Here is a 141,157-nt window from a genome sequence, read left to right on the forward strand (position 1 = left end):
GCTCAGGCGATTAAAGTGGTAAGACATTGCTATGAAGACGTAGAATCGACAGTTAAACGCAAAAAAGAGTATGCAGAATCACACAGACACCGACAACATGACATTCCAATCGTTTGTGGACGCAGGACGCGGTGCTTCTTTCCCGCACTCCATTTCGCATGCGTTCAAACTGTCGTCTGCTCTTTCAAACTTGTCTACTTTTTGCCGTCAGCTCGTTCAAACGACAGCGGCCCGTAAACCAAACGTTGACTCGGTAATTGCGATAAGAACTAAGTGCAGGCCTCAAGACAGTTTTGAAGGTTGGTTCGGGTAAGTAGGCTAAGTGTAAACAGTATAGACACAAGAAGGTGTTGATCATTGCTACCAGTGGCCATCACCGATTTGTAATGCCCGATTCTACTTGCGGGTTTCAGTATCGACGTCCACCGTATCAGCTACGGTCAACGCTTTTGCAGCCCGAGCGACGTCGCGACTGAAAATAGCGAGCAAAATCTCATCGTGGTAGTCAGGCTTTAGAGCCCATTCTGCGGCGTCCACGTGAAATGAATCGCCGCAAGTCACATCATTCACGCAAAGTTTTGCCTCGTTAATTTTGCTGAAGCCGCTCAAGTAGTCAGACGTTGTTAGGAGGACGTAAAATCAACAATTCCAACGCGAAAAAGAGCACGGGGACTCCCACCGACGCCGACAACAACGCAATTCGATGGTTTGTTTATTGGCGACGGCGGGCTTCTTGCCCACCGTCCACCGCGCATGCGCGGCGCCGGTGGCGTCCGCTAGGGGCGCTCCGGTTTGTTTGTAAACATGAGTTCGTGTATACGGAGAAAGCCTGGCACATCGGCGGCAGAGCCATACGGAGCGCGGCCGCAGAAAAAAGGAGAGGAGGAGCGCGCGAAGCGGCGACCAATATGGTAGCGCAGAGCAGAAAGGGCAGAGATAGTCCGCGAGCGCTTGGGTCGTGAGCGGCCGCTCCCCGAACCACGTTTGTTTTCGTGTTTTCGTCACCGTCGTTTTCGTGCTCCGGGAGAAACGGCTGCGGCGCAGGGACGGCGAAGGGAAAGGGTTGACGTCGAAATTCTCCTCTCCGCGATTCCGAAAAAAAAAAAAACTGTTTCTGCGCTTGTCCGCTCGCTCTTGTGTGGCGCTAGCAATGAAGGTTCCCCCCGCTCCCGATTCCCCGCCCCTCCTCTCCTACTTTCGGCGGCCACTTTGTTTAGCAACGTGCCAGGCTTTCTCCGTATAGAGGAGGCTATGAAAAAAGTTATGAATGTAAAGAAGAGGCCTCAGTACTTGATAAAACGAACTCCGTAACAGACCTATAGACGCTTTCAGGCAGCTCTGCAAGGGCGCCGCCATAACCGACCTTCAGTTTTTGTTCCCCCTGATTAGTTCGTTCCACTTCATCATTACCACGGCAGGACAGGTTATTGCAATTTTAAATGTTGCTGTCTCCTTCTCCCCACCATAGGCCCCTGTGGAGACTCGTCAACACCCGCTTCAGTGGCTCGGCATCTCAGTAAGACAAAGGAAGGTCGGCTATGGCGGCTCAATCTGGCGCGCGCTGAAAGCGTCTATACCTGATGTTTCCATCCAGTTCTTTCGCTATTTGGGGTCTTGCTGAAAATGAAAGAATCACCAGGAGTTTTTATCACTTTCGTAGTTGAAAGCAGGTATGAAACCCAGTCTCATATTGGAACCCCGCGCCGTAAATATTTCTGAGCTTAATTTTGTTTATGGACGATTGAAGAGGGGGAAAAAGGCAGGTTTGTCGTTCAGTTGCCCACAAAGACCAGCAAAAGTGGCCTGCTGGAAGCAGCGTCACCTTGCATTGCAAGGCTAGAATAGAAGAAAATGCTATTGAGTGTCGGCAGATTGAGCGTTCCTCTCTGTAGAGGTATTGCTTAGCCGTAAAGGAAAACATGTCCGGTTTCAATGTTTGAATATTTTTGCCCGCTTTATTTTATTTAGAACTGAATTTCCGATTAATTACCTGGCATTTGCCGCTAGGGTGCTTCTGCCATCTTATCGATTGCACCGTATGGTATAATAGCGACACATGAGGCATGAAGCGCGTGACCGCCCTCAGCCACTAGGAAAGCAAGAGACCTCCTCACCTCCCCTTCTTTCCCATCATAATAAACCTAAGTTACGAAAGCACATTCGGTTAGTTGTCTGAGGACTTGGTATTTAGGCAAATTTAAGATGCACTGCTAATCCAAACAAATGAAGCTGATGAAGCTACATGACTCCTCGAAACTTGTAGCTTGTAACCGTTATCGTGATCAAAGTAGGGTTAGGGAACTAAAACATGATATGTTGTGTCCATTTTACAGGGACTATAATTACTAATACCAATAAATAGTCATACACATATATCAAATTTATCGATCAGATTTAGTACATGAAGCAATCAGTTATCAGTAAACCGTGCGCGCATTTTGTGCTTGCCGAGCTAAAAAAGGCAACAAATCACAATGATGAGGATAGAGGCTTCAGCGCCGCTCCCGATGATTTGTTGAACGTAAGGAATCGGCAGTTTGTCGGTCTCCCACCAGGTGGCGCAACAAAGCATTACAATTTTTTTAAAATAATCTAGGCCCTAAGTAATTGAATAAATCGGTTGCCAAACACAAAGGTAGTCTAATATATAGCAAAGGCTCGTTCACGCGGTTGCGTCGACTGCGTTGCGCTGCGTTGCGTCGTCCGGCACAAAGCCTTCCCATTGGCTCGTCGTAAGGGTCGCCATAGCAACAGCTCGATGCAAGCATTCTTGACGTAATCAAACACAACTGTGTGAGCGAGTCTTAATGCAAGCCTGTTTATTACAAACCGATTTATTAGGTGCCAATAATTCTATACTTTCATAGAGCAGATGCGTCTAAAACAATAAGGTCTGATAGGCTGCTAAAGTATCAATCTAAAGCGGCAAGTCCACTTTAGATGAATACGTTGCCAAAAGTATTTATGTATATTTTTGCGTGTCTTCGTGATTTAACACCTTACCAAATATTCCATTGTAGTTTAATTACCTGTTAAGCAATCTTAGAACTCCCATCTTTTGTCTAGAACATAAAATATTGCTATGTTTGCAGCAGAGTATTTAACCAACATCACGCCTGCTTTTGAACATTTTCATGAATATAAACAATTCCAATAACTGCAGGCTCAATTCATTTATAGAATCTGATAGTATAATCAGGAAAATATTCGGGCTAAACATTTGTGACATAAGGTTACCATTTAAGGAGCTGTACAAGAAGAACATTCAAAAAGAAGAAAAAGAAAAGAAAGATCATACATAAAAAAAGTGAAAGCCGTTTACAACTCCCTGTAACGCCGAATTAGAGCGCAGCTCTTGAGGAGGAGGAGGGAAGGGTACTGGGGGGGGGGGGTCAAGTGACCTTGGGTGGGGGTCACGTGACCTAGGGGGGTCACGTGACGATGACGATGCCGATGACGTCATCAGTAACGATGACGATGCGGATGCCGATGACGTCATCAGTGACGTCACTGATGACGTCATCAGTTATTATGACAATGACGATGCGGATGCCGGTGACGTCATCAGTGATGATGACGATGTCGATGCGGATGCCGGTGACATCATCAGTGATGATGACGATGACAATGCGGATGCCGGTGACGTCATCAGTGAAGTCACTGATGACGTCATCAGTGATGATGACAATGACGATGCGGATGCCGGTGAGGTCATCAGTGATGATGACGATGACGATGCGGATGCCGGTGATGTCATCAGTGATGATGACGATGACGATGCGGATGCCGGTGACGTCACTGATGACGTCATTAGTGATGATGACGATGACGATGCGGATGTCGGTAACGTCATCAGTGATGATGACGATGACGATGCGGATGCCGGTGACGTCATCAGTGATGATGACGATGACGATGCGGATGCCGGTGACGTCAACAGTGACGATGACGATGACGATGTGGATGCCGGTGACGACATCAGTGACGTCACTGATGACGTCATCAGTGATGATGACGATGACAATGCGGATGCCGGTGACGTCATCAGTGATGATGACGATGTGGATGCCGGTGACGTTATCAGTGATGATGACGATGACGATGTGGATGCCGGGGACGTCATCAGTGATGATGACGATGACGATGTGGATGCCGGTGACGTCATCAGTGACGATGACGTCATTGGGGGTCACGCGACATCGGCGGGGGTCACGTGACCTCAGGGGAGTCACGTGACTTCGGGGGGGTCACGTGCCCCCCAGGAGGTCACGTGACACCGGTGGGGGGCTCGCGCGGTGCATTATGGGACATTTCCCATGATGCACCGCGGTCACGTGACCTCGGGGGGGTCACGTGCCCCCCACGAGGTCACGTGACCCCGGTGGGGGGCTCGCTCGGTGCATTATGGGACATTTCCCATGATGCACCTCGCGGTTACGCCGACGCCGACGCCGACGCCGACGGCGACGGCGACGCCGACGGCAACGCCGACGCTGCTCAAGCCGGAAACGGGCCCCTAAGAGCTGCGCTCTAAAAGCCCTCGAGCACTTTTGCTAATGTATATCTTTTTAACAAGACACCATAATCAAAATACTTTTAGCTTTATAAGCATTTTCAGAAATTGGAAAGTAGCCGAGTAAACGAGAGTTTGAGCCTCCCTATAGAAAGTATTCACTGGCGGCCATAGCTGTGTGCGCGACTGCTGAGCGAGTGCTCATGGCTAGCTTCCAGGGTTCTTTTGCAACGTGCATTCCATACAGTCAAAATGGCCGGTCTTAGCAGCCTATAAATGGGGGCTCGTTCTGAGCATGCACTCTAAACAGCACCCACAAATGTGGCACCCAGTGAACACTCCTAAATGGTTACGCTATAGACGCTTTGCAGCAGCTGTGCATGGGTGCCGGCATAACCGACCATCAGTTTTTTTTCTTTCCTCTTATTACATTTACTTCACCTCATCATTAGCACAGCAGGGCTGGTTATTGCCATTTCAGGTTCTACTGTGTCGTTCTCCGCAGCACTGACCTTTGCGGAGGCTGGTCAACGCCCGCTTTAGTGGCTCGGCATCTGGGAAAGATAATTGAAGGTCAGCAAATGGCCGCTGGAATTTGGCGCGTGTGGAAAACGGCCATAGTTCTTCACAAACAACATAAACATGACCTAAGTTTGTGGAATTTTCGCTCACCGCTTGTCAGGAGAAAGGGGCCGAGTTATGGTTGAGACTTGATATTTCGAGCCTGTACTTCGACGGAGTGCACTGCCATGGCTGAACTGTCGTGTTTTTTCACGCGTCTCGTGCCCCGTGCCTTGCACCGCGATCGCATCCTGCACGCCCGCCGCATCTTTGACTAAGTTATCCATACATGTCCGAATCCCCACATCTTCCCGCCTCTCGCCCCCCCCCCCCCTTTTCTAGAATTCTCATGTTTAATCAAATCATCAGCTAGTCTTCATTACTGAAGCTGTTATCAAACTCTGCATTGGAAAATCACGGTCTTCTAAACACGATTTCCGCGTCACTGCGAAGACCTACCACACTCAATAGGAAAATAAACTAGCATTTTAAAATCCATCGTAATAATTATCTCAGAACCACCACCAACCATTTGTAGAGGATATAAAACCCGATAAGCAACACTAACCTAGCCAAAGTGATAATCGGGTCTTGAAATATCCTAGAATTACAAAAAAAAGAGAAAATAACAAAACATTTTCATGCTTTTTCACCGGACTCTCTCTGTGACTCACCATCGTTAATAGCGCTATTTACTCTTAAAAGTATTCCACCTTGCGCCAAGACTAGCTCGCGTGAAAAGAGAAAACGTTCGGAAGAGCAGTCATACTTTTGGGTTAAAATAAACACTAATTATAAAGCTTGCGTTCTAATCTGTTCACCCGGGCGAAGTGTCCCGCCGATGCGCCCCACACGGGGCTATAGGAGACAGACGAAAGCACGGGACACTTGAATGATAAAATGAACAGGTTTTCGCTGTACGTGACCATCTCCATCGTCATGTCCTCCAGCTGCTCTTGGCACTATCGAGACTCTTCGGTGTTCGCGACCACCTCGACATTTTCCTTGACTGTGCTGCCCATGGCGTCCTGCTGTGGCATCGTTCTTCATAACAAGAGGACTTCATGCAGGACTGTAGCACAGGCTGCTGGTGACACCTATGCGACTTGATTTGTTGCTAGGGTGATCGTTTTAGCTTGAAGCATTGCAAATATCATGAATTTCTTCATCCGGTTAGCCCCAGTCTTCAAGGCCCGCATTCTCCACAGCTAATCTAACTTTTAAAAGTCTCACAGTGGACCACATTAAAGGACCAGGAAAAGACTGAGAATTACCAGATGATGGCGCACCTCGATGGTTCTGTCTTTAATCTGGGCAAAGCGTCACGGTGATATCTTTTTTATGAATGCAAGACACATGAAACATCTATCCGTTTTCACAGTCCACAAGCTTGATATTATCTTGTCACGCAACGTGAGGGGGTGGACTCTCTTTAGAATTCAGGAGACCCTTTTCAAGAACCAGCCTATCTCCCTGTCTAAAGTCGAACCGATTCTACCTAAAAAAATTCTACCGCAAGACGGGTACGCCTGCCGCATTGCGGCAAATTATCGTCAAACTTTAGCGTGTTTGCCGCATGGCGCGGGTCGGGGATCCACTCACGATGACGTCATAGGCAGGCCTTGTCTTTTGGGTTGTAGAAGTCAAACCAGACGCTCTAATGGCGGCATCTACACAGCTTCTCCACACGAACGTTTTCTAAAAGCAAAGAGCTGAAAGCGAGAAATTAATTGACCAATTTCACCAGGCAGTTTGACTTCACTACCGCTACCGCAATGCATCGAGGGAGCTTTAGGCTTTCTGCACGTGCGAAAGACCCGCTGGAGCTCTGCGCGTGTGGAGCACGAGACTACAGTGTACTAGAATACTTGGGTCGTGTTGGGACCGGAGGGGTTCGCCTGAAGCGCGTGGTATTGATCGCGACAGGTGTCGACACCGGCGCGTTATCCAGAAGGTGTGCGCATGCGCGGCTGCGCGCGCGAAAATATGAATCTTTTTTGCCCCTTTGGTGGAGTGCACATAGGATTTCTGATAGAGCTACGACCTGCCAGCGGTCATACCGCGGCATCAATTACGCTGCGGCACGATCGTTAGCAACATGATGCTTCAATGTATTGGAGGGTACAAGCTACATTACCCTTTCTTCACATAAAAACAATTGCGACTTTAAAGAAGCGGATTGCAAGTTGTTTCAGCGTAGAATTAGCTGCGACTTTCGGTTTGTCGGATGGTGAGCATTTTAAAAGAAATGCCCATTTCCTTGGTCGCAAAGCCCGAACATTAGATATTTGAAAGGGATATCTAAAACTCGGAAGCAGTTTTTTGTTTCCTATCTTACTTTATAATGGAACGAAACGGAACGTACTAAAGTCCTAGATTGTTTTAGTATGTTTTTAATATCCCAGGTTAACTTCTCTGTCTTCTTTTCTGCCCATCTTCTTTTTCTTGACCTTAATCAGCTCGCCCCACTTCTCACTTATTCTTGTGTTTATTTATACGTCCAACCACCCAAGCGACGGTCGCAAAGGGGTGAGAATTTTTTATTTCTTCTTGGCTGCCACGACCATCCGAGGACCACACGACGTTAAGTTGTATGAAATGGCTTATAAGCCATGACAATTTTCATCACATGTTTTAACATTGAACGTAAGTCCAAAAACTGAGACAACGTGGGCTGAACAAGTAATGCTTCATAAGATTCAAAGAAAACAGGCAACTATTTCACATCATTTTGAGCAGAATACATGAGCACACGTAGATCAGGCAAGAAAAGAGTTGTAATAGTTCACAGCACGGCATTGAAATAATGGTTACAATGTGCAGCCCATCCAAGGTTACAATATGCAGCGCATTATCTTTTTGAGTGTAAACCATCTGAAACCTACACGCTCACAACAATATATTTAACCGACAGCTGCTTTCTAACAACCAGGTAAGTCTCGCCTGAGCTGGGTATTCGAAGGGAAAGACCCATGGTTTCACAGGTGGCGTATCTGGTTCACGCAGACATACAGGGTGTTTTTGTTTTATTCTTTACATAACTTTACTTATTTTACAAAAAAAAAAAAAAAAAAGATTTTTTTTCAGATATGTGGATCCCGTCTTTCGTTATATCTGTAGGGCTCGGTGGACAATAAATGTGTGAATAACCGTTGCAATCTTTAATAATTAACCAAAATCGGTGAGTTAACTTGTTTATTGTCGGCTTAATTGGCCATGGTGCAATTGCAGTTTTAAAAGGAGTTATTATTAAAGGCAAACACAATTTCGGCAATTCGCGAAAAGGCAACGAGGTTCGCGATATTTATCAAAAAAGTTTGCCTTTCTTCGCTTGATTCACAAACCGCGTTATGAAAATAGTACGTAGTATAGCAACATAGTCGTCTTGATCTGTGGCGCCGGCGAGTCCACAGAAGACACGTTTTCGAGTTAGTGACGAGGGGACGGAGACAACTGTGTCATTCTCCTACACATCAATATCAGAACAACATATTCGCGCTTTCAGCGCGCGGTTTTTTAATTAAGCAAAGAAAGGCAAAATTTTAGCGATGAATATCTCAGGACAGGACGATCGGGTTGGTAGAGATAATTAAGCTTGAGGAGGAAAACGGGAAGGGACGGACAAACACAACAAAAACGAGCGCCTTCTTGCTTTCGCTCAAAGCTCGTTGTTTGTTCGAGAACTTTCTAAATTGAGTTGGCCTTTAATAATGGCTCCCTTCAAAGCTGCAATTGCAACATGGCCCATTAAGCCGTTCATTAACCCTTTGCCTACCGCAAAAAAAGAAAAAATTAAAATACCGTTTTTTTTTGTTTTTTTTTTTTTTTTTTTTATTACTCTGTTTTACCTTGTGTTGTACCGCAGGAAAGGCTACAAGCGCGAGCTCCTTGCTCTGGGGCACATCTCGGCGGCACAAGCTCTCGTGCGGTAAGAGTAGCTCCCAACGCTATGAGCTCGCGCTTCTAGCCTTCGCTGCGGTGCTATATTAGGTGAAACGGTGTGTATAAAATGCGGTACCGACACGTGCACCGCTCAAAGTAAAGAAAAAAAAAAAAAAGGTGGGCTGCGCGAGTTTTTCTGGATAACTTGATACAGCGGCGCCACGAACTGTCAATACAAGCACCCTCACGAGCTCCCGTTGCCGAGCCGCTCCGGTCTCAACACTACCCAAGTATTCTAGTACACTGTAACGAGACGGTACGAGCCCTCGCATGCACGGCCGTCATGCCTCCTGTCAAATAATGTTGTGGCGGCGTCATGCATGCACCGAACGCTTAGTAAGATGGGTCTATATTAGCAAGTTTGTCGTTGACGCCGCCTTCGAATTCATGAAATCGAGGGTGCACGATATACTAGAGGTTGCTTTCTTTTCGCGACCATTACGCCGTATTCACACTGGCGGTTGAACCGCGTTCGCAAAGCGGCTGCGAACGCGCTTGCTCAACGATGCAATACAAGAGAGTTTTAGTAGACCGTTTTCGGTTTCCCGCTCCGCTCTATGGAAAGCGGAGTCGCCATCGCGCATGCGCGACCCGCTCTGGGATTTGAGCGTGTAGCGTCAGCTCCGCTATCGTCGCCATTTCAAGAAGTAGTACGTTCCACTCTCAGTAAAGGTTCAGTAGATGGCACTTTTCTGGAAAGGTGGGTGCTCGCTATTTGAAATCATGCTTGGGAGCGCGCTTGGCCGTTATGAACCTCGCTGCACTAAGAAGCTGCGCAGACTTTGTTTGAAAAGGCGTCCCCCAGAAAACGTTTCACGGTGGTCAAGAACCGCTGGCTGCTTCGAGAAATCGCTGGCCGCAATCCTTTCACAGCCCCTGAACGGTGGGAACAGGTGCTGCCTTGTCTAAGCCAGCGGGCTCGATTTTTCTATGCGAGATGACGACGACGACGTTCAGAGGATGACACACCGGGCGACGGCGGTGTCTCAATCTGAGCCCTGGGCCTCGGTTCCTCGGAGGCGGCAGCTTCTACTTCGGCTGGACTACCTCCTTGGAGCATGATTCTTTGACCCCAGTGGACCCCAGTGAGCAATAGCGCCATTATGTTCCTGGTGCTCCTTCATGCACTGATCGAACGGCGTGCAAGATCCTTATAGCTCGCTCTTCACCCGCCCAACCCGCCTCCACGAAGTCTGGACTTCTGCGAATCGGACTGCCACCCTCCCCAACACCAACAAGCCATGTCGTCGTCATCTTGCACGTATATACTCATCACATTACCATGTTCCCTGGACGCGGCACCGCGGGCCTCGGTGGTACGGGCTGCTGCTTTCCGCGGTACCGCGGCTCTCCAGAGCCAAAAATTAAAGGTTAAAGACCAAAGACTAAAGCAGTCGGCAAACGGACAGATATTTTGTTTGGTTACTTCAGGCAGCAAGACAGTGACAATTAGCGAAAGCGGGTGCTCCATTTATATCTCTACTTTTTTCCCCCAATGAAATGAGTCTTTTCTTATTCGTATGCTTCGGTTTGTGATATGGTGCCTTGGAGTTTATATACACTGCGCGACACTGTTAGCGGGAGCATTCAATATCCTGTTTTCGTTTTTCACCTTAAATTCGAGGGGCTGACATTTGCCTATTGGTGTGGAATAAAGCACTCGTTTGGGGCACTAATCTGAGCGACAAATTTTCAGCTTTTTCAATAGCTGTCAAAGCAATAAACTGCAAGTAAAAGCGATTATTTGTTTGTGTTCGTATTAACAGGGGAGCGCAGTGTATGTATCTGCCTTGGGGGGTGACATGAAACCATTTTGCTTGACTATACACTTCTTTTTAATTCTTTTTGTGTGTTTATGAAGGTGCGTTTTCCAGCTTAAGCTCCTGCCTAGTTTCTGCCTCACTTGTACTATGGTCTTTTCTTGCAATAGAAGGCCACGCAACATAGGCTACTCTTACAATGCTGAATTCAACTGTAACACTGTAATTTGGTTAGATGCAATATTCACACGCACATCTGAGAAGTAAAATGGGAGTCGTTAGTAAACGTTTTTTATTAAAATATTTCTAGATGCCTTTCAGCCCAGTTGGACAGGTATTTCGCTCAGTAGAAAAGCTTGAACATGATTTACTGTGATAATTCTATGGATTCTAATATTAAACAAACAAAAAAATGTCCATGGTCTTTGTAGGTTTCGTCCAGCCGTCAAATTATGCCGTCTGGGCACATCACTGCCTGGTGCTTCACGACGAGCCCCCTCTTGTGGTCTTCTTCTAATTTTTTGATGCATGACATATGGGCATGTTGTGCATTTAACAAAACCCAAACAGTTGTTCAGGGGTGTTCCCTTGTCCTTGACGGCCTAATAAAAAAGACAAAGAAAAACACTCTTACAACACGGCAGTATTTAAACACTACCAAACATGTGATATGGGACTTGTTACTCCTCTAAAATAAAGCGTATTTCCATTGTAGGCTTGTAAAAACTGGGTATCGTAAATTAATATATATATATATATATATATAGTTGTTCCTTAATTCTGCTAAGGTTTGAGGCCGTCAAACTGTGCATGCGAGGCCCGCTACGCCGGAATTTAAAACGAAACTTCTGAAATTTCTAATCTACCACTATTGCTTAGACGTTCAGGGTTGTGTTTGCTAAATTTTGCATTGTTTATGCCTGTCTGGTTTTCACCAGACAAAAAATTTACGTGGAATATTCTTTCGACCGTTATTGGTAACTCTTTTCAAAACACCACCGGGTAACATATTCGGCCACCATATTTTGGGCATCGCTTTTAGTGCGAGACTTGTGACTAGAACCCATTTCATATTCAGTATTGACGCAGCATTCGTGTCTAATACATTTAGACTCGCATCCGCGACAAACAATGACGTAGCACTCTTGCTCCCTAGACACTTGGCCAAAATAAGGCGGCCTCGAAGACTAGCGGCACCATGGGTTGCACTTTTAAAAAGGCTGCATTCAAGTTTCTATTATTTTCTAAATCTACCAAGGAAATCCAATGCAAACATTTCTTTAAAAAAGTTAAACAATTCAAAAGTTGCGAGCCAGTGTGAATAAATAAAGCTGAGAGGGGAATGGTTTCTTTGGTGCAGCTTGCGAGCGCTATGCTCGTGGTCAGCTTTCAGTGGCATTTTCGTCAGGAGGGCGCATGCACAGATATAATCGGCGTTCAAGCACGCGCACCCATACGTCTGACTGCATAGCCATAGGACGTCCACAAAACGCGACGACTTTACCGACGCCGTGCTGGTTGCAAAATGATACTCGTTCACTTCGTTTGATTATGCTGTTTTGTGTTACATAGAACTCAAATCGAATGGTTTACTTTTTACGCGCGGGGCGTACGCTTTCCTTCTTGATTCGACCTCTTTCAAGCTGAGGTCACGGTCAAAAACATCGACGCGTATTGAGTAAGTGCAGCCATCTTGAGATCTAAGCGATCACGCTAAGGACGCTGAGGGCAGTCCGCTCTACAACTTGCGAAGCGGAGCGCACGCTCACTCCGCTAACTATACGCTCCAACTCAGAGCGGGCCACGCATGCGCGGTGGCGACGATGCTTCTCGCACAGCGTAAAGTAGAGCAAAGAGGGCTCATAAAAGTGGCCTACTAATACTCACAGATTACGAACGCGCTCGTCGAGACTTGTCCTGACACTGCCCATGTACACATTTGGCGTATAGAAAAAAGTAACTTTTCACCAGACAGAGCAGCTGTGCTAGAAACAATGGAAACGCGAAATTTACACAAACCATACAGGGTCTCACCTGTGAGCACAGCTCTAGTTTTGCCAGGGTCAACCACCTATGTTTGTTCATGTCAGCGAGCAGGTGGCCGAACCTCTCGTTGATGTGACCCACGATGAAATTCACAGAACTGAAGAACACCGACAAGTTCCGTCCAAACGCTCATCCAAGTACGAACAGACGGTTGGGATAGGCCAGTCGAGGAAAAACCATGCAAATCGTCTCGCCAGATTGGCAACACCCTGCGCCGATCTGTCGGGTGCTGGTATTTGGAGGCCCGCATGCAGAACAGCCAGGGGGGCTATGTTGCGCTTTTTGCACTCTCAGGAGACTAGGGAGAGGGAAGTGACGTCAGCGACACAGCAAACACAGATTGGGTGTTGATTTTGTTTTCTTCTGTCAACATCCAATCTGCATTTGCTGTGTCGTTGACGTCACTTCCCTCTTCCAAGTCTCCTGGGAGTGCAAAAAGCGCAACATAGCACCCCTGGTCCTTCTTTAAGCAGGATAGCTTCCTAAAGGGTTTCTTTTCTACGTTGGAAATATCCAGCTGACCGCGTTCGGAAAGGAAGCTTTGGCGCTTGATGGCACGAGGGATACGAATCATACCGGGTGAAACAAGGAGACGGTAGGCTCTTTAAATCGACCGGAAAATTCGGTTTCTTAACCTATCGCGCTACGACTTTGTGCAGCGTTGCCCACACATGGTGCATTTTTTTCGTAAAATTTGCAAAGAGCGGATTTACCTGAGGAAAAAGTAAAGAAAGAAAAAGGCTTAGCTCCTATGGAAACGCAGCGACGCCACCGGTCTGCAATCAACACGGCGCCGTTTCGCACGGTAGACAAGAGATGGCGCAAGCGGTCGCGACGCCAACTGCCGCCAACGAACGAGCAGACGAAGCCGAGAGCCGGCGTAATTAGCAGCAAGCAACAACAAGGAACTGCAGTTCCTTGTTGTTACCGCGCCTGTCTTTTTTGTTTCTGCGACTGTCGCCGCCTGCGGAACGCGCGCCGCTTTTGAGTCGAAAAGATTGTCTCTAAAGACGCTGGCTCTCGGCGCCGTATGCTCGTTCGTTGGCGGCGTTCGTTGCGCCATCTCTTGTCTCCCGTGCAAAACGGCGCCGTGTTGATTGCAGACCGGTGGCGTCGCTGCGTTTCCATAGGAGCTAAGCCTTTTTCTTTCTTTACTTTTTCCTCAGGTAAGTTCGCTCTTCGCAAATTTTACAAAAAAAAAAATGCACCATCTGTGGGCAACGCTGCACAAAGTCGTAGCGTGATAAGTTAAGAAACCGAATTTTCCGGTCGATTTAAAGAGCCTACCGTCTCCTTGTTTCACCCGGTAGATTCGATGTCTCGCCAGCTTAATCTCGTTAGTAGAAGTCTCCTTCCTTGAGAACAGCGGGGATTCATCGTGCAGATGCCTTGCTAGCCTTGAGCAACACTGTACTCGTACTACGCAAAAGGATGTACTCGCAATGCGCAAACTTCGTCCTTTTCTCTTATTTTTCTACTTCGAATAAGTAAATCTGTTTCAGTTTTATTTCGAGTGGAGCAGAAGCTACAAGAGCGAGTGCCGGCCTTTCAGCGCCCTTGATAAGCACGCGCGCTCGTGCAGTGCAAGTACCGTTTAGAGCAACATGCTCATGCTTATACCTTCGGCTTCACTCGCACACAAGGTGGAACGATTATATTTATATTTTATAGCTTAATATATTTTCGGGTGTGTGCCTACTCTTTTGTGTTTATTATTGTCGCCTTCGTTTTTACTACCTCTACAATCACGCTCCCTTTTACTCTCTTGGTGTTAACGCTTAGGTTTTTTTGTCTTACTAGTACTATAAACGTCCGCTTGTGGGGCTACGCAAGCAAATTTTTCGAACCCGCTCAAAACGCTCTTACGCTGAAGAAAAACGCTCTACTAAAACGCGTTTTTGGACCTCCGCTTTCCATTCCGGCGAAGCGGGCCGCGCATGCGCAGTTTGGCACCCTCAGAGCGGAGCGGAAGATGAAAACGGTCTACTAAAACTCTCTACAATTGCACGTTTGTTCCATGATGAAAGTGAGCGGATCCAATTCGCGGTTGCGATTCGAGCGCCAGAGTGAATGCACTGTTAGAGCTGTAGTATTGGAGCTGATTAGATTGCCTTTCAATTCCTAATATATATAAACGATATTGTTAACGGGCCGCTTGTATCATGAGCCTACGATATTGTATGCTCATGATACTAACGTGTTCTTTTCATGTGATCATCTACAAGAGCTTCAAGTAACTGCAAAGAGCTTGTTTGTAGAACTATATGTATGGTTAGAGTCTACTCACCTAGTGTTAAGCACAACGAAAAAAATATGTTATATTCAGATCAAAGAACAAACCGCTGGAGTAAAAACCCCATATTCAATTACTAAATTAGACAATAGAGTTTACTACGGCACACAGATTCTTGGAGTATGGTTTGAGGAATTTTTAAGTTAGACAAAGCATGTAAATAACCTAAGATGTAACATCTCACGTTCAATTGAAATGCTGCGCAAACTAAGGGGATTACTACCAAACTGGCTCAAGCTACAGTTGTACTACGCTCTTGTCAATCCTCGCTTACAATATTCTCTATCAGTGTGGGGCAGAACCACAAAAACACGCACTGGAAAAAATATTCCTTTTACAAAAGAAGGCTGCAAGAATTATTAAAAATTTAGGGTACATCGAAAAAAGCACCCTCATTCAAAAATGAAGGTTATTACAAATAAAATATGTCCTCTCACACAAATTGCCGATCCTCGTTTTTGATCAGATAAAGCACGATGTGACATAGTTCTCTGATACTTATCTTAATAAACCTGCGGAATATAATTTCAGGCGCACCGCTTTTAGAAAACCAAACGTTAGAACTAACTGTGGAACTCAAAAACCAGATTACCGATTTCCTAACCTACTAAATAAACACCCAAACATTGTACGAAAAGCACAGCAGTGTAGAAAAAAGCCACAAGTTCAGGAAAAAAGTAAAACATGTTTTCCTTGAAGCTAATCGCTTACCTTAGATTATTGTTATAAAAAGTAAATTTTACGTTTGCATATGGCAAATAAAATGACTTCAGTATGTCTTTTTTTTTTCCCATGGTGTTAGGAAGTGTTATGATATGTTGATGCCAGACGGGTGTTGGATGATATTGTGTATAACGACAATGTCAATGTAAATAAATGCAGTTTCCTCTTGTCTTTGTTTTATAATTTGCTTGTTTTGTTTGTTTCAATTTTTTGGTTTTTATTGTGGCGCATTGCTTATGTTCATTTGTTTATATGAATAATACTGATCTTAATAGTTCACAGATGTCTAGGTTTATTTTAATTTTGTTCCTTAATTATTGGGGCGGGGGAGGGGGGGGAGACACATCAGAAAGCTTTTTGCCTTCTGTTGCTGCAGCCACCCAGACACATGTGTAACACATGTGTGCCTGAACTAAACTATTCTATTCTATAATGTCTTTGACTTTTGAATAGGGTCAATTACTTGTGCAGAGAAAAATAACAAAAAGTAAGAAAATTTCCAGAGAAGATGCTTTTAAAAGGTAATTCAACTGAAATACAATTGTTTTCCTAAAAACGAAAGCTCCCCGGTCAATCTCTTCCCCTCAGCCTACATCAACAAAAAAAAATCATAGCGCAACTTTCGTTTTTGTTGCAGGTGCTCATTCGAATCATCCACGTGATGTCCTCATGCTATAAATGGGAGGAGAGATAAAGAGAGAGGAGCATTTGTTACGACTTATGAGAATATTGTTACCATCGACAAAGATCTCAAGATGTTCGTAGTATCCCTCTTCATACCTCTTGTGGCTGGGAACGTCTTTATGGAAAGCAGTATTCGGCGTGTTCCGGAAATAACCGAAAGACAGCACACGCCGACGAAAATCTACATGATATTTGACCCCTGCAACACGAACAAACGTGAGACCACTTTTTCCATTCATCCACGTAGACCGAACAATGTTTCGGGGATATCATTATGTTCGTTAATAGCGACATATCGGGTGCAATGTACAGTGGGCCAATTTTTTTAATAATATGACGCGAGCGTCGACCGCCGGGACGGCCAGCGCTGTGCCGCGGTGGGATGCGGCGACACGCGAGAGATTATGCGCGTGCGCACAAAGCTCTTTCCTGTACGAGCGTCGTCTGCTAGGCTGTTCCTTTGACCACACACAGACCCTGTTGATTATCTGCTGGCATAGTTAAAGGGGCGATGCAACAATTTTTTTACTTTGCGCAAATACCGCTTAAAACGGATCCCTGATAATAATGACCGTTTATCACCCCACACAATGCAAGTTGCAGAAAAAGAAATTAAGGAAAAACGAGCACCGGTTCACCCCTTCAACTCGCAGGCAGAACGAGCAGGAAGGAGACTGGCCGGAGTCAGGACTTTCGCAGACGCTGTCAGGAAGACCCGGACGTGCTCTAAGCGGACGCGGCCTCGTACTCTACTCCCATCTCGGGCAGGTGCATCGCGGTGTGCCGCCCGAACGGTGAGAGGCGAACAGCTGCCTCTTTGCTCGGATCACCGTCCGTCGCAGAAGCGGAGGAAGCGGCAATGGCCTTAGCTATAACTAGCACCCAACACACAAGGAGATGCGATCCAAACTAAATGGTTACCATACTCACCGACTCTCAGGCTGATTGCAGGGCCTGGGCAGGAGGACTCGTTTCTGAATGGAGTAGAAGAATCCTAGCCCACCTAACCCACGAAGAACTCCCTTTGATTCACATACTGTGGACACCCGGCCACACTCTTCTTCAGGGTAATGAGAGTGCAAACTCTCTCGCTCAAGGACTGTCCTTCCGAGCAGCCCGGCATGGGGAAGAGGAGTTGGTCGAGAGCAACTCGACTAGACCCGTCTGCAACCGTCAACAGTCAGACGACGAAACCGAAGAACGCCCCACACAAAGTCCGCAACTCGAAACCTCTAATCAGGTTACAGAATATTACCGATCTGGGCGAAGGACATATCCACCTCCACACAAAGACTTAAGCAGACGCGAAGCTACCGAATGGAGGCGCATACAAACACAGACTTTTCCAAATCTACACCATATCCATCTCTTCTTTCCTGGCAGCTATCGAGGCACATGCCCGGGCTGCAATTCCCCGACCCCCACACTCTATCACTCTACCTGGCCTTGTCCGACTCCACTCGGAGAAGAGATTCAACCCCTACCAAATCCTTCCACATCCTCCTGGGAGACTGCCCTACTCGGCTCGGGCCCTGAGCAACAGCGAGAGCTGATTGCTCGGGCCAGAAAAATAGTAGTAGCCTGCGGGGCCCTGAACGTGGGGACCATCAAACTATATACCGCAGCCAATGCTACAAGCCATCAAAACCAATCCAGTGATTTCACCCTGCCGTGTGACATTCTGCTTCCACGCGCAGTTGTACCCAACGGGAAGGCCACGAGTTAACGATGGACTGGCCAAGATAACTCGTAGCGACGGCTGCTGTACAACGCAACGTAAAACGGAGTATAGACAGGGTTTTCGCTTTATGTTCGGTATTATCAACTGCGTTGTTGCTCTCGTCATCTAGCCTATGTAGCCGGGTAGTCACACTTTTTTTTGACCAGCGGGCGTGCGCACTTTTTTATGGCACCTCGAGTGCCTATAGAAACACGGGAACGTGTTGTGAGAGTGTCGATGGGCAGCATGACGCAAATGGGTATCGCAATAACCGTCCGGGTTACACAGGGTAACGTCAATAGGATTTTGAACGCATTTCAAGAGGAAGGCGTTCATCGGCGATGCACTTCGACATTGCGAGCGCCCTGCTCTCCCTTGCTACGGAGCGGGGGCTGAGTGCGATCAACGGAATAGCCTAGCAGACCACGCTCGCACTCGAAAGGGCTTCGTGCGAACGCGCTTCATTTCTCCCGCATAGCCGCAAGCCTCCGCGACACGGCACTGGTCGGCTGGCGGTTGACGCTCGCTTGATATTAGAGAGTTTTAGTCGACCGTTTTCGCTTTCTCGCTCCGCTCTATGGAAAGCGGGGTCGCCATCGCGCACGCGTGACCTGGTCTGGGATTTGAGCGTGAAGCGTCAGCTCCGCTTTCCTCGCCATTTTAGTAAGCGCGTTCCACTCTCAGTAAAGCTCGCCACTTGAAAGCATGCTTGGGAGCGCGCACGACCGTTATGAACCTCGCTGCACTAAGATGGCTGCGCAGACTTTGTTTGAAACGGCGTCCTCAAGAAAAAAAATTGCGGTGGCTTAGTTCGGCTATGCCAGGATATACGTAGCGTGAGCTTATGCGCACAAAATGAGAGGTGCTACCAAGCGGCTCCGGTGCAGCGTCAGACTTGGCTACTGCGCAACGGAGGCTCACAGCTGGGCACGCGGCGCCGCCAGTGCGTCTGCCGCGGCTACGAAGCCACTCCTCTGGAATGTGCAGACCGGCCAGGCACGCGGTGGCAGCGGAGCGCGCAGCGGCGGCGGCTCCGGCGCGCCAGCTGTGCGTCGTGTGACGTCACTGCTGCTCGCGCATGCGCAGCACGGTGCACGGCTCATTATGCGAGCCACGCGAAAGTGCTCAACGTCGGAGAGTGTAGCTCACGCTACAAAACGTTTCACGGTGTTCGAGAAAAGGTGACATACTGAGCCTCCGGCTCAGCAACACTTCCTTTGATTTGATTGCTCTCAAAACTCTGACTGACTGACTGGTGTTCGAGAGCCTCTGGCTGCTTCGGGAAACCGCTGGTCACAATCTTTTTACGGACCCTGACCGGTGGAAACAGATGCTGCCTTGTCTAAGTTAGCGGGCTCGACTTGTTTAATCCGAGCAGTCGGTAAACGAGCAGATATTTTGTTAGGTTATTTTAGGCAGCAAGACAGTGCAAATTAGCTAAAGTGATTGCTCCATTTATATCCCTACTCTTCTGTTGTCCCAATGAAATTAGTTTTTTCTTCTTCGTTTTCTTCGGTTTGCGATAGGGGTACCTTGGTGTTTATGTGGACTGCGGAACACCGTTAGCGGAAACAACCAAAATATCCTGTTCTTATTTTTCACCTTAAATTCGAGGGGTTGGCATCACCTATGGGTGTCGAATAAAGCGCTCGTTAGGGGCACTAATCTGAGCAAAAAACTTTTAGCTCCCTCAATAACTGTCAAAGAAATAAACTGCAAATAAAAGCGATTTTGTCGTGTTCGTAATAACAGTGGAGCGCAGTGTACGTATGTACCTTGGGAAATGACATAAAACCACTTTGCTTCTTTTTCGTCTTTTTTTTTTCAATTGTTTTTTGAAAGTACATTTTTCGCTCGAGCTCCTGCCTAGTTTCAGCCTCACTTGTGCTACTTTGTTTTCTAGAGGTGCAATAGAAGGCTACGCCCCCCAATGCAAGTCTACATTTACACTACTGAAGCCAACAGTAGCATTGTAATTTGATTACATTCAATATTCACATTCACACCTGAGAAGTAAAATGGCAGATATTAGTAAATGTTCTTTTATGCAAATATTTCTAGATGCCTTTCAGCCTATAGTTGGACAAGTATTTCGCTAAGCACAAAATATTTGATGTCATTCACTGGGATCATTTTATGCATTCCGATATTGACCCCCCCCCCCCCCCCAAGAAAAAAAAAAGAAATATGTTAGACCATCTGCATCACGCCCATGGTCTTCGTAGGGTTTGTCCAGCTGACAAATCATGCCGACTCACTGTCTGGTACTTCACGACGAGCACCCTAATGTGACCAGAAAAGTATGGCTTCTGATTCTTTGATGGATGGCATATGGGCGTGCTGTGCGGTCAACGAAACCTCAACAGCTGTCCAGGGGTTCTCCCTTGTCTTTGACGGCCTAATAAAAAGAACAAAAAGGCACTCTTACAACACGGCAGCATTTAAACACTACCAAAACATCTGATATGAGACTTTACTCATATAAGATAAAGCTATTTCCATGGTAGGGTTGTAAAAAAATGTGTATCGTAAATTAAAAAAAAAAAATTTAGTTGTTCCTTAATTCCGCTAAGCTGTCAAACTGTGCATGCGAGGTCCGCTACGCCGGACTTCGAAAAAATACTTCTGAAAAGCCTTTTAATCTACTGTTATTGCTGTGAAGTCCAGCGTCGTGTTTGCTAATGCTTGCATTGTTTATGCCTGTCTGGTTTTCATCAGACAAAATCTTGACGTGGAATATTCTTTCAACCGTTCTTGGTAACTTTTTTCAAAACACCGCCGGGTAACATATTCGGCCGCCATTATTTGGGCATCGCTTTTAGTGCGAGACGCATGACTAGAACCAAGTTCACATCCAGCATCGACGCAGCATTTCCGTCTAATACATTTAGACTCGCATCCGTGACAAACAATGACGCAGCTCTCTTGCTCCCTTGACGCTTGGCCAAAAGAAGGCGTCCTCGAAGAATAGTGGCAGCACTTTTAGAAAGGCTGTATTCAAGTCCATTATTTTCTAAACTTACCAAGGAAATCCAAGGCGAACATTTTCAGACGCAAGTTAAACAATTTCAACATTTGGTGCAAATGTGAATAAATAAACTTGAGAGGAACGGTTTGTTTGGTGCGGCTTGCGAGCGCTATGCTTGTGGGTAACTTTCAGTGGCATTTTCGACAGGAGGGCGCGTGCACAGGTGTAATTGGCGTTCAAGCACGCGTTCCCGTACATCTGACTGCATAGCCATAGAAGGATCACAAAAACGCGACGACTTTACCCAAAGCCCCTTCATGTTTCAAAAGTAGTGCAATGTCCGTCCATGCTCGAGGGACGTGCAACGTGCAGCCCTTGGGGAGATCATGGCGGTACAGCGCAAGACTGAGCTAGATTTCAGACTCCATTAACTTCCTGGAAGTGGCGCGCGGCACGTTCCTCTAGCATTTCTACAACAAAAAGTTATAGCCCCTCTATCCTGGGAAAAGTGGCGCCATTCATTGTTGTAGAAATACTCGAGGCACGTGCCGCGCGCCACTAAAGCCTACGCTTTACTTGTTGATTCGGCCTCGTTCAGGCTAAGGTCATGGTGAAAAACATCGACGCGTTTTGAGTAACAGCCATCTTGAGATCTAAGCGATCACGCTAAGGACGCTGAGGGCAGTCCGCTCTGCAACTTCTGAAGCGGAGCGCACGCTCACTCCGCTAACTAATCGCTCCAACTCAGAGCGGGCCACGCATGGGCGGTGCGGACGATGCTTCTTGCAGAGCGGAAAGTAGAGCATAGAGGGCTCATAAAAGTGGCCTACTAAAACTCACCAATTACAAACGCGCTCTGTCGAGACTTGTCCTGACACTGCCCATGAATACATTGTTGTTTCCTCGTGCCGAAACAAAAGTAAAGACGTAAATTAATGGCGTATCAAAAAGAGTGACTTTTTACCAGACAGTTCAGCTGTGCTATAAACAATGGAAACGCGAAATTTACTCAAATTATGCAGGGTCTCTCCTGTGAGAAGAGCTCCAGTTTTGCGAGGGCCAACCACTTATGTTTGTTCATGTCAGCGAGCAGGTGGCCGAAGCTCTCGTTGATGTGACCCACGGTGAGGTTCACAATACTGGAGAACACCGACGAGTTCCGTCCAAACGCTCATTCAAGTTAGAACAGACGGTTGAAATAGGCCACTCGACAAAGAACCATGCAAAGCTCTTGCGAGATCGGCAACACCCTACGCTGATCTGTCGGGTGCTGGGATTTGGAGGCCCACTTGCAGAGTAGCCAGGTCCTTCTGGAAGCGGGATTGCTTCCTAAATGATTTGCCTTCTACGTTGGCAATGTCCAGCAGACCGCGTTCGGAAGGGAAGCTTCGGCACTTCTTGGTATGAGTATTACAAATCACAGACTCGATGTCTCGCCAGCTTAATTTCGTTAGTAGAAGTCTCCCTTCATGAGGACAGCAGGGGATTCATCGTGCAGGTGCCTTGCTAGCCTTGTGGAACACTGTATAACTCGTACTCGCAATGCGCAAACTTCGTCCTGTTTCTTACTTTTTCTATTTCGAATACGTAAGTCCGTTTCATTTTTAATTAGAGTGTAGCAGAAGCTACGAGAGCGAGTGCCGGCCTTTCAGCGTCCTTGACCAGCACGCGCGCTCGTGCAGTGCAAGTACCGTGTAGAGCAGCATGCTTAGGGTGCCTTCATATGCGCGCTTTGTTTAGGGTGGAGACATCTGGCCATTGTCCCACACTTTTATTTTTATTTTTTGTTCAGAAGCGCGTGAAAGAGCGTGTCCCTGAACGCGTTTTTGGCGCTGACTGTGCTGTGGCAACATTTTGTTTTCGTCGATTTCTTTGTATGTTACCCGTGAGCGCGTGCTGTCGGCATCAAGTACTACAAAGGGTAGCATCACCCTTAATAGAAGGACATTGAGGCACCCTAAACATGCTCATGCTTATAGACGCTTTGCAGCAGCTGTGCATGGACGCCGCCATAACTAACCTTCAGTTTTTGTTTCCTCTTATTCCGTTTATTTCACTTCATCATTACCATAGCAGGTCAGGTTATTGCCATATTAGATTTAACTGTGTCCTTTTCTAAAGCATCGGCTTTTGTAGAGGATTGTCAACTACAGTTTCAGTTGCTCGGCATCTCGGTAAGACAAGAGAAGGTCAGCAATGGCGACTGTAATTTGGCGCGTGTGTAAAGCGTCTATACCTTCGGGTTCACTCGCACACAAGGTGGAACTATTATATTTATATTTTATAGCTCATTATTCTTCGGGTGTGTGCCTACTCTTTTGTGTTTATTATTAGCAACTTTTAGCGATGGTGGTACCGCGGTGTGAGAATCGCGCTCCCTAGCTCCTGGATGATTGGCCTCATATAAAATAGACATGCGTACACCTTCCTGGCGTAAAACAATAACGTAAGGCTATAATTCTGCTCGTCTATAGCAAAACAAGAATTACATACGCGTCGCAGACCCAGCCTTGTCCCGCTGTTCTATGACAATCATCCAGATGACAGCCATTTTGACAGACACCAGTGCGCCCCCTATAGGTCGTGAAAGATGCGAATTTTCGCCTTCGTTTTTACTACCTCTACAAGTACGCTCCCTCTCACTCTCTTGGTGTTAATATTTTGTTGTTTCTGTGTTACAAGAACGTCAACTTGTGGGGCTACGCAAGCGAATTTTTTTAACGCTCTCGAAACGTTTTTACGCTGAAAAAAAACGGTCCACTAAAACGCGTTTTAAGACCTCCCCTTTCAATTTCGCCGAAGCAGGCCGCGCATGCGCAGTTTGACACCCTCTGAGCGGAGCGGAAACTAGAAACGATCTACTAAAACCCTCTATTATTAAAACATTGGGCCACTGTACACGGGGCAACACCATGGAGTTTTCGTTGACCGTTTCAGTACCTCCGCTGCGCTCTCCCGAACGGAGACGCCACTACAGCGCATGCGCGGAGCCATCCTCTCCTTTCAGAGTCCCGGACTTCGTAGCGGGTGTCGGGGAACTTTGCGGGCCAGCGGAAACGATCCACGAAAACTCCCTAGTGTTAGCGCGAACGCGAAATCTACAATTAATTTTCTTTAGTTGTATTTCTAAAGGTTACTGTCGAGCTCGAAATTTAACGGGCTAGGTTACATTCCAAGGTGAGCACTTTCCGCCATCCCAGCAGTTTTTTATTACAGCCTCTAGATTTTAAGAGAAGTGGGAGAAAAAAAAACGGGGATTGCTTTTAGTGCTACGCGCATTGTGCCTTGATATAACGGGTGTTTGCGAGAGATCCGAACCCAACTTTTCGCACTGCAAAAATAAACTAGACATCTCGGGGAGCTCAAACTCATTCAGAATGTAGCCCCAGCCGTTGGAGCAACATGCCAAAGTTTCAGCACCAACCGTTATCTCATTTAAAAGTTACAAGTGATGTTTCCAAATTTCGATGAAAAGATGGGCCCATTTTCGCCCACTTTCGGTTTCTGGCGCCAAAGAGCTCCATGTATTCGAGAGCTCCGTGGGTCGCCATTTTTCTAGTGAAATTTTCATAAAATCGCTTATAATTTATGAATAATATAAGAGTTGATGCTGAAACTTTGGCATCTTGCTCGAACGGCTACGGCTACGTTCTGAAGGAGGTTGAGCTCTCCGCAAAGTCTAGTTTATTTTTGCGGTGCGGAAATTCGTTGTGATTGCCTGAAGCTGAGCAGGTTGGTTATTCATGCTTATGAGATATGCCAGCTGAACGAAGGAAGAAATATACAAGACAGGAGAGAGACGCAAGGAACATACACATGCACTCCGCTGGACTAACAACCATTTACTGAATAACGTCCCCTTCGTCGACTTTCATTTAACGGATAACTTTTTTTTCGTCGACTTTAATTATTGCCTGGATGAAATAATCTCCATCGTATTCATCGCTTCAGTTTAAAAAACCTTGCTTCCCCAGAGGTAACGCCTTCTGTGGGCTCATTCAGGCTATTTTACACACGGGACTTGATTGATTGATTGGGGGTTGATGGCGCATCAGCAACTAAGGCTATATTGCGCCAAGCTTAGACTATTGTAATTCGGGTTTAAGAAGGGGAAAGAACTATAGTAGCGAAATATATGATAAAACCATGAACATGAGTGTGTATAAATGTAAACAATATGACAATGAATTTAGGATAGAAAGTAAAATCACAGTCGGTGTAGGAGGCCGATATCAGTGAGGAAATTAAAAACACAACTGTATGGAATTACACACGGGACGTTTCCTGCAAATACTTCTTTTCTTTTGTGGAGGCAGTGCTTGCACACTCGCCCTTCTTCTCCTCGATAGCTAGGGACACTTGAATTTCCCTTGCGATTTTTTTTTGTATCTAGCCATGATGGTGATGTTTCAGAAAAAGGGAGCACATTGGCATTGACGACAATGCGCTGGAAGATGGCCCGCTGCTGCAAATGTGCGCACGGAGGCGGCGTGTTCTCTGGTGGGGTCACTGACACAGCGCCCAGTTTGTCCGATGTAACATTTCCCACATGACAGCGGAATGTTGTAAACAACAGCGCTTTCACATGGGGCGTGTTGAGTCTTGTGAGCGGTGCCGCACGTGGTCTTTTTGTTGTTGTAGGCCTCACTGATAACCTTCCGGCACATGGCATATGACTTGTTGGGAGCTGAGAAAATGACTTGTATTCCATGCTGGCCAGCGATCTTTTTCAGGCGATTTGCAACCCCGTGGAGTAGGGCAACACCACTAGAGGTGTTGCCCATGTGAAAGCGCTGTTGTTCCGCCCCCAACATTCCGCTGTCATGTGGGGAATGTTAAACCGGACAAACTGGGCGCTGTGTCAATGACCGCACCAGAGAACACGCCGCCTCCGTACGCACAATACAGCAGCAGCGGGCCATTTTCTGGCGCATTGTCGCCAATGCCAAGGTGCTCCCGTTTTCTCAAACATCACCATCATGGCTAGACACAAAAACCAGATCGCAAGGGAAATTCTATACTCTGTTTCACCTTATCTTGTACCACAGCGAAGGCTGAAAGCGCGAGCTCATAGCGTCGACAGCTGCCCCTACTGCACGAGAGCTTGTGCCGCCGAGATCCGCCCCAGAGCAAGGAGCTCGCGCTTACAGCCTTTCCTGGGGTACAAAACAAACAAACACATTAGTTGTTAGTTGTTTATACAGCAGGATCGCGAGGTTGGACATTTGAGAAAAGGTACATGGAAGTGACGTAATGCAAAGGAGGAGCGTATCCTAGCAACACTTACGTGGCGGCTCTGCCCACTTTGACGCCGCTACGTCATCGCAAACTTGACACCCGTCACCCGTTTCAGCGACGTCCGGAGCCAACCACCGACGAGCGGAAGTAGCTACGCATTTCCTGAGGCGTCCCTACGCGCGGGATACGGGGCAGGATTTACTACCACGCGGGGAGCAGTTCCTGCGTTTAGCGAAGGAACGGCAACCAATCCTGTGCGTCGCTGGCCGTCGCATCTGTTCTAGTACAGGTAAAAGTATTGAAAAACAATCAAAACCTTTTGGGCGTTGTTAAAACAAACCGCTTTTTTGTACCCTTTTGCAATACATTTAAGAATTAATTGGAGAGAAAGTTGTTCCAATATTATGCGGGATGTGCGCTACGCGCCTTCTTCAAACCAAAATGTCGAACCATGAGGAGCCGGGTGTGCCGGGGGCAGCGGAGGGGTCGGCGGAACCAACGGGGAGCGCGCGAGTGACGGCTGCTTTAGTCAGAAACAATTTTTTTTATCTTTCGAGAACTTGCTATTGCTGTGCTCAAATAAGAATGTTTGGCGCAACATCTGTGATAATTCTTTCAAAGTGGTCCAGTGTTTATATGCTGGTATGCTAGTCAGAGAATATATATATATATATATTTTTTTTTCCTTTTGAAATTTAACTATTGTGCTCAACTAAGACCAGAGTGTTCAACAAGATATCTGTGATATATACTTAAGATTGCCCAATTGCTTACATGGTTCCAGTCGATGCTCAGTTTTACTTCCAAGAGTGAAATATTACATTCCATGTTATCACACTTTTATTCATGAAGTCACAGGTTTTTCTTTAAGAAATAAAGCAATTTTCAAAACAAACTACATGTGCACTGTTAAGATAACACAATCACCTAACTTTGATGAAGTGCCATAAAAGAGATAATGAAATGGAGCAGAAGGCAGGACGCTTTGAAGCATTTGTACTATGAAACAATGTCCACGACAACAATATCCCTGGTTCAATCAGCAACTAAGAAAGCAACCTCTGCTAAAGCAAGCATTTCTTTCTAGAGGTAATCTAAATTAATTCTCAGTTTTTTGCAGGGGCAATCCAGATGACCTGATGGTCTGGCAACTAAACCTCCGAACCTTTTCTGTCACTGTCGACTGCGTCTCGTGCCTTCTGCTAATAAAAATTAAAAAAAAGGCTGTATCGATTTCACCACGATGCACTCGACACGTATCCGGAGGCAGCACGCTGGCTGTGCGACGAACTTCACAAGGTGTAGGAGCTGAAGAGAGTATGTAGCTTGTGGACGGCCATGACTGTGGAGCAGGAAGCGAAGTGTGCACTTTACGGCTTCCACGGGGAGGGCTTCACTGAGGGCAAGAATGTGACGGGGTCCTTGGTGGTCAGGACCTCAGTCGTGGTGGCGAGAGGTTCCCTGTCGCTGGCGGCGTCCGTGCTGGGCACCACCGCAGCGAGGGCGCTGAGGGGCTTCCCGACGGAGTCCCTGGTGGTCGGGACTACCGTCGTGGCGGCGGACCCCTTGCGTGTGGCGCTCCGCACGGGGACGTCTGCGGCGGGTTCCGAACCGGGCGACAAGGCGCTGCCTCAGAGCCTTCCCCCTGTCCGAGAGGCCGACCGGAAGGCCGACCGGAGGGCCGGCAGGAGCCAGCCTCTCGGGAGCCGACGCTGACCTCTCCGAGCTCGGCTCAGAACCGTCCGAGCTCGGCTCAGACTCCAACTCGGACTCTTCAGCGTCGGAGTCTGACTCCGGTTCTGGCTCGCTCGATGCAAGGCAGATGTAGTGGAGCACTGCACATGCCGAAATAATGGCGGTGGCTGTTGAAGGGTGGTAATACAGAGCCCGGTGCCTTTGCAGACACCGGAATCTGTTTTTCAACAGCCCGATACAGCGCTCCACAACAGACCTTATCGAGGAATGCGCCTTATTAAACCGGCCGCAAGCGGTGGAGGTCGCGTGGTTCCCGGGGACAGGGGTGATGAGCCAAGGCTCCAAGGGGTAGCCGCTGTCACCTGCACATGTAGAGGATGGAACATATTACATTCTTTACTTTTTAAAATAAAAGGCAAGAAAACAGCTGTGTGCAACTATGTCAATTATAATGTAACTTAAGTGTGACTTAAAAGTGTGTTAATATTTATGCACTACAGTATCAGTTTACATTATGATTAATTAGCACCAGCTTGCCTGCAAACCCCCTGTTATTTCATGTAACTATGTGTTTTCCTGGTGGGTTGTATGGGATGTGTGCACGATTCCTTAAGGGTGCTGTGCTGTATGCAAGTGCATTATTAGGCCCTTGCATCCGACAGATAAAAGCTCTGTTGCTTTTGGGAGTGTGGCCGTGACCTTAGGCACGGGCAGAGCAGAACACGCTGGCCTTGTCTTTGGCAAGCAAGGGGATAAGGCGCCAGTTCGACGAACCTCTTTCCTAATCCTCGGTGGAGTTGGAGATGGGGAAAAGAGAGGGGGTGGTTAGATTGGAAAGGAGTCAGGTCCTGTTGGGACACGGAGGGTCTAATAGGAGGAGCTATATAGGCAGACCGAAGAAGAAGGGTCAGGGTAAAGAATCCAGTGTGTGGGACAGAGACGACCCGAGGACAGATTTGGCGAGCCCCAAGTGGCCAAGGAGGAATTGATCCCATTCCGTACAAACTGACGACCGTCAAAGCAACCAGGCGAGCCCTCAGGGATCGGCGAAAGAGCTCCAACTTCATGCAAAAACCAACCAGCAAGAGGGTACAGGCGGACAGTAACAGTGAGTGGGCCGAACCGGACAACGACTCGCACTGCGGTTGCATGCCTTGCATAGTCTATCACTGTCGTGAGATTGGTCTAGTGTGGTTTTCGTAGCCTGCAGAGTGTGAGAGTTATGTGGACATAAACAGAGATTAATGGCCAAACTTTGGGTGTTGTCTCACTTCAAGGAGTTCCAGCAACTGTGTCTGTGTGCCTCACAACAAGCACAGTACGTGTGGTACTGTGGCTTTCAAGCAGTGGGAGCCACCGTATGCGTAAGGAATGAATTTAGTATGCTCACCAAGCAGGAACCGGCCGTCGCGTGGCACCTGCCCTTGCTCGAGTTGGCTTCGGAGCCAGGAAAATTGCCACACGAAGGAGTCGTGCACCGACCCGGGATACCGTGGGTCGATGCACATTATTCGGCAGTCGGCGTCACACACCTGAAAGTGAGAGAGATATTGACATGTAATTACCTGAATCCACAAGTAGTAGATTGTACTTATGGTTCACAAAGCAGTCGGAATTTCAGAACCTTTTAAGTTATTTTGTCTGACACATGCATGTCAACACACCTTCCTGGATGCAAGGTACAACTAACTACCTTAAAACAAAAATAATGTTTTTTTTTTGTTTTTTGTTTTTTTTTACGGAAGCTTGCACGTTTTAACAGACAAGTATTATTTTTGGGAGAAGCGTCGCACGGCTCACATGCTACGTAGAGCACACGCTCGTGCAGTCGTGAGACCCCACAGCCGGCAGTCATAAAACGGCATACTTAAACCGTATCGGCAATACGTTTTTTTTTCTAGAGATTTGGGGCGCGTTTTGACAACGTAACATGAGTGTACTTACCACCATCACGTTGAGGGCGTAGAAGTACTTGCGGCACCAGTACGCCGCCTTCGTGACGGTGGGGTCGTTCTTGGACGGGCCGACGATGGAAACCATGGTCCCGTCCACGCAACTGATGACGCCGGGTATCCTGCCGAACAGCCTGAAGCCCTTCTCCGCGACGAACCTCTCGCTCGGCGTCTCGGGGAAGTGGATCCAGCCACGCTGGACCCCAAGACGACGCACGATAGCGACGGACACGGCGCGGACCGCAACGCTGACTGTCTTTTGGTCCCGCGCTACGTGTTCGTCGCTCGCCACCATGCCTTGGAAGCTCCCCGTGCCGTAGAAGCGCAGTGCACACAACACTTGAAGCTCCACAGTCATGACCGTCCACGAGGTACGCACTCTCCCCACCTCCGGTTCCTCGCGAAGTTCGTCGCACAACCATCGCACCACGATCTTGGGCAGGCGGTATGTATTGCTTCCAAAAGATCTCCTCCGCGAGCTCGAATGCATCGCGGTGTTCCCGATACAGCCTTTCTGGCGAAAAAAAAAGCTCTATTAAAGAAAAAGACGAAATGACGAGACGGCGACGCCTCGCCGCCGAACACATGCTGCCAATGACACCTAGTTCCGAGCAAGTACCTTTTGAAACGTACTCGGTACAAAACGAAACGTCATTTTGTTGTCACGTCCGGTAGCCGACTCCGCCCAGTTTTGCCGACTCCGCCCACATTTTTCTAGGGAAATTAGGTCACTTTTGTTTCCAACCAATCAGACGTGATGACGTCACTTCCGTGTACTAAAAAAAGGTACATGTACAATGTCGAACCTAGCTATCCAGGAGTTTAGTCTGCCAGAACATGGCGACGTTGTTACCCACTGTAGATAAGCACTTTAACCAGTGCAGTACGACTGCTTGCCAGGGGTCTTTAACGTGCGCCACGCAGTAGTGATACACGACCGCACCCCGGTACGATGCTTATCCGGATCGAAACGGGCAGAGGTGGGGATTGAGCCCAGGACCTCTGGGTTCTGCAGCGCGAGCTTTCGCTCCACGTGCTCCGAGCTGGTGTGTGCTAGACCACTCGGCCACCGATCCCCCACCCCTCGGGTACAACATAAGGTGAAACATAGTATAGCCATCGAGGAGGACGAATGCGTAAGCACTGCCTTCATTGTACTACATACAAAAGAAAAGAAGTATTTGCAGGAAGCGCCCCCCGTGTAAAATAGCCTGAATGAGCCCACAGAAGACGTTACGTCTGGGGAAGCAAGGTTTTTCTAAACTGAAGTGATGAATATAATGAATATTTCATTTAGGCAATAATCAAAGTCGACAAAGGAAAAGAAGTTATCCATTAAATGAAAGTCAGCGAAAGAAAAGTCGTTATTCAGTAAATGGTTGTGTCCAGAGGAGTGCATGTGTATGCACCTTGTGTCTCTCTCTCTGTCTTGTATATTCCTTCCTTCATTCAGCTGGCATGTCTCACAAGCGGAAATCTGGGTGCGTGTTTTTCACAAATACCCGGTACATACTATATAATGTTTGATATACTTTTTAGATATATTTGATGCTCGCTATCTTCCTTGTACATCCATGTAATTGTGCTTTCTTCTAAAACAAACGAGAGCATAGCGCGGGGTCGCTAGAATCAGCGACAACATTCCGCTGTCAGGGGGCGTCGCGGCGCTGGGCCACCGTGACACCCCCCCCCCCCCCCCCCCCCCATTTACTGCCCAGCTGCACCCCCTGACCGCTGCACAAGGGGCTGCTCGTCTCCCCCCCCCCCCCCTTCAGTGACGCCACTGAGCGCACTAGATTAGCCCTCCCAGCTAAAAACATTTTTTTTAAGAAACACAAGAATACAAAGAAAAAGACGGACTGATTGATGCATCTTCGGGTTCCCTCTGCACAATGAATTTGTTAGAGAGTGACTAGACACGCCTCGAACATTTCAATCCTCCGATCTTTGGGATTCTGAAGTCAGAGCTCGTCGAGGTCGGTAATGCTGATCCGCTGCTCCACGGGAATGATTCCACACCTGCCAACGAACACTCCAGTGCGACCAAGAATGTTTTCCCAAGATGCCCTCAGAGGCGTCGGAACAATTCGAAAGATAACGGGGGGGGGGGGGGGGGGGGAGGGGGGGGCGTAGCCAGAGGGGAGGTTTATTGCGTTTGAGACCCTTTCCCCCTCAACCCGGAAACCAGCCGACTTTATAATTACACATGCATCTTGACTCCCTTTCTCCCCCTCCGCACACCAAGTCAAGACATCACAGTCCCCTCCGCACCCCTGTCCCCCCCCCCCCCCCTGCACCCCCAACCCCACCCCTCCACTGGGAAAGGGGGTGTCATCTCAGACCAAGGGAAGAGCTTGAAATTTCATGGCGGACGTCTCTCGCGGAGATCGGTCCCAAGTGCGCATGCGGGGCATTGACCAAAAAACGACCCAAAAACCACGTGACCCCCGTCGCGCAGTGAAACCCTCTCTGTACTACAGGCTCTGTGTTATCTCGTTACATGGGAACTCAACGCGGTCCAACACACTCAAAGGCGACTGTGTGAAAGAGCTTTTACCCATTCAACAATAACATGTCGTGACCGAGCTCGAGACCTCAACAACCTACTCAGCCTGCGTTAAACACGCACACACACAAACACCATAGGCTTAACAAAATCATAACACCAAATGTACTCTTAAATTTTGTAGAGCGCAGCTCTTAGGCGCCCGTTTCCGGCTTGAGCGGCGTCGCCGTCGGCGTAACCGCGCGGTGCATTATGCGTAAATTTCCCCGCTAAATCTAACGGAAAGATTTTCCCGCTAAAGCTAGCGGAAAAATTTCCCCGCTAAATCTAGCGGAAAAATTTCCCCGCAAAATCTAGCGGAAAAATTTCCCTGCTAAATCTAGCGGAAAAATTTACCCGCTAAATCTAGCGGGAAAATTTCTCTGGGGGTCACGTGACCCCCAGGTAACGTGACCCCCCCCCCCCCGAGGTCGCGTGACCCCCCTCCCCGAGGTCACGGGGGGGGGGGGGGGTCACGGGCCCTCGGGGGGGGGGTCACGTGACCCCCACGTGGACCCCCCTACCCCGAGGTCACGTGACCCCACACGTGACCCCCCCCCGAGAACAGGGGACCTTCAGTACCCTTTCCTCCTCCCCCTCAAGAGCTGCACTCTAATTCGGCGTTACAGGGAGTTAAGTTGTAAACGGCTTTCATTTTTAGAGTGCAGCTCTTAGGCGCCCGTGTCCGGCTTGAGCGGTGTCGCCGTCGCCGTCGGCGTAACTAAGGTCACCCCAAGGCCACGTGACCCCCCAAGGTCACCCCAAGGTCACGCGACCCCTACCAAGGTCATCCACGGTCACGTGACCCCAGGTCACCCCAAGGTCACGCGACCCCGAGGTCACCTCAAGGTCACGTGACCCCAAGATGACCCCACGTGACCCCTCAAGGTCACCCCCACGTCACGTGACCCCTCCCAGTCACGTGACCCCCCGAGGTCACATGACCCCTTTCAAGGTCACCTCAAGGTCACGTTACCCCCCAGGTCACGTGGCCCCTCCCCGAGGTCACGTGACCCCCCTCCCTTCCCCCCCGAAGTCACGCGACACCCCCCCGAGGTCACGTGACCCCCTCCCTCCTAGGTCAGGTGACCCCCCGGAGAATATTAAAGAATGAGGGGAGGAGTACCCTTCCTTCATCCTCCTCAAGAGCTGAGCTCCAATTCGGGGTTACAGGGAGTTGTAAACGGCTTTCACTTTTTTAATACTACCGTAAACAGGAGTTTATAGACAAGCAGCCCCTGAGGTCTTTATAGTTTATAGACAACTCATCTATGACCGTTTTTTATTGACAGTATAACTTACTTGCATTTAAATTTTCTGTCGTCATATTACTAGTATCTGAAACGAGTTTCATACAGGGGGTTTAGATTTAACTCCAAGAAACAAAACAAAGATCAGTGAAGTTTAAACGAGTGTCGTCTTCACTATTTATCAGGCACGGCCAGCACCTCCTAATAAGAAAGCTTAAGTGCTTTCTTGCGTCAGTAAAGGAGGCCACTTTAGGCCAGAGGTTGGACACGAGTACGGCGTCAGCAGTCATCTGGAACTCGTGTCCAATCAATGAGAACCCGACTGTAAGCCGAACGGTGACGCCGTAGTCGTGTCCAATTTCTGACCTCTGGTGGCCTTCTTTGCTGACCCAGGAAAGCACTTAGGCTTTCTTATCTAGGAGGTGTTGTCACGGCGCACATTAGATGAGAGGACAATCGTCATGGTAAGTTGAGTGAATAGCTCAAATATGTTAGTTATATATTTGTGTTATTGGTTTGGTCATGTTGCGATTGCTGTATGGACGAGAATACAATTAGAGGTGAAACCAATTTAAAAAAAATGCCAAAACGTTAATGCAGTTTCAATATTATTTAATTCAAATTTACGTTTTTACGCTGATTTAAAAATTGTGTGCAAATTTCGCACAATAAAAAAAATCCCGCAGTCATTTTAGACACATCGTCGCTTTTGTCGTCTGCGCACCCACTAAGGACATGCCGCCGATATCATGGCGACATCATTGAAACGACTGCGTCACTCTTTCAAGCGCCGTTGTGGGCAGGGCTTGCCGAGCGCTTTTGGCGCGCGTTTTAAATCGTATTAGAGCACGTGAAACTTTATTGATTATCATAGTGGAAAGGATTACTTTTTTTCAGCTTTTTGTTGGATTGCCCTCTAATATTAATTGATGTCAATAATGCAGTTGCAACCTGACCCGTAATAGCAAAAAATAAAAGGTTAATTAACATAGTTTAGTTCATTAGCTAACTTCCACCATGAGTATATGTTCACCTAGGCTAATAGGTCAATGGTGACGACAGCACTCGTTTAACTGTCACCCACTGTCACCTCCTGACTGTTCCAAGTCTCACCCAAATGGATCCGAATTACTACGGCGGGTCATGTCACGTGACAACACAGACTAAAAAAAAGCTGGGCGGGAGTTGGTTTTCGCGTAAAAAAAGTGGTCCCTTGGTTTATGCCTGATGACGTCATTTAAGTGTCATGCTGTCGCCGGTCGTGATCCTGACGGCGTCTCAGCAGCGGGGGTGTATGTGGCAGACGCCTGTTCTGCTGCTGGTGACAGACCACGGAAGCTCCGGCAGCCACGAGTTGGGACGCCGCGAAGACAGTGACACTCGCGTATGCTTGTACTTTTCGCCAGCATTTAGAAGGCCAACCGCAAGGATCGCGACCTCCGACAGCATAGCACTCCCGCTTCTCTGGCGCCATGTATTGCCATTTCAGGTCCATTTTCGATGTATGGGCAGGATAGGACGCGAAACACATCAGGCACCGTAGTAATATAGCGGAGTGCCCAGTCCAACCTGGGTCTGTGAGCTCTAATCTTGTTTTAGCGTCCAAGCAGTCACCGTAATGTACTGGTCCCATGCAGACCAGTTTACTATATTGACTGCTTGGATGCAGGGTGTGACGGAAGAGTCCCGAACATCTGTTATCGCCCAAGAGTCAATGTAAGAGAACATTCCGGAGATATATAATTCCCCCGCAATTGCTGTACGCGTTGTGACCCTCGGATGTACGGCACGTAAAATTATCCAAGAAGCGAAGACAAAGTTTACGTTGGTTGAACAGTTCGTGATTGCAGAACGCAGAGAAGGCAGACGGAAAGCAAGACATGGTTTGGTTTGGAAAGCGTTTAATACCAAATAGAGGGTTGGGGTAAGAAAGAGTGCGCCGGTGACTCCGAGGGCTGGGCGCTGGCATGAGGATTAAGGAGTTAGGCAAGTATATGTGGATGTCCTGCTTGGCCTCGAAAACAATGTCTGGGAGGCTTCGTAACACCCGTCTTTTGTCTTGTTCCTGTCCGGGAGGGTGACCCAACCTTTAAGTGTAGCGATGTCTTGGTATCGATGTTTATTCCTTGCTTCCTCGAGTGCAGGGCGGTCCCACAGTATGTGGGCCATGTCGTGCTTCAGGCCCGTGTCGCACCTCTTGCAATGGTCGGATTTCTACCTTTTTCCCCAGGTCGCAATTCTGGCCGGGTCTATTGTCGCTTTAGCCCTTATTCTTAGTAGAAGTACTCTCGCCCTTCGACCGAAATCCTTCCTGGGAAGGGGATCAGGGTCTGCAGGGATTTTAGTTTTGTTCTGTATTTTTCCCTTATTCGGATCCTGGCTTCTCTGGGATCGTACTCGCCGCGTAGTCGAATGGGGTCGGTACTGGGTCGCAAGCCGTGAATTACCCGTGGTCGTGTGGTACTGGAAGCAGCTCTACTTGCCCGGATTTAAAAAACACGGGACGGGGAATTCGATCTGCTCCTTCATTTCCTGGGATTCCGGCATGGGCCCATCCAGTTCTTGCTTGTACACCTCTATTTGCAAGTTGCGAGACAATATGCTTGATATGGCGGATAAGTCTGCAAGGACTGTTTCGGGTTCTGCACTCCTTGACGGCATCCTGTGAATCCGAGAATATCCAAAGATTCCCTGGTATGCTTTCAGAGTTAATGATGCATTTACAGGCGCCAAGTGAACAGCACGAAGTAGCATGTAGTTCTTCTTGCTTTGTAGAGGACTTGGCTGGGATATTTTGGTGATGATTTCTGTTTAAAGCAGGGAAATCGACTGCGACCGACTTTCAGGGTATCGGTCTCTCGACGCTTGCCATGTCCGTTTAGGCAGCAACAGTGTGGTTCCGGTCCTAGCTTTCAACTAGCTTGATGTGCGCCTTGGCTCGTCTTGCAACTTGCTCGGCGTCTCCCTCGCGGGGTAAGGGCTTGCTGTAGGTGACCTCCGTCAGGTCTTTCCGAGAAGGAAGACTAGCGGAGAGTTTGGAAGGTAATTAGTAGTCTTTCTTAGAAGTTCAACGATGGCCCTGCCTTGGGTTGTGAACTCAAGCCTTTCGTCCTGGTCATCCATGCGAGCCTTTACAACGTCGTACAGATCATTGATGCCGGCTAAAGTCCAGAGCTCACCCCGGGGGGTAAACTTCGGCAGACCCGTGATCTCCCGTCTTGGCTGGTTGTTAAGGGTTTCCAGTCTTTGCCACTGTCCCTTCCTGAGCCAGAAGTGCCTGGCACCATAGCACACTCGCGATACTACAAGGGCCGTGTACATCCCTTCGGCAATGGCTACTGTTGCACCTCCTCGGGCACTGCATATTCGCCTAATGACATAAAGTGCCGAGCTGCAGTGTTCGATGGTGTATTCTAGTTAAGCGTAGGCAGATGCGTTCTCCTCGATCGTGATTCGCAATATATTGATCGAGGGAGATGGCTGGATTTTTTTCCGCGCAAGTATGAGGTTCATCTGCTCAGCGATCTTATTGTCTTGAAGTGCTTTCGATGCTATGACGATGTAGTTGGTCTTTTCTGGTGAAGCATTTACCCCCCGACCCGGGCCAGATGAGCTTCAATCACGTCCAGTACGTTTTGTAAAGATTCTTGCTGCGCAGCTATGCTCATGTGATTCTTCGACAGGATGGTAACGTCGTCGGCATACACCGTGAATCCTAAATCTTTTATCTTGACGAGTTCGTGCCGCAGGGTGGCCATGACTATGTTGAATAAGGTCGGCGAGAGTGCAGAACCTTGGGGACTCCGATCCGGTTCACTCGCGTGTTAACCCTCTCGAAAAGACCACAAACCATTGTGTATGTTCTCCCTTCTAAGAAACTTTTGATGAAATTCAAGGTTATGCTTGTTAGTCCCGGTGTCCTTGCTTCTCAATTGATCGATTCATGGGGTAAAGAGTCGAATGCTTTTGATGTCGAGCAACGATTGCGTCTGAGTGTTCGAGCTTGCTTTCTTTGCTTCGGATGATGCCGGCCGAAATGAGAATCAGGCTTTTCTGTGTGCCTAGGCTGGGGCGAAAGCCCTTCTGTGCAGGGTGGAAGGCGCTGGTAGACTCCAGAAACCATTTCATGCAAGTGAGTACCATCCTTTCCATGGTTTGGAAAACGCAGGAAGTCATCGACATGGGTCTGTAATTGCCGATATTTCCCTTGGCATTTCCTGGTTTGGGAATGGGAATTACGGAGGAATTTCCTTTAGCCTCCACCATAGCCCTCGTGATATCATGGCGAGCTGCAGGGATCTTCCGACCGTTGCGGTACTTTTGTACCGACTGAAGCCGCTTAGCCCAGATCTTGCGAAGATTAAGGTCGGGTCTAGGGGCGTCTTCTTCCACGCTGCATTCTATAATGGCTCCCTGGAGCACGCTGTGCAGGAGATCTTCAAAGCCGGAGTCTACGAAGTCATCTCCTGTAGGAATTTTTCTGAATTTATCCCAGTGCACGATATTTATCATCTTTATCGTGCCGTCCTTCAATTAACGACTTGGCGGGAGCTTGATTGCTATCGTGAAGTGGCCATTACACAAGTTGTCCGGGAGGCATTTCCATTTGCGATGATGCGTGAACGTGTTCGAAGTTAAAGTCATGTCGGGCGAGGTGTCCTTTTGCCCGGCTCTAGCTGCCATCCTGGTCTTCGCGCCTTGCTTATTAACGAGATGAAGTCGAAATGTCTGCATTCCGCCCAGCAGATCGTCCCTCTTTGCGTCTGGTAATTGTAGCCCCAAGCAGTGTGTTGAAGATTAAAATCTCCGCCGTACAGCTTCTGGTCTCTCGGGTACAAATGGTGTAGGTGAGCGATCCACCCGTGGTCGACCTTCTTGATGCCCGGCCTGTAGTAGACCGATACGAATATGATGTTGTGGTGCTTATGGACCGAGGTTCGCACCGCGATGACTTCTTGATTTTCAGTGCAAAACTGCCTGGGTTCAATTTGGTGCTGAGGCCAAACGCTGCGCATGTAGGCCACTGCATAACTTGGTTTGGAGGGGGATGACAGGTCTGTCTGTCTTGTCACTGGGGTGATCGTAGGGCGTGGGTAGCATAAATACTGCCAAAATTTGAATTGTATGGAGTGAGCTTCTTGAAGTAAAAGAACGTCAGGGTGCTCGTCGGGTACGTCCAGTAGTTTTAGTCGTAGCTCAGCTGCTCGCTGGCCGAGACTCCGGCAGTTCCACTTGAGAACCCTTATCATGCTATTGTGGGGACAGGCTGCAGAGTGATCTGGCCTGAGTCCAGATCGACTAGTGTTTCTTGTCTTCCTCTTGCTGTGCCTTGAGCGCCGCGTGAACGTTGTCCAGCTCAGCCTTCGGGAAGTTGAACTTGCTGCGTAGTTCTTGAATTTTGGCCGTCAAGTTGGATGGCGGTGAGGGCATTGTGCCTTGCATCGCTTTGTTGATCCACAAGGAGCCGCTTGGGGAGATCGGGACTCTGTTTGCCCTGACTTCGGCTTCGGCTTGTTGTTGCTGGGGCTGCCTCTGGTGCTGCCGCTGTTGAAGCAGTTGCTGTTGTTCCTGGAGCATGCGCTGCTCTCGGTAGCTATAAACTTCCTCTCTCATCTTCTTGTTGATTCCTTGCCCCGTCGGACATTGGCGGTTCGTCCAAAGATGGCCCTTCTTCTTGCACCTTTGGCAGAAAGGGGTAATGTCGGCACGCAGGTTCCTGCGTAGGGCTGGTCGGGGCTGGGTTTTGAGTTCCGCAGCGCGGGCACACAGAATCGTTGGGACAGATCTCGGCCTTGTGGCCGGTGCGGTGGCAGTTGCTGGATGTAACCGCTTTTGGCTTGAAGGGGGACAGTCGCATGAACCTCTTCCCGTAGACCACGCATCATAATAGTTTCCCACCGTCAAATGTTAGGATTGCAGTATATGATTTTCCGAGCCGGCGAGCCGCAACTACGTGAATCTTCTCGAATTCAATCTCGATATTCAGCGTGTCATCTTGATGGTCCTCTTGGAGGGGGTAGACATCATAGATAACACCCTTGCTGTAGGTAGGGCCATAGGTTCTAAACACCTGGACGGGATTTTCTGTTCCTTGATGGTGACCACCCTAAACTTTTCAAGTCATTCGGTCGATTCTTTCGAGTCCACGCGGACCGAGATCGTGTTGGCCTTTTCGATGAGGTGCATAGAGAATGCAGTGGCTATTTCTGTGCCTTGCAGATGTATCTCCAGTTTTGGTAGGAGCGTCTTGACTGAGACTCTAGATCGCGCCAGGCGGATCTTGTACTCGTACTGCCACTTCTTCGGAGTTTTGGGTCGCGGAGGTGCTTGAAGCTGAGCTGAACCTCGGTGGAGACACTTCCTTTTCCTCTTGCTCATGATTGTCTTCCACTCGTCTTCTTTTTCTTCGGTAGGGTTCGCCAGAGCGCCACTCCCCGACTCTGCGTTCTTGAAGAGTGACGTTCTGCTTTCCGCAGCCACCACGGCGGCGCTAGAATCGCACTTCGTTTCTCTGTGCTTTTCCGGGAGATCTGTCACCATCTTGGCTTCGATTTCTTTTTGAAGTGCCTTTTACGCGGCTCGGCCCGCTTATTTTTTTTTTTTTTTTTGGGGGGGGGGGGAAGGGGGGGCACGGAATTATGCGAGTCTCCGAGGATATTTTTCAGAATTTCAATGAGATGTTATTTTGATATACTCGAGAGGATCGGCCTTTAAAACTTGCTCATCGGAGCCTGGCTGGTTTAGAGATGGTTGTGTTGACTCACTAAAAACAAAGTATTCTGGTACTTGAAACGTCGGGGGCTTGAGAATGGTGGCCATACCCACCGTTTGACTCGTCGGAATCTCCGCGGCAGTGGCGGTGAGCCCATCTTGACAACCGGCGTTCATGTCCATCTCTTTATATTGCCATGGGTTTGTCTAAAAAACGCTGGAAGTGCCGCTCACCTCATTCGGGTTCTCCGGGGTTGCCTCCCCCCCCCCCCCCCCCCCCCCCCCCCCCGACAATCCACGTTGAGTTTAGAACTGGATTAGGCAGTCATAAACGTTCCTTGGGGCCGAGCATATCGGGAACGCCAAAAATACGTCCGTTCTCGTCCGCTGCTTTTTCTTCTTATCAAAGCAAGACAGAATAAGTGATAACATTCTTTTCCCTTCGCTTTATTTTTTTTTTTGTGTGTGTTGTGAGCTTTTAATGAGAGGAAAGAATGAATAGTGCCGCCACCAGGATATGCAAAGCGTTCGAGTCTGGCACGGGCGTACGTCCGAACAGCCCCAGAATTCTCTTCGTTGCAAGGTCTCCTGGGTTCCCCTGGAAAGCTATATTGCGGCAGTGGCCGATAATAACCGGAAAGAAAGAATCACGACGCGAGTCAACATGAGCTCTTCTCTGCGGTGCTGACTGACTTCGCTGGACGACATATTTGAGTACCATGTTAGGAGGGCATGCTGAGAACGAGCTCACAATAATAGGCTGCTAAGAACGGCAGTCTTGATGATGCAGAATTCAAGTTGCAAAAGAACTGCGGAAGCTCACCGTCAGCACGCGCTCAGCAGTCGCGCATACAACTATGGCCGCCAATGAATACTCCCTACGATCCGTTCACGCTTAATCTTTGAATGCGGCCAATGGTAAAAGCACGAGAGCTCAAGGTCGCTGCTTTGAAGCGCTCTTCTGCAGATAGAGCCCTCGCGCTAGAAGTCCATGTCTAAAAGCATATCCTTCTCTATACTGACAAAGCCTGGCAGATAGCCACGAGAAGCGGCCGCGGAAATTGAAAAGGTAGGGCAGCAGACAGCGGATGAGAGGAAAGCCACGTGACAGGCGCCTCGCTGCGGCGAGACGCCCAAACACACTTCTCCCGAGCGATGGAATGTCCGCTCGTGCTCCTCGCTTTCCTCGAGCTGCCGCTTCTTTTCTTGCCGGGTTTGAAAACCATGTTTCGGGGCCTCGCCGCTGTAAAACGTGTGCGCTGACGTCCAAGTTTCCCGAAAAATCGGGAAAGCGACAGAACAGCACACGACAAAATAGCACGCGACAAAACAGCAAACAAGGTCAAAACAGTGCGGCATCAAAAGTGCGCAGCGACAGAACAGGACGCGTCAAAACAGTACGCGTCTCAACAGCACGGCGTCAGAAGAAAACGGCGTTCAAACAGCACAGTGACAGAAGAGCACTTGCCAAATTAGCACAGCGTCAAAACAGCCTGCTGGTTTTCGGTGTGGTTATATTTTGCTACCTATAATATAATAACTTCCCACCCCATGCCAATGGAGTTCAATCCCTTGCCGTTTTCTTGCTATTGATTCTTAATTACCGTAAAAACCCGCATATAATACGAGGTTTTTTTCAAATTTTGCCATGTAAAATTTTTGGTTCGTATTATACGTGGGTCCCAACAATTTTCAGCTTCTATGAGGCGCGATCTGACGCAGTTTGACGTGGTTTCGGTTTCGTAGCAATATGGCGTTCAAAACAGCTATCATCATCATCATTAAAATCACAATGTCCGAGAAGCCACCATGTATCCACGGTCAGGCTAGGCAATGGCGTCGGCGCGAATCGCCGAAAACGATGCTCAGCCGCCTTCATAAAGAAAAGTAATTTTGGTTGCGGAAGACATCGGCAACAGTGCTGCCGGGCGACAATTCGCCGAAAATGAAGGCGGCATCCGCGGATGGAGACGACGAAAGCAAGCTCTGTTCCCGTGCAACGGAACGAGAAGAAGCTTTGGAGGCCCAAAAAATGGCGTGCTCGCCGACGTCGAGGCAAGTCTCGGCGACTTTGTAAAAGAGGAACGTGAACGGCACGTCGCCGTAGACATCAAGCTGATGCAAGAGAGGGCCAGAAAACTTTGATGAGCCGACATTGGGTACAATGGGTTGTTCGCATTATACGCCACGCCGGGCTTTCACTGCGTCGGTGCACGCCCGTCGCTCGCTCTTTCAAGAAGTACGGAATTTCAAATGTGCTCGACGGCACTAAAGACGACTGCCTGAGGGAGGAGGCATCGGACAAGGAGTCTGATGGAAGTGATGACAGTGATTAAGGTTCAATTACGACGCAAATATACGTTTTTCTTAAGACTTCCTGGGTTGCATTTTAGGCGGAATATTTTCGCGGTCCTTAAATTGTTTCATATTATACGCGGATAAAACTTTTTTTTTTCTTCGCGGTCCTCAAATCATGCCTCGTATTATACGCGGGTTCGTATTATATGCGGGTTTTTACGGTATGTGACGGTGAAAGTGCTAGATTTAATCTTTATTGTTTAAATAACAAAAGGTGTGACATATTTTTCCATGTTTCGCTGATTGCAGATGCTGCCCTCTATTGCCTAATGCAAAAAAAAATAACGTATTGATGTACAGTACTTTTTTACACTGCAACTCTTTTATACTACGGAGACAAAAAGAAGACACTGTTTTTTTTTGTATATTTGACCCCGCTACAGAAAAACGTCAATGTTTTTTATTTGTTATTTATTTTCTTTTTGCCGTCAGTCTAGCACCCATTGCTCTCGCGAACAGTCTGTGAGCGAACATTGATAAGCAGAAAACTGGAGGAAACGAACCGCGAGCAGGATGACCTCTTAAAATGCCAGCAAAGCATACCCTAACGTTGAGTGCCTTTCTGTCTGAACGCAACCGACTTGAAGAAGGTGTGACCAGTGCCATGGCTATTATATGTGGGCTCTCTTTGTTTTCATTCACTCATTTCAGTATCCCGTGTTCGTTTATAGTGAACTCCCCATTTAGGGATTATGAATTGTAGTTAAAGGAACACTGACAGGGTATTTAAGGTGGCGAAGGTTTTTATTTGTTATTTTTACATGACATATAAAACCTCAATTACACAAAACACAATTTGCGGCTCGAAAGTAATTATCTTTCCACCCGAAAACCGCCGATCGAGAAGTGGCCGGTTTGATTCCCGCTCACTCTCTTCTTCGTGGACACGTGCCGTTTTCTATGGTTTAGACACAACCACCAAAGATAATCAAATTTATGGCTCATTCAAGGCACTCACTCATACAAAGAGTTGACAAAAATATGATGCCCATTTTTTTCGTAGCTTCTAAAAGACTGTAAACAAGTTGATTGAAAAAAAAAAAGTTGCACATCCACGTGCCTTTCGGTAACTTTCTCCTCTATATTTCTTCTTCCTCCCAATCCAGTTTCGGTTTTGGTTTTGAGCAGTTGCGTATTTTGACTTCATTCAAAATATATGTGACGCTGTAGAAAAATATTGATTCTGTAGTTTTCTGACACTATATTAATCCCCTGGCAAACTATTAAAAAACGTTGGGGAGTGGTAGTGTCCCCTCAAAAGATGGGTCTAATGGCGCCACAAGGAGTGATATTCAGCAATGTCACTATAGCTAAAGCGACCTTTCTTTTGTCCCATAAATGGTGTGTAACTTGTATCAGTGATTTCATGCTCCTTATAGTTGGACTGCATAGAATAGCCCTACGATTTTTTTTTTTGTCGTTTTATGCTGTCGCGTGCAAATAAATCATTCTGGTAAACAAGATTTTCTCAACTGTATAATTGTGTTTGTCATAGACGTCGATAAAAATTACGCAACGCGGATGTATCTTCAAGTGTTTGTACTCTACTCCATATACTTTACAGTGTACGTAACTTGAGTAGTAGTTTAAATACTTTATGAAGCAGGTATTTGGTAACTTAAATACTGTTATTGAGTATTTTGTACAACTTTGTTTCAAGGGTTTAGTCTGTGTGTACGCGCGCGTTTGTTTCCTATGCGAAATAATATACAAGACCCGCGTTTTTTATGTTTGAAATTTTAGCAAAGTTCTCCTGCGTCGCTCACTTCGCATGTCTGACCTTTTGTGATAAATTAACAACCGATGTACCGCACCGCTGGCCGAACCACCGGCGGATTTTTACGAAGTCCCTCTCCTTGAAACTTTGATAAGTAATGTCTGCTTTACGCACCTTTCTTTTTCAGCTGGAAATCGAACGGTAAGCTGTTCCCAGATAAAAATGAGGGAACGCAGCAGCACGAAAACAAAATATACAATTTATCCTCGCGACAAATCAGTAGACGTGGAATGTGACATGGAGACCGATGGCGGCGGATGGACAGTAAGTATCTCCTCATAGAGGAGAGAATACAAATTGCACTTTTAAAGATATCTTTGCCCTTTTTATTTTGATGAACAGGCAAGATCGTTCAAAAGGGGCAGTGCAACAATTTTAAGGGGTGTCAGTAGTTGATTGTGTTAATGCACCACAACTAAGAGCACGTGAATTGGAGGCTCCAGCTGCAGAACCCCGGGATCCTTGATTCAGTCTCCACGTCAGCCCGTTCAAACTGGATCATTATCATATATCTTTACGAGTTCGTGTATTGCTATGCACTGCGTGGCTCACCCTAAAAACCGCAGGTTAGCATTCGTACTCCACTGGAAACATTTCTCATCTACGGCGTGCAACAATTTCCATACTCTGGCAGACTAACCAAATACTGTTCAAACGTCGTTACGACGAATGAGCACGTTTCGCAATTATCTGCTGAGTTTAAAGCTTGAATTTGAGTAAATGTACCAAAAACCTTTCTTCGCCATCAACATTCACTAAATGGAGCTTAATAATAATAATAATAATAGCTTTATTTCCATCACTCTTGATAGGGGAGCCCTGTTGTGCTATCGTAAACCCGACGTCAACAAAAACATCCCCTTTTTTCTGCTTTCGTAACGAACCCATAAAAGCGCGTGTTTACACCTCTCCTCGTCAGAAGTTGACTCCCGGCCGCCAAAATCTTCGAGGCCGACAGATTGTGATGTTCGAACACTACCAAACCGGAGCTTTGAAAGTGTTTTAATCCGACGCGGAAACCTCCAGACCACCAGAGAACGAAAATTAACTTTGAGCGGGTTGGTAAAGATGATTTGAAAAGCACGAAACAATAAAACATGTGGGCACGAGGACAGACAGTGCAGTTATAGTGACCTATAGTTCACTGTAGTAGAGTTCTTTCAACTAGCAACCGACATTTAATGAGGCCCCCGAAGCCACTTTCAATGCCTCAGCCGTTTTTTCCCTCAACCCAAAATCCCTCGGAAGAAGGAAAAAAAAAAAACCTTCGGAATGAAGAAGAAACCCGGGAAAAAGAAGAGAGAGAAGAAATATAATTCCGAGGACACCTCAGCTTTCTTATGAGTTGGGAATGCGAAAGCATAAATGTTATCTTTCGTTCCCTCAGTTCATATGCAGAGTACTGGCGTGGTCGGCCACGTTTCGCAACTGCCGAGGTTGCGGTCGCTGGCGAAATAGATGCCTCAGGCGCCGTCATGTTCCTCGGTGCCGGGAGGAGCGGAAGGGGCCGCAGCCCCACCCCCCCCTCGGCAACGCCTGACACGACAGCGGCGGCCGAGCGCGCGCTCTCGTGTAGCTGCCGCAGCCCCCCCCCCCCCCCCCCCCCCCCGCCTTCCCTCCGGCAACGCCTACTACGAAAGCTTTTTCCCCACAGGTGCTCGACTAAAGGGCCCTCACCCGCCCCCCCCCCCCCCCCTCCCTTGAAAAAATATATTTTTTGAACAGTCCGGTTGGGACACGCGTATCAGGAAATAAATTTTAAGCGAAAAAAAAAAAAAATGACACCCATAATGACGGCGCGAGACGCGATTTAAGCGCAGACCGCATGGAGCGTTTTTGCTCGCGATTCAGGCGCGTCGGCGTCAAATCGGCGTCAAATCAACGTCATTTCCTGCGCGCGGCCGCGCGTTTTCGCGGGAGCGTTGCTTTCTAGCCGACCCAGAACAAGACGCGCGCTCCGAGGCGTCGAAGCGGCTCTCGCCCAATAAGGGTCGGTCGAACTATCACGTGATCCTGCGCAGTACGCTGTTTCGTATTCAGCACATTTCAAAGTGTTTAAAAGCATTTTTATTTTCCATATAAAAATTGAAAAGACGCTCCTTTTGTCACACAAACCCGTTCGTGTGTCATTTTGTAGTATTTGTGTCAACATTTACATCGCGTGTTGAGAATGCTGTTATCTGGCAACGCTGATAACGCGCGGCCGGCGGTGCTTGGCTTTGTCTGCATGCGGGTGCCCCTGCGTCAGCTTCCGCGCGAGCGTTCATAGCGCGTCGCGTTTTCGCGTGCAGAAAACGCGCCATGCGGTCTGCGCTTTAGTCGGCAGCACCTCCTTTCCACTTTTTTTCTCTTTCGGCGTTCCGGGCGCGGGGAGGAGCGGCGGAGCGGATTCGCCTTCACGACCGAGATGGCCATTCCGGAAGGACCAGTGACGTCATGGACTTGGCACGCAGAATTTCAAATAAACCTCTCGCCGTCAATATTGCTCTAAATTTCTTTATCACGCCAAATGTATCGTTTGACCGGCGTGTCTTAACCAGATTGTTTGGATTTTTGTTTCCTTTCGGGAGCCTTTAGTTAACGGAAAACTTTTTAAACGTCCTATATATGATTTAGACTTCCGTAGATTACTAAGTAAACCAACTGACTGTGCGGAAGAACCCCTTACCGTATTATACTATGAATACTATCGATGCATAAGTTTCGGCGAACTGTGTGTGCACTCGAGAATCAATAAAAACTATGATCATGTTACAAAAATAACTAATACTTAAGTGAACAACGAAATGACGGAGGTAAGCGTCGTAGAATGCAGGTGCAAATATGTCTTTTCAAACGCACTGCTTAATATGACAATATATCTCAAATAAATTTTATTGCATTTATAAAAACCCATAAAAAGCTTCTCATATATGAAAAACCGTATTTTCTTAAAATGACGTTCAATGTTGTAGTTTTAGCTTTTCTTTTCATATTTACAGTGTTGTGTCTTTTAAACTATACTTAAATTAAGAATATTACAGTTTCTAAATAGTCCCTATTAAAAAAAAACAGCGTATAGACGGTATGCAGCAGCTGTTCATGGGTGCCGCCATAACCGACCTTCATTTTGTGTTTCGTCTTATTTTGATCACTTCGCTCCATCATTACCACCGCAGGGCAAGTTATTGCAATTTTAGATTCGACTGTGTCCTTCTCCCCAGCATTGACCTTTGGCGAGGCTCGTCAAAGCCCGTTTTAGTGGCTTGGTATCTCGATTCGGGAAGCCCAGCAATGGCGGTTCTAATCTGTCGCATGTGTAAAGCGTCCCTACATTTTTCGTGCGAATTTTCATATAGCAATATGGGGTACGCGTCATATGGTTGAGACGGGTCGTACGGTTGGTACGGCTGATTTGGTTTGTATGGTCCATATGGTTGTTATGGATGATATTGTTTATATGATTGATATGCGCTATCGGTCAACGCGCTGTTTACAAACAAGCCCTCACGAGGTGTGGGCACAGCGCGTGCGCAGGAACCAGATTCGCCTGACGTGAAACGTCTGCGCCCTAACAGCGCTTTTGGATAGAACCTTCCAATGGATATGTTTTTGTGTCTAAATAATTTTACATCGATAGCTAGCTCGATTAAAACTTGGCCCATTATTGTCAAAGATGCATGATTCAGGAATCCTTATTTTATAAAATGAAATAAAAAGACACACTTCCAGTGTACTTTAACCCTGATATATAAAGTATTAAAGCTGTAAAAAAAATACCAGTGTTGTGAAAAAGATAATCTAAACGTTGCGAGACTCTAAAATATGTCAAAAGTGATAACAGCTGAAATCGTCAGACCTACCTTCTGCCCTTTCATAAACAAAATCTCAAAAACAAAAAACAAATTCTGCAGTTCTAATTTGCAGTGTTGTTCTAGTAACATATTTTAAAAGAACGTATATTTTTTACGGAATCTTTTAGGACCCATCATTTCTCCCTACACGATTGGAGATTAAATCACCCATATACATATATATATACATACGAGAAGAAAAGAAAATCTTTGCTGAAAAGAGCAACAACGAACGGTTTAATCCTCGGCCTTTCGGCCGGAGTCCGGCCTTTATCCGGAAAACTGACGTAGACCGGACGCCGGCCGAAACGTAAAAAAATAAACCGTCCGTTGTTGCTGTTTTCACCAAGGGTTCTCTTTTCTTCTCAGTTATATATATATATATATATATATATATATATATATATATATATATATATATATATATATATATATATATATATATATATGGGTGGTTTCATCTCAAATCGTGCAGGCAAAAAGGGTCGAATTTTTAATTTTGATGAAAAAAATATATGTTATGGCGCCGTTTTTAAAAACGCAGTCGCCGCAGACCGCAAGTTCGTCGGATTTTTTGTTCGCGACTTATGAATTTTTAAAGAGGCCGCGGCGAAAAGCAGTGTTTTTCACACCCGTCGTGGGTCGGATGTTTCGCTTGATCTCCCGCCGTGGATTTTCAGTCCACATTATATTATCTTTTTTAAAGCACTCTGTGGACACATTTAAAAGGCTCCAATACCATAAAATAATTTTAGGCGTTTTGCTTTTTTTCTGTAAAAATGTCAAAAACGCCCCCTTGTTCAATTGTTGACGAACTTTGACAATTAATTACTGGCGATTTACTTGGGTTACATCAATACTTTTTATGTCCACGGAGAGCCCAAAACACGTTCTTTATATGTATTATAAAATAACTTGGCTGTATAAAATATTCTTTGCGGTACGTTTACGTTAATGTTATGTGAAAACCAAAAAGTACCATTTTTGAAATTGATTTTCTCAAAAAACCCATTTTTTATTTTTTTTATTTTTTGTTAAAATGTAGATGTGATAGTTTTCTATGCGAAAATCAAGTCTAGAAAGTGTATATTTTGTTTGTATGTTTTATATTTAAGCATCAATATCGTACAAAAACATGTTTTTACGGCACGAAATGGACTTACGAATTGCGCGTCTTCAAAAGCTTGGAAATAGTTTTTTTTATTTTTTTCAACGTTCCCACATAAAAATGAAATACAGTATTTCCACCCTGTTATATTTATTGATTATTTAAATTTTATTATAGGCGGCAAGCTACATTGGGAGGAGTTCCAAAAAGAGAAAGCAACACTTCTTAACAGACCAGCAGGTGTCGTAAATTTTTAACGTGTATGAGTCGGCAGACGTCGTATTGATTCGGGGCCCTCATTGGCCTGCATGAACGTCCCGCCCTTTCGGAGCCAGCAGATGACCACGACCTTTCGCGCTCGTTGTGTTAGATGGGACGGCCCGTGACAGTAAAGCGAGCAGCGCACCCTGTGTCACAAGGAGTGAAATGGTACGATTGTGTCGTTGACGCGGCGAACAGTGACAGCCACCCAGGAGGAGTCAGTCAGAGTATTGCACAAGGGAAAGCAAAGGAATCGTTGCCTGAAAGGATGAGGACACCATGGCCTTACAATATCGACGGTCAACAACTGTTCTGCCAGCCAAAACAACGCCGCGTGCGCGCTAAAACCGGCGGCGCGGGACAGAAATCCCACAGACGCACCCACGAAGATGGGCCGGTTTCGTTAGCGATGTGGGGAAATTTGAAACCAGCCATCCGTGCATGCGTGAAACGATACCGCCTGTTTGCCCCAGCTTCGAGCGCCCTATCCTTACCTTGAAACGGCCGTGCTGTCTCTCTCTCTCCGGGGAGATCCGATAGCACCAAAGGGTTATCTATTAAACTTGAGGAAGAAAACGAGAAGGGGCTGTTTAAGTTTAATTATCCCCACCAACCCGCTCATTCTGTCTTTATAAAGGGCTATCTCTTTTGGAAACAGCAAAGCCCGGAGACTGACATTAAAACGAGCGTGTTGGTAAATATACTTGTGTTTGTATTTTGCCCGGAGACTAGTTGGGTCGAAGTCAGCCTCCTTGTCAACTATAACCGTTTGTGAAGAGTGGGCTTCTCCCGAGATGAAAAGTCAGCGCCGGCTGATGTGCTCTTTTGAAAAAGGGATGGGGAAAGAGAAAGTTTCAGTAACTGCAGAAACTACCTCGAAACCTCCTCTCCCGATATGAAGCTTCAGGCATAGTCTCGGTTACCTTCTCGCGCATCGCCTGCTCGAATCTATTCTTCACTTTCTTTCGCACAGCCACTGTTCCTCACAGCCGTCGTGGATGTGCGTAACAGAGGGAAAAACAGATTCGAGCATCATCTGGACGCCGTCATCCTGCCAGACTTCAGTGTCGTGGGACCGACTCGTGTGTGTTTCTTCGCCCCGCTGAACTTAGTTTCTCGGGTGCGATTTTGAACGTTTTTTTTTTCAATGTTTTCTTACTAACTGTTTGTTACACTCTTAGAAAAAAGGGTCAGTATAGTCCTCCCTAAAGGGAGGAACGCTCTTGACACATATGTTCCTTCAGAAAGGGAGAAACTTTCGTCCCTTAAGCAGGGGAGGAAAAGTTCCTCCGTCGACTGCATCTCATTATGGCGGCCACGAATCGAGCAAATCGAGCTCGGTAAGGCTTAACGAGAACACTAAGCCTATTGCACGAAGCGAGAGGAGCAGGAAATAAAAACGTAACACGAGCTTTCCGCGAACTGTATTTATTTCCGAAGTTTCTTTACCCCTGCAGGTAAAGAAACTTACGTTTCGAAAGCATGCAGTCACTCAGTCTTCTCATCGTCAGCACTGCGATGTTCAACGGAGACAACCGGCACTCAGTTCGCGCACTTTATGTCCTACCTTTGCTATTCCTCGAGCCACAATTCCTTCGTCAACCGTTGCGTCAACCGCACATCACGGAGGAGTGAAAATCATTCGCCCGCAAAACCAAAAGCCGCTCTCAAAAATAAGCAAATCCGAAGCAACCTCCTTGCTTATCTCAACACGGTAACACGAAATTATGGCGTAGCCGCGTAGCGTAAAAGGATGTTAAATCGCTTGCCACCAGATGGCAGGGTCAAGCAGAGTAATCGCACGTAGCTAGGCTAGGTGGCGCTAGGTACCGCCCAATTAATGTTTTACAAAAAAAATATTTTTATTTTCTTACGCCACAATTACGTTTCCTTTTCTTCGGAATCTCTAACACATGTAGGCACGTTGCGCACACTACAAACATCAGGTCAACATATATTGAACGCATACACAAGCATCGCACATACAAACATGAATACAACAGCACACAACCCCGACCACTACTACCGAGCCCTGCGTTTCCGTCTTTTATAGTGGTCGTTTTGAACGTACGGAATTTTTCGGTGACTCCCTAAGCAAAAAAAAAAATATTCCGAACATGTTCATTTCTTTCCAGCAATGTCATACATCTGAGGCTATTTTTAATGGCTCAGGGGATGAATCTCTTATTAAAAAGAAGACGCTCGATCATGCCATAATTATTTGAAAGCCAATAAATCGAGCCGCTCCAATGTGGTTCCAAGCCATGAGTTTGTTTTCCCGCATGGCCCTTCGTAGCCAGTATTTATATTGTAGTGTTCGTTTTTCTATTTGTGCTGTTCGCGCAAAGCTGCAATTGCCGTCTTGAATTAATCTCTGTAGAGCGGATATCCACTCAGCTGGAAGTGATGCTTCACGGGCACAGAAATCGCTTTTCGATCAACTTGAATGCAGTCAAAGCCGCGACTTGCGACAACTGTTAAGTGTACGGAGCTGCGCCGTTGCGAGCTCGAAAACTTCTAGCGCTCATGCCAGCGCGCCACTTAGAGGGCAGTTTCTACAGGAACCGTAATATATTTAAACAGTAAAAAAAGGATAGCGTTTTTTTTTTTTTTTTCGATTTTGCCTGTCTTTTTTTTTTATGCTAAACTTCCATTATAAATATACGTACTTTCCGTCATACTTTCGTAGTGTTGTCTTTTCCCCAGAGCGCAATCGCTCTCGGGGACCGACAGTCACATTGGCCACTGTAGATAGGAGCTTACCGTTCAGACCAGCGTTCCAACATGACTATCCACATGTCGATCGACTGCACCTAATCCCTCAAGTGGTTTTAAACTCTTTAATGTAAAGCGGAATGTCATCCTGCGACACCCCGGCCCCTCCGATAACGGCGCGACCAGCGGCATCAATGCCCGACAGTTTACGTCATCTCATCTTGTTGTTACACCACTGATACGCGAACACACGGTCACATCGGCGATAATTCCAGTATTCTGTTCACAACCCACAACACTGCCATCACGATGTCGCTGACACGAAGAAATACAGAACCACGTTGACGATGTTGCTGACACGCAGAAGAATCACGTTGAACGCCGGTTGGCACTCGGCACGGGACAACGGAACCGAACTCAGCACGGAAGGCATCCAGGCAACCGGCAGGAAAACCTGCCTTCCTTGGACGCAGTTCCCGCGATTTCCATAGCGTCGAAAACGTCGACACAGTTCCTCGTGGTTTCGCTGCTGTAGTTCCGCGTGTGTCCCGCAAATTGGAGACGGCGGAGACGGCCGTCTTACCCAGTGTATGTAGCGCTGCTGGCACTGCTCCGGAACTTCGCTGTTTCTAGCGGCTTCGTTAGCTCGTTTGATAAAATTAGTGGTAAAAACGTAAATGCAACCGAAATGTTCTGCACGTTTGGACTAGAAGACGGAATTACAGGCGGCCTTCGCTGCCTCTGAAGCTCAATCAACTCAACGTTAATTTATTAAACAACGTGCGCGGTGTGCTCGAAAAACGAAACCGAAAGAAGATGGGTCGGGAGGGCGAAAGCTTTCTCCGGTCTGCCTGGAGGAGGAAAACGTCTCGGTGAATAATAAGGACTTTAATTTTCCTTTCATCGGTCTGGGTTTGTTTATGTGTGTTTTGGTAAACAAAAATAAAAAAAAAAAAAAACATTACAAGAAAAAAAAAAAAAAATCACTTCTCTGGGGATCGAACCGTTGACCACTTGGTCAGTAGCGCGATGTTCTACCCCTGCGCCAACTGAACAAGGAGGATCTCGCCCTCCTCCTTTCATCTGAACTGCCGTTCCTCCCTTCTCTGGGCAACTTGTCCGCAACAAGGAGGAACAGTCGCTTTTGCTACCTTTCTCCTCCCTTTTTTCTTAGAGTGTAGCACTGTTCAGTTGTTGGGTTTATTTTGTCATGGCGTAGCGGCCTAGGCGGTGATGTAGAGAGCGTGTTCGCACGCATTTGGTTGCGTCCCATTTAGGGAATGCCCGGAGGAGTTGGTTTATCTTCTTGCCATGTGCGGCTGAGTTTTCCCGTCTTTATTAAATTATTGATTTTTTGTTTGTTTTACCTTTACGTGCCGTCGACTTCTTTGTCTGACTCTCCACCAGGCGTGGACCTATCGTCTTGCCACCACTCCAACCTAAATACTTTATTTTTTTAACGCAATTTTCGTTAAGATCGCAGTTGGGCAATTTAATTCCTATTTATTAATTTTTATTTCCTACCCCTCTCCATGACACACTCTCTATGTGTTGCGGACCGTTTCTGTTTCACCACTTTTGTGTATTACGGAAGTGAAAGGACATTCCCTGGTGACCTGTGCGATGTGCGGTGAACAAACCCCCAGTGTTTGGTTTCGGAAAGAATTGTATATAACATATCGACGGATGTGGTGACTTTCTTTGTCTCAGTAATATGACAGCTATTAGCTAGTCGTGCTAGTTTACTGTGAAAGGTTTATAAATCGAAACAATACAACGTCTGTGCCTTTTGGTTATTCAAAGTCTACTAGGCCTGCTGATTTGGTTAGATATGTATCTCGTGGTTCCCGCTCTTATCAAAACATACATAAATATTCAATACCACAAAATTCGTTTATAATTGATTACAAAATGCAGAAGAAAATTCAAGAAAACTTTTTCACAATTCATAGAGACGCATGGGTCGGAATGTCTGACTTGGGTCTTTCAAAACAAAGACGTTTTTTTCCGATATTGAGGCCTAAATATAAAACATACAAACAAAATATACACTTTCTAGACTTGATTTTCGCGTAGAAAACTATCACATCTACATTTTAACAAAAAATAAAAAAAATAAAAAATGGGTTTTTTGAGAAAATCAATCTCAAAAATGGTACTTTTTGGTTTTCACATAACATTAACGTAAACGTACCGCAAAGAATATTTTATACAGCCAAGTCATTTTATAATACATATAAAGAACGTGTTTTGGGCTCTCCGTGGACATAAAAAGTATTGATGTAACCCAAGTAGATCGCCAGTAATTAATTGTCAAAGTTCGTCAACAATTGACCGAGGGGGCGTTTTTTACATTTTTACAGAAAAAAAGCAAAACGCCTAAAATTATTTTATGGTATTGGAGCCTTTTAAATGTGTCCACAGAGGGCTTTAAAAAAGATAATATAATGTGGACTGAAAATCCACGGCGGGAGATCAAGCGAAACATCCGACCCACGACGGGTGTGAAAAACACTGCTTTTCGCCGCGGCCTCTTTAAAAATTCATAAGTCGCGAACAAAAACTCCGACGAACTTGCGGTCTGCGGCGACTGCGTTTTTAAAAACGGCGCCATAACATATATTTTTTTCATCGAAATTAGAAATTCGACCCTTTTTGCCTGCACGATTTGAGATGAAACCACCCATATATATATATATATCAGTGTGTCGAACCGAAAAAAATACGGGTTCGGTTACGGTTCAGGTTCAGGTAAATTTATTTTGTTCCGGTTCAGCTCCGGTTCGATTAATTCGATCCGCGAACCGGTTCGGAAATTATAAGTGACAAATTGCAACATCAAAATAAATTACAAATAAAACATCTGAAATCAGCACATACGAAACGGGATACATCGTACAGCCTCAAGAAAAAAGGGTGTCAAAAGATGTATTCTTACACCCTTTGTCCCGTATAATACACACCCAAACTTCAATTCGACGTACAGCGCCCTACAGTCGAACAGATGGCCCGAAATTTTACGAGGGGCTTGATAGCCGTGGGGTACAACTTATTGAAATAGCTAATGTACGTTTTACTGAACACGAAAAAAAAAATTCGGGTTTTCTTGGCCCTACTGTAAAAGCTCGGTGTTTTCTTTATGTGGTCTTTGATACGTACTTTAGCTATTTAAAATGTTGTACCACACGGCTATCAAGCCCCTCGTAAACTTTCGGGCCCAATGTTCGACTGTAGGGCATTGTACGTCGAATTGAAATTCTGGGGTGTATTATATGGGACAAAGGGTGTAGGAATACACCATTTGACACCCTTTTTTTTTTAGAGTGTAGTGTAAAGCTGAGGGATTTCTACCAGGAATGGTTTCTTTATGTGCACTCAAAGGTTACCTCACCGACTTTTACGCATTCGGACTTCATCTAATTGGGTCTGACGCAGTAGCTGTAAAATCCGCGACCTCCTTACAAACCCACTTACAAGTAGAACTCGCTAACTATCCCGCCACCTCGGCGTGTAAGCAATGGAAGGAACAGTGGGGAGAAAATACAGCTTTCTTTATTTGAATTTGCCTTCGGTAACTCAAATTAGACCCTTAAAGAAGTTTTCATTAGGACGTAATAGGATAAATATTAAAATAGAAGAGTTCGCTGTCTCACAAATATGTTAGCTTCTAAGTGCCTATACGAAACCGGATGCATTATTATCAAGCTCCACAGCCTTTTCTCTTCTCATTCCGATGGAAGCAAGCTTCAAGAACTCGCGCGTTCTAGAAACGATTTATGAAATGTGCACACAGCAGCATTTACGATTTACGATATTATAGGAAAATGAAATCCCGTCACGCGATTTTTTTTTTTTTTTTTTTGCACAGTCTTCCAATTCTTTTTCTTCCGTGCAAGCCGCGACCAGCGCAATACTGGTTCCTATGTCAAGATTCATGGATGCAGCGTTTGTCAAGATTCATGAATGCAGCGTTTATATTCCTAAGACTGAGTGGAGAAGAAAAATATGTAAGCGAGCTGTGTGTCAGTTGACGGCACTTAAAAAACAAATGGCATTGATAGCACATTCATTGTCAACAGCGCGTGGCCGAACCGTTTTGACATGAGCCGGTAACCGTTATTTTTTTTCCGGTTCAGTTCCGGTTCGGGTTCATCGCGATAACAATATAACGGTTCGGGTTCGGGTTCAGTTCCGGAAAAAATACCGGTTCGGTTCCGGTTTTCGGTTCGGTTCCGGTTCGACACCCTGATATATTTATATATACATATGTACACATATATATATATATTGTTACGAAGACGACGACGCACATCTTTGGGAAATAGGGGCGCGCGCTGCATGTTTTCGCCACGCGAGCTGAGAGCGATTCGGCTGTTCCGCCATTGATCGCCTCTAGTCTTCCCACATCGCACCATCAAATACGTCTCTCATAAACACCCTCGCAAGTGGTGGAGGTGCAGACGATTCCCAACCTCTCGGTTCCTGTGCTATCGCGATCGACCCTGGAGCTTCGCAGCGGACGTTCAACGCGCAACGCAATGCCGGACGAGGCGGACCACCCGCTCCACTGCTTATCAAGAACCGCCAGCGAGATCCACCAGTTTTCAATGGAGCACCAGAGGCCGATGTCAACGACTGGCTAAGAAGTTACGACCGGGCTAGCCTACATAACAGGTGGGACAATACTCTCAAGCTCGCGAATGTTTTTTCATGAAGGATACCGCACTCCAGTGGTTTGATAATCACGAAGAAAAAATAAATTCCTCGGACAGATTCCAATTCGGCTTCGCGGAAATATTTGGCAAACCCGAACGCCGCAAACAACAAGCGAAAGATAAACTTGCCCGAAGGTATCAAACTACAACCGAGTCCTCCACGTCCTACATTGAGGACGTGGAGGACGTGGAGGACGTCCCTCACCTGTGTCGGTGCGTCGACACTAACACGACCGAAGAAGACAAAATCCGGCATTTGTTCAAAGGGCTACCACACCAGCTATTCTCAATCGTAGCTCCAAAATCCCCTCCAACTGTTCAGCGCCTCATTACAGAGTGCAAGAAGTACGAGGAGTTGCAGAGCGCCCGCATAACAAAGGCACCCTTCGAACGCCTGCCCGAAGTGTCCCCACAGACCACAACGGCGTCCGACCTCCCAAAATTAATTCGGCAAATCATCCGCCAGGAACTTCTGGCGTACTTCGGCACACCACGACCGTCAGATGTCGCCCCAAACCAACGGAGCGACACCGAATTTATGCGGAAGGTAGTACAGGACGAAGTACGAGCTGCTCTCCAACCACTCGCTTCGCCTACCCCTACGTACGTGCCAGCACCACCAGCACTCACACCCTGCTGCCCAATGCTGTGTGACACGCAACCCCGCTACCAGACGTCCTTCCTACACCGCCCCCAACCCCCCCGACGAATTTAAGGACAACAGCGACGCACCGATATTTGGAGAACAGACGACCAGCGCCCGGTGTGCTTCTATTGTCACACAGCTGGTCGCATCGCCCGTTACTGCCGTCGACGAATTGATAATAACGCCTATTATCATGCACCTGGCAATCCGTCTCTCTATTCGAGAGATTTTGACGACAGCCGCTCCTCCGACGCACGCCGCTCTGCAATCGATTCACAAACACCTCAAGACCCCCGCGGCCGATCACCCTCGCCGTACCCCAGGCGCCGCCGATTAGTGTCACCCTTCAACCACCCAGCCGCAGCGTCGACGCCGTCGTCAAACTAAGGAGGGCAGCCTGTGGTGCCACCGGTGGTCAGGCTGCACTGCCAGAAGTTGCCGAAAATCCTCCTTTTATTGGACGGACGGCACTCAACGTTCATATTGCAGGACAAACATGCGCCGCCTTGGTCGACACAGGAGCCGCCAAATCATGCATATCAGACAATGTCTGCCGCCGCTTACGTAAGGTAATTACTCCAGCCAACGGACACCTATTGCGCATGGGTAACGGCGAATTGGTGCAACCTCTCGGATCTGCATCAGTGTCCATTCTCATTGCAGACTTATCCTATATTGTGGTATTCCTCGTCGTTTCCAACTGCGTCGCTGACGTTATTTTAGGCTGGGATTTGTTGACGTCCACAGACGCCTTCATAAACTGCGCTAGAGGCGAACTAGAGCTGAGCTGCATCGACCCCGTCGCTGATCACTCCCATTCGAAAAACATTACCCTTCGCACAAACGACGACCTTCTTTTGCCACCACTATTTGCCGTTGCCGTAGCGCTCACAGCCGACCCGTCGTTTATAGGCACCTCTGGACTAGTGGAACCTGTTGAATCACTATTTGCGAAGGAAAGTATTATCGCCCCATACTCCATCGTGTCCCTAGTAGAAGGCAGCGTTTGTCTTTGTCTCACCAACGCATCTACGGAGTCGCAAATACTTCCCCGGAACACTCGTGTCGCCAATATGACCATGTATCAGGAACACCACATTGCCACTCTTTCGGAACTTTTGTACCCCCCTACTTGTCTACCCGGTTCTGCACGCGAAATGAGTGACAACTTTACAAGGATGGTGGACGCTAGTTTGCCTCCCGAGGACCAACATCATTTAGCCACCCTGCTTAAAGCTTATTCTGATATATTTGACTTCAGCAGCCAAGCCCTTGCTCAAACATCCGTTGTCCATCATCACATTCACACTGGAGAAGCACGCCCACTGAAAAGCAGACCATACCGAATTTCACCCACAGAGCGCAAAGTGATCCAACAGCACGCCACCGAAATGTTGGAGAAGAAAGTCATCCAGCCTTCCTTTAGCCCTTGGTCGTCACCCGTCGTCCTCGTAAAAAAGAAGGATAGGTCCTGGAGCTTCTGCGTAGACTACCGCCGTCTGAATAAAGTAACCAGGAAAGATGTCTACTCGCTGCCCAGGATCCACGACACCCTAGAAGCATTCCAAGGGTCATCCTTCTTTTCATCGATGGATCTCCGGACTGACTACTGGCAAATACCGGTCGCTGATGCTGACAAACCTAAAACAGCGTTCGTCACACCTGACGGCCTCGACCATTTCAACGTAATGCCGTTGGGTCTGTGCAATGTCCCAGCGACCTTCGAAAGGATGATTATAAAAAAAATCGTGAGGGTGCAGGCGAGCTGGTGAATATTAATCATGTTGAATTAACCTGAGAGTGGGGTAGAGAAGAAACATCAAAACGTAGAAGGGACTGAAAACAGACAGGACGACGTCTCAAACTCAGCTCATTTATTTAGTCCACCTCCTTATGTAGTCTCAATCTCAAGGTCATCTCTACCAACACAAAAGGACAAAGTTATACAGATCAAGCGCCACAGCCTTCATCACACAATGCAAGAACGTTGACAACATTTACAGGTCGACGCGATGAGGCAACATCCACCCACCCTCAAACTTGAACAAAAGGATCTCTTCCCCTATTATTCTATACACAGTTCATACTTCTGAATCGTAACATGCCCTCTTTACAAAAAAAGGGGAAAAAAAAAGAAACACTGAAACGATAGTAGGGCCAATACACGTGGAGATCCACAAAAAAAAAGTTTGTACGGTTTTTTGGAAAATCACAAGCACTTAAAACAACCTAAATAACAAAAAAAAATGTTTACACTTTTAGAAAGCTTTTTGAGTTCTTCCAAACTGTAGCGAAGCCTGACTTATGCAGTTGCCTAGAGACTTTGTCCGCACGGTCTCCCTTACTACTCTCTTTACATCGTTCCTCTCTTTGCGTATTATTTCCGTCTCCGACCAGAGCGCCGTGCAGTTGTTACATTCATGAATATGTTTTGCTATTTCCGAGTTTTGTGCATTGTTCTTTACATTTCTTTTATGTTAGTTTAATATGTCATTTATGCAGCGTGACTTCGGTCCTACAAACTTGAATCCACACTCTAATGGTATCTCATACTCAACCCCAGTCTCGAAACATACGGATTTTTCCCGATGAGCCTTTTTGCAGTCGCTCACACCTGATTGAAATGGCGTCAGTTTACTTAATCTGAAATCCGAACTAAAGACAGTGTCTACTCCAAACTGCCTCGCACATGCCTCCAGGTTGTGAGAGATGTCATAAAAATAAGGGATTACAGCAAAGCGGTTCCTTGGTTTCTGTTCAGTATCTCTCCTGCCTTTAATAAACAATTCTAATTGCCGTTGCTTTTCCATTGCCTTTCTAGTGATTCAGTGATATGATAAACACATGACCTTTCTAACGCGTTCCTGACCAATGACTTTACAATCCCCGCCTTTACGGTCTTCGAATGACAACTCATTCTTGGCAAAACTGGTTTCGATTTTTCTTCCGGTTTTTCCTCAGTAAACTTAAATTCTGGAGCCGTTGACCTTATCACACCTTCTATGGTTTCTGTTATACCTTCCTTAAACGTGCATATTAAGATGTCATCTACATATCGTCTTCCTATTGCCGTACTTGGAGACAACTCCTGTAGATTATCGTGCACTGCGCGATCCAAAGTGTTTAATCATGGGAGGCGTTGTTCAGTGTTATCGATGGACACTAAGAACTTGTATTATTCCTTAGAAAATACCCGGTTAATTCAGAGAGTCAAGGAGGCATTGGAGTTGAATCTTGTTAAATTCCAATCGGGCTCAGGTATATCGGTAGAAAGTTCCTTAACAATTTTGGAGTTTTATCTGAAGTCAACGGTAGTGGAGTGCGAAGGAAGAAAGTATATACAAAAAGAAGGTGTTTCTATAGGGTCATCAGTCGCACCGATTTTAGCAGAAGTTCATTTAAACTCTTTTAATCGCGCAGTGCACGATAATCTACAGGAGTTGTCCCCGGGTACGGCAATAGGAAGAAGATATGTAGATGACATCTTAATATGCGTGTTTAGGGAAGGTCTAACAGAAACCATAGAATTTGTGATAAGGTCAACGGCTCCAGAATTTAAGTTTACTTTGGAAAAATCGGAAGATAATGTTCTGCAGTTTTCTCGATTTACGTATTCACGTAAATCGAGGGTTATGTTGGGAATATGGTAAAGAAAAATCGAAACCAGTTTTGGCAAGAATGAGTTGTCATTCGAAGACCGTAAAGGCGGGGATTGTAAAGTCATTGGTCAGGAACGCGTTAGAAAGGTCATGTGTCCATCATGTCACTGAATCAGTAGAAGGGCAATGAAAAAGGTTGATAATTGTAGGTTATGACGACAGTTTTATAAAACGGCAATTAAAATTGTTTATTAAAGGCAGGAGAGACACTGAACAGAAACCAAGGAACCGCTTTGGTGTAATCCCTTATTTTTGTGACATCTCTCACAACCTGAAGGCAAGTGCGAGGCAGTTTGGAGTAGACACTGTCTTTAGTTCGGATTTGAGATTAAGTAAACTGACGCCATTTCAATCAGGTGTGAGCGAGTGCAAAAGGCTCATCGGAAAAATCCGTATGTTGCGAGACTGGGGTTGCGTATGAGACACCATTAGAGTGTGGATTTAAGTATGTAGGACCGACGTCACGCTGCATAAATGACAGATTAAACGAACATGAAAGAAATGTAAAGAACAAAGCACAAAACTCAGAAATAGCAAAACTTATTAATGAATGTAACAACTGCACGGCGCTCTGGTCGGAGACAGAAATAATACGCAAAGAGAGGAACGATGTAAAGAGAGTAGTAAGGGAGACCGTGCGGATAAACTCTCTAGGCAACTGCATAAGTCAGGCTTGGCTACGGTTTGGAAGCAACTCAAAAAGCTTTCTAAAAGTGTAATTTTTTTTTTATTTAGGTTGTTTTAAGTGCTTGTGATTTTCCAAAAAACCGTACAACCTTTTTTTTTTTTGTGGGTCTCCACGTGTATTGGCCCTACTATCGTTTCCCAACAGCACAAGAAGGAGGTCAATGAGCTCTTGGAGAGCCAGCACAACATAGTGGTGTACGTCGATGGAGCAACAAAAGGGAAGGAGTATGCCGCAGGAGCAGTCTTCAACAGAGGCGAGGGGGCAACTCCCTTTGAAATTGCCACTAGCTGCGGACGAGGCACGGAGGTCACACCGGGCACGGTAGAAGAAGCGGCTCTTCTGTTCACGTTGGGAGTATACGGGCACCTCCCCGGTAAGACGAGAAACCTCGTCATCTATACGGACTCCCAGGAGGCGGTACGAAACATGTACAAGATCAAGGCAACCGCAAGCCCGACGGTACACGCCTTTTTCGACACGGCGCTTAGCCTATATCGGGAGCACGGCACAAGAATCAGTGTACGATGGGTCCCGGGACACCAGGAGATCTTAGGAAACGACATGGCTCACGCAGCGGCACAGTGCGGGATGAGAAGAATTTTTTAGTTGCCATCCCAACAGGCGTCCAACTGCGAAGAGTCACTCGAACAGCCAGAAGATTCGGCATGCTACGACCCCGTCGAAGAGCTTCGTAGATGTCGCAAGATGCGAAAGATTCAGCTAGCTGAAAAGTGGCAACCCGAGGACTACCCGCTTCCGGCGAAAACCTTCAAGCGAAAGGAACGGTTCAACTTCGGCGCATCCGTACCGAAGGCGCGGTCACGCCAAGGCTCAAGTACGACATCAACCTCTCGCAATTACAACGGACGCAGCCGTACGCGGTCCCTCCGGACCCGCGATGTCAGAGATGCAAGGATCCAGAAGCCATTCCCAGGCTCGACCATCTCCTATGGGAATGCCAAGCTCTAGCCTTGTGCAGAGTGGAAGCCATCGAGACGCTACCTGAGGAAGAAAGACCCAAGAGACTCGTGGATTGGACGGACCAGCAGGGCGAAGCCCAACGCCGGACGAGGATTCTCCAGTCGCTTCTGGACTTCGTAGCCAAGGCAGATCTGGGGGACTCCATATGAAAACACCCCTCATGACCCATCGCACAGTCATCCCTCATCACCCATAATCACGCAAGAACGAGGCTGCCAGATCCGATGATCACTGCGGCGCGGATAATCTTTTTATTCGTAGTCCTTGGTTTTCAATAAACGTTTTCTACCTACCTACCTACTATCGTTTCAGTGTTTTTGTTTTTTTTTCCTTTTTTTTGTGAAGAGGGCGTGTTATGATTCAGAAGTATGAGCTGTGTATAAAATGATAGGGGAAGAGATTCTTTTGTTCAAGCTTGGGGGTGGGTGGATGTTGCCTTATCGCGTCGATCTGTAAATGTAGTCAACGTTCTTGCATTGTGTGATGAAGGCTGTGGCGCTTGATCTGTTTAACTTTGTCCTTTTGTGTTGGTGGAGATGACCTTGAGATTGAGACTACATAAGGAGGTGGACTAAATAAATGAGTTAGCTGAGTTTGAGACGTCGTCCTGTCTGTTTTCTGTCCCTTCTACGTTTTGATGTTTCTTCTCTACTCCAGTCTCAGGTTAATTCAACATGAAAGGATGATGGATACATTTCTCCGCGGCCTCACCTGGGATATATGTCTATGCTACCTCGACGACGTCGTCGTTTTCTCAACCACACTTGATCAACATTCACACCGGCTGAGGCAAGTTCTTGGTTGTTTTCGCTCCGCACACTTATAATTAAACTCAAAGAAATGCATGTTCGCTGCTCGACAACTGAAAGTACTCGGCCATGTAGCCAGTGCCAGTGGCATCAGCCCGGACCGCGACAAACTCAGAGCCGTTTCTGAATTTCCTGTTCCGCAACTTCAAAAAGACGTCCGTGCTTTTCTTGAACTGTGCACTTACTTCCGAAAGTTCATCCCTGGCTTTGCTCACGTCGCTAAACCTCTCAATCAACTCCTTCGCAATAACGCCGCATTCAAATGGGGCCCACTTCAACGCCAATATTTTGAGTCCCTTAAATCGGCCTTGACGAACAGTCCCATTCTTGGCCGCTTTACTGAAGGAGCCGAAACCGAAATACGTACAGACGCCCGTGGACATGGTATCGGTGCCGTCTTGGCTCAAAAATTTTCAAACAGCCAACATGCTATCGCCTACGCGAGTAGCAATCCTACCCAATGTGAACGGAATTACACTATAACTGAACGCGAATGTTTGGCTGTTGTATGGGCTGTGTCAAAATCTCGCCCCTATATCTACGGCATTCAGTTCCATATAGTAACCGGCCACCACGCACTCTGCTGGCTCGCCAGTCTGAAAGACCCCCCAGGACGCCTTGGGCGATGGTCCCTCAAACTGCAAGTTTATACGCTCACCGTCCTCTATAAATCTGGAAAAAAATACCTCGATGCCGATGGCTTCGAGGTATTGTCTCGATGCCCGCTACCGTTGTCGCTCCCCAGCAAGACACAAGAAACTCGCTCACGACAGCACCTTTGACACCAGTTGACATTTCTGCAGCTCAAGCGTCTGATCCTTACCTAAAACCGATAATTGATTACCGTGTTGGGGTAACCCCACATGCCTCACAGAGCACAGCACGCGCAGCGCGTTTATTTGCCCTTCACAACGGCACCCTATGCAGACGAAATTACGAACCGGAAGGACGTCCTTGGCTTTTTGTCATTCCACGAGAGCTTCAAAAAGATGTTATTTGTGCAAATCATGACGACCCAACGGCCGGACATCTAGGCTTCTCCAAAACGTACTTTCGAGTCTGAACCAACTACTTCTGGACCAGAATGTACCGTGCCATCAACAAATATGTTCGTTCTTGTCACCAATGCCAAACCAAGAAGAGTCCAACGACAAAACCATTTGGTACACTGCACTCCATCTCCCCATCACATCATCCCTTTCAGAAAGTCGGAATTGAATTCTTGGGCCCATTTCCCGTCTCCACTAATAACAAGTTGAACCAGGGTTGCCAGGTGGTTTCTAGCTCAATCCGCCAAATGCCAGACGATGTAGCCTAAAACTAGCCAAATGCAAGAGATATATGTAGCCCAAAAGTAGCCATATTCTGCAGAAGCCAAAATGTCGTGCGCTGGAATGTGCGAGCTCAATTCGAAAGCACTGCGTCTGTACACTGTTAAAAAAAGTGCCGTTATATTACAGAACCGTACTGCGCTAACTCATGATGCCAGGCATTATCTGTAACCCTCCGTAATACCACCAAAGCCGTAGCTGACAGTTTACATTATCATTTCTGTACAGCAGACATACAGCGATAGAAGCGCAGTACCCAAGTATAGGACTAAAGCCGCAAACTTAGCTCGAGGTATCCAAGCCGTCGAGTGTTCAGACGGTATTGAAGGCGTAAGGGAAGGGTACGGTTTCAGTCCCGTATTTTCATACTGCACTTCCATTGCCGTATTGTAACGGTAACAGTTCAGTTACCGTACCCTTCCCTTACGCCTTCAATACCGTCGGAACGCTTGACGGCATGCATACCTCAAGTTTAGTTTGCAGCCTTAATCCCGTACTTGCGTACTGCACTTCTATCGCTGTGTGCTCGCTGTACGGTAACAATAATGTGAACTCTCAGCTACGGCCTTGGTAGTATTACGGAGGGTTACAGATAACGTCTGGCATCATGAGTTAGCGCAGTACAGTTCCGTAATATAACGACACATCCTTAGTAACAAGTGTAGTGTGTCTGAAAAAAGGGACAAGACAAAACGGAGGCAGTTTTGAAATTGAAGAACTATATTGTAAACCGTAAAAGAACATAATTATAAAGAAACCTTCATGGCATCCGATCGATCATCAGATGAGCTGAAAATAAAACAAATTCATATTCAGATGATTGAAAAGGCTACGGGAGGACCACAACCACTTGCACAAATTGCAGAGGTGCACGCACATGAAGTCACAAAAACCTGTACAGTGGGGCTCCCAAGCTCACAGAGCGATGCTCTAAGCCTCTGGTAGCAGCGCGCAAAAACACAAGGGCAAAGGGAGGAAATGCACAAGGCGAGCGCTGAACTTCAACTAAATGTTTAATGAAAAGGAAACACCGAAGTCCTGTGCATTCGTCCCTTTGTCCGTGTGTTTTTGCATGCTGCTACCAGTTGTAATCATGCACCAAGTCGCCTGTGCATTGCCACATTGAGCCGCTCAGCACCATGACAGATCAAGGTTGCTGCCCTCGACCCCTGTGAATGCAGTGTCGTGCCGCTATGTGGTTTTCTTTTTAATACAAAACAAGACTGGAAACCTTTTGATACCACATCGTACACATGCCAAATCAAATATGTACTCACACTGTTCCATTTTTTCTCAAAAGCAGCAAGATCTGTGGCGGCTTTGATTGCTCTTGCCCGAGCTCCTTTCGACCTCCCGGCCTCCTGTCGTGACCCATCATGTTGTTTGATACCAACTTGGTATCTGAAACAAATAGCAGATTGGCCCATAAGTATTTGGTCAGAAACCAGACAAGTGAAAAAAAATTGCAGTGAAGGATTTGGGATCAGTACTTGCTGACATTTTACATGCACAAGTAATGTCGAAAGCCCCAAGCTTTGCCACCAAAGTCACATAGGCGCACAGTTCAAAAGTATAAGTGTGTTGAAGGTTCCTAAAATAACAATTAAGCCATAACAAGCTGAGCAAAACCTACATTTAGGCCAGCAGACTGTGCACTTAAAGAAAATATGTCAAGGTACAAATTCATGCCTAGATTTTGAGGAAAATAAAACAATGAGGGAACAAAAAAAAAATTGTAATAATGTGTCATTTTTCTGCAAGAGGAGAAAATCTGGCACTCAAGGCTTCCCTCACTCAGATGCGATGGGGATACAGAACTCGGAATATTTCAGAAGTTATAAGCCCGATGTGGCACATCTTAACGGGTAGGATTCATATAATGTAACTTTTAGACCTACAAAACACTAAAAACATGTTGATTTAAAAAGATATTGAACAGACCAGCGATGTAATTGATTTGAGTCATTTAGGAGAAGCTTTGGAAGCAAACAAAAGTAAATTTTATAGCAGCGACATAAACAGAAGAACAAGTACTTACTTTGCGCTTATTTCTTTTATTACAATACAGCATTAAAATTTGTCTGTTGTCCTACACAGTCACAAAGCAATTCCTCCTCTGCATTTCTACTCGTAATTAAGCAAGCACTCATTTGCATAATTAGTATTGCAGACAGTTGAATGACCTAAAATACTCAACTAGCTGTTAATGATTGCTTAAAAGCACCAGACATGGCAAAAGGAATGTTGTAAGAGAATCATTCTCTTTTTTTAGGAAGCCACATTTTGGCCAGCCATTGTCGAAAGAACATATGATTGATAAACATGTATAAAGACGAGAAAAAGGTATTCAGGTACAAAATCAAACGTGAACCACATGCTACTAAAACATGCAGAAATAAAGCTTCAAAAAGTTGTGAAAAGGTTGTATATCAGTCAAATTTAGTTATGAATTAGAGATCATCTGCACATATCACTTGTAGACACTCTTAGAGTAATACAGAATAGTGTGGTGCAGTAAAGAAACTCTTAAATAATTAGCTGAGTATATTAAACATATTTTGAGGCTCCAATTTGTTTCCAGCCAAAAATAATTTAATGATGTATACTGCTTATGACACTGCCTTCTAACTGAATGCCAAATAGAATTATAAGTAAATGACACATTCAGTAAAGATAAAACAATAGGAATAGTAGATATATTGACATATTTATTTGTAATTTCTGGGATAGGATCAAACATAGTCACATTGTAACATTAGGTGAAATTTTTAAATCAAATTATTATGCAAGATATAACAACCTTTAAAGTAACTGAAGAGTGTGTTGGTAAAATTCACAGACCACAGAAAGAACAAAACATACCCGGACGAAGGACGACAAACATTTCTTTTAATTAACAACATGAATGAGCTTAAAAGCACTTCCTTCAATTCAGACCGCCAAGGAAATTGAGAGAAAGGGAGGCAGAAAGAGAGAAAGGTAAGTGTCAAAAATTGTAAGGAAGGAAATAAGAAAAAGAGTGAAGTAACAGCATGAGTTACAATTCTAACTTTACACTTTCCTTTTTATCTTCCTGCCTCCCTTTCTCTCCATTTTCTTGGCAGTCTGAATTGCACGGAGTGCTCTTAAGTTCATTCCTGTTGTTCTTAGTTGAAAGAAATGTTTGTCGTCTCCTTCGTCCCAAGCACGTTTTATTCATTCTGTGGTCCGTGAATACAACACCTATTGTGGTTTAATAATGGACTCTGAAATTGAGCTTGGAAATGTGGGTAGCCAGTGATAAATTAAAGGGCAACTCTACTCAATTCAGAAAATTTCAAGATAGTGGATGACCTTACTTTGAAAAGCACTCATGAACAACTCTACATTGTTTCACGAAAAGTAGAATATTGTTTGTGCAACTTTGCTATTTATAACTCAAGTCGCAAATTGAAACCGAAACTTCGGCAAAGGGCGAGCAGCGACGTCAGTTGCATGCACACTCATGTCCATGGCAGATGCATGATTACGTGATTTACCCCACTCACTGGGTCAACTCTAGGTAGTGTAGTCTGAACCGACTGGACATGTGATGGCGTTGAAAGAGAAAAAAGCCGGTGCATACAACAGACATCAACACGACGTCACATCTGAAGGAAGTGCCAAAGTTGGCTAGCCAGCACATCGCTCGCTAAAATTAGCAGGTTAGCGCTTGTCAAACTTTGAGGGTCCAATTTTATATACAGAAAGATTTCAGTTGTAGCCTTCCTAGATGATTATAAAGAGAACTAATCGTTTTCTCAGCCAAAATTCAGCAGAGTTGCTCTTTATTGCCTCTCATGAGGCTCAAAATTATGAAGGAAATAAACCATACCTCTGAATGAACTCAAGTGTGATTCCCGCACTTTTGGCATACTGGATGTTTAAACAATAATAAAGGGCGAAAAGGAGCTCCACAGCTTGCAGAAAGCCCACATCTTCCACCATCACCTCATGGTCCACAAACAGCTGGCAGCTGCATTAGAAAAGTGAGCGGCCTAGAAGGGAAACAAGCGATTAATGTAATTAATGCGGAGAAAATGTGTTAGTATCAGATGTATCGACCTATCTAGTCAAGTGACCAGAAAAGTCATGCGACCGACACCACTACGCCGGCTTTTTCTCTAATAGGGCTTTATAACGCTCACGCATTAAATGAAGAAAAAAATACCATCGTCATATTCACATCTGGAAACTTCTATAGAGGTATTACCAGCAGGAACACTGAATAGGTAGGCACACTGATATCGGATTGTGACGCATATCTGAGATTTGAGACTGAGATGCATCACAATCACAGATAAGGCACACCTTATATGCCAAGCCAAATAAGGGTCGCACTAAATAGTGTTGAGCAACCATACCCAGTAATGACATTAAGTTATGCAAAGTGCTCCTGAAGGCTTGAACAAAACAAAAAATTTGTATATGAGCATGCAGAATCAAACACTTTTTGTTGAGTTTATGAACAGAATCAGTAGCATGGAAGTCTGATACCAACGTGCAATGCCAGTCGTCGGTTTCGTTTAAATTGCTTTAGCTAGAAATTAAATGACTGGAGACCGCATGCGACCACACATTCTACGAGCAGAAAATTTGGCTGTTCGGGTTGGACAAGACACAGAATGCAGGCCCAAACAATCAAATGCCTCACAGGCACCTGCTGTTTGGGCTGTATGCCGTTTTGTGGCACCTGCACTCACAAACCAAAATAAAAACTTCTCTTTTTCTTGCTGGATCAATCAAGCATTGATTGTCGAAGTGTGGTATAATACCAGGACATGTGCTTTACATTGGTGCTTGATAAGGCTGCCAAAACCAAACAATGTGGTCGTCCATCTAGCTCTGGTCAAAATCGGCACATCACCTTTTGGTTACACCACTGCAGTATTCCAGCACTCTGGTTACACCACTACAGTATCCCACTACAATTGAGTCACTAGGAGTCATCTGCACTGACCCCTCTTCTCTCTCTCACTCTCAAAATGGCACTACCCACGATAAAACGGTCTAGGTTGTCGTTCCAGAATTCAACACAAATTAAAAAAGAAAGCACCTTCAAAAATACAAAGCATGCGAGGAAAAGACACATGAAGCTCACCCAGTGCAACAATTACAGGAGAAGCAGGCAGACTGTTACGAAACTCCTCTGTGATTTCTGTTGTCACCTAAGAAAAGTCAGAAAACGTGTGGTTAATTGAGAAATGCACGAAAGCACGAAATGCTAGTGAAGGTACCATACATCTATGGGTCTATTTATTCCCACAGAATGTAGAACTGTGGGACACAAGCAAGACGACGTAAGGCGGATCGCAAAGAATGATGCCTGAAGAACTTATCGCGGCCGGCGACTTTACCGCAGATGCACGAATATGGGGATACAAGCGAGACAATGACAGAGAGTGCAATGTCTTCACAACCACCAAGCAGGCCAATCTATGAATTCTCAAAGAAAAACAGACTGCCATTCGCATTGGCAAACGTCGCACTGAGAACGACACCACAAGACTTGACATGTGCCATACACAACATCCAAGCCCGAGTGCGAACTGCTCCGACGCCTTGGGAAGCAAGCACCTACCCGTCGAAATATAATTAATGACAGAAAGGCACCCCAACACTAAATGACAGATCAGCTTCATTAACCTAGCACCTGAAAAAGTGTCTAGGTGAGCGAATAATGAAAGCCACATCCACTCAGAAGTACCAAGCCAAACAAGACGACCCAGACCCCGACCTTCATCTCCTCAACTTGTGTGCTATCGGACTGCAAGCCCAACAATGTTACAGGAGAAATAAGGACTGAAAACTCCAAGCCAATTTCAATGCAACCACGGTGAAGATAAAAAATACACCCAGAAGCTCCGTAAACAACTGAGGTGCAAGCTCCGAGATAACACACGACGAGTGTGGGGCACATTCAAAGGACTCTGGCAGGAAGGCCGACAACTTTAAATCCACTGCTTCCTGGTACACCAAACCATTCCCAAGTAAATGAAACAGCGTCTGCCGCCGCATGCGAGTTCCTGTCTTCCCTTATCCTTACCATCCTTGGTGACAACAGCGCCGCCTTCATTGAAAAAGACACAAAGGATCCCCTATTCTCCCAGGAAGCCAAACAACAGGCCCACTGAAAACACCTCACGGCTCTACTCAAAGAAGACTTAGACCCACTCCCAGATGGTAATTCTACCAGGTGGGAAGAGGTTCGCCTGAAAAGACAACGGACCCACACCACTATAGTTTCCAAGGAAACAGAAAAATGTAACACCCACAAGAACATGGTGCATAAGCCGCCATACACAGGAAAAAGACAAGAGCCTATGCGCCCACTGCGAGGTCACAGTCTCAGAAGCGCACTCCTGGTACTGCCCACACATGCAAGAACCCCAAACCTTGAAAGAGTCTGTTAATCCCACGGGTATTCGGGAATACCAAAAGGCTATTCTCCATTCACCCCTCACTTATGTGAAAGAGGTTCGTCTCACCCACTTTATTTTCATCTCACCCTTATTTCCTTTAACCCTTCATCCCACCTACAGGAGATAGCGTTTGCTGAGATTAAAGGATGCAGTTCCTGTTATTTTCTCAACTAAGGACATTTTTAACTACAAACATTTGTTGTCCTAACGCTCAATAACAACTAAAAAACAACGTTAAATAAGCAGCAATGTATCTGCTGATATCTGTCACAAAGCCTCATTGTTACACCTGCGGGACAAGGAAGTTGCTAATATTAAAAACAAATGATCCTAACTTAGGAGTTGAAGTGGAAGTACAAACGTTTGTCACTAGTTAATTCTCTAGCATAATTTTTGTGTTAACTCTAACACTCGATCCCAAAAATGCAAAACATCATGTGAACCCATTAGAAGCAAGTGGTACAAGAGTGGGTGCCCACCGCCGCTCCCCCTTTGGTTTAGTGAAATATTTATGTAGAACATACTATAAGATGACCCAGCCTAGAGTTGCATATCTTCCCATTGCACTTTAATGTCAAGTATAATAAGTTGAGCCACCTCAGCCAGGAAAAGATTAAGGAAGGTTTGGCTCCTCGTATAGCAATAGTAATTTCACTTTTTACGTGCTCATTATCAGCATTGTCGTCAGATACCAAGAAAGCGTTCACAAGATTTTGCAGACAATTCTGAAAAAGTGGGGGGATGGTCGCTCAGAAAGTGAAACTGCAGAAAGAGTACAAGGCATTGCTCCAATGGTTAAAAATCACTAGGTAGGCGCCTATTCGGACATAGGTGCATGACCGGTATGTTACGGTATACAGGAAGACTGATATAGCTGAAAATTTCAAAAAATGAAGAACAGTTTAGTATTTCCAGATGCATAGTTTCTCAGTGGAATGCTGACTGCCTGTGTGAGACTTCCAGGAAGTTATTTTCAACAGGGTCATGAGGATTTGTCTTTGGAAACAAATAGCCTGGTTATTATGAATGCTCCTACCTGATGTAACTGGAAGAGCTCTCCGAGGTTTTCTTGAAAGTAGGATGCAAGCAATGGGAGGAGGCAGACAGCTGCTGCGTTTTGATCTTTGAACTCTGCCTCGGCCTTGTTGATTTTGAGGCTCCACTCGAGCGCAGCATCATTTTTGGGGCTTGAACGTAGGAATGTCACAAGGAGGAGGACATCTTTGGGCAGGCTCAATTTTCCGTCCAGACAGACACCTGTAAGCCTTAAAAAATTCATGTTATCACTGACTCTTCATATCCAAAATCTTTGTAATCAAAATACCTTTTTGTGAAAAGCAAAATATTGAAGGAAAGAAATCTGCAAGGACCACTGTATGGTGAAAGTAGCAATCGTATTCGTCGTTCAAAGCACCTTTTTATGAGCATAATAGTGTATGTTTGTTTTAGGAGTGAGTGACTCTTGCAAAGAACTGAACATATTCTGGCTTTTTTAAAAAGTATATTTGTGCAAAAAGATTTTCAAGCACACATCCCAGGAAAAACTTTGAAACTGCTGCAAGTTTCCAATTTGCCTTCTTTTTATATTCACTCAGTCATGTGTGCCACCATGCTGCAGTGCTGAAATGTTTCTTGCCCTCTACCACATGCTATTGTGACTGCTCTATCAGAACATTGAAGCCATAGTTACATTTATAGTTAATGATATTCCCCACATTCTAATTGCTTACTCACGCTGCCCTAGTCCATATGCAACTAAAACAGTGGCCACCAAGCCCGAGCATTATAATGGTTAATAATAAAAGGAACACTTTTTTGTCAAATTTGCAGCTCCCATTGTCGTCAATTCTATAACTATAGCTTTGCATTTTTCGACACCCTGTAAATAACTCTAAACCTGAGTAAACTCATGGACAAATATGTATGAAAATTATACCTATGGAAGTGATCAAGGAGGTGCTCCCTCACAAACAGAAGTGGCCACGCTCGTTTGACATCCAATGCTGAATATGGAGGCTCTGACGAATTTATGAACGTCCTGATGTGGGGGTAGCACTCAGTCATGGTCTTTGTTTGAAGGCAAATGTTTTGTTCACATGTCGACTTCAATGCCTCGTCCAATAGAAACTTTCTTGAGGCTTCCACTTCATGAAGTGAAGAACTCGTAGTAGCTGGCTGCCAGTTCACACAACCGTAAGCTGATCGAGATGTCTGCTTCTTTAGCTTGATGGTTCCACCAGTGAGCGCTTCCGCAAGGCGTTTGCATCCTCTTCTGTTGTTTTCCATCCTGTTCTCTATTTTGTAGGCCAGGCCTACAGAAGAAACTGACGTAGCTGAGCAGGAAGTGGGGTCCCCAAGTGCCCCAGGGTACTTGTCAACAAGGTAACTGGCAGCACTCCTTATTTCACGTGCAGATGGTCTAGCCTTGACTTTTTGACAGGCCGCGGCAGCCATGCGCACAACTTCTTGTCGGTCAGTCGGGTTAAGTTGAGTCCCCTCTTGCAATGCTTTCATGACGTCTTTGCTAAGGCTGCTCCAGGGAAACTGAACTTGTGAACCAAAAGGCACATCGACACCTTCATGTTGTGTTGATGTTACATCCCCCTGCTGACCTGAAAACGAAGTGCAAAACATCATTCCAAAAGAGGCAGACAAAGAAAAGAATAGTGATAATAAAATAACAGTGCAGCACCATATTCAGTTTAAACTTAGGGAACATTTCAAAATACAATGCGACAGTAACTGAAGGAGGTCGATATCCAAACTTCGGGCCACCAAGATGCTCTATCACAGAGCAACGATGCAAAGCAATGGAGCTTGAGGGAGGTACACATAAAAGACATGGTATTTATGTAATCATATCAAAAGTAGGAAATTGGCGTTATCATAACAACCGCCATCCCGCCTCATCCGATTGCAAAGACATACTTTTGTAAAGTATCTCCTCGCAACATCATGTCAGATGGTGTCAGCTAGCTGTACAAGCTGACAAAACGTTCGAGAACAAGTTAAAACAATGACTAGGCCAGCAAGGTTGACAAACACGTTTAGCTCAAGCAAGTAATTTCTTTTTTCCTTTGGTCTTTTTGAAGGCCTAGAGATGATCAATCTTTGCCAGTTATTTGATATAAAAGGCTTCCCTTAAAGAGCCTGCACCACCCGACTGTTTGATGTGCCCTTGAACAAGCTTGATCCACCGTTCGTATGAGCCTACTGGCATGTGGACCTGTTTTTTGTGCTTCACGACAAAAAAATGTGCTTTGCCGCGACAAGCCTTAAAGGGAAGCTAAAGTGGTTCTGTATTTTCGAAAAATTAAACACTTTAATTATCTTCTTTTAGCCCCCAGGATCACAAATATTGGAATTATTTTTCAGTCTGATGCAAGGAGCAGTCGTAACAGTGCTTTGGAAATAGCGCCAAAGCCCTGTCATCTCTGAGCGTGACATCGTACCCAGATTTGTCGGAACTTCTGCTCTTGCGTGCCTACAATGCCCAACAAAGCTATGCACGTGCACTCTTGATATTGTCAGAAAAGCCAGACAAAGACGTCACAACCAGTGTCACATGCAGGGTAATATACCTGGCAAGCTTGCAATTCCATGTGCTGCCCACATGAGCAAAACGCGCTTGGCGGCCGAAAAATCTGGATATGACGCAACGACCGGCCTAAGGTCTCTCGAGTTTTCTCGCATTTAGTTACATCTTCAGGATTCACGGGATAACATTATGCTGGAATCTGGCTCAAACTCAGTTTTCTTAAGAACCTCTTTACTCCCCTTTAAAAACAGACGCACAGGGAGCACTTTCTGCATGGCTGAAATCCCTCCCGTAGTGTCCTTCTCTCCCCTCCCTCTTGCACTCTTCTCTCCTCCTTCCCCGAAAACAGAATGTCCAAAAACTAGCCCCCACAGAGAGGAGGCAGTGTCTCTTCCTCTTTGGGGTGCAAACGAGGAAAGCGAGGGACAGCTTCCTAATCGTTTTGCATTCGTCAGCCTTTAAGAGTGCTGGCTATTCATTCCGGTGAATACAACCACTGGTGCCAGTGCCATTGCTTGTTTTGTTCTCTTCTTGTGCATCTGAGTTCTGTCAGAGAAAAGCAATAAGCTAACTTTTTATGTATTTGATGTGTTCGCTTACAAAACACAATGAGCACAGTACCTATAGGTTTTCCAATTTCTCGAAAGAGAATACCAGCTGACTTTTCTGCACACTAGACATATTCTAGAATATTAATAAATATTGTTATTATATTGTGTAACTAAAATTCCAAGCAAAATAATCCAAGTGCATTTCTTTGTAGTTTGTGGTTACAGTCTTTGAAACTTCTAACTATGCCATCGAAGTGTTACGTTTGAAGCAAAAACTCTATACTGCACGTCTGTTGCTAATTGCCTGCATAATAAAGACTAATTGGCAGAAACTTTGCTAGGGAACCTTTATCAATTAAATAAGTTCTTTTTTTTCCGTTCTATGAAATTGGGCGTTTCGAAGTTATTTTTCATTTCTCATATTACGTTATAATTTGCCTCACATTTGCTTTTAACTGAAAAATTACTACTCCCCCATTCCTAAAGTAAATTCAAGCTTGGACTTGCCTGACACCCAAGAATATGTTGTTGCAATGAAGGTGTAAGTAGCATCCTCAGGTGACTGATTCAAACAATTGAAAGCTTCTTCGTCCACCTCCGTTCCATCCAGCATGTGTACCTGGAAACAGGGTATGTTATTTTGAGAATAAGAATGGCTAAGTACATAATTTCAACTGCTGAAATTATTTTACAAACCTTGATGTCTCCATTGCAGCATATACCGAACTCTATGGCCTTTTTCTTTAAGGCGTCGAAAGTGGCAACCACTGCCAGTTTCTTTATTGTTTTATCAAGGCTCCAGATCTTGACTATCATCTGAAAAACAGTGAACGTACAAATGCAAAGTTTATGTTATGTGCTACAAAACAATTGTAATATAGAAAAAAAAATAAGGGTGCAAGTTAGCTGGTAAAGCATTGCTACAATTTAACAGGGTGTCTACAAAATTAGTGATCTTAAATTCCCCGACTTTTCCCAGTTTTCCCTTGACTATTTTGATAAAATCCCGTGAGCATTTGCGGGTCAAAGGATCATATTTCCGAAACATTATTCGGCATGGCTGTGCTCATGCACAACCATCTAGATTTGTTCCGCATTGCCATTCCACTTTTACTGATCATTTTCCCTGGTGGCCCTACTGAAAAAAACTATATGAACCCATACGGCAAACCATATGGAATAGTATGGATCTATATGGTTCCATATGGCCAACCGTATGGCATGGTATGGATTCATACGGTTCCATATGGCTGAACCATACCGAGCCATACCATACACATATGGTTCCGTATAGTTGGATATGGCTGAACCATACGAAGCCATACCATACACATATGGTTCCTTATAGTTGGATATGGCTGAACCATACGGAGCCATACCATACACATATGGTTCCGTATAGTTGGATATGACTGAACCATACCGAGCCATACCATACACATGTGGTTCCGTATGGTTGTATAGTCTAGCCCATACAAAACTATATTCATTCATATGGTCGCACCAGTACCATATACTCAACCGTTTACGTTCATATGACTGCAAACAATTCCACCTTATTGTCACGCGCGTCGCCGACCAAGCGCTCGTGGCCGAATGTTTATCATCTTTAAATCCTACGCAAGGGGCTCGAGGTTTGATGCCTGGGAGCGGGCGCGCCTTCTTGTTATTTCTGTAAATTTTGAGTTCTGGTAAATTCGAGAACCCTGTTGCTTATTTGTTGTTTAATTGTTCTATGGGCCGAACCTCCTACGCTGATTTTTTCAGGAGCCCACTTGTGTACATAAGGAGCTCCGTGTTGCGAGCCGAGGTCAGTCTCGCCCCAGCATTTGATTGGAAGTGGATATTCTGCTGGTAGCTGGCACACCAGGGAAAAAAAATGCCGGCCGTTGTCCCATATCGGTCTCGTATAAAACAAACTGTGAAAACAGCAATTCTAAGTTGTAAAGTGGCGCAGTGGTAAGGTGTCTGTTTCATAATCAGTAGAACACTGGCGACACTGGTTCAATCCTGTTACAGGTTCGGTGAAAAAAAAAAAAGATATTCTATGCAAACAAATTTTTAATTTTGATAGGACCGCTAACCGGACGATAGGTCTACGCCCTGGTGACGGACTCACAGTGAGGGAAGAAGGAACAACACAGACTCCTTTCTTTCCAACCACAGGATGGTTTACTGAAAATCCGATAGACATAAAACAAAACAAACAAAACTCCCGACAGCGAGGCACAACGGACCGCCCCACAGAGAAAGCGCTCAGGCGCGACTTTTCATGGAAACACGGCGCTCGTTCAAAGAACATTTTCTGCAAACTCAAAGGAAGAAAAAAAAAATTAAAAGGGGGATAAACTATACAAAGTAATATGGGGGTGAGTGGCGCGAACCTGAGTCCGGTGAGTGATATGGGGGTGACGCGGCCTCTTGCGATGTCGACCGAACTCGGGAGGTCGATGTGCGCTTGGGTGCTGTCGGCGTGGCTCCTCGGCGCAGGCACTCACCCACGAACGCACACACACTTGGGCGCCCAAAGCAGCGCTTGGACCAGGGAGCCCAAACACCTCCCGCGCTCAGCCTTCCGTCGCTACCGCAGTCCCGCCCAAACTTCGCGTTGCGTTCACCCCCCGGCCAAGTCTTCGCGCACACTCCCTTGGCTCGGCTCGGAATCAAGCCGAGGTCCTCACTTTCCCAAATTCTAGCGGCAGACACCACTCTCCCTCGCCCCCCCCCCCCCCCCCAAAAAAAAAAAATAATTGTTTTTTCTGCAGTTGTAACAACAAAATACATTAAAAAAAAAAAAACAAAAAAAAAACGTCCCAGGCAAGTTTCGCAGTGAGCCTACCCCAGCTAACCATAAAGCGCACCCCCACTCCGACATCTGGAAGCTATTCCCAACATTCCGGGAAGCGAGTCGCCCATCGCTACCAACTCTCCGTTTCACCTTCAGACCGAGCGCAGTGGACGCCACGAGCCATCCCAGCCGATCCAGCGCCGGGAAAAAGTCGCGTGACCTGCCGGTGGGGCGGGGCGACACAGGGAGCTCAAGGTCGCATGACACTCCCTCAACGCCACATTGGCTGGGATGGCTCCTAGCGTTCCCTGTGCTCGGACGGAAGGTGAAACGGAGCAACCTCGCGAGAAATGTCTTCGGGACGAGGGAGGGGCCAGATGGCCATAAAACAGAAAGCGGGCGAGGCGAACGACGCCCGAACCACCCTGCCGCTCAACGCGCGGGGCAAAGGAGCGTCCGGCGATCGGATGCGCTTCCTCGCGAGAACTCCAAAAAATAAATAAATAAATAATAATAATAATAATAATAATAATAGTCGAATTCTGTGACAAATCCCTATAACGCAGGGGTCTCCAAACTTTTTGGCCAAGGGGCCGGATTGGGGACCTCTCGCAGTCTCGAGGGCCGGAAAACAAATACATGTTATAAATCATTAAAAACAATATTAATAAGCCCTGATGAGCATTTAAATAGAGGAACTCAAGTTAGAGTAAAAACGAGAAGCAATCAAGGGTGGATTAATACATATACTTTATTTCGAAATTCAGCATATAGGTAATTGTGACATACGATAAGTGTGACCCAGATAACCCACCAGGCACAAATCAAAGCGCATATGAACTCTGGAATATTCGCACAGATAAAAAAACTAACGAGAACGGTAAAACTGTGATGACAATATGCAATAGTTATCACACATGACTCATATCACAATATACACGAGAACGCAAAGAAATTTTAACGTAGTTACAGATATGAAGCAGGAGACTAAGCACGGTGAACCTGATGATGACAACATACGACTATATGCCACAAAACACTAAGCAGTATTTGAGCCGGAATGCATCAGATTTTCGACACATTTACTCGGACATGAGGTGCAGGACTAATGTGAGCGGTGTAGCTGATCCTTCGGCTTTATTATTTCGCTGAACTGCGGCTTCAAGCTTGATGAGCCAATAATTAGGAGGGACTTCAAGTGTTCAACAGACACGTTAGCTCTGTATTTGGATTTTACGTACTTCATCCTTGAAAATGTCTGCTCACAAAGGTATGTAGTGCAAAAAAGCAGTTTATTTCAGGTTTGGAAATTGCTCAGAGCCCAAGGATTTGTAAAACTGTAAAAAATTTCCTACCTTGTAGTTTTCCTTCAGAATGTAGTTTGACTGTAAGTCAAACTACCATTCTGAATAAACTACAAACTGTAAGTCAAACTACAAACTAACTCTCCTATCGAAGTCAGAAAGCCGTTCGAAAAATTGCCTCTGAAGGTATCTGAGGATTTCCATTGCGAAGAATGAGGGGAATTCCACATCAGTCTCTGTACGGAGCTTTGCACAATAGGGGAAGTGATCCCAGGTCTGGTTTCACACTTGTCTTTCGAAGAGCTGTAATTTCACCCTGAATCCTTTAATATCCATGGATACGTCATGAATAAGACGTGTCTCGCCTTGCAATCTCACATTCAGCTTATTCACGTGCTCCGTCAGGTCTACACAGAACGACAATTTCCAAAGCCACTTACTGTTCGAAAGCAGCGGTTCGGGCCGCTTCTTGTCTGCGAGAAATTTCCTTATTTCTTCTCTAAGGTTGAAAAAACGCGAAAGCAGTTTACCGCAACTCAGCCATCGCACGCCAAACGTCTACAAACTCCGATTCACCATCTTTCAGGAATTCACGAAACTGGCTATGATTAAGCCCATACGACCTTATGTAATTCACGGCTGAAACCACAGCTTTTAAAACACACGACATGTCCACATATCTCCCACAGAGTGCCTGCTAAAGAATCGTACAGCCCCCCCTACCCCCCCCCCCCCCCCCCCCCCCCCCAACGCACCGCTTGCGCGGCTGGAGCCGCGTTCGAGATTCTTCTATCCTTCGTCCTCCCCTAAGCTGACAGTGCACTGAAAGCTGCATACCCGCTAAACCAGTCAACTCCCGGTCTTTTGCCACGTGATCACACCCTCTCTGCATATTATTCACGAGTGGAGAGCGAGATCTGGCGATAAGAGACATGCAGTTGATTGGTCCGGCGAACACGCAGCTTCCACCGCACTGTCAGTTTTCGTGTGAACCGAGCATTCAAAATGCCTTTTTCGCTTCGGCGTCGAGCGAGAAATACGATGAGGTGTTCTCTCTTTCCGGTATGTTCGGTGCTCGTCGCGCCGTCGCGTCTTTACGCGCACTTCTGCCCGCACTGGTAGCAGCGGGCCGTGGGCCGGAGCTCAATATAAGCACCATGGCCAGCCGCGGGCCGGTCAGAAAGCCTCCGCGGGCCGGATTTGGCCAGCGGGCCAGGGTTTGGAGCCCCCTGCAACGCTTAATTTTCTTTCTTTCTTTCTTTTTTTGCTGAGGCATTTGGCGATATTTACAACATTTGTTTTCTACAATTAACAAAGAAAAAAACAAACAAACGAATATTGTCTACGAAACTTTGCTGAACTAAACGGTAAGTGGAGGACAGTGGGGTAAGTGGAGCGGACGGGAGGCACTCACTTGATCGAATGACGTTTTAGCGAACGCCCACTAATGAGCAGCCGCAGACTGTCGCTGCGAAGCGGCGCGAACGCAGGTGGGGGGTTAACACGATCTCCAGTGATACACGCGCCGTCCGAAATTGCTGGCAATTTTTCCCCGGGCTGTTGTGCCAGCTGCCGCAAAATAGCCCCACCCGCGTTTCATCCTGCGGTTCTTCCGTCATCGCCGCCTGCGACGCTAGTCTTTTTCTATTTTGTTTTGGGCACAAGTTTGCCCCATTAATCGTTTAGTTTGCTTCTATTTTCATCGCCTCATCAACCGTCATTCGTGAAATTCTGGTGGAGGTGCGGGCTAACGCAGCCCATGAAGCGTACCCCTCCGAGGCTTCACAGCCAAAGCCCAGTCCCCCACTCAAGAGTACCATCCGCACAAACTACCAAGACCCAAGGAAGCCGCTGCACCCAAGGCCTAACCCCGGAATTCTGACTTTTGCCACTCAAGAACATGCAACCAACGAGGCCGACGATGGACAACCAGTCGTTGCAGACCCCGGTTGCCCCGCCGTCGTATACGTGCCTATCGCACCCCGGACTCCAACGCCTTTCTTCGGTGAGGTCCAAGAGGACATCAAGGATTGGCTGCAACACTATGAAAGCGTAGCCCGCCACAACGAATGGACGACTGAGCAGTGCCTCCACAACCTCTACCTCTCGCTTGAAGGCACTGCGAGGCACTGGTTTGATAACCACGAAGCCTCTTTCACTACATGGAAGTCCTGCCCACCGAATTGAAGCAAACGTTCATCAACCACCACCATCGACAGTGAACGGAGGACTTTCTCCAAATAGAAGGGTGCAGGGCCTCAACGATACCATGACCAGCTTTCTTGAAGATGTCATGGGCCTCAGTACCCGAGCCGATCCAGAGGCAGCTGAGGGAAAGAAACTTTGCGTCCTTAAGGATGGCGTGAAGGGTGAAATTTTCAAAGTCCTCGTTCGCAATCCCGACAGCCGTCGACGGTCTTGTGACTGCAGCCAGCAACATCGAGCGCGCGCTGCCGTCTTGTGCAAGCCATTACCATCGACTTGCTGGCGTGACTGCTCCTCCAATCGTAACATCTTTCCAACTGGACCTAACCAGTGCCGGTGCCGACAGACTTCGGGAAATTGTCTGCGACATCGTCCGGGAAGACCGCTGCTGATCGCTCGTCCTCTCTCTCACTCACCGAAGTCGTGCGAAAGGAGGTTCACCAAGCCTTCCAGCCTTAGGCTCCTGTCACCGTATCAGCACCGGAGGAGATCACTGATCAATTAGTTACGCCGCAGTGGTCCGCCGAACACCACCACCTCCGCGTCCGTACAAGGCAGCCCCCCGACATGAAGCTCCCTCGCCACGCAGTATCCCCGACACCAGGAAGATTGGTCGCACGTCCGCCGAGAACAAGCTTTGTCAAGAAAGACTGACCTGTGGCGAACAGCCGACCGACACCCGCTCTGCTACATCTGCAAGGAAGCCAACCACATCTATCGTGGATGCTCCTACTGCCGACTTGGGCTGCGTGGGTTCGACCTGGACGACCACGCCCGAGGTACGGCGAACACCCTCACAACATCGAAGAGTACCTCCGATGTTAGCCATCCTCACCTCTCTCTGTTGTGAATCCACCGCCTCTCTGTTGTGAATCCCGCTCACCATCACCAAGACGTTCAGCGTGTCCAGTGCCACGACCCCGACGACAGAGCCTGTATCCCAGGGACTCCGGGGCAGGGGGGGTCCAGATTCCCCCCAAGATTTCTCAGGACGGGGCTGAGGCCCCCCCTCCGACTTCGAAGAAACGCAAAGCTGTTTATTCATCTATTGTAATTACTCCAGTCAGCGAGGCGGCAGAAGAGGCCGGATCAACGCCAAATAACCTTCTTCCGCTTTGCCCAACAAGGTGGACTGTCAGAATGAAGTCAATGAAAAGGTTCGCTGAAAACCTAGTTCAGGAGACACTGAACGAGCTGCTACAAACAGAATATTCGATTGCAGACAACAGCAGGGCCATTTTGAATGGTTATGGGAGGCTTCTGAAAATGTTTGAAACACTGCTAGGAATAAACATTTCTATAGCTATGTTCGGTCCATGCGAAGAGCCTGCGAGGGTACTGCAACGTTCAACGTTTTGCGCCGCAGGTATCAGAGGCAATGTCCTATCTGCGGTCTGATGTCGCGTTTGAAGAGTTGTGGGACTGCGCAAGCTCAACTGCAATGCGGCTAGTTTGAAGGACCTGCGCAGCGCAAAGCCAACAAAACCGCCAAAAAGGCTCAAAATGAGCAACAAACCTTCTTTACCAGTTGTACTCGATTGCAAGGCAGCGTTACGGAAGGAGTACTTGGAGGCTATAGACTGCATTCCGAGTGAAACTCAACGGCGGTTTGAATAGCCTGGTATGAAGCAGGCTAGTAAAACTAGAGAGCATTTTAACGCTGATGGGGGAAGACAGTTCACTACAGATGACCTGAAAAAGGCCCTAGGAGCTGCATGCATGTGATTTTGACCTGGCCCGACTCTGCGCAGTTTTTACTTTTGCCGACTCTTTTAAGCAACCTTGATTCCCTCACAATTGACTTCATATTGAGGACACTACAGGCAAAATCCGACGAAATTCGTGACCTCCTGGACCAAGTCGTAAAATATATGAAACTTCTTCATTCTGAGCCTGCATCTGTCGCTTCGGGGGAGCGCTCGTTTAGTGCCTTATGCCGCATTAAAATGCATCTATGCAGCCGCATGATTCAAGGGAGGCTAACATGCCTCCTCATTTTGTGCATTCAAAAAGGAAGAGTGTCGAGCTCAACCTGGACGACATCATCAAAAAATTTGTCTCCAGGACCGCCGAGCGATGGGCGACCTTTAGTCTTCTTCGAGACGATCAACGCACGTGGCTTTGGGGCCTACATGTGGATCTGTTTCCTTCAGCACGCTTTTGTGCACATTTTCACAATATGCGCATTAAGATGTCATTGTATATATGTAATTATCTTGGTTTACTTGTTCATTTCATAGTGTGGATGTCTTTTTGAATGAGCATTTCAAGAATAATAAACGTGATTCTCTGCAAACTCAGTTTTGCAATGCTGTGTATCCCCGTAGGAATTTTTAAATTGTCTGAAGCACTGTGCGTAAGTGTTTTTGCCATATTAGTGAGTTTTGGTGGATCGTACCTAAAAGCTTTGAGGGTCAGAATGCGCATGCGCAAAAAAGCAGTACAGTTGAACCTCAATTTAACGAAACCCGATTTAACGAACAAATTCGGATTCCCCGCGCAGCCTATCCCGAAGAATGTCTTTCTCGACTTTACGAAGTTCCCGATTTAACGAAATAATTAGGGGGTCCCGGCGACTTCGCTAAATCGAGGTTCAACTGTATTGCATTCTACGCGTGTGCATTTCTGACCCACAACTGTGTTGCGTACGAGCCATTAAAACTCCCTACTGTTGTTATAAAGCAGGAAGGAAAAGTGATTGCACATGCTAAGTAAGGAACTTCATGCAAATAATATTTGATATTTTAATAAACAGTAAGTAAAAATAAAATTACAGAAATTTGGCTGCAGCCCTTGTCTCCTATAATAAAATATGCAAAAACAAAATGCTTGACTTCAGCCCCCCCACTCAAAATCTACTTCCGGAGCCAGGAAAACTAGCTGCGGCAACGCCTGGAGGTGGTGTTGCCGAAGACGATTGAAGTCAAGAGCCTCCAAGAACGCAGGAGCACATCCACTCTTCCGAAGCCACGTATCGCAATGACGCTCCTGCAACAGTGCGCAACAACCTAAACGTTACTGAGGGCCACGACGCATCAGCACTTGTGGACACCGGAGCAGACTACACAGTTTTGAGTGGGAGACTCTCTCACCGCCTTCAAAAAGTGACGATGCTGTGGGATGGGTCACAGATACGAACCGCTCGAGGACACATCACGCCTGTCAAAAGATGAACTGCTTGCGTCAAAATTCACGGCGAGACGTGTCTTGTAAAATTCGTCGTTCTACAAGACTGTGCCAGAGACGTCATTCTCGGCATGGACTTTGTGTGAATACGGCGCCGTCATCGACCTTGGAGAGAACAGATTGACGTTGCGGACACCTGTTCCGCCTTCAGAAAAACCCCAAACAGCGTCAGCCACCGTCCGAGTATCTGCCGACCACGAAAACCTGCCGCCACAATCATGTTGTTGTACCCGTCGTAGCAGATTCAGCTATCTGCGGAGAAGTTGTTCTGGAAGGCAACATTCAATTGCTCCTGGGAAAACGAATAGGCATCACAGGAGAAATAACTGAACTTCAGGATGGGCGCACTGCGGTCCTCATGACGAACTTCCGACAAGAAACGCAACACCCCTTGAAAGATATCACTGTGGGCCATGTCGAGGAACTCCGGAACTAAGCCGAAATCACCGCAAGAACTGAAGAGTCCTCGTCACCTCAGCAAGACAGTATGTCTCCTGCACAGCTCGACATTGACCCGAGCTTCCAGACCCGAAACGACGGCGCTTGATTAACCTTCTCGCCGAATACCGGGATTGCTTTGCGACGTCGTCGAAGGTGAGCAAAACCACCACCGTTGAGAAGCACTGCATCATTACCGAGGATGACGTGCTCCCTGTGCATCGGTCACAATACCAAGTCTCCATAAACGAAAAGGGGGTCATTCAGGAGCAAGTACATGAAAATGCGGAACAACGATATAATCCAGCCTTCAAGCAATCCGTGGGCCTCATCAGTAGTACTGGTTAAGACGGAACACTTTGGTTTTGCGGGGACTATCGGCAGCTGAACACAGTGACGAAGAGATATCTATCTACTTCCTTGCATCGACCAAATGCTAGACCGGCTGTGTCACTCGGTATTTTTCATCGATGGACTTGAAGAGCAGCTACTAGCAGATCGAAGTTGACAAACAGGACCGAGAGAAGATAGCCTTCGTCACGCCGGATGAACTGTAGGAGTTCAAGGTAATGCCCTTCGGACTATGCACGGCGCCAGCAACTTTCCAGCGTGTCATGGACACCGTACTGGCGAGACTGAAGTGGCAGACCTGTCTTGTCGGCCTCGACGACGTCATAGCGTTTTCAAGTTACTTCGACGTGCACTTGCGACGATTCCGAGCTGTTCTCCAAGCCATGCAGTCCGCCGGACTCGCACTCAAGCCGTCAGACTGTTCTTTCGCCTCTGACGAGTTGATGTTCCTAGGCCACATGGTTAGTAACATTGGCGTCTGCCCAGGCCCCAAGAAAACTCGTGCAGCCGCGGGATTTCCAGCACAGACAGACAAAAAGGCCATGCAAAGATTCTTTGGACTTTGTGCCTACTTTCGACATTTGTTTGGGATTTCGCAAGGATTTCTGCACCGCTCACAAACCTTACGAATGATGCCGAGATGTTTGAATGGGCCGAGGAGCAACAGCAGGCATTCGCAGGCTGAAGCGAATACTCTAGACTTCTCCTGTTCTTAGACCCTTTGAATAGGACGCAGAAACCAAGATTCACACAGAAGCTAGTAGTGCAGGACTCGGGGCGGTACTGGGTTAAGTGCAAGGAGGCACTTAACCCAGTACCCTTTGGTACTGGGTTGCCCTTTGGTGAACACTTTCAACTGATCTTACAAGATAAACCTCATTGGAGTTTTGTATGAAGCTGCAGTACTCTAGGTGTTGCAGGACCAAGGCTGTGAAAGGCACCTAAGTGTGTTATGGCCTGTTCTACTAGGCATGCGAAGTACAAAATTCAGCGTTCCACACGTTTTGGACAAAATTGTTGACATGCTGTGAGAAGAAATGTAGCTGAATGTTTATTGCAGACCTTCTCAATGTTGTTCTGCAAACCCTCGTGGTTTCTGGGGTCACCTGATAAGCGGCACCAACATCCGGTTGTCCGTAACAGCAGTGGAGTCGATTGCAGAGAGGCATTATTATGATTAATAAATATGTTGAGAACAATTGGACTGGGCACACTGTCACACGGAACTGTCCAGCACTTGGGCCACTGGAAATGGTTCCATGGTATGTACTGCACTCTGAGCGACTCAACTTCAAGAGTTCTAGTATGCACACATTTAATTCGCGTTAATGAGCACCAGTGGCTCGCTGTGCAAGCCGTAGGACTCAGCTTTCACGAAAGGCGGGGCAGAACTCGCAGCATAACAGCACCTTGCCATGCTTGTGGGAGGTTCAGGTTACGGCGTCGCCAAAAGGGTAATCGGAAAGGTACCAGGACCAGCACAGCTCTACACTTCTTAGAACGATCCTTTCTGTAAGCAGTGTTCTCCACTGTATCAATCGACAAAGTGACCGCCATAAACCGAATCGTGCATCCACGTTTTACGTACCGCTAGAACCGTCGTGGGATGAGTCTCGAGAGTGAGTAAAGGTGCATCAGCTTATTCGGGACCAAGTGCCCATTTTGAGAATTACACTGAGAGTTGAAGCAACACAGAAGGCTCGCGTCTCGCAGCGTCACCTGTAGAATGACCGTTCGGAGCGTCGGGACACCGTGAAGGTAACACCATTCACATCGAAGAGCTCACCACTGAAGGGGGGTTACCGAGTTTTTAAGAGCCACTAATCGTAGTAATCGCATTCCAAAGACGCCGGGTTGTCGTAGATTGTCTTTCACCAGCTAGGTCATGTAGGGCTGAGGCCAAGGCAGGGGGATCCGACGCCGGAAACGTGCAGGAACCAAGCAGACGACGTGAGGCTCGCGGAGTCCGAGCCACGATCCGAGAAGCCCTAGTTGCAGCCTTGCCTCCGAGAAGACTGGATATTCTTTCCGGCGGGCACACAATACTTAGACAGCACGCCTGCGGCTGATGCGGATCGCAAGAGGTGGATAACACGACGATCAGTGAACAGCCAATAGGTCCAGCACGGCACAGAGCACAAACAGAGACAGCTGTCGCCGCCATGTTAAAATAAAACGAGGCTGAGCCAGGCCAAGCTTTAGTTTAGTACACGCATACTTTATTACAAATAAATATATAAATGTTGAAACAGTTTTTATTTATGTTTAAAATTTGTAATGTAAGTCGATTAAAGCAGGAACATTTACGTTGCGTCAAATGAGTTTCGTCGTAACACCTGTCGTCAAACCAGCGAACGTCGCCGCATCGCCATCGCCATCGTCACCAAAATCAAAAACAAACTGAGCTGCAAACTCTCGGGCCACCGTATTTCGGGCGGTTTCAGGCCTTTAGGCTTACGGGAAAACATCGAAGAACGTTCTTGAAGAAACAAAGTGTCCCAGGTGCCGGCGTGCCCATAGAGCCAGCCGTGGGTTTCAGTCTACTTGGTGAGTACTTTTCCAGCCCTTTCTTTTCGGAGCGTGTATGGCGTGTTCTTGTGTGTGCAGGCAGCGTGAAAGCGGACGTGTGCGGTTCCTTGTCGCACACATTCTTTGCGCATTGGATGGCCCTCAAGCTTTTTCCAAGGAAGTACCGGAACCGACCTGTCACTGAGCGAGCAGTCAAATGGCGGGAACGGACCCAGAGGCAAGTTCCCACGGGGGCGTGGGGCGCCGAGCGAGGCGCTTGGTGAGTGATCGGGGAGCTTTATCTCTTAGATCGGTGTTCAAGGCTTGAGTCCTGCAAATCGGGTGGCGGCTTGGTACCACCTAGCTAGGCGGTGTGTTTTGCGGAACCCATGACTGCTGAAGGTACCAGTTTGCGTCCTAGCGCTCATATTTGCACCCCGTTTGTTTCCACTGTGGGAGGTCGGATCCAAGTTCGATTTTCGTCCTGGGAAACTACTCGAAATATTGCTTGACCTGCGCCTTTGGAAGTACCGTCTGTATTGGTGACGTTGCTTGCGAAGAGTATAAGGAGTTATTTTTCGACTGTGGCACGGACTTTTTATACAAAGTGCTGTATATGTAGCGCTCATTTACTAACCCTCTGGCAATACTTTATTGTGAAGGTCGGGAGAAAAAAAACGCGCATTGAGTAGTGCCAAAGAAAACAGAAAAAAAAGGTGTTCCAAACAACTTGAGGAGACCATGAGCTGATTTTCAAGCTACTGCCTCCTCAGTTCATAAGCAAAGTAAGAAATCACGTGGTCTTATTTCACTGGAACCCAAAGTTTTCGCAGCAGTCTGAGAGTCAGCGAGAACAAAGCCTTTGATAAAATTCACGCTTTACATTTTTGCAAGCACCAACAGCCAAAAAGTATAAATTACGTGTAAGCGATTGAGCGAGCGAAGAGACAAGCAATGGCAACCATTTTGCTATCACTCAGTCAGTCTCGCGACAAGGTAATCGCTTGAAAGCGACGGGAGCAAGCAGTCAAGTAATTGAGCGACATTTTCTAGAAATCCAAAAACCGAGCTACAGTGACAAGTCTCAGTTGCTCGTCTCGTTGCTTGCTAAACCGCTTACATGCGTTTCAGCCTTTATTGTGCGAATGCGAGAGAGACGTGCCATGAGTGAGTGCTGTGTTGCCAATCATTTCATTTAATTTATTTTCACCTTAAGGGCATGGTCAGGATTCGTGCAGTGTGCAACTCGTGCACTGGCACTTACGTGCCATTGTTATACAAATAAAGACAAACAAGAAAAGGAAGCTCATTATTCATACACAGTGGCAATAAAATACTTTTAACAAGAAAAATGAATCCGTAAGCTTGCTAGAAATACTTCTGGGATTACGATGGTGGATGGTAGGCTGTTCCAGTTGCAGATGGCTTGAGAAAGGAAAGACTGATTGAATGCGTTTGTGGAACTGGAAATACAAGATGATGTTCATTCCGGAGGTGGTGATAAAGAGTTCTTGAGGTCGGGGCAATGATAGTCGACTTTATGAAGGAGGCAGAGGCGAGATAGCTTTATGCCGAGCTGCAAAGAATTCACTTCTAAGTACCTCTCCTTTCAGGGCTATATTGCCATTTGCTTACAAGTGCTGCATGGGCCTCGTGCACTGGCACTTACACGCCAGTTCCAAAACTAACACAAACACATCAGGGGGTTTTAGGCGGGTTAGCCATCCTACAAAATGGTGCTGCTCAGTTAATTTATATCAAGTTCAAAATGAACAGCACTCTTCATTGATGGCTGATTCATACGACGAACTGATCCATACAAAGGAGCACACTCACAAACGACAGGCAGGACGTACCAAACATGTTCGCGGCCCCACACTGCTGAGAAGCTCTAACATTGTGCGATCACACTGTGACACAGTTGTCACAAATCGAAATCAACATTTTCTACTTTAAAAAAAGAACTCTGCGCCACTGTTACGTGCAGAGGGAGACTTAACACAATGATAGGCTTAGTGCGAAGCACCATTAGCTTTACTAAACAAAGTCATGATAAAAACACAAGCGTAGTCCTACTCGAGGAGACTTTGGCGTAGAAGCGACGAAGTCCTGGGCTCGCCACGGGGCATTTGGAGGCGCCTTCACTCACTCCGTGCTTGCGCCTTCAATACACCACAGCCACAAGAAAGTAGGGGTGCCGCGAACTTTTGGCAAACCGGATTTTTAGGTCGAGCATTTGGGGTTCGACTGTGTCAAACCGGTTCGACAAACCTTCGAAACTTTTAACCAGATTTGACTTGTTCGACTTTGTGGACAGCGTGGCAAGACCATGATACAAGCATGTCTAGGTCTACAAAAATTGTGTTTCACTCAAAAGGTTATTTTAATTTTATAAACAGTTGCAAATAAAAGAAACTAACTCTAACTACTGAACAAGTTAATAACTTACTTTTTTGTACTGTATTAACTGGAATAACCAATAGGTGCTGCCCTTAATTCATCCCTTAGCCATCACCATCCAATCCGAAGCCAACTGGCCAGCATGTCGCGCGTGCGAACAGCAGTCGAACATTTTTCTAACTTTTCGCAAGAAGTTGGAAAAAGTCGAACCTGGTCAAACTCGAACGTCGGCTGGTTTGTGACACCCCTACAAGAAAGGTCTTGCTGGCTGAACGGTTCATTGGAGATGCAAAGCGCTTCCGTCGTTCTAGACACGATTTGACAGGAGCTTTTTGACGCAGATGAATACCAGAATCTGCACCGTGTCAGCCCGGCAAAGTTCCTCATACCAACTTTTTTGATACGAGAAATGGAATGAAAGAATGTTTTGTGGCAATAGTTGGGGTCATTTTGCTTTAAAAGTCTTACTTCCAATTTTCAGAAAGGCACAAGCATTGGAGACCAGCTGCCTCCACAATCATGCCCCCCTGCTTTCCTGGTAGTTGCTGTCGGTGAGTAACCTGAGCCTTTGGCTTTTCTACCTTTCTAATAGAAATGAATGGTTCTTCTACACGTGCTAAAGTGAGAAGTATGCTACTGCTATGTTTTTCAGTTTTGTAACCCTTTATTTCCTCAGACCAAAAATTTTTCTTCAGCTTGGTTCAGATGCCCAATACATTCATGGAATATTGTGTCCAGAAATTTCAATTGTGCATTGTGTGTATGTGTGGGGGGGGGGGGGGGGGAGTTTACTTCGCTGGTCCATTTGGTAGACAGGACGTTGTGAGAAAGAGAAGTGTAGATAAAATACAAGTGCAAGTTTTATTATGAAAACCTTTTAATACGGGACTGATGAAAAAATTAGATTATGAAACAATATGATGTCCTGTCTTCCTTTTTCTTGTTACTTTCTGTAACCTAGTCTTGTGACTTAGAATCATATACTACTACATAAGATTCAATGACATGGAAGGTACTGCAGCTCCTTAAAACCTTAAAAAACACATGCAAAGGAAAAAAAACATTGTTTTTTTTTTAAACAGCCTTGATGGAAAAAGATTGCTTTAGAACAAATTTACAACGAAAAAATACAATTTTTATAGCTATATTTATGGCGCAAAACGAATTTGTAGTTGGCGCCCGTGAGAGCCGTCGCTGGTCACGTGTTAGACCTGTGTCGCCGAAGCCGCGGAGACCCGCTGCCGCCGCATGCTGAGCACTGTGCGCTGCCGCTCCAATGCATTTCTCCACGGCGGCGCCGCCGTCGTCGTGCAAGTTTGTGTGCTCTGGGGTGCCGCCGCCGTCATCTTACCGGTGTACAGGTTTATCACGTCTGCTTGCGCTTTTTCAGGAGCTTCCTTTGGGCTCTAAAAGTAACTTATTAATCTTTGTTTTTTGTTGCACTTCAAACGAAGATGAATAAGTAACTTTTCGAGACCATACGAAGCATCCGAAAGAGTGCAAGTACCGTAGAATACTGTGCATCCGCCCACACCACACTAAGCGCCCATTCCCAAATTTGTAGGATCTGAGAAAATACTCAAAGTACATTTATATGTAAAATTGATGAGCGAAGAAGGGCCCATCCCCGATTTTTTCACGATTATCTCCAAAGTTTGAGTGGGCGCTTGCTCGGTATTTTACGGTACCATGTGACAAATAGCGGCCAATCACGTGATAAATAAGGGCCACTTCTCCGCGGTGCCCGCGGGCGCCAACTACAAATTCGTTTAGCGCCGTAAATATAGCTCTAAAAATTTTTCTTTTTCGTTGTAAATTTGTTTTATGACTTCCTTTTCCTAATCCGGCTGTTTAAAAAAAAAAGTTTGCTTTCTTTGCATGTGTCCTTTAACTGTTTTAAGCAAGCCTAGCTCTTCCACCTAGAGCCGTTCCCTAGGCATTTAGGAGGAATGTAGCACGTCCACGCATTCTACCTTGCCCCTTGGCTGTTTTGGACGTCCCAGGCCCGCTCCGAGCTTATTTTGCGGTGCTGCTGAGAGATGGCAGCACGCATATTTTTATTGTACACGTTTTTAAGGATGGCGACCGATTGTGGAGTCATGTGCGGCCCAAGCCGCACAAGCTTTAGAAAAGGGAAAAAAAAAAAAAAAATTTAGGATGAAAAACTGTAAAACAAAAACCGGTTAGGTGGTTAAGGTGAATATTGTGCGACATCATTATGCAGTTTCCTTGTTTCTTCGAGAATATCTAATTGGATACGAAACACATTTTCATGACGTGCAGGCAACGTCAAGAAAAATGTTAAGTGATTGCAGACTCCGCAGTCCATCTATGGCTGATTTACACGACGTGCTAATCCGCGGATGGGTTTATCAAGTGACAAGACGTCCATGGAACGTTAGTCCCCCAAGCGCATCCACACTAAGGAGACGAGCAGGCGACAGCGAGGACATACTATACCTATTCGCAGCCTTGCAATTTTGCGAAACGCCTACATCGCAGTGTGGCACTGTTTTCCAAGAGCAGAAGTGATGTTTGCGACTAGGATCACGGTGCTATCATGAAAAGGAATCGTTGTGTGCCGCTGTTACATACCAAGTGGGCTAAAACATAGTGGCAGGCTTAGAGCGAAGTGTCACTTACTTTACTAACGACATGACACAAGTATGATCCTGCTTCAGGAGGCTTCAGCATCATAGCGATGAAGTCCTGGGGTCGAGGAGAGGCATTTGGAAATACCTTTACACACTGCTCGCTTGTGCACCACTCTTCAGCACAAGCCATAAGAAAGGTCTTGCTGGATGGAAAACTGGGTGGATCTGCAGGAAAGATTGCAGCATGCTAGGCGAGTTTTGACAAGCTTTTTGACACCAACCCGGAGGAGTACCAGGACCTGTGGCGTGTCAGCTGGGCAAAGTTCTTGCAGCTTCTTTCACGCGTGGAGATTTAAGAGTGGCGCGACAAAGCAATGATCCACTCTCTTTGTTTGACTGATTTGAAAACAAAAATATTCGTGAGCTGTTGCTACTCTACCATAAAAACGCTTTTCGAGTAACTCACTTGCCAAAAATCTGCGATTAAGAAGGCACTCTGCCCTTTCAGTATGAGTGTCCGCGGACGAGGGACAAATCTCAGGAATAGCCTACATGATGGTAACTTGACAAATGGTGCACGGATGAAAATTGCAATTCGATGTATCATGTGAATTTGCCATTATTTGGCAATTATCCTAATATGATCAGTTGATCCTAATTAAGAAAGAACAATTGTTCTCTGAAACAATGTAATGAAAGGAGGTTTTTATAAATAATGCCTGCTCATAATGGAAAAGGCTTGGTGGATCAGAGACTTTCCATAGATCAGATATTACGAATTGCAGGCGTATGCTTAATTGAGAGAAGAGTAAAAGTACTGGCAAGGGTGGTGAATTGCATACATAACTAAACCTGAGACACCGGAAGAAGGACGCGAAAAAGAGAACATCAAACACAACACGTCTCAACCACAGCTGCATTTTTTTTTTACTTCTTAGTCGGTGGGTTGACTTTGGCCAGTGTGGGAACGTTGAGGGCAGTTCTTTTTTCCCCCTTGCTGACAATCTGGGGGTGTGACTTAGTGTGAGGGTTCTTGGCATTGACTGCGGTTTACCCCTATAAAATGGTGTGGTTTTAGAATTAACCTGCAGCTGTGTTCGAGACATTATGTGTGTCGTCCTCTTTTTTGTGTCCTCCTTTTTCCTTCTTCCGGTGTCTCAGATTTAGTTATATATGCTTAATCCATGCTCAAAGTGAAGACATGAGCTTGTGCTGGCATTGCCAACCTTGTGTGCATGGTCTATAGGAAGCGAGCAAGCCGGCCGTGTCGCGGCGGTCGCCTATTGTTCGCCGCGACCTAGCGGTAGCCGCCGCAGGAGCATCGGGGAGCAATGGCGACGAACAGCACGGCGGGCAGTGTCGCCGTCGTGATTACGAAGGAATTTAAGGCAGTTACGAATTCGGAAAGTTCCTTCGGTAGCCAGTGCCGTCGGCGCAGAATCATCGGGAAGTAATAGCAACCAACAGCACAGAGGACAGTGGGCGATTACGAATCCGGAAAGCTTCTTCGGTAGCCGGAGCAGAATCATCGGGGGGAAGCAATGGTGATGAGCAGCACAGCGGACAGTGTTCCCTCCCGGGGTGATTACGACGGGGTTTAAGGCGGTTACGAAATAGAAAGCTTCTTCCGTGGTACCAATATGAAGAAGGGAAAACTCCTTCGTGAATCTGGCCGCGTGTACGACGTGAAGGAGGTCCGTTTCGACGGACAAGTGGATGTCACGGAGCGCCGTACTCCGCTAACAAAATTAAGCGCGCCCCCAAAAAATGTAGTTGGCGTTGAGTGGACTGTGGTAATTATGTACGTTTATTTCTGGATCAGCTTGACAGTAACTGGGCGATTTTTTTCGCGCCGTTCCGCGATTCCCACTGTAGGCTGATGGAAACATCCAAGGGTAGGCTTAGGTGGGCGACCGCATTCCGCTTCTCGATTCCGGTGAAGTATTTGCAGCATACTTTAGAGTTAGCCGTCGGTGTCGATGCTGTTCCATCGTCGCTAGAATAGAAAAAAAGTTGATTGTATTATTCTTCAGCAGCTTAAACAAAGCGCGAACTGGAAGGTAAGAAACGCTACTAACCTGTATGGACGCACAAGTCGCACCCAGATCGCGCAGTACTCCGCCTCGTACAGCTTCGAAAGGACGATGTAGTACTACGTGCCGTGCGCGATCTTCGACGTACTGTTGCAGCCGACCACGCAGCAATTGTTGCGGCTTTCTTGGTGCGGAATAGCCATCTCGGAAATTACAGCGCTAACCCACTACAACGCACAACCAACGCAGCGACTGGCAGAAGCTCCCCGGTGCAATGGACCCGTTTGCCGCTAGGGGCGCCCTGGTCGGGGCTTGAATTAGATGCGCACGGTTCCTATGAAAAGTGCTTAATGACTGTGGTTAAGAGAGAGGAGTTTCTGCTTTCAAGAACAGCATGGGGTGAATGGAAAAGTGTTCTCACAAACAATGAATTCTCCGGGTTACCCACTCAGTCTAACCGAAGGATGTAGGATAAGCATTTTGAATTCTTTAGGATTTGCCAAGGGATAAAAAAAAATAAATGCATAGAAAAGTTGGGGGAGGAGAATGGCACAAACATTTTGGGGCTTGTGTTCTTACATTTGAATTTTTTGTGCAGGAAGCATTAAGGCCCGTTCACACTCTTGCAACCGAGTACGACCATGAGAGACGAGACCGGTTTTCAAGCCACTTGCAATCTCTTAGGACCAGCTGCGTTCTGGCGCATCCCGTCCTAAGAACTCGCAAAAGGCTTAAAAACCGGTCTGGTCTCTCTCGGTCTTACTCGGTCACAAGAGTGTGAACGGCACTTTACTGAAACAGCACTTCAGTCACGGGGGCAATAAGTCATTGCTAGTCAATACCTGATTCCACTGATGCATATCAGGCAAACACCTCTTAAAGGGCCCCTGAAAAAAAAAAAAGTTTTTTGAACAGTCTGATAAGGACACTCGTGCCAAAAAATAAATTTTATGCGAAAATAATTAATTTTTTAGAGCAATATTGACGGCAAGAGATTTATTTTAAATTCTGCGCGCAAAGTCCATGACGTCCCGGAATGCTCATTCGCTCTCGCCACCTCAACACGAAGGCGAAGCTGATCTCCCTCTCCTCTACTCGCTCAAAGTGCCCAGAGGAAACAGGTGGAAGGGAGGTGACTACCGACTAAATTGCGTCTCGCGCCGTCAATATTGCTCTGATTAATTTTTTTTTCACGTAAAATTAATTATTTGACACGTGTGTCCCAAAAAGTCTGTTTAAAAAAAACATTTGTTTTTCTTTTCAGGGGCCCTTTACTGAAACAACTTTGCTCTCATTGTTCTAATTTAACACTATTGTGGGAAATGACTTTCAGGAAGCATGAACTGCAAAATTCGCTCGTGAAAAGGATTGGTAATTTTTAACAAGATGCTTTGTCTCTTCCAGTTGTACCAAAAAGTGCATAAGGGGTGGACGTTACTTAACCATCATTTCAATCCTGGGGACATGGAGTCATTGCTAACCAGGGCCGGTCACTGCTAGCCAAAACAAGACTTCATAGGTGCATATCAGGTTAGTACTTTTTTCTGGTATTTATTTTTTTATTTTAACGAGACAACCTTGATATGCAGAACAGTAATTCTTTCAGAATATACATAGTTTCTAATTTCCAGAGAACTGAGCTTATCTTTCTGAAGTTCCAAATCAAAAGCACAGGCTGTAACCTATTTTTGCCAAACATCATGCAGTTTTGTTGGTTTGCTTTTCATAATGAACGATTCAACTCCGCTGGTGCAAGGGCATCGATAGATTTCTGGAACCATTAAACACAGATGGAGCACCTTATCTGGCGTGTGGCTTGTTAAAGGGATACTGAACCGAAATTTGAATTTCGCGAAATAAGGCTCTAGAGGCGTTGAACAGGACTCTACGAACTCCAAAACATTACTCGTACATCGATGTCTCAAACAGATCGCTGCACTTTTGGAAAAGAAGGGCACGATCAAGCGAGGTTTTTGACATCACTGTCCTCCGGGAGAATTTGAGAATGAGGGGAAGCGGCCTCGCTTCTCTCCTCCTCGCTTCGGTTCACCAGCTTGACACGGGACGTAGCGAGGAGGAGACGGAATGAGAATCGTGACGTGCCTTGTCTCGTCGGCCTCCTCGGCCGGGCACTTCTTTTCTAAAAATATGGCGATCCGTTAGAGATATCGCTGTATGAGTGATGTTCTTGGGTTTTGCAACGTCCCGCCTATCTGTCCAGCCTTGTTTTGCGAGTTCGAAATTTCAGTTCAGTATCCCTTTAACCTCGAGGTGTATGTCCTATGCCTTCTTCCAGGTGCTGGGCATGTTGAGTTTGCGATCCTTTACCCTTACTCCGAGTGCAGCAACTGTACTCTGTGTTTCACGATAACTTGACGAGCTGTGGAGGCTGCGGCCTTCCCGACCCAATAAGAGCGTCGAAGCAAGGCACGTGACAGCAACCCCATGGTTGAGGTCGCTGTCGAATCGCTTGGTTGAGATTGCTGTCGAATCGTTTTTACGAATCGGCTACAATTGCTGAAAAAGTAGGTCCCGTAAACAATTCCGGTAAAGTGTAAACACATTGGAATCTATATGGAGATCCCACTGCATCGCGAAAATTAGAACCCGCGAATTATTTCAAAACTTCAGCTTCGACCTTAATTGCGAAATATGGAGCCCGCGAAAAATAAGTCTGCAGTAAGCACAAATAAAGTTATTTCCTTATGAATTCCAGGATTTTAGTGTTTCTGGCTTACATTTGTCTAGTCTAAACTAAAATTTTGTGCTTAATGGACTGCAGGGATGACTTACTTAACTAAACGTTCCTGTCCATGCATAGAATAATTTATTAATTATACTATACTAAGATTATGTGGCTACACTTCCATTAAAGGTGTAGGGAAACGAAATTTCAGCGCTCATTTCCTAGCTTTAATGTGTTGCATGTTGCACCCTAACCTCAAAATCACCAGTCTTCCGTAGAAAAGCACAAGAAAACTAATTTTAGAGCTAAATAAACGACTTTCAATGTGCACCTGGTGGATGCATTCTGTTATGATCGGCCACCCAGAGAGCAGGTTCGGCTTCCTGGCAGCGCCATCGACCTCCCATCGACTGACCAGAGTCTCGGGCTCGGCATTCTGGCGCCGCCGAACATGCTGACCGACGCGGCGTGGGTGGGGTGCAGCTTCCGAGCGACGCCGAGCGGGCCACCCGGCACAGCGGGAGCTGACCCCCCTGACACCCCGCTGAGAAACAGAGGCCCGCTTCCTCAGCCTTCGGACCGGGTGCTAACGAACAATGGAGACAAGTGGAGACGTTTGGGTCTCGGCGTATGATCGGGACAGCTGCCTGTTCCTGCGTTCTTCTGGGAAACGGGACGAGAGGGGTGCTTGGACCGGGGTGTGACCACGTGGGAGGTCTGCGTCCCGGGAGACTGCAGAGACGTCCCGTGGTGACGAAAGTTGTATGCTATGTAAGTTGACGAAAGTTGTATGTTATGTATTTTCCGTCATGCGGTGATGTATTGCCTTGATAAATGTTTGTGATTGTTTTCAAAATGTGAAAGTTGCAGAAGGTAGATGATTTTAAATATTAGGTCAGTCATAAAATTTAAGTCAATAGACCCTTTTCCAACGTCAGTGCGAACGCCTGTCCGCCATTGCTTGCTCTCATACTCTGAGCATATACTGAAAGCGAGCCCTGCGTCAGCGTTCAGCGAGAACTCGGATCCAGTCACGCACTTCGTGAGCAAGCAGTACTGACAGCCATTGTTGCTTGATAGACTTTTGAAAAGGGTTTACTGACTAGATAGATATTGTACAAACTATTTTACGAGAACATGTAATGTGACTGTCGGTTTTGTTTACATTACTTTCAGATGCCCGTCGGAGGTGCGTCAGCCTGTGACCAACTGGGAAAGCAGATGCAGCTCGCCTCAAAGAATTGCCTCATTAGCATGCACGAGCTACTTCAAAGTCTGAGACTAGAGGACAAATAAACGAGCCTGCGGGTGGAATGCATGTTCACAATTTCTCGAAGTTCGAGCATTTCTCTGTGCATGCACTTTCTGCTATCTTGCATAGGCTTTAAAAGGAAAGTGTTTCCCTGCTGAACTTCATGTTTCACTGATGAGTGAACCATGTGGTTAATACGATCGATATACACCAATACGCGGCTCTGACGTCACGTTGCTACGGTGGCGCTGCTACTGTTAGGGCGCATGTGCAGACGCTTTACGTCACGTGAATGTCGTTCTTGTGCACACGCAGTGCTTGCACCTCGTGTAGAAACTGAATTTGTTCACACCTTGTGAAAGCTTGTTGGTAAATAGTGCGTTGGCCTATAGATCATATCAACGATTTAAACTGCATGAACAATATCATCCATAACAACCATAGGCCATACAAACCATATGGACCATACAAACCGTACCAACCCGTATCAACCATATGACCCATACCAACCGTATGAACCATATGACCCGTACGAACCATATGACCAGTACCAACCGTATGACCCATACGAACCATATGACCCGTACCAACCATATGACCCGTACCAACCGTATGACCCGTATCCCATAACGCTATATGAAGACCCGTATGGAAAATTCATATGGTTTTTTTCAGTAGGGGGGGCCAACGTTTTGACGATATTCCCTGATAATTTCACGACTTTTCCAAATGAAAACCTATTTACGTTACTCCCCACTACTGCAAATTAAAGTTATTAGACATCGCGGGTGTAAAAACGAGGGAGCCTTCATGTGCGCTTTGCTAGGGTGATGCCACCTTTGTAATACCACTCACCGACAAACCAGCAGCCATTTTGGTCCTTGGCGATAATCCGTGGGCTTATAACCCTCCCGGAAACAAGCACCTTATCTCACAAGTTCGGAGCAGCGTTGTGGAGCCCACGGAGCGAGGATTAGCATTTCCCCCCTAAGATAGGAGGACCGATGGACACAAAGGCCACTTTCCGGCGCACGGGGAAACAATTAGGAACAAAATGGCGGTGGACGAGGGTGTGGGAAAGGGAAACAGGCAGTTGGCATCACCCTATGCCAACTGCTCATGAAGGCACCTTAGTAAAAACTTGCAACGAATGATATAATATATTTAAAAAAACTAGAAAAGCCTGCCTAGAGGTTTTTTGTTTGGCCTACATTTTCCAATTGTCTGTGCCATACTGAAAAAGTGAGTTGCAGGGCGTCCCCCGTTTTTAAATTTAAGGTAATTTCCACACAAATCACTGGTATCATACCTTCAAAATCGTCGAACAATAGTGAACTCCGCAGCCTGATCCCAAGACAGTTGAGGAGTCTGTACGGGACATATGGATGTATGTCCATCAGCTGAGAGGAAGACAACAACTGTAGCTCTTCCACTTCCAATTCTATCAACTTGTAGAGCCTGAAGTTTGGGAGGAATGCAGACGCTGCTTTTTTCACAAGAAATAGTGGAGTTGCCTCATGGCCAGACTCTACCACAATATGCAGAAGCTGGCCGAACTGCAGGTTGTACTGGTCCCCACCAAGCACTATGTAAGAACCTGGCTTGTAATGTGTGCCACATAGTGTCACTGACGAAGCAATCATCAAGGTTTCATGACTAGTGGGCAAGTTTTTCTGAATGAAGCACCACACGTTTTTGTCGAAACTGGCTATTTCAGATGCAGGAGCCAGGTTTAAACTGAAGTACAAAACAGCCATCCTCAATGTTCTGCGTTAATCTGAAGGCAATGTTTCTATTTACACCAGAAAGATAGAACACCTGCACCTGCCTGTCTACACCTGCAGCGTGCGTGTCGTCTTGCCGTCCAGTCTTAACATACAAAACTATGTTTCCGTGTTCTTTTAGGTTGCCCGAGCCATGAGGAGCTACAGTCTAGCATGCTAACATTGGGCAGTGATATGAATGGCCGCAGTAATTGTCATGTGAAACTTTTCGTTTCTGTGCATCTGGCTTGAGAGGTCAGGTGAACAGAACTGGGCTGGAATGGTATAGCGCCTTGTCATTCATAGCTTGAGCAGTGCAATGAAAGCCAGGACGACGCAGCGCTATTTGATTTAAACTGCTGCCAAGGGCAAGGGAAAGGAACATGGAAAGTAGTAAGTAAACAACGCTGGCAAGGGAAGGGAAGTTCCTCCTCTCCTTGCCAGCTATCCATCTGCTTCCTCCACTCCCACCTTCCTTTCCCTAGCATTTCACGCTTGACTTACTGTTGTTTTTGTTTTTCTTTTTTTTTTCTTGCTCTTTTCCATTTTTTGTTTGCTTGCAGTCTACCGCGAAAATGTTTCACGCTAACGCCTCGCAATTGCACAGTAATGTGACACATTTTTTTACCACCTTTTGGGGCAGAAAATTGGTTTTCTAGAGATGTGGGCCGGCTTGCATGAAGCAGAGTCTCGGTTGAGACTGCTCAAAGAAAGCGCTGTCAAGGCTAGTGCTAGAGCTTAAACCGAGTCCTAGACGCACGCGCGCCCGAGCCTTGGCAGCGCTTTCTTTGAGCAGTCTTAACCGAGACGCTGCCTCTCGCAAGCCGGCCCAGGCATCTAGTTTATTCTCCTTTCTACCTCAAATACTACAATAAGGCAGATGACTTAACTCCAACTATAAGGCAACATATTTTTTTTTTCCACTGCTGGCAGTCACTTATTACGGTGCAGTTACCAAATCATTTCTTGCCAAGGGAGGAAGTGGCCGAGTGGGCTAACGCGTCTCAGCTCGGAGCGTGGAGCGAAAGCTTGCGCTGGGAACCTCTGGGTTCGATCCCCGCCGCCCCCGCCCGTTTCGATCTGTATGAGTTTTGTACCGGCACGCGTTCGTGTGATGACTACTGCGTGATGCACGTTAAAAATCCCAGGTTAGCGGTTGTACCGCACTGGCTAAAGTTCTCATCTACAGCTAAGAGACCGATTACCCGTTGAGGCGCATCTCCATCAAGGCTGTATAAACATAAAAAACAAGCCAATTTAAAAAAAAAAAAAAAAGTTTCTTGCCCAATTTTTTTTTTTTTTTTTTTCTAAACACACGACGCGCTTCGTGCACCCTGCTGTGCTGAGACCGTTTCTTCTCTGAACAGAGCTGCGCCGCGGCAAAATGTTAAGGCTGAAACACATTTGCAAGAAAAGAAACCGAATATAGAACGGAAATCGGAGGGTGCAAAAATTGTTGCACGCAAATTTGGAAGACAAGTTGCACGAGAAGACTGATCCCGCACAAAAGGCAACGTCCTCCGCAGTAAAATTAACGCAAACAACACCAAACGTGCACTCTTGATAGATAGATATATATGACGCCGTGATTAGGACTTGACAGAATCATCGGATAAAAAGAGACTGGCTGTATCAGCTTTGATTTTCGAAGCAACCGAGGCCTTCACGCACCGGTACAAAGACTGCTATTACAACAGATAAAGTAAACAGAAGCAACGTGCGGAAACCAGTGTACGTATGCCACCGGTCACGACATCCTTCTACAGCCACACGCTTGTCTCGTTCTTATTCACGAAGTTCCGGGTAGATTAATTCTCTTACATGCATGGAGTCAGCCACAATCGGCGCTCGATGTTTAGTTGAGATTGAGATGTGCACCGACACGAGCATCGGCCGACGTACAGTCGGGAGCAAAAGTTTGCGGGGCACGGGAGCGCCTGCCGAAAAGACTGGCTGCGCCTTCTCACGGCACGTTGCTGCTCCAAGACTCACGCTATGCGCACGCGCTTCCTTTCTTGTTCGCGGTCATGCTTTTTTCGCTTCCGTTCGACACGCACGACATATAACTGGGACTGGCGCAAGGTGCCGCGAAATGTTATCTGTAGCATGCGCGAGTTTCGTCACCCATCACGGTGGCTGAGGCAGACGCGCGGCGTGAGGGCTGTCATAGCGGCACCTTGCGCCGGTCCCCGGTTATCTCGTGCACGTCGGGCGGAAGCGAGCGAAAAAGTCATGGCTTCGAGCACGAAAGGAAGCACATTCTCGAAGCGTGAATCTTGAGAGCGGCCGCGCGCCGCAGAAGGCGCAACCAGTCATTTCGGCTGACGCTCCCGCGCCCCGCAAACTATTACCGCCGACTGTACACGAGCAAACTCACCGCGATCTTGCTTTGCCCGAATGCCACAACACAGCGAACAGCCCACATAATTTTCAGTCTCCGCAGTGCTCCGTTCACCACGGAGCACTGCGGCGAAAATCCGACTTCGTACAGAGCTGAGCAAAAATCGCGGAAACACTCAACCAGCCTCGGCGGCTGCCGCGGCTGCGCCATAGCGTAGAAAACCCGGAGAGGGACGGAACGGACGGAACTCCCGAAGTAACGTTGCGACATCGCTCCGTCCCCCTCCGGGTTTCCCCGCCGAAAAAAAAAAAAAAAGAAGGCAATAGGAGTTGCTGTCTGATTTTCGTTTGCGATTTCTTCATACAATTTGGCCGCTTTTCGCTAATGTGTTTCAGTCATGACTCATTACGTAAAGTCCGACGCCGTCGCTACACAGTAGCGCACCAAAGAATGGAGAAAACTAAACTCAACGAACTCAAAAAAAAAAAAAGACCGCGGACTTAAAGGCGTACTGCAAAGCATTTGAGTACTGGCGGTGTTAGACACGAAGGTTGAATCGATCAATTTAAAGTTTCCTAAATCCACACAAGTCTACCGTAACAATATGAGAGTGCACGGAAGCTAAATGTCGGCTCGGCACAAACGCACAAAAAAAAAAAAAAGGGAATTTTGGCACTAGTTTTTCACACTTCGGTCAAACGTATATAGTATACCATTGTGGGCACTTGAAACCTCATTGCACTGTGTCGCTTTGCATGTTTCGAAACAAATTGCACCTGAACAGCAAGTTATGTCGAACAAGCAGCTACCGAAAAAATCGGCGTGCATGGTCCTCGTACCGGACCAGGGACCTCTGCCTTTCCAGCGGAGCGCTAAACCAAGAGCGTTTCACGTAGCCGAATAATATTTAACTAAGAAGGGAGCAAGAAAAACGTAGAACACCGACACACTACGTCTCATGATAATGCTAGAGTAACACTCGAAAGCAACAAGGCAAAGACCCCGTTACCCTAAACGCTACGCACCTCCAGCGCGAGGAGCACATCGTCAGCACACGCTTGTGGCGAGCAATGCATAATAGTGAATCCAGACAACTGCGCGACTCACCTAAGAAAACAGTGGTGCGACAGGTATTCATCAAACAGTTCAAGGAAGGGGATGTAATGCACTTACCGTGAAATCTCCAGGTTTGAGTGCGGCGAACCATAACACGTCCACAAAGTCGCCGAATTGCGCGGGATCTGCCTGGTCTCGCTCACTGCGCATGCGCCAGGGGTGCCTTCACGCGGACAGCGTCCCACGGGAGCGCGGGAAAGAAGTTCACGTGATCTTCCGCCTCTCCGAATGAAAGGGCTGCATTGACTGCGCCTGCGCTGCGCGCCGGCTATGTCTGTTCGTTCGGGTGCGGAGGAGGGGTTTACGGCAAAACGGCAACGACGGCTCGCGAGCGGCTCTGGTCCCGTTGGCGCTCCCTGTAATTTTACGGTTTTTTTTAACAGTGATATATCTGGGGTTTAGGAGCAGCTCGCAAGATCTACGACATCTTGAAATGTATTGAACGCTTTATTTCAAGCACAACAGTACAAAAACAATTTTCCACGCGCGTTTTTGCAGTCACATAGTTATGAAGCACTCGCTCGCGCCTCATATATGATTTCCGTCTTAAAACGGGCAAAAACTTCTTTAGGAGAGTTGATGTCCTACAGCACTCGTTCTTTCCATGGAAAGCAAACTTTACATAGAGGACGTTTTGAAGAGTTGGAAGGGACATGTTCTTTCTTAGGCCTGATTTCGTGAGGGATACGTGACAGAATACTTTCTCCACGGCGGCATTCGACATGGGCAGTGTTGGGAGCGCGATGGCAAGCTCGGATAGCAACGGAAACAGAGCTGCTCCTGCGCATCGATCTTGGCCTTGTTCGGAATATACATTGTCCAAAATCCGCTGTATTTTGTTATGGCTCATTGTGCTTTAAGAAGCTTTCACGTTTCGCAGAAAGGCCTCCTTTGTTATATCCTGTCCGCGTACTCTACACAACAACGCGTCCACTAAGTCACCACGACACCAAAGTATCCGCCGGAGTATAGCAGACGCTCCCGCCGGCGACCGGTGCCGCATGTGCGTCGCCGTCAATATTTTGTGCGGCGGTAATCTGGCCAATCAGAGTACGCCGCTCTGCGGCAGATCTGGAAGGGCCAGGTTTTGGAAATACGCATCCGGAGTAGCACGCGTTATCAGGCGACAACATGTTTTGAGTTGCCCTTAGTACAATTTTTCCTCGGACGAGGTGCCTCTTGTAGGAGGATTGTGGGAAACTCGAGAAAATAAGAGACGCCAGTAGGTAGCTGAAAGAGCTTCGGAGCATAAAATAAGCCACAATTAATACAAAAGCGATGTCGTCGGAGCTGAATCTAGGTCACGGTAGCTCACGACCACGAATCTCCACGCAGAAAATCCCTAAGAGCGGGAATATAGAATGGGTGGACTGTCGCTTCGTGTTCACGCTGAAGCATTTTTTGTACATCTACTCTATACCAAGGGGAGAAAAAAGCGGGTTTGCGTTAGGATTTAAAATAGCCCAAAAATAGCCACATAGCCATCCGCCAAATTTCGACGCCAAATGCATGACAAAGTAGCCCAATTTGGCTATTAATAGCCCAACCTGGCAACCCTGATTAACAACCGGTGGAGCTATCGACTGCATGACCCGCTATGCAGAAACCAAATCTGTTCCTGAGGCCACCGCAAGAGAAGTTGCGAACTTTTTCCTCACCTCCATACTACTACGCCATGCCGCTCCGCAGTCCATTACCAGCGACCGTGGCACCCCCTTCATTGCAAACCTTCTGCACGAGGTCCTCAGGCTCGTCAGCACGATTCATCATGTGACGCTTATCATCCGCAGGCTAACGGCCTCACCGAGCGGCTGAATCGCACACTAGCTAACATGATGTCCATGTACATTGCCGACGACCACACCAACTGGGATGAAATCCTTCCTTACGTCACCTACGCCTACAATACCGCACGTCAAACAACTACAGGATTTTCTACCTACTATCTCCTCTATGCTCACGACCCTCTCACTACTCTCGACACTGTTTTGCCATATATTCACTCACCTCTGGACCCCTTCGCCTCTGAGATCATTTGTCGAGCCGAAGACGCCCGTCGACTCGCCCGGCTCCAAACTCCGCAATCGCAACAGCTACGACAACTTCGTCACGCGGATACCCACATACCAGTGTGTTATAATATTGGCGACCTTGTGTTACTCAAGACACTAATTCGCCAGTCTGGAAAATGTGAAAAACTCCTACCTAAATTCACCGCTCCACATCGCGTCCATACGTCGTCTTTCCGACATAAACTACGAGCTGGTTCCAATATCTCCGCCCTGCGACCACCGCTTCAGACCACAAGACATCGCTCACGTCTCCTGCATCAAGCCTTACTCGCGCCAACCCTAACCATTCTACAGTACCGGATGACCGGCACTACCACCACCGGGGGGAACTGTTACGAAGACGACGACGCACATCTTTGGGAAATAGGGGCGCGCGCTGCATGTTTTCGCCACGCGAGCTGAGAGCAATTCGCCTGTTCCGCCATTGATCGCCTCTGATCTTCCCACATCGCACCATCAAATACGTCTCTCATAAACACCCTCACAATATATATATATATATATATATATATATATATATATATATACAACACGGGCACTTCACGTCATCGTACGTGGTCTCCGAGGGGGATATAAACGAATATGTGCAGATGAATGAACCGTACTTAATCCAATGAATTAAAGAATCCAAGTTTTCAGGAACCCGCCGAAAGCCAAAAATTGGCGGAGCCAGGATTAGAATTAGAATTAGCTATAATTATATCAACACAACATATTGACGGCGACGCACATGCGGCACCGGTCGCCGGCGGGAGCGTCTGCTATACACCAACTCATGTTTACAAACAAACCGGAGCGCCCCTAGCGGACGTCACCGGCGCCGCGCATGCGCCGTGGATGGTGGGCAAGAAGCCCGCCGTCGCCCATAAACAAACCATTGAATCGCGTTGTTGTCGGCGTCGGTGGGAGTCCCCGTGCTCTTTTTCGCGTTGGAATTGTTGATTCTACGTCCTCCTAACAATGTCTGACTACTTCAGCGGCTTCAGCAAAACTATCGAGGCAAAACTTTGCGTGAATAATGTGACTTGCGGCGATTCATTTCACGTGGACGCCGCAGAATGGGCGCTAAAGCCTGACTCCCACGTCGAGATTCTGCTCGCTGTTTTCAGTCGCGACGTCGCTCGGACTGCAAAAGCGTGCACCGTAGCTGAGATGGTGGACATCGATACTGAAAACCTCAAGTAGAATCGGGCATTACAAGTCGGTGATGGCCACTGGTAACAATGATCAACAACTTCTTGTATCTGTTTACACTTAGCCCACTTACCCCAATCAACCTTCAAAAGTGTTTTGAGGCCTGCACTTAGTTCTTATCGCAATTACCGGATCAATGTTTGGTTTACGAGCCGCTGTCGTTTGAACGAACTGACGACAAAAAGCAGCCAAGTTTGAAAGAGCAGACGACAGTTGGAACGCACGCGCAATGGAGTACGGGCAAGAAGCACCGCGTCCCGCGTCAACAAACCATTCGAATGTCACGTTGTCGGCGTCTGTGTGAGTCTGCATACTCTTTTTTGCGTTGGAGTTGTCGATTCTACGTCCTCATCGCAATGTCTTACCACTTTAATCGCCTGAGCGAAATCATCAAGGCTCGTTACGCTGCTAAACTTTGCATAAATAATTTGACGTGCGGCGATGTATTTGCATGACCGCCGCAGAATGGACGTACAAAACCATGATGAGACTCTTCTAGCTATTCTCGGTCGCGACGACCCTCGCGCTGCAAAAGTGTAGAAGGTAGCGGCGATGATCGACGTCGATACTGAAAATCGGAAGCGGGAACAGACAAAGCGTAACAAGTAGGTGATGGCCACCGGTACCAATGATCAACATCTTGCATCTACTGCTTACACCGAGCCTACTTAAGTCTTTTGAGGCTTGCAATTACTTCTTATTGCAATCACCGGGTCAAAGTTTGGTCTATGGGCCGCTTTTGTTTGAACGAGCAGACGACAAAAAGCAGACAACTTTGAAAGAGCAGACGAAAGTTCGAACGATCAGGCGGCCGTGTGAATTTGAAGACGCACTGAATCCGTGGGTGGTCCGGACAACTTGGGGGTTTTCTCTCGGTCATGTTGGAACAAAGCAAATACATCTGGCGACTACAAATTGTGGCCCGCACACGCAATCGTAGTTCGACAGCGTCAGGTTTGCCCTTTTCACGGCTGCTATCGACGTTCTCGGACGAACGGAGGGTGCAAAAACACATGAAAACTGATCTTCAAACCTTCCCAGACTCTCTTTGTAAAGCCCCCATCGCAGCATTTTGACGAGAAGGCAGGTTTTTTGTCTCGTTTCTTCCAAAGGAACACAGGAATGCATGTCTGGCACGGCGACTTTTGCCCACCGCCCCAGACCGGAAGTGCGTCCGGTGCGCCACCACCGCGGCGTGACGTAGGAGAGTTGAGTTGGTGTATACTCCGGCGGATAATTTGGTGTCGTGGTGACTTAGTGGACGCGTTGTTGTGTAGAGTACGCGGAAAGATATAACAAAGGAGGCCTTTCCGCGAAACGTGAAAGCTTCTTAAAGCACAATGAGCCATAACAAAATACAACAGATTTTAGACAATGTATATTCCGAAGGGGGTGCCACGGTCGCTGGTAATGGACTGCGGAGCGGCATGGCGTAGTAGTATGGAGGTGAGGAAAAAGTTCGCAACTTCTCTTGCGGTGGCCTCAGGAACAGATTTGGTTTCTGCATAGCGGGTCATGCAGTCGATAGCTCCACCGGTTGTTAATACCCATTCTATATTCCCGCCAGTCAAAACGAGAACACTTCGTTTTCCTTTTCTTTCAATCAAAGAAAAAATGGCCGAAAAGAAGAATTGGAAAAAAGCTAACCGTTTAGCGGGTATCTACTCAACTAATTTCTCGCTTAACAGTTTAATATATACCGATAAAAAAGCAGCGAATAGTATTGAAGTGATGAAATATATCATTATTAACGTCATTATTATCACAGAACCAGTTTTTGGGACATGTGGTTGGACATAAGCCAACTATACCTGGTGTCATGTGAAGCCAATGAGAGGCCCAATGTTAAGCGTTTGCTCGTGTCACATTAAACGTTGAAGCGAGAAAAAGAAAACAACAGTGCGGCACCGATTAGAAGATCTCAATTAAATGTCCATAAAAAAAGACGGCAATGGCCCTTTCGAACTGTGAATGCCCTTCGGTTCTACACCATTAAATTTATAAATAAATTCAGATTTTTTTATTTTTTTATCTCTGGTGGTTCGAAAGCCCCCTTGGAGTATAATAAAATTAAAATCCGAACGTCCGTTATGTCCTGCGGAGTTTAAGTGACGAGAAACTGGTCCGGCAACGTGTTTACGTATGTCACTTTTTTGTAAATTCAAGCATTTTCTTATGGTTGTTTTAGTTTCTCCTATGTACTGATTTGGGCATTTGTTGCATTGAATCAAATTAATAACATTTTCCGAATTACAGTCAAAGGTATTATGTTCCAGTTGAAGTTATTTGCTGTGCTACGAATAGAATTAGCTATAATTATATGAACACATAAACCGCATTGGATATTATTGCATTTTATGTAACCAAGAGGGACCAGGCTACGTCCGATGGAGTTTCGGGACTGTCTAAAAAAATTCAATAAATTACGTGGTCTCTTAAACGCTATACCAGGTGGTCGAGGGATAACAGCCTTTAAAGCAGTGTCCATGTGTAAACGAATCATGTTTCGTCTAAGAATATTTTTTTTATGTTTGGAAGTTTTAGTGGTAAGATAAGATTAGTCGTAATTCATAGTTATTTCTTTTCGGTCGCTCTACTAAACACGCGTTTCGAGAGATTGTTCCACTTTTTGATATTGAATTATTTATTAAAGGTAAGGGGTATTTACGGTTAATGAAATCCTCTCCTAGTGTTATAGCGTTTATATCAAAATCCTCATCATCTGAACATAAGCGTCTTAATCGTCGCATTTGGCTCTATGGTATACCTTTTTTGTTTTGTATTGGATGACAGCTTTTATAATGCATAAATTGTCGTCTATTTGTAGGTTTTCGATATAAGGTTGTTTTCAAACCATTTTCAGTAAGTCGGTGGAAAGGCCGCTACGGCGCGAGTCTTCTCAGGGTCAGGACTTACACCTTCGTTGCTCACCACGTGGCCCAGGAACTTCAATTCGCCGTAGGCAAACCGGCACTTCGTCGGCTTGAGGGTGAGTCCTGCGGTCCTGATTGCCTCTAAAACGGCCCGAAGGCGTCGCAAATGCTCGTCGAAGTTGGCCGAGAATACCACGACGTCATCGAGGTAAACGAGACAGCTCTGCCACTTGAGGCCTGCCAGGACGGTGTCCATGACACGTTGGAACGTTGCCGGCGCCGTGCACAGTCCGAAGGGCATCACCTTAAACTCATACAGTCCGTCCGGCGTGACGAAGGCCGTCTTCTCACGATCTCGTTCGTCGACCTCAATCTGCCAGTACCCGCTCTTCAAGTCCATCGACGAAAAGTATCGGGCGTGGCGTAGTCGGCCCAGGGTGTCGTCGATGCGTGGCAGTGGGTAGACGTCCTTTTTTGTTACGGCGTTCAGTCGGCGATAGTCCACGCAGAACCGAAGAGTCCCGTCTTTCTTTTTCACCAGGACTACCGGTGAAGCCCACGGACTGCTTGAGGGCTGAATGATGTCGTCGTTGAGCATCTCCTGTACTTGTTCATGAATGGCCTCTCGTTCCTTTGGGGAGACCCGGTACGGCGGCCGATGCACAGGGAGCGCGTCCTCGTTCGTAATGATGCGGTGTTTCGCAACTGTTGTCTGGCGCACCCTCGACGTCGTCGCAAAGCAGTCGCCGAACTCGGCGAGGAGGTCTCCGAGCTGTCGTCGTTCCGTGGCGCTGAGCTTGGGGTTAACGTCAAGCTGTTGCGGCACTGTACTGGACGGCTGACATGGCGAGGGCTCTTCGGAGATCGCGGCGATTTCGGCGTCGGCCCGGAGTTCCTCGACGTGTCCTATAGTGGCCCCTTTCGTGAGATGCTGCGCCTCCGGTCGAAAGTTCGTCGCGAGGACCACACAACGTCCATCCTGGAGCTCTGCTACGCCCCTTGCGACGCCTATTCCTCTTCCGAGAAGCAGTTGCCCGTCGCCCCCCGATCGCCGACAACTTTCCATGGCGAAATCTATGAAGACGTCGAGGACTGGATCCTTCACTATGAGCGCGTCGCCCGCCACAACGGATGGAACGCCGAGCAGCGCCTCCAGAACCTCTACTTCTCGCTGGAAGGCACCGCGAGGCACTGGTTCGAAAACCACGAGGCTTCGCTTACATCGTGGGATATCTGCGCTGCCGAGTTGAGGCGAACATTCTCGAACCAACACCGGCGACAGAATGCGGAGGACCTGCTCCAGACGCGGACACAAGCCCCCGACGAAAGCGTGACAAGCTACGTTGAAGACGTGCTACGACTCTGTACACGCGCCGACCCTCAAGCCACCGAGGAGAAGAAGTTGCGCTTCCTCATGAGGGGCGTCAAGAGTGAAATCTTCGGTGGCCTTTTCCGCAGCCCCCCGACGACGGTAGATGGCTTCGTGGCCGAGGCAACCAACATCGAACGAGCGCTGTTGGCCAGAGCTGTGCACTATCAACGACGTACCGGTGTGTCAACGGTTCCGGCTGTCTCACCACCTCGCTCCGATGTCAATAGTATCGGCATCGAACACCTGCGGCAGATAATCCGCGACGTCGTTCGAGAAGAAATCAGGAAGGTTCTGCCCACTGCCGATCGCCCTGCCTCGCTTTCTATGGCGGAAGTAGTGCGGGAGGAGGTGCAGCGAGCCTTCCAGCAGGAGGCTCCCGTCGACCTGCCACCACCGGAACAACCAACGGTGAGCTACGCCGCCATGGCTCGACGACCGCCAGTTCCTGCCCGTCAACCTCCTGCGCCTCAACGACGAGACACACCAGCACCGCCGTACCTCCGACGTCTCGACGACCGACCTCAGTGCGTCCGGCGAGAACAACCGGCGCCCAGGAAGACTGACGTGTGGCGGACGGCTGATCGACGCCCCCTGTGCTACCACTGTGGTGAAGCAGACCACATCTACCGACGATGCCCCTACCGACAGCTGGGCTTACGAGGGTTTGCGCCCAACGACCCTCGACCACGTCTTGGAGAGCGACCTCGGGACATCGAAGACTACCTCCGCCGCTCTTCATCTCCTGAGTCGTCTCGCCGCCGAGCATTCCGTTCACCATCTCCCCGACGCTCGCCATCGCCCTTCCGCCGGTCCCGCCGAGAAAGCCTGTCCCCCTTGCCTCGCCGGGAAAACTGAGTGCGGCAATACCGGGAGGTGGTATTGCCGGTGACGAACGACGCCAATATCCTCCACTAACGTCGGGGGGCTCCCACACTAGCGACGAAACGGATAGGAGCGACGCTTCTGTGACGGTGTCGAATAACCTCGACGTTACCATCGACGGCCACGACGCGAAGGCACTTGTCGACACCGGAGCAGACTATTCCGTTTTAAGTGGGAAGCTCTCTCGCCGCCTTCGGAAAGTGATGACGCCGTGGGATGGCCCGAAAATACGAACCGCCGGCGGACATCTCATCACGCCAGTGGGAAGGTGTACACTCTAAGAAAAAATGACTACCCTGGGTGGTCAAATGGCGCTTTGGAGGCTTTGACTACCCCAAAAGGCGAGTTACGACCCCAAACCGCTGTGGAATGACCGCCTTTCTGCAGGTGACGACAGGGTGGTATTCACTTTCGAATCCGATATTCACGTGCAGGCAGTCGTAAATAATATTAGTAACTTGGATAACTACTGGAAGACTATAAATGATATGCTTCCTTAGCTTTCGTGATCTTTTAAGATCCGCCAAGATCACATATGTTGTGCAATTCGCGTAAATTGGTGGAATAAACATTTTGTCAGCGCGCGCAGCAACACTGGTCTCGACAGCCGTGGACCGTGGTGGGGTGTAGCGTGTAGCTGTGGCACCATAACAACAACAAGCGGCGTGGGTGTTTGCTGAACTGAGGTGAGGATATCTTTCTGACCTATTTTATTGCAAAGAATATTTTAAAAAAAATGATTAGTTGTATATCTGATCGTGTTGAACCATTGAACACTGGGACCGAGGATCGGCAGGGTAAACATGCTCAGAGGTATGTGTCTGTGTCGCCCGTACTGTTTTCATCAATCTCGGACTGGTTGAATGTCTGAGCTGCACCCGTCGTGGTTGTATCTCCTGGCTGTACGTACGTAGTGCGCGAACTTTCCAACTCAGTAGCAGGTTGAGATTCAGTGGCAGCGTAGTAATTGGCTTTTACTAGATTGTTGTGTCGTCACGAGCGCTATTTGTGCTTTTACAAGCGCCAGCGCGAGCCCGAACTTTCGCCTCTTTCACCGTTTGCGTTCTTCTGGTTTGATGTTCTGCTCTATGATTTCTTAAACCTAAATCTAAAGGTCAATCGCCTCTGCCTCGTCACCCATCAGGACACCCCATAGCGCTGCCGCTCTACCGGCCCTTCCTGGATGTCTCCTGCTGCCAAGTAACAGCCGGATCGTCGAACCTCCATCATCGTCGCCTCTCCACCAGAGGATCACTACATTTTGGTGCGTCAGCTACCACTATATTTCGGCGCGTCAGCTACCGCTATATTTTGGTGCGTTGGCCGAGCCTGTCGGCCCGTCCCGTTTTTTCGACTGTTTAACTCTTTTCTGGACACAAAAAGAGCCCCCGCGGTTTTTCACAACGTTCTTGCGCTCGTGCTCGTTCAGTTTTTTCATTTTTTTTTTTTTTTTAAAGGCAATATATAAGCTTCCGAGGTTCTTTGCAGTGTTCCAACACTTGTGTTCCTTTAGTTCTTTTAGGACAGTAAATAAGCCCCTGATGTTCTTCACAGTGTTCCAACGCCCGTGATTGTTCAGTTTACCAGTCTGCCTTGCAAGACACGCCTTTCAAACCGTCTGATCTTTTCCCCTTGGCCGGTCGCTCTGCTGTACCCGGTTTTGGACTTTACGAAATTTCATTGCATTAAGACACGCTGCCCTATACTCCGTTCCATATATGTAGAAAGTTTGGCCATTCGTTGGGAAGTATAGGAGACAAATGAGGAAGTGCCATTGGCCGAAAGCAGGCTTGGCGTGTTCCAGGGCGTCTTCACAAATTCGAATGTGGCCAATCAGAAGCCGGAAATAATACCCTGGCGGTGGTTGCGAGAAACAAAATTCATAAGTGCGTCGGAGTAACTCTCGGTGACTGAAAATGTGGTACATGTGATGTTTCAATCACGTCATCCAAAATTATGGTGAAAGAGTGCGACTGGCGGAATGATCGACATAATCCGTGCGCCGAAGGCCGGCAATCTACCGTCTGAGCGGTCACACTCTCCCCGAGCAAAACAGAGTTGAGCGGCACATTTGTTTCTTACATCTTTCTGCATGATCATGATTGTAACATCCTGTGCACCCTATTTTAAACCATGAAGGGTCACTACATTTCACATTTACGTGCTTATTAAAACCATGCACCAACATATACCTATGGTTAAAACAGTTTCTCGCTACTACCGCTAGGGATTCTTTTAGGCTTCTGGTTGGTCAAGAGAGAATGTCAAGCCCACTTTCTGCTTCTGGTGCATGCCCAGGCTCTGCTTGCGCCTAGCACTGACCAAACACTCTCTAAACACGGCTCTGAGCTGAGACTGCAATGGGAACTGCTTGCCCGCCGAACTAATCATCCGCCTCCCTTTCATCACCTGACCCAGTCCTCGGTCTATGGATATGAGCGGGAGTGTGATCACGTGGCAAAAGAGGGATGTATAACTGGTCCATTGAAGACGTAGCTTTCACCACAGTTTCAGCTTAGGGATGAATGGAGTATAGTCAGTGCGCAGGATGGCCACCCAGCTCCGGCCTCCCAAGAAGTTGGTGTTTACAATATGGCCGCTGTCTTCATTGGTCTCTTCGCTCTAAACCATATGCTGAAGAACGAGCGTGCACCAGCATGCGACACGAAGCTTTATCGATGGCTGCCCGTACGCGGACGAGCTAGCATCTCCTTCGTTCTAGACGGGCGCTTTCGGTGAATCGCAGTGCTGTGAAATTAATTGTTTCTCTTTCAATTTTTCTTCTAAGAAAACGTTTTTATCATAAATGCCTGTGACCACAACAGCTGCCATTAAGTCAACATAATTCTCTGATTGCGACTATCTCAATTATGACAAACTTTCCTCGGATATGAAGTTTTTCCAATATCATTTCTCATTGATCACTTGTGTGTATTAGAAGATAAGTGTTGTGTTCTGGTATTTTTATTATTGTAGTCTTCCTATAGCTACTGTTAAAAAAAAATATTAAGAATGGGAGAGCAGTAGTTTTTCCTTCTGCTTTAATGAGGTACGGAAGCAACATTTTAGCGACTTCTTTGTGTAGACATGGTCTGCTTCATGACAGCAGCTCACAAACAGTAGTCTTTCGTCTATAAATGCAAGAAAAGCAATTTTAAAACAAATAAAAAAATGTCCTAATACCACCTGGTAGTTGAGGTCTGAGCTTTGTTGGAATGTCTCACGTCACGGGCCCATCAGGAGCTACACCACGGTGTGGCGTGTCCGATGGAGGCGTGCGGGAGCGAGCGACGCTTGGCGCACGTATCAGGTCTAGTACACCGTACCTCGGGCATTCCGACTTGTCAGAATTGTAACGCGCTGACGATAAAGCTGGCGCCACCTAGTGACGGCGATCGTAATTACTATACCCTTGGCCTCGTATGGGCCCGTGACGTTGCGAGCGTGACGTTACGGGTAAATATCCCGAGATTTGCGTGCCGACTCGATGGCTGTTTTTGAAGCGCTCGCCAGAATCTGTCGGTTGGAACAAAAAATATAGCCATCTGCTAAAAATACAAGCGTGCCATTATCATTTACAGATATCGTGGATCATATTTCACTTATTTCGAAGTGTTCTGGAAATATTCCAAGTTTTGATTCTGTACCCCCTTAATGTCTTTCTTGGGGTTTTGTTTAAAAAAAAATTAAGGAAAGGAGAATCTAATAATTGGCTTTTACTAGTTTGTTACATTGTCACAGACACTATTTGCACTATTACGAGTGCAATTTCGAGTCCGAGCTTGAACCTCTTTGCCATTCTTATTCTTCAGTTCTGATGTTCTGCTCTATAATTAATGAAATCTAAACCTAAAAGTCAATCACCTCTGCTTTGTCGTTGGCAGGGTTCGCGCTGACTGTGAACCCCGCCACTACTCGTCTCCCATCAGGGTACCCCATCACCTGGCCGCTCTACCAGCGCTTTTTGGATGTCTCCTGCTGCCAAGGAGCAGCCTGATGATTGAACCACTGAACCTCCAACATTGTTGCCTCTCCGTCAAAAAACTACAACAGGTAGGCTGGCCCACTTGTGGGGAAGCTGTGTCCAGAGCTGATCTGCCTGGTGTTGGTGCTGTCCTCTTGAGGTGCCTACTGTTGTCATTCGTATACCATCAAGTGAGCAGACAATTTCAGGAATCCACCATAGGCCTAAACTGCGCGCCCACACAGTCTGTCCCACACCAAAAGGATGGTTGCCTCCCATGTGCGGGGACGAGTCCAAATGCATATAGACAAAAATCAATCAAGGATCTGATGTGGTAGCCAAATAACAGTTAAGAAGAATACTTCCTATCTTTTGCTGAGGTTCTGCAGCAGTGGAACTTCAACAACAGCGGGGAAGTGCTTGCAAGCCTGGTGCCAAAAACTGTGAGGTTGAACCTCATAAATTCCCCCTTGTCTCCACATATTGCATGCTCGGATAACCTGATGAACTGCGGGTTATACAAAGGGGTGGTGGGGTGATGTACATGACTGTTGTAAAAACTGCTTGAAAACAGTACTATTAATCTGGGTTTGTTGTCGTCAAACACAAGTGTCCTTGGCTGTCCAAATCGATCAAAGATGTCGCACTGGGCTTCCACTGTGGTCTCGGCCGATGCTTCTATCTGCTTTGTGTCGATCAGTATCACGTAACTCTCCAGCTGTACAACATAATATAAGCCATGTTCATCGTTGCTTGGTATCCAATCAGCTGACCCTAACCTGCACCAGGGGCATTTAACAGGACTGGGCACATGTTTCGCACCTTCTTACATGGTCTTAAATGTCTTTGTCAACACCGGGGTTCCAGAAGATGGTTTGTGCCAAGCTCTTCATGACTGACCTGCCTGGGGCCCTATGTCGCACTTTGTGGACTCCCACGGCGGCTAGGAACAAGGAAGTGACGTCAACAACGCAGCAAGCACAGATTAAGTGTGGATTGGTAAAAGTCGCTGATGACGAATTTCCGCAGAAGAAAACAAAGCTCACTTTTTCTTTGTTTTCTTCTGCGGAAATTCGTCATCAGCAACTCTCACCAATCAACATCCAATCTGCGTTTGCTGCGTGTTTGACGTCACTTCCCTCTCCCTAGTCACCGTGGGAGTCCAAAAAGCGCAACATAGGGCCCCAGGATAGGGATAGGCGTCATGGAGCATAGCCTCCTGTATACTGATAATGCCTGCTCAATTGCCAGTTGCCAGCTATCACTACAAGGGTGTGTCGCCTTCCTATACAAGGCAGAAAATGTGAATGCAAATAAGCCTCTCGTGCGTTCTTGTATTCTTGGTGCTGTTTTTGGCATTTGTCGTGGTACCTGTGGGCAAGAACTTGCCGGGGCTGTCATTTCACGAGACCCCAAGCAACACTCGGGATCATGGAAAGTGACTAAAGCTTATTTTGAGGGAAAACTGCGTCCCAAATTCGACCTCCTATATACTTAATAGTGTGTGGTAGGCACCTTTTTGTGACGTACATGAAGGAAGGCTTGTCTGGTCCTCTTTCGTGGATTCTGCTGAGGTTCCACTCAAAGCCCAGCTTGGCTCAGGCTTCTCTGGTGTCAAAGCTGGATGAGCCCATGTACCCTTCCAGGTCCTGTTTTGGTGCTGCTTGACTGGCTGTTACTGTTTACCTACGCACATCTTTCTCGCACTGCTTGAGGTATATAGTGACGGGCGCCTGACAACAGGCACAGTGCGTCATTATGAAACGTGAGCCCTGGCACAGCTAACACCTTCCACAGTGCTTATGTGACTTCGTAGCGGTTGTTACCCCAGAGGACCCTGACTGTTGCAATTCCTCTTCACCTTCTGAACTTTAAAACAAAACCGATTATGCAGCAAAACCAAAGCATGCACTACCTTTCAGCATTTTAGCACCGCTTCTCGGCATCATTGTCGTTGTTGCAATGCTTTGTTTGTTTGTAGTTGAGATGGTGATATCACAACACCTTCCTTGTCACTCATGGTGCTTGCAGTAGCTTCGCAGAACACAAAAACATTCAAACTGCATACACCTGACACTGCAGTGAAATTACCAAAATGTGAGGTTGCAATTTCTGCTTGCGTCGGCCAGCTCCCCACAATGCGACATCGGGACGTGCCATGTCACAGTGTCATAGGACGCCAGCTACGATTCATGTGGGAACCATCATACAATGCCTGTCTTTGTTGTGCACGTGTTTCACATCTACTTTGCCTACTGATGCAATGAAAAGAGTTTTTGTTGAAGGCTACTGAGTTGGCAGGTTACAACCGCCTGAGCATTCAGCTAGTTGGTGATTTCACTTGGCTACTCGTTTCAGTGGAATGTGTAATCTTGATTCTGTCTGTCCATAATCTATTTATTGGCTGGTTTGTTCGAAAGTAACTCAGTCGGTCTATCTAAGGAAGCTTCAAGAAAAAGCTTTGCTAAGGCAGCACTAGCCTCGACAATTTTTTTTTGTTGAGACCAAGATAAGGCCACCTGATTTTATTTTGAGGAAGCCAGCACACTGCAGAGGAGGAATGACCCAGATTTAGCATGGAGTTATAGGTTTCACATGAGCACATTCCATTTGTAGCTGAAAAAGAGATGTCACTTAATTAGAAAGACAAGTGAAATAAAAGCAGTCTTAGGTATTTTGGTTAAGAAAGCTGTGCATACTTTAGCTCAGCTTTCAGTATTTTGGGTACATTTTGCTTTGTAGCTTTGAGTTTATCTATGATAACTATTAGTTCACTTAAAGCATGTAAAATACATTGGTTTTGACAGACAACTGCACTTGGGCATCTATCATATGTCTGAGCTGAGCCTTAATTTTTTTTTCAGCTGAAGTGTATCTCTCGCTTGGCTTGATCAGTATCTACTTCATGTACTGAATGCCTTTTTACAGGGTTGCGTTGCCACAGGAGACTTGTGCGCTTGTGGGTGTTCGGTGAGTGGTGTCACCAATCACCATGAGCCCCGAGCCCAGCATGGGTTCAGACCCCCTGCAAGCCTGGCTGTGCTAGGTGTCCCCGTGTCTGATGAAACTGGGGTCTTGGCAGTTGAGCCAAGCCCGGGCTAGGTTACCTTCAAAGGCCACCCAGGTTAGGCAACACACCACCCCAGCCCACGCCCAGCACAAACAGGTGTCCTGCGTTGGCTCGCCTAGGACGATTCGGTCAGTCGCTTTGCTTCACCACTCCTTTCCTCTGACGTTCTTCTCCATCCCTGTTTTCAACCTCTCATCTTTCTGATGTAACAGAATTCTTTGAAAGTGAAGAGGAATTATATAGCCCATGGGTGTTGAAAACCACCAGGGTGTGACATGACGACACCAGATACTTTACTATGAAAATATCTCACCCCATGAGAACCCAGTGGCCTGGACACAAAGAGGCTTTGCATGGTTGGAACGACTGGATGTGCAGCAGCCTCAGGGTTTTTGCCTTTGAATAGACCAATCTCACCAGCCAGTTTCGTTAAGCCGCCGCTGCCACAATGCATCAAAGGAACTTTAGTCTTTCTGCATGTGGGAGAACACCGTTGGAGCTTCGCACGTGTCGAGACGGCACGAGCCGTCTCGTGCACTTCCACCTGTGAACTAAAGTTATGGCGGCATCACGCATGCGTGGAACGCTTGGTGAGATCTGTCTATTGGGACGATTGATGGCAACAATAGATGACTGTTGCCATTTATGGTTACGGACACCTGGAGCATTAGTTGAGACCTCTGCTTCTACTGTCTCGGCAAACCCGGTATCTCGATGTGCCCACGGCAGCCCTCTCCCTTGGTGCGGCATGACTGCTGTACAGTGTGGACGGTGTGATCCTAATGCATTCTCTCAGATGCGTGGTGTCTACACCGTTAGGAGAGCAATATTTGGCAGTGTGGGTGCGCTGCCGTAAATGAATGGAGACAAATGTATGTTTCTGGATAAAGTATTCGGTGACACGGCCAACCGGCATGCTTGGAGCCAGGCTAGCAATGGCCGTGGTAAAGTGACTCGTATCCCAAATGTCCCAAGATGTCTCTGTCACATTTCAACGACTGCATTAGATGTGCTTGCAAGAATGGGACATTCACAATAAAAATATAACAATTCACTCAAGATAGATATTAAACATATTTTTTTTAATGAGCCTGTATATGCTTGTAGTTTAATTTCATTATCACTGCAGGATCAGAAGGTTAATTGACAACAAAATTTGATTGCTTTAATTTTTTCTAGTTTTGTAATTTATGGTTCTAGGTGCATCAGCAAAAGACATAGGCATAGTTGCAAGTGATCACTCCGAAAGTTTGGGTCTATGCAGCATGAACTATTTGTATTTTTGGATAGTGATCATACCAGAAATAGCATGTTGCTATTTCAGCGGTTGCTGCTCGTGAACTCAGGAGACTGGAATTGCAGCTATTGCTACTTCAAGATGTAACGAGATTTCAGCTGCTCGTCAGACCATGGCCAGGCGGTGGAATGGATCCTCAATCCTTTGGGGGGCGTGCTTGTTGGTTTAGATTGTGAAACTTCCAGAATTCTGTTCGCCTTGCAATGTCAAAATGTTGAAAAAGATTTTTCGTGTGAAGCCAGCCTAAAACAAATCTGTTTGCTACATTGTTACAGGTTTGTCACCCTGTTTTTTTGTTTTGTTTTTTTATAGTGATTTAGAACTGTAGTGGGAAACACCAGTGCCCACCGCCGAGCACAGCACCTCATGTGGCAAGCACCAGCAAAAAGATGCGAAAGAGGGTTAGCAGATAAGGCCCACCATGTAATAGATGCCACCAGCCCGACAACCCACAGGACCACGTATTGTATGCAATGAATCAGTTGTCGTCGTTAACCTGTCTCGACCACGACATGCCGGCAGCGGTGGGATCCAGTGTTGCCCATGAGAAGAACAAAGGCTATATCAAAATCATAGGAGACAAGTGAACATTGCAGTATGCGCTTCTGCTATTTGTATTGCAGCCAACAACAGCTTGTCAGCTACCCTTGAATAGACCCTTTTCAAAAGTGTGCACTAGTTATACTATGTTCACCCTGCCGGACCAATCAGCCGCCTCCCTCTTATCACCCAGTGATGTGATTGCTGCGCCAATTGTGCCAAACTGTGCCTAAGTGCTTATTCTGCTACACTTGCTACATTTGATCAAAATGTGAGGAATTTGCACAAACATTGCACCAGAACTTAAGTTCAATTAAGTAATACTGAAAATATAACAGCTGCAGGCCTCGCTGCCGGGGCGAATCGTTAGCGTAGACTCGTGCGGGTTTTCAGGACTTTCGATAATCGTCTCAAATAACATACTATTCGATTTGATTTCGCACCAAGCACTGACAGTGCTTAGAAGTTTCACAACAAGTCTCGTGTTCGTGGTCTGTTCTGGTGGGTTAGTTAGCTTTGTTGAGTGCGCTTCTCACCGCGTGGTGTAATGCAGTGAAGCAACAATTGCAAATTAGGCGTCGCTATGTTGCGTGTCTTGCTTCGCCGCAGCACACCTGCATATTAAGGGGAAAGGTACTCCTCCAGAGCGAGACGGGGTGCAAGAAGGTATATATGGACTCTTGTAGGTTTATTTTTTATGGGTTCTTTTTTTCTGAATTAAGAGTTGCAGTTTTGTTGCAACCACCCTTAGAACTTGAAGGACACATAAATCTAGGTGCTCAAAATGATTGTATTTTAACATTTTTTTAGTGGGATTTCGTACCTAAAATCATCGTCCACAGCCGTTTGCGCTGTTCTTCATCAGTCGTTGTCTTGTTGCCGTGTCTGGTGCTTCCACAAGCAACTAAACAGCTGGTGTTTGTTCTCCTAATATTTGCCATCTCTCCTCACATTTGCAGTGATATAAATGAAAATGAAGTGTGCGGTTGTGCTCCAAGAGCTCTTTTTGCTTCTCCAAAATGAACTTTTGGCTGCTCAAACAGCTGCTCCAAAATGGCTATGACCAATCACATCACTGCTTTTATCACCTGACCCAACTCTTTGCGCGTGGGTATGGCCGGGAGCGTGATGATGTGGCAAAAGAGAGGCGTATGACTAATCTAACGAGGACGTAGCTTCCACCACAGTCTCAGCTTAGAGGTGAATGGAGTATGGTAGCTGCAGCACCAATTATCGAAGTCTGCCATTATTTGGGCACATACTGTGGCTGATGTTGCTTGATGTTACAGAGAAAATTGCCTCATCTCAATTAACTTTATGCGCAATTGCTTGGTAGTCTGACAACACTGAGAGCGTCACTGTTTTAATGTTAGCAAGCGTTGTCGGTACTGAAGCACGGTGGAGGGCAGTGTGTGATGGCGCGGCAGCTGTGTTTTCCGCCTTCTGGCCATGGAACGGGGACGAACAGTTTAAACAACCTACCGCAACTGTCTGATGAAACTTTCGGAGGCCTGTGCACACGCTGGCGACAACCCGCAGTGTGTAAGCTTGTACAGCAAAGGCGAAGGACTTGCTCCGCTGCTTCGACGAGGTTGTTGCCAGCGTGCACAGGCCTCCTAGAGCTTCATCAGACAGTTGTGGTTGGTTGCTTAAATTGTTTGTCCACATTTCATGGTCAGAAGGCGGAAAACAGCTGCTGCGCTACCGTACACTGCCCGTACGGCTCTCTCTGATGCCTCCACCGTGCTTTGGTACCGACGACGCTTGCCAACATTAAAATGGCGACGCTCTCAGTGTTGTCAGATCACCAAACAATTTTTCATAAGGTCTATTGAGCCTCTTTGACTGGTTGCCATCTTTTTTTTTAAACATGGCATATATCGAAAGCTTTTGGTGCAGTGATTCGTTCCAGGTTGGATGCAAAAGTAACCGGAATGAATTTCTGAAAGGCGGGCTGTTTGTAGTACCAGCTTCCGCCGCTAGCAGCGCTTTGCAGCACCTCTTCTGAGCGAGTTTGCCGACTGGCATTGTCTGCTGCAAATATTTTTTCCAAGCACTTCAAAATCTTTTTTTTTTTTTTTCGATGTCTGATATGAAAGAACAACATGGGGCTGTGAATTATTGCTTTAGGTAAAACTGTGCCAGAAACTCTTGTAATGCTTCAGAGAGCTTACAAGGAAGATGCTAATAAGAAATTGCAAGTGGTTTTCTCGCTTTAAGACTGGTGATTTTTTGATCGATGAGCAACCTCGTTCTGGGCGACCTTTAACCTCCTCAACTGAAGAAGAACACAAAAATATTTGGGCATTGATCACTCAGAGTTTGTTCCTCTTGGTGAATCTGTTAACTAGGTGTTTTACCGGAGAATTTTGCGACACTTGCGAAACTTAGTAAGGCAGAAATGCCCCGATAGGAGGGAAAGGGGGAATGATAGTTCCATCACAACAATGCCTCAGCAGACACTGTCCTGGCATGACACCGCTTCTCAACCTCCCATATTCTCAGGACCTCGCCCCGTGACTTTTTTCTGTTCACCCGTATGAAAAGTCTTGAAAGGAAATCATTTTATGGATGTGGAAGGTCCTTCAAGTCAGACATTGCAAAAAACAAGGAATGATTTTGAAGCGCTTGGGGAAATTCACAACATGCCGCTAGATCCTTAGCAGACGCCGCCGGTCGGCAAACTAACTTGGGAAGGGTGCTGCAAGAGGTGGATGCTGGTACTACGAATGCCCGGCCTCCTGAAATTCATTCCGGTTATTTTTGGGTACCCACTCATACTTTCTTTTATTGTTGAAACTTTGCTTTTATGGCGCAGTATCTTGCTTGGTGTAAATCATATCCCTTTTTGTGTTATACATATTTTCAGGTATTCTTTTTTTAAAATGGTGAAGTGACTGTGATGTTGCATATTTTGATGACTTAATATGTTTGTAATGCATACATAACATTGTTTTTTGGTTAAACGTTCCCTGTTTCCATGTAAGTTTTCTGGTTTGTTTCATATTCAAAGGGTTGTTTCTGGCTTTTGAAAGTATCATTACTATAACTATTATAGTTTGATAGTCCGGTGCTGGAAAAGGACTCCTTTTCAGATTTCCATTTCCACAATGTGTCAAAAGTACCTACAAGGTTGTTTTATGAGTTTTATTTATTTTTTAGAGGAAAATATTTTCAATATAAAATTGTATAATCAGGTTTGGAAAATAAAAGAATACAAACAATTGCCACCTGAGCACTTTGTCTTCATTATAGCCACTTTATATATATATATATATATACACAGTATAGTTTTGGTTGCAATGTCCTAATAATTTGAGCTTAATACACTGTTTATATCAAGTGTCCCCATACTTGAAAAGTGCCAACCTTTTGTTGTCAACAGAAAACTGAAAGATTTAAAATAATTTGATATCGGTGTACATGTTCCCCAAAAGCAGCACAAAAAAAAAAAAAGGAAGAAACCTTGGCTATGCTAGTTGTTTTTGTTTCTTTTACAGGTACCCCAATCCTTTTTTTTTTTTCACACGAGTATAATTTAGGGGATTCTAAAGTGGAGCGAGTGGAGCGACTCATCGGTCACATGATCAACACGGGAAAGTGTGCCGCCAGCGTTTGCCCGCTACAATTGTCACCTATTTTCAAGCACTAAATTTAAGTGACGAAAATAATCCCTGGAGAAGGGGAACAAGAGGGACAAAGGACAAACACAAATCTCCAAACACAGCTAGGTGACTGGTGCGCGACCGAAAAGATCCGCCTGGTCCGGGTATCGAACCCGGGACCTCTCCATTACAGGTGGAGCGCTCTACCAATTGAGCTAACCAGGGGTTAGACATCAGTAGAGCAAACGGGTTTTATCAGCCGCCACCAGTCTAACACCAACAAGGGTGAAGCTTGCAATTTTAAGGTTATGATTATAATGCAATTAAATGCAATTAAATTCGTCATTCTTGTCCAGCTCGCTTGCACATTTGCATTTAATTGCATTATAATCAAATTTAAGTGCTTGAAAAATTTAAGCCCAAACATATTTCTAGGCAAATTAAAATTGTAGAAACTTGTGTGCCTTTATTTATGGCTAAGGTAAGTACATTCATACAAAAAGAACAATGAAATTTCAAACCAGTAAAAAATTATTGAACATATCAAATATGCTACACTGGGCTTTTCTGCTACGTCCTTGCCAGCTGCAGTCTCGTGGCTTGTGGTATTCAAAGAAACAGTTGCGTCGCTTGCTCAGACTCGGAGTTACAATGCATTTCGCGCACACAACCGTGCTAAATGTGTTCACGCTGGGCACACAGTTCCTGCATCGAAGTCGGTTGCTCGCCATAGTTGGAAGATGCCCAACCCCGTCTTTTCTAACGTCATCTTGGGGATGACTTGGCGTGAACTTCCTCTTCTTCATCGGAGGCGAAGGCAGACTGACCGGCCATCCTCTTGGCGCATTTCCAGTAGAGATTGGGCTTTCTGATAAACTGGCAATGAAGGTTCTCAGCTTGAGTGGCCGCTCCTTCAGCTGATGGCTTTGGCGCCTGTGAATATTCCAGGCATTCACGACACAGATGAAGGTAGCATGAATATGAGGTACGTGTACCAGAGCCTCAATCGAATAGTGTATTTGTACAGCGACACCTGATAATTATGCTGGTCGATCCCCCCCCCCCCAAAGCTGTTGTACATACCAACAATTGCCGGGCGTGTGATGTCAATGTGGAGTTTGGTCTTCCGGTCATACTGTTTGACTTGCTGAATTGACTCAACAGAGACGAAGTTTGACACTAGGGTGACAGCTTTCCTGTCAAACCAGCGAACTACCACAATTCCTTTGTCATTGTCAACTCTGTAGTCATGTGAGCGTTGCCCAACTTTTCTCAGAGTCTTCTCATCCTGGAGTTTGCAGTCTCTCAGCTGATTTTGCCTCAGAGTTCCAACGTACTGTATTCCTCTCGTTAGCCCTTCAACAAGGTTCAAAGAGCTAAAAAAATTGTCAGCTGCAACCTTGAAGTCTTCATTTGAACGTATTTCAGAGCAGATGCTCAGGACAGTATCACCCCAAGTCCAAAAATGTAGTTTTCTTTGGAGTGGCCTTGGTATACCTCGAACTGGTAAAGGACACCGGTTGTGCCTGCCCGTCCCCAAAGCGTGAAACCCCACGGCATCGGTTTGTTTGGGATGTACTGTTTTAGCGAGCTCCTTCCTGTAAATAACACCATTATCACATCCACCGCATTGAACTCTTCTGGTTCAATGCTCTAGAGGTTGTGCTGGAATAATAAAATCCAAGGACGAATCTTCCACAACTTGTCCTCCTTCGCTTCTTTGGTGGTTTCCATGTTTACAACATGCATGCATTGAATCAGCTTCAAGAAACGATTTCTCGACCTCTTGTCAGGGATAGGAGAATACCTTATCCCATTCTCGCAGTAGCATATGACGTTCGGCATTTTGTAAGCCCCATTTTCAGGTATATTCTAATATACTGCTCCAGCTCTTGCAGAGTTGTGTCACGGAGCTGCCGTATTTCTGCGTACTGTACACATTTGTTTGCTCCACTCGCATAGTGAGCACATCAGTCCTTAGAAACTGGCGGAAAAGGAACAATGGTGAATCTATGGCATCCGGCTCAAAGAATACCTTGGAAAATTCAGCATGACTGTTTTGGAGCAATTCCTTTCGCCATTTGTTGTATGGACGAGAAGACGAAGCTACAGATGATCCGAAGGAATTTTCTACGGTTTCTTCATCATCACTTGTCTCAGAGGGCTCAGCCACACCGGGGGGACTAATTTTCGTCACTTTCCGACAGATCACTAAAATCGCTGACATCTTCGCCAGCGACGATGTTGTTCAATATGTTCCTAACTTAGGAACCTATAATTAGAAGGAACAAATCAATAAAAAAAAACGGTTAAAACGTGTACCATTCAAAGCTTTACCAAGAAAACGTATCAGAATTGGTACAAAAATTTTGCCATCAATTACGACCCACTGTATCGAAAATAATAATGCTTTATTCGGTTTCTAAAAACCCGGGCGATAGTGAAAAGGCTATTGCCCATGCCATAGAGGCCCACTGTACCCGCTACACAGACATATATACATTAAAAAAAAAAAAGAAAAAAAATATATATAAAAATCTTTGTACACTGGGATTTGGGTCGGATTGAGTGTCAGATCACAGTTCTTTCAGATGGATGGTTGCACATTTACACAGTTCCTTTATGTCCGCTTTGCTTTCAAATGTCCCTTGTGTGACGTCACTCGGGAGGGAGCGCCAGAGCTCGATGGTTCTTGGGAGGAGCGTGCTTCTATGACGCTCCGTCGGTCCAAGGAGGGGTTGTAGTTTATCGGCGTGATTCTTCCTCACATACCCTAGGAGAGGCGTAGGAGGGCCACCCAGCGTGCAGGCTAGGAGGCGGAGCGAAGCCACCTGCCTACGGACAGACAGGCAGTTCCACCCCACAGCTCCGAGAAGTTCCGGGGTGCCAATGTCCCTGTATTGCCTCAGCTGCGGCGGCGATTGGCGACGCAGGATAGCATAGGCCGCGCAGAAATTTGAAGCAACGTTACTAAGCGGACGGGACTCAAAAACAACAGCGAACGGAATAATGTGGTTGCGCAACACTTTCTGAGCAAAAAAAAAAAAAAGAAAGTGCCGAATTTAGGACGGCTTACTGTTTTTCGAGTAAAATGACGCCGACGGTATGCCTTCGAGCGAGCTGCTGCGTGCGGCCATCTTGCTCTAGCTGCCAGCGGCAGCCTGGCGGGGCCTTGCTGAACTACCCAAATCGGAAAACTCTGTCAGCGTATGAAAACCGATACTGCAGGCTTTGGTCTTATCCATAGAGTTATTACAATAATAACGCTATGGTCTCAGCTTCACGCAATTTATTGTCACTTTTTGAGTTATCAAACTCCACGTAGCAAATATGATACGCTGGGCTTTGTGGGGTATATAACAACACAAGACTAAGAATTATGTTACCTCTAGCCGATTACTGACTAGGAATGCAGATATTATTGTAACCTTTGCTGCTATTACACGCGCGGAACGAGCATGGGGCAACATGGCATTAGTAAGCTTATCACTGCGTGAATCTGAAACCGAAACTGATCGGGAGCATGCCATGTGGTGTTACTTTAGCCGATTACTTTCATATCATGGTGCCTTTCAAAGCGTTAGATTAAGAGAAGTGTCTAGCCGGCCAATCTAAGTACTCAGAACAACTGTATACTAATAATACTTGCAGATACTTTTTGTATTCATCAACTAAACAGCGGCAGTCACCTGCCTAATCCTTGTCAGAACCGGGTAGGGCATATATACGAATCGGGTCGGTTGGGTGGTCAGAGTAGAGAGTCGCGGTTGTGTTGTGTTGCAGTTGCTTGTGCCTTGTTGTACTGTTCATATGTATGTGCCCGTAACAGTGGTCGGTAACGTGGTTAGTGTGTTGGCGCATGAGTTGTCATAGGTGCAGTACGTACGTAGCTCTAGAGCCTCAGGAGAGTTAGTGAAGGAAGAGTATTTTTTTTTAGTGCATCTAGCGGTTACTACTACACCTCCTAGGTGGCGCAAGCTGCCGCCTCACTCAATAAGCTAAGTGTTGTGAAGTCCTGTAGCTATTGACTACAAACAGCTGGCTACGGTCCAGCCGTCCAGGCTCTGCGGTCCACTGGGCTCCCTACGTGCCTCTCAGATTGAAAACAATCGCAATAATTGTTTCACTCGGCCACCTAAATTATTGTTCTGTGTCGAAGAGCCGCGAAGTGCAGGCAGCAATGGATAACCACGTCGGTTGAGGTAGGCCCAAACAAGAAGAGATAGGGAAAAAAAAAAAAAAAGAATGCGGGGCGTTGGTGCGAGTTGAACGCCTCCCGTCGTGTCGACGAAGGTGCCCAGCGATTCATCGCCGCAAACGACAAGCATACGTTGTCTTCAATAAAGTCAGCATACCCATTCCTCGCGTTACGATTTCTTTTTTGAGCGTTCTCCGCCGGCGGTAAAAATACAGTCAATCTAGCGAGATGCCGTCGGGTGCAATCGCGACGATTCCGGCAAACACGCTGCCGTCCTCCCCGCTAATAGGTACGGTACCGGTGTCTAAGGACGGATGTTTAGAGTGTCTGGTGGCGCCTGGAAGACGTCGAATAGGCGTATGCGCCCTATTCTCAAACTCGGCCGAAAAGCCGTGCTGTTCGCTAGGCCTTACCGGGGAATCCGAGCCTCGCTAACCGTCCGCCATGTTGCTTTTGGGGGTAGTCAAATTTCACTACCTGCTTTTTGACTACGTGTGGAGTCGTCATTTTTACCCTCGGGGTCGTTATATTTGGGACAACTTTTTACCACCCCAAAGGTAGTCACCTATGACTACCTTTTTTTTTAGAGTGTACTGCGCGCGTGGACATCTACGGAGAGTCTTGCCCCGTCAAATTCGTCGTCCTCAAAGACTGTTCGAGAGACGTCATCCTTGGCATGGACTTCCTTTGTGAGTACGGTGCCGTGATCGACCTTGGAGCAAACAGGTGGACGCTGCGAAAGCCCGTGCTACCTCCGGAGGAATCCAAAACGTCGCCAGCCGCCGTCCGAGTCATTGCGGACCACGTGAACCTGCCGCCACGGTCGAGTGTTCTTGTGCCCGTCGTTACCGACGCAGTTGCCAGCGGGAAAGTCCTTCTGGAAGGCAACGTCCAACTGCTTCTCGGAAGAGGAATAGGCGTCGCAAGGGGCGTAGCAGAGCTGCAGGATGGACGTTGTGTGGTCCTCGCGACGAACTTTCGACCGTTGCGGGATAATGCCGCCCGCAGAGCCGAGAAGGCAACGATTGGTCACGGTCTTCTAGAAGACTCCCGGTCATTCTCGCAGCAGGCGTAACTGTCCCTCTGCTTTGTTATTCTCGAAAGTGCCAGTTCATCCTCGCCCCGAGCGCGCGACGCTCGAACCTGCTTTGCCGAACTTTCGAGATAGTGACGCACGGTAGATAAGCAGCTGCCCGCGACTTTGTCGAGTCAGTCTCAGTCTCGCCCCAGCGCTCGATTCCGCTGACACGCCGACTTCGACGCCCGCGACGCTCTGCTTTCTTCTGTTTCCTTCTTTATTTTTGGCACAAGTTCGCCACATTAAACGTTTATTTATTTCTGTTTATTTCTTGTTTATTGGTCACGACTCACCACCCGTGACATTATCTTAATATCTAGAAACTCTATTTCTGTATCGGGGTATTTATATGTAAATTTAATATGTGGATTAAAATTGTTGGCAAAATTAATAAATTCAGAGTTTATCTTTCCCATTATTCCAAATGATAAATATGTCGTCGGGGACACGTTTATAAAAAAAGGGGTTTATGCGGAAAGGAGTTAAATATCCGCCCCTCTAAAGACATCATATATATATATTTGCATAGGAGGGACAGAAACGTGATCCCATCGCTGCGCCATGTATTTGTAGATAGTTGAGTAATGCGGATTCTTGGGCGAGTTTGTACTGAAGCTTGGGGAACATAATAGCGCTTCACGACAGGGACGAAGAGTAGGAACGAGACAACACAATGCGCTAACTTCAACTGGTTTAATCGTCAGAAAATCAAGGGTATCAATACTCTGCATCATCGCGCCATTCAGCCAATCCCATGCCACGCCACTGATCGCAAGAAATGTGTTTCTTTGTCGCCCAAATCGACCGACACCACGCTGACACATCGATCCCCGTAGTTTTTTATCAGGTCTGCCTCTATAAAGAAGCACCTTGCCTCAGGCAGAACCCTGCCTGAGGCAAGGTTCTGCCAACCTCCACGGTCGTTTCTTCCCAAAATTTTATCAAACAATTCCCTGGTTTCCCCAAGATGTTCAGGGAATGTGTTAATTTGCTTGAATGCTGAGATTATCGTTACGGAGCACCTTAAGAATAGAATTATGTAGTTGGGTGGCCATTTAAAGGTTAAATTTGCTTCGCTAAAACCTTTTTACATAATTAAACTGTGTTACTTTGGCCTTGGGTGGTCCCCTAAATTCGCTGTTGTTCCCACTGGAGATTACCTCTGGTCCCTATAACATCCAAAGAAGCCTTTTTCCCGCTGCACTCGGCCGGCACGAGGAGGAAAAAGGGAAGGAACGTGTCTCTACAACCCACTGAGACCCAATTAAAGTCAATCCCTAGATTCGAACAAATTTCTCTTTGTCCCTAGAATATAATGCAACTCCCTAGATATAGGGCAAAATCCTTAAGGTTTTCAGCACTGGCTCTGTCTCTACATGTCTTATTCTTTCGTGTTTTTCAAATTGCCGCAGAACGAAGGCGTGTTCGGGAACATAACCGGAAACTCTCCGGTCTCCTTCTGCACTACACTGCGCAGGTGACAGGCAAGGCGGTGTAAAAGTTCAGAAGACGGCTACAATTTGTGTTATTTTTGATACAAAGGAGAGCTCATCTACTAAAATATTTACCAGTTCCTTCACTAGGAGTGAAAAAACTCCCGCAATTATTAGACCCAAGTCTCATAATCACCGTAACTCATGATTTACCAGACCTCTGCCCCTCTTCAAAAAGGCATTGCTTATTTTTTACTTCAAAAGATATGCATATATTACTTTGTTAAAAATTTAAATGTTTATTATATCAAACAATCTAAATACAACTCAAATTAAGCAAATATGGACTTCTAATAGATCGGTTTAGCCCACCAAGTGAGTACCCATAACAATATGGCAAACTTCTCAGATCATTTTAGAAAGAACTTATTCCGAATTGAAACGTGATAAATAAGTTCAATTCGGGTAAGAAATCCACAGATTCTGAAATATTCTATTTTTAACAAAATATTTTCGAAATTGACTTTAACCGAAGAAGTGGAGACATAGCTATATTCCCTGTAAGTATTATAGACGGCAATCATACTGTAGTAGTCAATACTAATTAGAACCCTAGAACGTATACTTTTTAAGGCTATGCCCGACATTATTTTTTTTTTGCATTAGGTTATATGAACCATTTTTGCAATACTTGAACTTGCAATCACCATAATATGCCGCCGTAATATTAGTCCAGAGGATGTTATAAGTGACTCGCAGCGTGCAACAAGAAGAAGCACATGCTTATTTTAAAACTTTTATATTCTTCAAGAATAAGTTGAATATCCCGCAGTCTTGCCTATGAGCGTTTTGTGCTTATGGCATGTTATACTTTCCCTATTTATAAAATTAAAACAAAGTGCTCGCATATTGTACGAATAGCCACGAAGGGGAATATAGTATTTTTCATAAAATACTGCTGCCAGAAAGTCATATAAACCCTAGTAAATTAATCTGATATGAATAAACATTTCTCTGTCAATTAAACGCATAGGATCAAATAAGATCATATAAAAGCATAAAAGAACTTTATAAGATCATATAAGGAAAATAGAATATTATCTAAGAAGTTAAAAGTAACTTCTTATCAGTTTGGTATAACTTCTTATATTATCTTATATTGCTTTTATGTACTCTCATAAGGTTCTCGTATGCTTTTCGCATCGATAACAACGACATGAAAAGATCAGTGAGACAGACCATTAGGATAAAGACGTCTGCCGAATGCATCAGTCAAACATCCGTCCACTTAAGTTCAGACGCCGAAAATATTTTGCGGCTGACTGGTTTGAGGGAACCGGGATGACATCGGGGTGTCGCGGTGCGTGTGTGTTGACAGGAGATTTGTCGGCGGCTTTGTGACTGGTTTGGGAGCACCGGAGTGACCTCGGGATGTCGCTGTGTATGAGCGTTAACACAAGATTTGTCGGCAAATTCGAGTTGGCGACGTCTGAGCTTATTTTTGAATGGAATGTACGGGGGCCTCGGAAAAGGAAGAGGGAAGGGGTAAGGGGTTTCGGGAAGAGAAAAGAAAAAAGAGGGGGACAAAGGGTGGCGAGTGACATGTATGTTTGTCCTATGAAATAAAGTTTGTAGCTGCGTTTGAGACTTCGTCCGTGTCGTTGTGTGTTTGTCCCTGGTCCGCATCGCCAGTCTCGGGTTTACAGCTCTGCTCAATTTACACCAGCTAGCCTGCACCCTCACCGTTGCCACATTCTGATTCCCTTCGCGCTGACTCATCTATCAACTTCCAGGTGATTCAACGTCGGTCCAGATCTGAAGCCGAGAACAACTACTTCGAGAAAGTTATCAAACATTACGAGAGTGGATTTAAAACACAGGGGGGAGCTTCGTGGATAGGCAAGTACAAATGTATAACTCCTTCTGTATTAGCATCCCAGAAAAGGCAACCCAAACCTGGAGCACAAAACAACTGCTTTTAAATGGCGACCTTAGAAATTGCAACGGTAGCGCGACAGCTTTTTGTCACAGGAATGACTGGTTCGGGGCAGTCGCTTCCGGACCAGTTTTTTCGGACCGGAGGCAGAGTCACTTGGTCCCTGAACTAGTCAGCAGCGCCTCGAACATCCGGCACTTCTGCGGCAGTTGCAACAAACATGCCTGTCATTTCGCGGCAACGTAACTAGATTTGCTATAACTAACGTTTGGTCGCTGTAAGGAGCATAAATAAAGAGCCAGTGTGGTTTCTGTGGTAGCTCTGATCAGCGCTATTTAATAGTACTCATTTCTCTATAACAAGCAGCATCCATGTTTGAAGGAGCCCCCAAAAATAAACTCAATCTGATAGCCAATCCGTGACTTATGACTTCACAGGTACGTATATTGTACCGCAAACAAAAAAAAAAACAAGAAAAAAAAAACGCATCTCCACGTTGTGAATGATGTTGATTGGGGCGAAGCTTTGGTGGTGCGTGTCTGCGTAGACGCTGAGCCGCAGCATGCCGAGCCTTTCGTTCGTTTTCATCCATGTCACGCTGCGGTCAAATGCTCAAAGGCGTAAATAACCACTTTCCATACCACACATTCTCTTTCTGACATGGATGAAAACGAACGAAAGGCTCGGCATGCTGCGGCTCAGCGTCTACGCAGACAAGCACCACAAGAGCTTCGCCCGAATCAACATCATCCACCACGTGGAGATGCGGTCGTTTTTTTTTTTTTTTTTTTGTCCTACACGAGCACGGGAGCACGTGCTCACGTGCTCGTGAGCACGTGAGCGCGTAAGCTCACGAGCAGGAGCACGAGCCCCCGACGCCGGACATCGGACGGACATACGGACATTTATTTTTATTTATTTATTTACATACCTCTAAAGGCTCCAAAGGAGCATTACATAGAGGGGGGTGTCGTATAAACTTTTACATAATCATACAATATTTTACAAGAAAAAATAGAAGACATCGTGTCACGCTAAACAGAACCATGAAGGGAAGACATTACATAACAAAAAAGCCACACACGCACTCACATCATTGGAGGCAGTCGACGTGCTAGAAAAAAAGCAATAGACCCAGCGAGCGAGTAACATACAGGGCAATATATGATTCATTCACCCTAAAGATTCACGCAATAACAACATAAATGTATCATGATCAGTGACCGTCGCAATTTCGCTTGCCAACTCATTCCATTCAGTCGCCGATTGGACGAACGGGGAGTATTTGAACAGATTAGTTCTTGCAAATGGAATATGAACTTTGTAACAATGATCATGACGAGGGGAAATGCGAGCCGGTGGGAGAATGTTGTTTTGACGGAAATCTGAGGAACTATGATAGAGTTTATGAAAATGGGATAACCTTGCGAGGTATCTTCGCTGGTGGAGAGTCAATAAACCAAGTGAACTCTTAAGTTGACTGACGCTTATAGGTGAATACGTTTTTAGTATAAACCTGGTGGCCCTGTTTTGTAATGATTCTAAATTATTAATTAAATATTTTTGATGCGGGTTCCAAATTATAGCTGCATATTCCAACTTGGGCCTAATGAGGGTAGAGTATGCAAGTAGCTTCGTTTCTGCTGTTGCCATATATAAATGCCTTCTTAAGAAACCAAGTGACTGGTTAGCCCTCCTAAGGATATAATCTAGATGAGTGTTCCAGGAGAGGTTGAAAGTTAAGTGGACTCCTAAATATTTATATGTGGATACTTTATCCAATTTTGAATCTATAACTTTGTAGTCGTATTGAAAAGATGAGCGACGATTGGTAAATGTCATTATTTTTGTTTTATCTATATTTATCTGCATTTGCCACGTGTCACACCATGAAAGTATGATATCCAAATCACTTTGAAGGGCCTGGCAGTCGCTTTGACTAGATATTTGACGGTATACCACACAGTCGTCTGCAAATAGGCGAATCTTTGAAGAAATGTTGTTGAGGAGGTCATTTATATAAATTAAAAACAAAAGTGGTCCAATAACGGATCCTTGAGGGACACCAGATTTGACATGTATAGGTGGTGAGGTGATGTCATTTGCAAGTACTGATTGTTTTCTATCGTGCAAAAACTCACGAATCCATGTAATTACCTTATCATTAATTTTGAGGTATTGTAGTTTTTTTTATCAGACGACTGTGTGGTACACGATCAAAGGCCTTCGAAAAGTCTATAAAAATAGCGTCGGTTTGTGAGGATGAGTGAATACAGGTATGCAAATCCGTTACCAGTTCAAACAGTTGGGTTTCACACGAAAGACCACGTTGAAAGCCGTGCTGATTGGGAAATAGCAGGTTGTTTGAGACTAAGTGTTTCATGACAGATGAATATATTATATGTTCTAAAAGTTTACAAAGAACAGAGGTCAATGAAATTGGTCTATAGTTTGTTGGGCAATTCCGATTACCAGATTTATAAATCGGCACGACATTTGCTGATTTCCATTCGTTCGGAATGTGGCCAGTATTAAGCGATTGCTGGAATAAGCTGGCAAGCACGGCACCTGATGCATCCTTTGTTAGTTAAGGTAGCTTCGAGCATACACCATTAGGACCCGGGCTGGATTTTGTCGGCAAGCGGTTAATGGCACTGATAACACCATCAATATTGATTTGCACATCGTCCATTTCTGGAATGACGATTGTAGGTGTAACATGGCTAGCCCCTAAAGGTGTATCCACACGACGGACCAAATCGCTGTTTTGGTCCGCGGGCCGCGCATCACGTGATCTCACGTCATCGGTCTTTGAGGTCCGCCGGCGATCCGCGGCCCGCGCTTCTGAGAAACGCCAAGCGACTTTTCTCGCCCGGACCTTGGCGGCGGACCGCGGCGTTTTTAGTATAATTGCAGTGCTAAGTCTGGCAACAAGCTGACTTTTGTTGTTTAGATTGGAATCGAAATCCAAAGTCGTGTTCTTTTGGCGCCAACTGTTGAAGACGAAGAAGACGAACCTTTTGTTGTGCGACGATGGCGGCATGGTGCGACGATGCAACTTTTTACTTCATCGCGCTCGTGGAGCAATTCCCCGCTCTGTGGGACAATAGATGCATGCCCTTTTCGGTTCACTTAAGTCCTCCTCGTAGTCAATAGTCAACGCCAGGGCCACCGCGGCCAAAAGTCTTTTTCGTTCAACCTCCATCTTGGTTCCTTTCAAATAGCCTCAAAGCAGCTGGTTGCATGCGTTTGGCAGAGCTGTGAGGTCGAGGGTTAGACCGGCCCGTTCACTCTGTCGTCTGCTCTTTTGGTCCGCCGTGTGGATGCTCATTGCAGCCGGGCGGCCCGCGGGCCTCGCATCACGTGATCAATCGGTCCGCGGCCCGGTCCGTCGTGTGGATACACCACGTGATCAATCGGTCCGCGGCCCGGTCCGTCGTGTGGATACACCTTTAAGGAGCTTCGCCCCTAAAACTCGAGTGAGTGAGCCCTAATGCAGCGATTGTTCTTTCATTGTACGCTTGTGAAAGACCAAGGCTGATATCACTAATCTTTCTCTTGGCTGAAAATTACGCACAATGCGACAACAAATATGCTAAAGCAGCGAAACACGAACCCGACCTCATTGGAAAATTTTATCTAAATTCATACAGAAAGTCTTACGAAAAGGCATTTCCCGTATACTTTTGTGTGGGAAGGCACACAGGAAGCACTTCGTATGCACTTGCAAATAGTTTCATACGAGAAGTCAAACAGGTAATGAATCATAATTCAAATAACAGTCATTAGAGGCACAATCCTAGTCTCTACAAAATAAGCCCTAGCATCTTTTCACTGCTACGCATATAGTGCTCCAACTCACTTCGTTTTGAATGGGAATCGGGCACTAAAAAAATCTCTGAGTATAGAGCGGGTTATGACCGCTGTGGCGGGCGATTCTTTTCAAGGATTTGGCATTTGACGGACGCCTTACACCGCCAACCGCAACATCAGCAGCCACAACTAATGCGACACTTACGTCAACAACGGACGTCATTTCCGCTGGTGGGGATGACGTCCTATCAGGATCCTTTTTGTGGGTATGGATCTTGTATACCTATGCAGGATCCTGTGTCTTCATATGGCAAGGGCAGAGTTAAAGGAGGGGGGGAGGGGAGCCCGCCCCCCTTCTCCTTAAATCCCCAAAGTCAAATTTTTTTTTAAAGTAAAATCATTGATAAACACCAGCCAAAAGTTTAGTTTTTGGCGACATAGCAAATATTGGGTCAACACATTATATCGGGGCAACGTTTCGGCCGTAACGCGTCCTAACTGTTTTACTTTTTCACAAAACGTTGCTGTCTCTATGGGACCCCCGGCACTCTCAATCTGTCAACGAAAGCTTTTTTGCCCGGGGACCCACAACACTGCGTTAGAAGATAAAATTGAATGGATTGAATATCTCAGCAGACTCACCCCCCCCCCCCCCTCCGGCCGCCGAGTGGCCAAAGCCCCTCCCAGGCCTGACCCATAAATCCGCCCCTGGGGTATTCGCGACTCCAACTAACTATAGGTGGCGCCACTCATTTTCCAAGATGGCGGGTTTAGTGAGGGTCAGAGATGCGTGCCGCTGTTGAGCCTGTCTAGCGTGCTGGCTTCACTGAGCGACATAAATTATTTCTGGTAATACGAGGAAGCTAATGTATTATGAGCGCAGGTCACCTCTTTAACCTGAAAACAAGAACGGTGTTTAGCGTATTATTTACGGAAGGATGCACGTTTTTATTCTGGAGCGAAACCGAAACTTACCTCTATTTTGAATTTAATTTCTTGATATAGGTCTTAATTTCGAATTCTTTCATGACTCAAGATGTGTCTCACATCGTAATTATTTACTTAGAAAAGTTGTTCGCGGAAACTTTATTTTGGGCATATTGTTCGATCCAGTCTGATATTTGTAGTTGTTGAAAAAATCAGTGCTGATATCTGTGCGTTCTCGCTGCCGTTTTCTCGCTCAGAAAATCGTCATGGAAAATAATGACAATTATTCCAGCACAAGAATAAGAGAATAATTCAAATATTTACAATATGTCCACGAAACGCATAAACTAATAAACGCTGCTCTCACTGCAACAACCCGAAGACGGAATCTGAGTCAGACAGCTGAAGTGCGTGTGTGTTTTTATAGCACCGCGTGACGCGTAGGACTTCATATCACATCCAGTGTTTGACTGTTTGTCTACCTTGATAACTATGTCAGAGTTTTTCATATGCTGAAAAGAAAACAGAATTATACCTTTCTGGAAAGACTATTATGGTTAAATAGCGTATTCTCGTTATCTTGGCGTTAATTAGAGGCATACATTGCCGCGATTTGTATTAATAATAATAATATTAAAATTCACATATTTGAATAAGTAATTCTTGAAGCTCTAATATGATTTGTTAGTTACGATCTAATTTTAAACGCGCGAAGAAATATGACAATGAAAACTGTGCTAATTATCATCACTGGTTCCAATTGCTGCATTTTAATTACCAATAAAATAAAAAAAGAGTTTAAAATCAATTAAAACATTTTAGCTAATGTGAGAAATCCATGTAAAATTACATTAATTGTGGATAAAGTATATTGTGCTATCAAAGCCGAGACTTTTGACAATCGGCGAAACGTCCAGAATCGCCGCCAATATATTTCCAAACCAAATGCCCAAAAAGTGAAAAAAAAGCTGTTTTTTTTAATTATTAGTTTTTTTTATAACATTGATTTACTTTTGTATTTGCTCGCCGTCGTTTTGCCAATCTCAACCTTTCCAGTTCGAAGGAACGCCTACCTGCTTGCACGTCTGCTCACTGCAGCACGTTTCGTTGGTGTTGGAAGCCGGTGAAACAGTAGTGAGTTTTAATATTGCGTATTCGAGCGAACGCAAGTGCTGTGTGTCTGCGTTAGCTTTGCGTGCTCCACACTGCGCGTGCGCGGAGCCCACAATGGCGGTCTTGGATGGCGCATGGCGATGAGGCGCACGCACAACGTGGGGCACGCAACTCTAACGCAAACGCACACCGCTTGCGTTTGCTTCTATGCGCAATACTAAAACTCTCCACGTACAATCCCATACCGGCTGCAGCACTGCGTTGGGACAGTGAAGAGTGTTGTTTGCATTCGGAAACGACATTTTGCGAGCCATGATCGCGAGCAGTTCCGCCATGCCCGCTGAGCAGGAGAATCGGGGGACCCTCACTAGAGCGCTTCCCGTTTCCGCCGCGGGAGGGCGAGCGTCGAGCTGGAGACGCGAATACCTACACAGAATCCTGTAAGCGGGTATGGGCTTCATATACCTACACAAGACGCCGTATCCAACAACACTATATGAAATTTATACAAGATCCCTTAGTAGGAATATACACATTTTCCACAAGGGAGCAGCCATTTTGAATGTCGTCACTTCTGGCATGCGGTAAAACATCGTTTTCGTCTCTCCACGCCCCTGAAAGGTGTGCAGGAAAAATGCGTGACCGTCACACATTTTTTTGCCTCACCTATGTTTTCTTGCATATTCCAGGTTGAAATGTTTTATTACTTTTTTGTCCCGTATACCAGACACGGAACCCACGTGACTGAGAACGACAGGAAACAAGAAGCGTCTATGTATAGACCAACACGCTGTTTACAAACAAGCCCGCGTTT

General features: G+C 46.5%; 2 protein-coding genes and 1 long non-coding RNA gene across 3 annotated transcripts; 1 reads left to right on the plus strand and 2 right to left on the minus strand.

The window, feature by feature from the left end:
- Positions 1–66,180: 66,180 nt before the first annotated feature.
- Positions 66,181–103,929, minus strand: LOC121834506. The gene is made up of 8 exons (XM_042288200.1): positions 103,897–103,929; positions 76,708–76,827; positions 76,519–76,630; positions 72,959–73,179; positions 70,602–70,668; positions 69,336–69,498; positions 66,760–66,883; positions 66,181–66,271 (listed from the first exon to the last, which is right to left on the minus strand). The coding sequence occupies exons 2-6, from the start codon at positions 76,825–76,827 to the stop codon at positions 69,482–69,484; spliced, it is 537 nt and encodes a 178-aa protein (XP_042144134.1). The 5' UTR covers positions 103,897–103,929; the 3' UTR covers positions 66,181–66,271; positions 66,760–66,883; positions 69,336–69,481.
- LOC121834507 lies at positions 99,217–99,840 on the plus strand. Its single transcript, XR_006077242.1, has 2 exons — positions 99,217–99,275; positions 99,681–99,840. It is a non-coding gene; the product is annotated as an uncharacterized LOC121834507 (long non-coding RNA).
- Positions 103,930–135,643: 31,714 nt separating the features above from the next.
- On the minus strand, positions 135,644–136,404 carry LOC121834504. The gene has a single exon (XM_042288198.1). It carries the CDS (start codon positions 136,360–136,362, stop codon positions 135,664–135,666), a length of 699 nt encoding a protein of 232 aa, XP_042144132.1. The 5' UTR covers positions 136,363–136,404; the 3' UTR covers positions 135,644–135,663.
- Positions 136,405–141,157: the final 4,753 nt, after the last annotated feature.

This window comes from Ixodes scapularis, unplaced genomic scaffold (genome assembly GCF_016920785.2).
Source record: "Ixodes scapularis isolate PalLabHiFi unplaced genomic scaffold, ASM1692078v2 ptg001274l_1___fragment_1__unscaffolded, whole genome shotgun sequence".
In the NCBI taxonomy this organism is placed as follows: domain Eukaryota; kingdom Metazoa; phylum Arthropoda; class Arachnida; order Ixodida; family Ixodidae; genus Ixodes; species Ixodes scapularis.

Coding starts and splice junctions, on each gene's coding strand:
- LOC121834506 (XM_042288200.1), bottom strand. CDS start 76,827: ATGATAGTCAAGATCTGGAGCCTTGATAAAACAATAAAGAAACTGGCA. Junction 76,631..76,707: donor GCTGCAATGGAGACATCAAG/GTTTGTAAAATA, acceptor CCCTGTTTCCAG/GTACACATGCTGGATGGAAC. Junction 70,669..72,958: donor AGCTCTTCCAGTTACATCAG/GTAGGAGCATTC, acceptor GACTTTTCTTAG/GTGACAACAGAAATCACAGA.
- LOC121834504 (XM_042288198.1), bottom strand. CDS start 136,362: ATGCAGATAAATATAGATAAAACAAAAATAATGACATTTACCAATCGT.